Here is a 144,179-nt window from a genome sequence, read left to right as displayed (position 1 = left end):
AGCCAGTCAGGAGCCGCCAGCCAGTCAGGAGCCGCCAGCCAGTCAGGAGCCGCCAGCCAGTCAGGAGCCGCCAGCCAGTCAGGAGCCGCCAGCCAGTCAGGAGCCGCCAGCCAGTCAGGAGCCGCCAGCCAGTCAGGAGCCGCCAGCCAGTCAGGAGCAGCCAGAGACGCCAGCCAGTCAGGAGCCGCCAGAGACGCCAGCCAGTCAGGAGCCGCCAGAGACGCCAGCCAGTCAGGAGCCGCCAGAGACGCCAGCCAGTCAGGAGCCGCCAGAGACGCCAGCCAGTCAGGAGCCGCCAGAGACGCCAGCCAGTCAGGAGCCGCCAGAGACGCCAGCCAGTCAGGAGCCGCCAGAGACGCCAGCCAGTCAGGAGCCGCCAGAGACGCCAGCCAGTCAGGAGCCGCCAGAGACGCCAGCCAGTCAGGAGCCGCCAGAGACGCCAGCCAGTCAGGAGCCGCCAGAGACGCCAGCCAGTCAGGAGCCGCCAGAGACGCCAGCCAGTCAGGAGCCGCCAGAGACGCCAGCCAGTCAGGAGCCGCCAGAGACGCCAGCCAGTCAGGAGCCGCCAGAGACGCCAGCCAGTCAGGAGCCGCCAGAGACGCCAGCCAGTCAGGAGCCGCCAGAGAGTCAGGAGACGCCAGCCAGTCAGGAGCCGCCAGCCAGTCAGGAGACGCCAGCCAGTCAGGAGCCGCCAGCCAGTCAGGAGACGCCAGCCAGTCAGGAGACGCCAGCCAGTCAGGAGACGCCAGCCAGTCAGGAGCCGCCAGAGACGCCAGCCAGTCAGGAGCCGCCAGAGACGCCAGCCAGTCAGGAGCCGCCAGAGACGCCAGCCAGGAGCTGCCAGAGCCGCCAGCCAGGAGCTGCCAGAGCCGCCAGCCAGTCCGGAGCTGCCATTAGTCCAGAGTTGTCCCTCTGTCCTAAGCTACCTCTCTGTCCGGAGCGATTTCTCTGTCCTGAGCTACCTCTCTGGCCTGAGCTACCTCTCTGGCCTGAGCTACCTCTCTGGCCTGAGCTACCTCTCGGTCCTGAGTTGTCTCCTCTATTTAGGAGGGGCCTTGGTGAAGGTTCCTGGACCATGGTCGGGGGCGAGGGTCGCCACTCAAAGGACGCTAAGGAGGGGGACAAAGACAGTGGTGGAGTGGTGTCCTCGTCCACCGCCGGAGCCGCCACCGCGGACAGATGCCCACCCAGACCCTCCCCTTGAGTTTTAGGGGTGCGCCCGGAGTTCGCACCTTGAGGGGGGGGGGGGGTCCTGTCACGTTCCTGACCTGTTTTCTGTTGTTTTGTATGTGTTTAGTTGGTCAGGGCGTGAGTTGGGGTGGGTATTCTATGTTGTGTGTCTAGTTCGTCTGTTTCTATGTTCAGCCTGATATGGTTCTCAATCAGAGACAGCTGTCAATCGTTGTCCCTGATTGAGAATCATATATAGGTGGCTTGTTTTGTGTTGGGGATTGTGGGTGGTTATTTCCTGTCTCTGTGTTTGTGTTCTGCACCAGCTAGGACTGTGACGGTAGGTTCTTTTGTTATTTTGTATAGTGTATTGTTTTGTGTTGATTAAATTCATTATGGAAAATTACCACGCTGCGTATTGGTCCTCTGATCCTTCTCGCCTCTCCTCGTCTGAGGAGGAGGACGACTTAGACTGCCGTTACAACACTGTTTGTTTGTGGGTGATTGTTCCTGTGTCAGTGTTTGTGCCACACGGGACTGTTTTTGTTCGTTTCGTTATTTTCATTCGTTCCTTCCTGTTCGTGCATTCATGTTATATGTTCTCAAGTTCAGGTCTGTTAACGTTGTTTATTGTTTTGTAGTTTATCAAGTGTTTTTTTTCGTGTTCGTCTTTCTTTAATAAAACAAGTATGTATTCAAACCACGCTGCGTTTTGGTCCGATCCATGCTCCTCTTCAGACGACGAGGAAAACGACCGTTACAAATATTGGCTGGATTCACAAGATGTTTATCTTTCATTTGCTGTACACCATGTATTTTTCATAAATGTTTTATGATGAGTATTTAGGTATTTCACGTTGCTCTCTGTAATTATTCTGGCTGCTTTGGTGATATTTTTGATGGTAGCTGCAATGTAAAACTATGATTTATACCTCAAATATGCACATTTTCGGAACAAAACATACATTTATTGTATAACATGTTATAAGACTGTCATCTGATGAAGTTGTTTCTTGGTTAGTGACTAATTATATCTCTATTTGGTCGGTTTTGTGATAGCTACCTATGCGGTAGAAACATGGTGAGAATATGCGGTTGAGTCTTTGGCTATTGTGGTTAGCTAATAGAAATACATATTGTGTTTTCGGTGTAAAACATTTAAAAAATCGGAAATGATGGCTGGATTCACAAGATGTTTATCTTTCATTTGCTGTATTGGACTTGTGATTTCATGATATTTATATGCTATTATTTACTTGTGGCGCTATGCCAGGCTATGCTAGTCAGCTTTTACTGATGAGGATGCTCCCGGATCCGGGATGGGTGTTAAGTAAAGGTTAAGAACAAATTCTTATTTACAATGCCGGCCTACACCGGCCAAACCCTTTCCCGGAAGATGCTGGGCCGCCTTATGGGACTCACAATCACGGCCGGTTGTGATACAGACAGGAATCAAACCAGGTTCTGCAGTTACACCTCTAGCACTGTGATGCAGTGCCTTAGAACGCTGTTTACTTACTGTAGCGAATATGCCATTAGTGCAGCAGAGAAGAGGCCCACAGCCACAGATGATTCATATTTCCTCATGAAATGCCTCAATAGATGAAAGTTTCTGCTCCTCTCCTAGTCTAGTATTCACAAACATGAGCTTTTGCTGGGAGATGAGGAAGGAGAGGGAGGAAGATGAAGAGGATAGGAAATGGAAATACTATAGGGAGACGGGAAGAGGTAAGAGATGTGTACCGAAATGTTCAGACATCTACTAATAAACTGGTGCACTCAGTCAAGCAAAGACATCTATGATTCAAATGTGAATGCCGTTTACACTGGAATTATTATGTACAGGAGCCTTGCTATACACAATAAAGCCCGAGGAGGTGTGGTATATGGCCAATATGGAATTTTCTTAGTCAACGACGCAAAGCGGAGTGCCTGGACACAGCTCTTAGCCGTGGTATATTGGCCATATATCAAAACCCCACGAGGTGTCTTTTTGCTATTATAAACTGGTTACCAATGTAATTAGAGCAGTAAAAATTAATGTTTTGTCATACCAGTGGTATACGGTCTGATATACCATGGCTGTCAGCCATTCAGCATTTACTGTAGGGCTCGAACTACCCAGTTATAATAGAATGTGCACAACTCATCAAAAGACTATGGGCAAATCACCTGTCAGAACAATTTAAAAAAACTGCGTGGCTAATCTCAGTGCAAAGGCTCCCGGTGAGAGCAGTAGTCCAATGGAGCTCTTACATTAACATTTTAAAAAGCACAATGCCATCAAGCACTCATGATGAAAACCTTGAACACTAACTGATGCAAGATATTGGAGTTACCATTCAAGTTGAACCAAATGCCATACTGTATGGAAACATTTACGGAACATTTAATGAGATCAACAAAGACCTTTTCCTCCTCATATGTATAGTAGCCTAGGCTAAACACACAAATATGTAAAACCCAATGCCGAATGACAATTCGTTGGTGGTTGGAGGCGGTTGGAGATATCCCTCTAGTGATGTGGGGGCTGTGCTTTGGCAAAGTGGGTGGGGTTATATCCTGCCTGTTTGACCCTGTCCGGGGGTATCGTCGGAAGGGGCCACAGTGTCTCCCGACCCCTCCTGTCTCAACCTCCAGTATTTATGCTGCAATAGTTTATGTGTGGGGAGTATTTCTCCTGTCTTATCCTGTGTGAATTGAAGTACGCTCTCTCTAATTCTCTCTCTCTTTTTCTCTCTTTCTTTCTCTCTTTCTTTCTTTCTTTCTCTCTCTCGGAGGACCTGAGTCTTAGGACCATGCCTCAGGACTACCTGGTCTGATGACTCCTTTCTGTCCCCAGTCCACCTGGTCGTGCTGCTGCTCCAGTTTCAACTGTTCTGCCTGCGGCTATGGAACCCTGACCTGTTCACCGGACATGCTACCTGTCCCGGACCTGCTGTTTTCAACTCTCTAGAGACAGCAGGAGCGGTAGAGATACTCTGAATGATCGGCTATGAGAAGCCAACTGACATTTACTCCTGAGGTGCTGACCTGTTGCACCCTCTACAACCACTGTGATTATTATTATTTGACCCTGCTGGTCATCTATGAACATTTGAACATCTTGGCCATGGTCTGTTATAATCTCCACCCGGCACAGCCAGTAGAGGACTGGCCACCCCTCATAGCCTGGTTCCTCTCTAGGTTTCTTCCTAGGTTCTGGCCATTCTAGGGAGTTCTTCCTAGCCACCGTGCTTCTACACCTGCATTGCTTGCTGTTTGGGGTTTTAGGCTGGGTTTCTGTACAGCACGTTGTGACATCAGCTGATGTAAGAAGGGCTTTATAAATACATGTGATTGATTGAAAATATTTTGGTTTCCAGCGAGACAGTTTAAACAAATTGGAATGGAACTGAAAAGGTGAAGAACCATCCAATCGAAACATGGAGGGTGTGAACGATATGAAGTTCTATTGTGTTGATGTTAATCCCCTGTTTTTTTTATCCTAAATACTTGGGAAAAACGAAAGAACAACAAAAAAATGTATCGAATGTGAAATAAAGAGTTTTTTTTAAAGGTAAAGCAAAATAAAATTAACAGAAAAGCTACAAAACAAGAGATCAAGCAAACAACTGTCTATCTCATGTAAAAAAAAAGATGCATGATTTTTGAGCTGATATTGTTTAAAAAAAAGAGTGGTGATGGGGGATTGAGGGATGGGGGGGAAGGTGGGCTTGGGTGGGCAAGATGATTCAGCATATTCCAGTAGATAGTCGACTACTGTATGGAATTCTCTCTAGTTATTTTGAGGAATAATTAAAGAATTTGTACTGAAGCCCCATATTCCTGCTCCATGATAGAAGGTGAGTTTCCATCGTGCCTATTCATAATGACTGAAAGAAGCCAGAAACCATTCAGATGAGATTAGGGTTTGGCCAAGGTTTTAGGAGAGATCAAACGCTGAGTCGCTCAGGTTGTCAGTCATTTGGCATGTTCACAGCTGTGTTGGACCGGGTGGGGAGGAGTCACATAAGCCATTGCTTGTCTATTAGGGACATTGGACACAGTGGGTTCATCTCTATACTATAAAATGGCTTCTGTATTCCTGTTCCAATACTATTCAAATTCAACCCAAGCACAGGTGAAACAAATATGGCAGAGACAAACTTGGGAATTTCTCGGATTAGTGTGCACAGATAAAGGTGTCAAGGAGAGGAAGTTACCTTTGAATTTTTAGCCTTGCATGCATAAATAGTTTCCAAGGCAACGGGGATGATGGAATAGTTTTTCCCCACTTCCCCCTCGGAAATTAGGTCTACGATTTAGTCAGCGACAGTTGACTTTTGCAGAGTTAGTGGCCTGTGATAATGGTTTAATTTCATGGTGATGTCAGCTAGTACATTGAATTCAGAAATTATTCACACCCCTTCCCTTTTTCCACATTTTGTTACCTTATAGCCTTATTTGAAAACAATGAAATAAAAACATTTAATTGTCAATCTACACACATACCCCATAAAAAAATAGTGTATATGTATGTATGTATGTACGTACGTGTATATGTATGCATTTACATGTGTGTGTATATATATATATATACACACACATATAAACTGAAGATCTTGTACAATGGGGTGTACTACTACCTTCACAGAACAGAGCAAACTGGCTCTAACCAGAATAGAAAGAGGAGTGGGAGGCCCTTTGCACAACTGAGCAAGAGGACAAGTACATTAGAGTCTCTAGTTTGAGAAACAGACGCCTCACAAGTCCTCAACTGGCAGCTTCATTAAATAGTACCCACAAAACACCAGTCTCAACGTCAACACTGAAGAGGCGACTCGGGGATGCTGGCCTTCTAGGCAGAGTTGCAAAGAAAAAGCCATATCTCAGACTGGCCAATAAAAAGAAAAGATTAAGAAGGGCAAAAGAACACAGACTCTGGAAGATTGGAAAAAAGTGTTATGGACAGCCTAATCTCAGTTTGAGGTGTTCGGATCACAAAGAAGAATTTGTGAGATGCAGAAAAAAAAAAAAAAGATCCCATCTGTCAAGCATGGTGGAGGCAATGTGATGGTCTGGGGGTGCTTTGGTGGTGGTAAAGTGGGAGATTTGTACAGGGTAAAAGGGATCTTGAAGAAGGAAGGCTATCACTCCATTTTGCAACGCCATGCCATACTCTGTGGACAGCGCTTTATTGGAGCCAGTTTCCTCGTACAACAGGACAATGACCAAAAGCACAGCTCCAAACTATGCAAGAACTATTTAGGGAAGAAGCAGTCAGCTGGTATTCTGTCTATAATGGAGTGGCCAGCACAGTCACCGGATCTCAACCCTATTGAGCTGTTGTGGGAGCAGCTTGACCGTATGGTACGTAAGAAGTGCCCATCAAGCCAATCCAACTTGTGGGAGGTGCTTCAGGAAGCATAGGGTGAAATCTCGTTAGATTACCTCAACAAATTGACAACTAGAATGCCAAAGGTCTGCAAGGCTGTAATTGCTGCAAAGGGAGGATTCTTTGACGAAATCAAAGTTTGATTTCTATTTGCCATATCTTTCAAACTGTGCTCTTCTGAAAAAAGTTCTTAACCCATATACGTTTTACGGGCAGAGTATGTTTTACATTAGTTATCTTGTTGTTATTAGTTGTTATTAGTCCCAACCTTCAGCTCCATTCAACCCCTCCCATCTATCTCTTAACACCATCCATATTGGATTTCTATTTACCATTGTCACAGCCGTCAAAGAGAGGAGACCAAGGTGCAGCGTGGGATGCGTACATACTCATTTATTTAAAGAACGAACACTAAACAAACTAACAAAATAACAAACGAACCGTGACGCTATACAAAAATGAGTGCTGACAGGCAACAACACATAGACAACTACCCACACAGACAGGTGGGAAAAGGCAACCTAAGTATGGTTCTCAATCAGAGACAACGATAGACAGCTGCCTCTGATTGAGAACCACACCCGACCAAACACACAGAAATACAAATCATAGAAAAAAGAACATAGAATGCCCACCCAAATCACACCCTGACCAAACCAACATAGAGACATAAAAAGCTCTCTACGGTCAGGGCGTGACAACCATATATTTTTCAACTGTGCTGTGATGTTTCACAAAAGTTCTGAACCTTTCTATTCTCATTGTTTCTACAGATTGTAAATTTAAGTTTCTACAACCTGATTGGAGTCCAAATTGTCTGTGGTAAATTATAAGAGCAAAAACCAAGCCATGAGGTCGAAGGAATTGTCACTAGAGCTCCGAGACAGGATTGTGCAGCGGCACAGATCTGAGGAAGGGTACCAAAACATTTCTGCAGCATTGAAGACGGGAGAACCTTCTAGAAAGACAACCATCTCTGCAGCACTCCAGCAATCAGGCCTTTATAGTAGTGGCCAGACGGAAGCCACTCCTCAGTAAAAGGCACATGACAGCCCGCTTTGAGTTTGCCAAAAGGCATCTAAAGGACTCACAGACCATGAGAAACAAGATTCTCTGGTCTGATGAAACCAAGATTGAACTCTTTGGCCTGAATGCCAAGCGTCACGTCTGGAGGAAACCAGGCACTGCTCATCACCTGGCCAATACCTTCCCTATGGTGAAGCATGGGGGTGGCAGCATCATGCTGTGGGGATGTTTTTCAAAGTAAGGGACTGGGAGACTAGCCAGGATCAAGAGGAAAGATGAACTGAGCATAGTACAGAGAGATTCTTGATGAAAACCTGCTCCGGAGTGCTCAGGACCTCTGACGGGCGAAGGTTTACCTTCCAACAGGACAACAACCCTAAGCACACAGCCAAGAGAACACAGGAGTGGCTTTGAGACAAGTCTCTGAATGTCCTTAAATGGCCCAGCCAGAGCCCGGACTTGAACCCGATCTAACATCTCTGGAGAGACCTGAAAATATCTGTGCAGCAACACTCCTCATTCAACCTGACAGAGCTTGAGAGGATCTGTAGAGAAGAATGGGAAAAACTCCCCAAATACTGGTGTGCCAAGCTTGGATCGTCATACCCAAGAAGAATCGCTGCCAAAGTTGCTTCAACAAAGTATTGAGTAAAGGATCTGAATACTTATGTAAATGTGATATTTCCGGGTTTTTTTTTTATACATTTGCAAAAATGTCTAATAACCTGTTTTTGCTTTGTCTTTATGAGGTATTGTGTGTAGATTGAGGGGCAAAAAAACTATTTAGAATAAGGCTGTGGAAAAACTGAAGGGGCCTGAATACTTTCCGAATGCATGTGATGTACAGTACAGCCCGGAGCACGGCACAGAGACACTGGCAACGCTCCATTCCTCAGCTGATTACACTGCTGTCTGATGGACAACCAGGTGTACTGTACAAGCACACACACACACACACACACACACACACACACACACACACACACACACACACACACACACACACACACACACACACACACACACACACACACACACAAATCTCCACTGCGCACTGACTCAACACCCTACAGAACATAAAATAGAGGGATGAGGACAGCTGCCACGATCACCCTGTGTGTGTTGTACTAGTGCACTACTAGTGTCAAACTCAAGGTGAGCCCATTCAATCCGACCTGTGGGTGGTTTGAGTAAAATATATATGTACTTGTTGAAAAAAAAACGATCTCATTCGACATTGAAATGACTTAAGCCAAATGGAAATTGTATATAAATAATGGACTTACATAGTCTCTTCACTTTGTCCAGTTGTCCAGTCATTCAAACCTATGCAGTCAGGGAGCATCCGAAATTCCAAAAGTGATTGATAGAGGGCAACTTTTTGCAAATTTTGATGGCGAGGAAAAGACTTGACGGACCTCGGTGAAGACAGAATGCAGCTTGCTGGGAAAATGAGTTTGACACCCCTGTACTAGTGTATTGATGCTTGTACTTTTTAATGATTTGAACTCAATGTATATTTATGTATATGAGTGCATCACTGTGTGTATTTGAAGATTCAATCTGTGTTTCCACTGCACGTTTCTCTTTCATTGAGTGTCAACTGTTCATGTTTATGCTCCTCTCTAATGCGTAAAGCCAGATGTGTTGGCCAGGGGATGTGGATGTCAGAAAGATGGAGGGGGGGGGGGGGGGGGGGAAGAGAGGACAGGGAGAGAGAGAGAGAGAGAGAGAGGGGAGAAAGAGGGCAGGGGGAGAGAGAGATGGGGTGAGAGTAGGAAAGAGAGGACGGGGAGAGAGGGGGAGAGAGACAGGGAAAGAGGAAGGGAGAGAGAGGGAGAGAGGGAGAGAGAGAGAGAGATGGGGGTGAGAGGGGGAAAGAGAGAGAGGGAGGGAGAGGGAGAGCGTGGGGGGTGAGAGGGGGAAAGAGAGGACGAGGAGAGGGGGGAGAGAGACAGGGAAAGTGGAAGGGAGAGAGAGGGAGAGAGACATGGAAAGATGAAAAGAGGGAGAGGGAGAGAGACAGGGAAAGAGGAAGGGAGAGAGAGGGAGAGAGCTGGAAGGGCAAAGCGACAGCTGGGAGAAAGGGGCTCCAGCCTGCAGCTGAGGCTAACTACCCCTGAGCATCACATACTGGACTCAAACGCCCTCTGCATGTTTATCCCATACACGCTGTATGTGTGTGTGTGTGTGCGCTCCACATGTGTGGTGCATGCGTGGAGAGAGAGGGAGAGAGTATTTGTGTGCATTGGCATACAAAATTAGCATCATCCAAGCAGTGACTATACAATTCCATGGTCCAGCAGTCAGCCAGTCCTGAAATGCCCTGACTGTAAACCTGGCATCTGATTTTACAGAGCTGGATGTTAACCCTGCACTACATAAATCAGATAACCATTATAACCTCCTTCAGCGGTACTAGCCTCTGAAGAACCAAGAGGACCCTGTCTGGAGCCATGGATAGAGAGGGAAGGAGAGACAGGGAATAAGAGAGAGAGAGAGAGTGGGGGGGGGGGGGGGGGGGGGGGGCAAGAGATTGGGAGAGCCAAGCGAGAAAGAGATTCTGAGATATGGAGACTGTGAGAGATATAGACTGAAAGAGAGGGTGAAATTGAGAAAGAAAGTGAGAGAGGAGGCCAAGAGAAGGGGAGGGAATATGTGAGATAAAAGGGGTGAATAAAAAGAGAGAGAGTTTATGAGAGATGCAGAGAGCAACAACAAGATTCTGAAATATGGAGACTGAAAGAGACTGAGACTGAGAAAGAGAAACTGTTGTGTGAATAAAGAGGGTGTGATTGTGTGCATTAATGTGCAAGTCCCAATTGGACGTTTCATTGTACTGAAATTGATGGAGGGGCGCCTGGAATCAAAGCTATTTATTTGTGTTCATCGATTAAACTTTGTTCCCGCTGTGGGTTTCACAAGGGTAGCAGGGGCCTGCAGCTGGAATGAACAGAGAGGAAGGGGGGCAGAGAGTTAGAGAAGAGAGGGAGACAGAAGATAGAGAGAGAGAATGGATGACAGGAGAAAAAGAGATATGGGGGATGAGAAGGGAGAGAAGGAGGAGAGGGAGTCCGAGAGAGAAAGGGTGAAATGAAAGAAAGAGATATGGCGGATGAGGGAGAGACAGAGAGAGGGGTGAGGGAGACCGAGATAGATAGGGGTGAGGGAAACCGAGATAGATAGACTTCTAGGGAAAGGAATAGAGAACTATATGGCAGAGAAAAGAAAGAGCAGAGGGGTTGATAAAAAAAAGGGGGGATAGTAGATTAGAAGAGAGAGAGCAAGAGAGAGGGAGAGTGAGAGAGAGAACACAAAGGATAAGGAGAGAGAGATGGCTATTTGAAACAGAGCACACAACAGAAAACAGACAGTTGCATCAGTCTCTGTCCCTTGCTTTGGTCAGCGATCAGTATCATCCAGCAACATGTCGGTCAGCAATCAGTATCATCCAGCAGCATGTCGGTCAGCGATCAGTATCATCCAGCAACATGTCGGTCAGCGATCAGTATCATCCAGCAACACGTGGGTCAGCGATCAGTATCATCCAGCAGCATGTCGGTCAGCGATCAGTATCATCCAGCAACACGTCGGTCAGCGATCAGTATCATCCAGCAACATGTCGGTCAGCGATCAGTATCATCCAGCAGCATGTCGGTCAGCGATCAGTATCATCCAGCAGCATGTCGGTCAGCGATCAGTATCATCCAGCAACATGTCGGTCAGCGATCAGTATCATCCAGCAGCATGTCGGTCAGCGATCAGTATCATCCAGCAACATGTCGGTCAGCGATCAGTATCATCCAGCAACACGTCGGTCAGCGATCAGTATCATCCAGCAGCATGTCGGTCAGCGATCAGTATCATCCAGCAACACGTCGGTCAGCGATCAGTATCATCCAGCAACACGTCGGTCAGCGATCAGTATCATCCAGCAGCATGTCGGTCAGCGATCAGTATCATCCAGCAACATGTCAGTCAGCGATCAGTATCATCCAGCAACATGTCGGTCAGCGATCAGTATCATCCAGCAGCATGTCGGTCAGCGATCAGTATCATCCAGCAGCATGTCGGTCAGCGATCAGTATCATCCAGCAGCATGTCGGTCAGCGATCAGTATCATCCAGCAGCATGTCGGTCAGCGATCAGTATCATCCAGCAGCATGTCAGTCAGCGATCAGTATCATCCAGCAACATGTCGGTCAGCGATCAGTATCATCCAGCAGCATGTCGGTCAGGGATCAGTATCATCCAGCAACATGTCGGTCAGCGATCAGTATCATCCAGCAGCATGTCGGTCAGCGATCAGTATCATCCAGCAGCATGTCGGTCAGCGATCAGTATCATCCAGCAGCATGTCGGTCAGCGATCAGTATCATCCAGCAGCATGTCAGTCAGCGATCAGTATCATCCAGCAACATGTCGGTCAGCGATCAGTATCATCCAGCAGCATGTCGGTCAGGGATCAGTATCATCCAGCAACATGTCGGTCAGCGATCAGTATCATCCAGCAACATGTCGGTCAGCGATCAGTATCATCCAGCAGCATGTCGGTCAGGGATCAGTATCATCCAGCAACATGTCGGTCAGCGATCAGTATCATCCAGCAACATGTCGGTCAGCGATCAGTATCATCCAGCAGCATGTCGGTCAGCGATCAGTATCATCCAGCAGCATGTCGGTCAGCGATCAGTATCATCCAGCAGCATGTCGGTCAGCGATCAGTATCATCCAGCAACATGTTGGTCAGCGATCAGTATCATCCAGCAGCATGTCGGTCAGCGATCAGTATCATCCAGCAACATGTCGGTCAGCGATCAGTATCATCCAGCAACATGTCGGTCAGCGATCAGTATCATCCAGCAGCATGTCGGTCAGCGATCAGTATCATCCAGCAGCATGTCGGTCAGCGATCAGTATCATCCAGCAGCATGTCGGTCAGCGATCAGTATCATCCAGCAGCATGTCGGTCAGCGATCAGTATCATCCAGCAACATGTCGGTCAGCGATCAGTATCATCCAGCAGCATGTCGGTCAGCGATCAGTATCATCCAGCAACATGTCGGTCAGCGATCAGTATCATCCAGCAACATGTCGGTCAGCGATCAGTATCATCCAGCAGCATGTCGGTCAGCGATCAGTATCATCCAGCAGCATGTCGGTCAGCGATCAGTATCATCCAGCAACATGTCGGTCAGCGATCAGTATCATCCAGCAACATGTCGGTCAGCGATCAGTATCATCCAGCAGCATGTCGGAACAAGGAAAGGCATCGACCTCGGCAGAAGTCGTGACAGTGGTTTAGATGGTACAATGATTCTCTACGCTATACTTGCTTGTTTTGTAAAATAAACGATAATTAGGCAAACTATTAGAATTTTAGCAACCAGGAAATGGCAGAGCGATTTCTGCATAGTGCATCTTTAATTATACTCCACATAATAATTCACATTTCTTGTTGCTGCAGGATTATTTTACTTCTGTATTATACTGGCTCAAATTAAGATCCTACATCTGCATGTAAGGGGTGTTTGCCATGTCAAGAGATTTTCTAGAGCCTCAGTTGCTGCACACAATGGACACAGGCACCATAGTCCATATCACAACACTCTCACAGCTGGCCCCATGTCATTTCCGTAATTATCTTTAAGTTACTGTAATGTATCAATTTCTCAGCATTTGCGCCCAATCCTTAGTGTGCTGCGGCTTCCACTGCTTTTTCCACTGCATCATGTCATCCTGTTGTGGCAGCCTTACATGTACAAAGACTTTGTTCAATTAATGTTTGTATGATTTAAACGGTCTGTCTCTTTCAGGATGTTTACACGGACGGCTGATGCAATTGCAATACATACAATGTAACACACATGCTGTAAACTGGACAGTTAAACAGACCATCTCTCTCTCTCTCTGTTTTCTCTGTCTCTCACACACACACACACACACACACACACACACACACACACACACACACACACACACACACACACACACACACACACACACACACACACACACACACACACACACACACACACACACACACCTGGTTTCTAAATGCATTGTTTTAAATCGTCACTCCTCTCTATATATGTTCATCATGAATTGATGGACCCCCTATCCCTCGTCCTCCATCCCGCTTTCCTCTTCTCCACGTCTTACCTCAGGGGGTGAGGCGGGCAAGACGGGCGAGGGACACAGCAGGGGGGAGGAGATGGGAGATGCATTTCATGGGTTAGTGGGGGAAGATGGTGTTTAAGTATTCCACAGTGTTAGAGCCTGTAGTGATGTCCTGTGCATAGCTAGAGGGCTCCCAGCAGGCTAGCACTGACTGACACTGGAGATAACCCCAGTACAGAGCCATAGTCACAGCTTCACTACTGCACCATGATCACAGCACTGCTCCACGGAAACAGAGCTATGGTTAACATGCCGTTGTTAGGAAGAGTGAGCAGCTCCCTCACACTGATTTGTTTTCATTGAAGTGATGCCATTTTGGTCAGTGCCAAACAAAAAAGTGATTTTTGGTCTCAATTTAAGGTTAGGGTTAGGCATTAGGGGCGGCAGCGGAGCATAGCCTAGTGGTTAGAGCGTTGGACTAGTAATCGAAAGGTTGCAAGATCGAATCCCCGAGCTGACAAGGTACAAAATCTGTCGTTCTACCCCTGAACAAGGCAGTTAACCCACTGTTCCTAGGCTGTCATTGAAAATAAGAATTTGTTCTTAACTGTCTTGCCTAGTTAAATAAAGGAAAAATTCAAAAAATTAGGCTTAGCAGTGTGGTTAAGGTTAGGTGTAAAATCAGATTTTATGACTGTGGCTGTCCCAGCTTGTGACCACTCTGCAGAGCTTCCTCCAGAACAAGATTCTTGACGAAACACACTAACCTGCACCTTTGTAGGTTTGACTCTGCTTTGACTCTGTACACTGTATGTCTACAGTATGCGAAGCTGAGGAGTGAGGATACAAATCCCTATCTGTTACAATATGTAAGAGAACATAGAAGAGCATAAACTATAGTACAGTTGAAGTTGGAAGTTGACATACATCTTAGCCAAATACATTTAAACTCAGTTTTTCACAATTCCTGACTTTTACTTATAGGAAACATTCCCGGTCTTAGGTCAGTTAGGATCACCACTTTATTTTAAGAATGTGAATTGTCAGAATAATAGTAGAGAGAATGATTTATTTCAGCTTTTATTTCTTTCATCACATTCCCAGTGGGTCAGAAGTTTACATACACTCAATTAGTATTTGGTAGCATTACCTTTAAATTGTTTAAAACTTCTTATGGCTGCAGGGGCAGTATTGAGTAGCTAGGATGAAAGGTGCCCAGAGGTGCCCAGAGTAAACGGCCTGCTCCTCAGTCCCAGTTGCTAATATATGCATATTATCATTAGTATTGGATAGAAAACACTCTGAAGTTTCTAAAACTATTTGAATGATGTCTGTGAGTATAACAAAACACATATGGCAGGCAAAAACCTGAGAAGAAATCCAAACAGGAAGTGAGAAATCTGAGGTTGGTCGATTTTCAACCCAGGCCCTATTGAATTCACAGTGGGATATGAATGAAGTTGCACTTCCTAGGGCTTCCACTAGATGTCAACCATCTTTAGAAACTTGAATGAGGCTTCTACTGTGTTGTGGGGCTGAATAAGAGCTGAATGAGTCAGGTTACTGGCAGAGAGCCTGGGGTAACCCGGATGGCGAGTTAGGTCACCTCCTGTTGGGCGCACACCGAGACGGCCCCTCCAATGGTTCCTGTACGAATTGATGGCATCGACACCAGCGCTCTGCTGGACTCCGGCAGCATGGTGACCCTGGCCCACCCGCAGTGGCTCACACAAGAGAGGAAGGAGGAACCGGGGGACAAGGAGGTGACAGTGTCCTGTGTACACGGGGACACGAAGAGGTACTCAATGGTGCCAGTGAGGATAACCACACCAAGGGGGGAGTGCCAGATGCGTGTGGGAGCTGTTCCTAACCTACCCGTGTCCATTCTCCTCGGTAGAGACTGCCCTCTCTTCCAGGCACTGTGGAGGAGGGACCTGGGGAGGTGTCCACGAGAGGTGTCCACGAGAGGTGTCCACTGGGCCCGAGTCGGACCCGGAGGGAGACGACCCCACTCCGGCAAGCGAGCCACCGTGCGAGGAGACCTCAGGCTCCCCTTTATGGAGGTGGAAGCCCTAGACGGACCTCCCGACACGGGAATCCTCATTGGTCAGTTCGGGACAGCCCAGTTAGAAGACCCCAATCTCCAGAACGCTAGGGGCCAGGTGATTGTGGTGGATGGCGTACTGTTACCTGGGGTAAGTGATTGGCGCTACCCCCACTTCGCAATCAAGCATAATTTATTGTATCAGGTAGTAAAGCATAATGGGGAGACAAAAGACTTGTTACTCATACCCAGCCAGTATGTTAGGACTGTGTTGCAGCTTGCCCACACCCACCTGCTTGGGGCACACCTCTCTATGGCCAGGGCGTGACAAACCCTTTGGTTCCCTTTCCCATTATAGGAGTGCCATTAGAGCGGGTGGCAATGTATCTGGTGGGTCCGTTGGTGAAGACCGTGAGGGGACACCAATACATCCTGGTAATCGTGGATTACTCCACCCGGTATCCTGAGGCAATCCCGCTACTCATGGCGGCAGAAAAAGGTTTCGCACGGGAGCTCTTCCATTTATTTAGCCGGGTGGGTATTCCACGGGAAATCCTGATGGACCAGGGCACTACGTTCATGTCTCGTGTGATGAAAGATGTCTGCAAGCTGTTACGAATAAAACAGGTGAGGACCAGTGTGTAACATCCACAACGGACGGGCTGGTGGAACGCTTCAATAAGACCCTAAAACAGATGCTGAAGAAGGTCATCAAGAGAGATGGGAGGAACTGGGACCAGCTGTTGCCCCACCTGATGTTTTCAGTGTGCGAGGTACCCCAAGCATCCACGGGGTTCTCCCCCTTTGAGCTCCCGTATGGCCGTCGGCCCCGCGGGCTGCTGGACCTAGCCAAGGAGGTCTGGGAAGAGCAGCCGACCCCCCTTCGCAGCGTAGTCGAACGTGGAGGAGATGAGGGAGAGGATGACAGCGATTTAGCCAGTGGTGAGAGAGCACATGGCCCAGGAGCGTATCTACATGCCCAGGAGCGTATCTACAACCGGGGGCCCAACCCCGAGAGTTCCAACCAGGTGAGAAGGTCTTGGTGCTGATCCCTAAAACGGAGAGTAAATTCCTGGCTACGTGGCATGGGCCCTACGACATCGTTGAGTGGGTAGGCGACGTCAACTATAAGGTCCGCCAACCGGGACGGAGAAAACCCCTACAGCTTTACCATGTGAACTTACTGAAGAAATGGCACGCACGCGAGGCGCTGTGCGTAACGTGGACACGGCCACAGCAGGGCCCGCCCTGAAGGAGGACCGAGGACACAGAGGCGGTGTTCCAGGCCCTGAAGGATGCGTTATGTTCGCACCTGGTACTTGTCACCCCGGACTTCTCAAAAAACCTCCAGGTCCAGACAGATGCGTCTGACACAGGGGTAGGGGCCATTTTGTCCCAAGAGCAGGAAGGCGAGGAGCACGCCATCATGTATGTCAGCAGGAAGCTCCTCCCGAGGGAGAAGAAATACTCGATTGTCGAGAAGGAGTGCCTTGCCGTGAAGTGGACACTGGACACCCTCAAGTATTACGTCCTTGGGAGGAAGTTCACCCTGATCACTGACCATGCCCCCTTTGTGTGGATGGCAAGAGGTAAGGACACTAATGACCGTGTCACCCGCTTGTTCATGTCCTTACAGCGATTCTCTGTCATCCACAGGTCGGGGGCCCAGCACAGCAATGCGGACGCCCTCTCCAGGAGAGATGCAAACCTAGCCCTGAGCATGCCTCCCTCCCAGTCAGGGCTAAGGGGGGTGGGGGTGTGTGGTATCCCAGGAGGTCTACCCCGGGGGATGTAATAGAGGAGAGGTACGTGAGGCGACGTTGGTTCCCTCTGCTGTGAATACGGGAGCTGGAGACCCCGACACGGACAGCTAAGTGGAGGTAATTAGAGGAAAGTGCCACCAGCCGTGGAGGCTAAATAAAAGGAGCCCGGTGGCACCCTAGCGGGAGAGAAGGGAGAGAGACCGACACCAAGCGAAAGGAGAGAAGAAGGACCGAGCCAAACCTCAGTGATTTTCTTTGTTATGTTTATTTTCTGTCTTGGTAAAATTGTTTTTGCGGACTAAAGCCTTCCTGTCTCTGTGTCAATCTCTGCACGCTCAACCCAACACCGCAAGGTTTACCACAAATTGTTGGAAAAATTACTTGTGTAATGAACAAAGTAGATGTCCCAACCGACTTGCCAAAACTATAGTTTGTTTACAACAAAAAATTGTTGAGTGGTTGAAAATGAGTTTTAATGACGCCAACCTAAGTGTATGTAAACTTCCAACTTCAACTGTACATACAAAGTTCCCAGTCAACTGGTCTGTTCATACTGTACCTATTCACAACTGTTCACAATCTACACAGCATCAAAGCACAAGTAATCCTCCTCTCACACCAGTCTAGGACATCTCTGGGACAGTAATCCTCCTCTCACACCAGTCTAGGACATCTCTGGGACAGTAATCCTCCTCTCACACCAGTCTAGGACATCTCTGGGACAGTAATCCTCCTCTCACACCAGTCTAGGACATCTGTGGGACAGTAATCCTCCTCTCACATCAGTCTAGGACATCTCTGGGACAGTAATCCTCCTCTCACACCAGTCTAGGACATCTCTGGGATAGTAATCCTCCTCTCACACCAGTCTAGGACATCTCTGGGACAGTAATCCTCCTCTCACCAGCCGAGGACATATGCACATACTTTATATGCAGACACAATTTATGTTAAAACTTCTCACGAGTCACCATCCCGGATCCGGGAGCACCCTCATCAGTAAAAAAGCTGAGTAGCATAGCCTAGCATAGCGCCACAAGTAAATACTAGCATCTAAATATCATGAAATCACAAGTCCAAGACACCAAATGAAAGATACACATCTTGTGAATCCAGCCATCATTTCCGATTTTTAAAATGTTTTACAGCGAAAACACAATATGTATTTCTATTAGCTAACCACGATAGCAAAAGACTCAACCGCATATTTTCACAATTTTTTTACCGCATAGGTAGCTATCACAAATTCGACCAAATAAAGATATAATTAGTCACTAACCAAGAAACAACTTCATCAGATGACAGTCTTATAACAGATTTATTGTATAGCATATGTTTTGTTCGAAAAATGTGCATATTTCAGGTATAAATCATAGTTTTACATTGCAGCTACAATCGGAAATATCACCAAAGCAGCTAGAATAACTACAGAGAGCAACGTGAAATACCTAAATACTCATCATAAAACATTTTATGAAAAATACATGGTGTACAGCAAATGAAAGACAAACATCTTGTGAATCCAGCCAATATTTCAGATTTTTTAAGTGTTTTACAGCGAAAACACAATATAGCATTATATTAGCTTACTACAATAGCCAACCACACAACCGCATTCATTCACCGCAAAGGTAGCGATAGCGAAAAAACCAGCAAAAGATATAAATTTATTCACTAACCTTGACAAACTTCATCAGATGACAGTCCTATAACATCATATTACACAATACACATATGTTTTGTTCGAAAATGTGCATATTTAGCGGTACAAATCGTGGTTTTACAATGTGAATACGTAGTCAAAATGCAAAAAAATGTCCGGAGAAATCTTGGAGAGTCACCTAATCTAATCAAATAACTCATCATAAACTTTACTAAAAAATACATGTTGGACAGCAAATGAAAGATACACTAGTTCTTAATGCAACCGCTGTGTTAGATTTTTAAAAATAACTTTAGTACGACATACAGCTTACGTTATAGCGAGACAGCGCCTAAAATCAGGGCGGAAAATATTACTAAACATTTTCAACAGAAATACGAAATAACATCATAAATGGTTCCTACTTTTGATGAGCTTCCATCAGAATGTTGTACAAGTTGTCCTTTGTCCAGAATAATCGTTGTTTGGTTGTAGAATGTCGTCTTCTCCTGTCGAATTAGCAACCAAAGCTAGCCATGTGGCACAAACGTGCCCAACTTCACATAACGCAAAGAAAAGAAAATGCCGAAAAACGCAATAAACTGATATAAACTGATATAACTCGGTTTAAAATAACTACTTTATGATGTTTTTAACACATATATCAAATAAAATCAGAGCCGGAGATATCTAACATCTATACCGAAAGCTTTTCAGAACGCAATCTGGGGTCCCTTCTCGCGCCTTCCAAGACAATGAAAATTCTGGTCACGTCATTCCAAAAGCTCTTGTTCGGCCTCAGATCAAGCTAGACACCCCATTCCACCTCTCACTGCCTGTTGACATCTAGTGGAAGGCGTATGCAGTGCATGTAGATCCATAGATTTCAGGCAAATTAATAGGAAGGCCCTGGAACAGAGCCTCGATTTCAGATTTTTCACTTCCTGACAGGAAGTTTGCTGCAAAATGAGTTCTGTTTTACTCACAGATATAATTCAAACGGTTTTAGAAACTAGAGAGTGTTTTCTATCCAATAGTAATAATAATATGCATATTGTACGAGCAAGAATTGAGTACGAGGCAGTTTAATTTGGTAACGATTTTTTACAAAGTGAAAATAGCGCCCCCCTATTGACAAAAGGATGTGTGGATGTGTGTGTGTGTGTGTGTGTGTTGGGGATCACAGTATAAGAGTGTGTGTGTTTGTGTACAGTATGTGTGTGTGTGTGTGTGTGTGTGTTTGTGTACAATATGTGTGTGTGTTTGTGGGAGTGGATGTTACTCTAGTCTTAGCTTGGATCCCTGGTAATTGGGTGACTTGTTTAACTTCTACCGATTCTAAAACCCGGATCCGGGAGCACCCCCCACCCCCCCCCCACTGATTAGCATCGCTAGCATAGCGTCACAATTAAATAGTAGCATCTAAATATCATTAAATCACAAGTCAAAGACACCAAATGAAAGATACAGATCTTGTGAATAAAGCCACCATTTCAGATTTTTAAAATGTTTTACAGGGAAGACAAAATATGTAAATCTATTAGCTAACCACGTTAGCAAAAGACACCACTTTTCTAACTCCATCAGTTTCTTACTCCATCAGGTGCTATCACCAATTCGACCAAATAAAGATATAAATAGCCACTAACCAAGAAAAAACTTCATCAGATGATAGTCTGATAACATATTTATTGTATAGCATAGGTTTTGTTAGAAAAATGTGCATATTTCAGGTATAAATCATAGTTTGCCATTGCAGCCACCATCACAAATCTCACCAAAGCGACTAGAATTACTACAGAGAGCAACGTGTATTACCAATTTACTCATCATAAAACATTTCTTAAAAATACACAGCGCATAGCAATGGAAAGACACAGATCTTGTGAATTCAGACAACATTTCAGATTTTCTAAGTGTTTTACAGCGAAAACACAATAAATCGTTATACTAGCATACCACATATGCAAACGTTACCCGAGCATTGATTCAAGCCAAAGAGAGCGATATCGTTATCATCGCCAAAATATATTAATTTTTTCACTAACCTTCTCAGAATTCTTCCGATGACACTCCTGTAACATCATATTACAACATACATATAGAGTTTGTTCGAAAATGTGCATATTTAGCCACAAAAAACCGTGGTTATACAATGAGAATAGTAGCCAACCTGGGCCGAAAACGTCGGCCGCCATCTTTGACAGTGATCTAGTGTAATGCATAACTAATCATAAACTTTACTAAAAAATATAGGGTGGACAGCAATCGAAAGACAAATTAGTTCTTAATGCAATCGCTGAATTACATTTCTAAAATTATCCTTACTGTGCAATACAGGGTTCGCCAAGCGAAGCTACCCCAAAGAAAATGGCGGAATATGCGTTTAACATTTTTCTACAGAACAACGATTTATCATCATAAATAGTTCTTACTATGAGCTGATCTTTCATCAGAATCTTGGGCAATGTATCCTTTCTCGGGTCTAATCGTCTTTTGGTCGAAAGATGTCCTCTTGTCCCGTCGAAATGGCCACTAACGTTTGACCGGTACTGGAAACGTGCCCAGCGCTTCAAAGTGCATCACAAAGAAATGCCTCAAAATCGCACTAAACGGATATAAATTGCTATAAAACGGTTTAAATTAACTACCTTATGATGTTTTTAACACCTATAACGAGTAAAAACATGACCGGCGATATATAAGTGGCTAAACCAAAGCTTGGAAAGAGAGCCAGTCCGACGTCCATCGTGCGTCAGGCGCAGCAAGAAAAGAAAGCTACTTCCGCCTTGTGCTCTTTTATACAGGCCCTGATTGCGCAATCGACTCCATTCAAATTGTCACCTCTTACTGACATCTAGAGGAAGGCGTGGGCAGTGTTTGTATCCTCATAGCATTTACAGGGACATTAAAACTGACCTGGGACCAGAGGCCAAGATTTCTGAAATCTCACTCCCTGTCAGGAAAAGTGCTGTAGAATGAGTTCTGTTCCACTCAGAGACATAATTCAAACGGCTATAGAAACTAGAGAGTGTTTTCTATCCAATAATAACAATAATATGCATATTGTACGAGCAATAATTGAGTACTAGGCAGTTTAATCTGGAGACCAAATTTATGCTAATGCGAAACAGCACCCCCTATACTCGCAAGAAGTTAAGGGTGTTTTATTCTCTACTGGCCACAACATGCATACATTAACACCCCTTCCTGCAGTCAAATGACCAAATCGCCCTCTAGTTGCCTCATGGGTGTAATGTTTTTAATATTTTTCATAATTTCATAATTAATAAACTTTTTTTTTTACTACAAAAAAGTTTCTATGTCAAACGGTTTTGCTATATTTCAGTCTTCTGTGATGTACAGTGCTGTGAAAAAGTATTTGCCCCCTTTCTAATTTTCTCTACTTTTGCATATGTTTTTTATACTGAACGTTATCAGATCTTCAACCAAAACCTAATATTAGATAAAGGGAACCTGAGTGAACAAATAACTCAACAATTACATACTTAATTTATTTCATAAACAAAGTTATGCAACACCCAATGCCCCTGTGTTAAAAAGTAATTTCCCCCTTACACTCAATAACTTTGAGCTGCAATGACTCTAACCAATCAAGTTTCAATCAAGTTTATTTTATATAGCCCTTCGTACATCAGCTAATATCTCGAAGTGCTGTACAGAAACCCAGCCTAAAACCCCAAACAGCAAGCAATGCAGGTGTAGAAGCACCTGCATAACCACCGCTTCCTGTAGTTGTTGATCAGTTTATTACGTCACTGTGGAGGAATTTTGTCCCACTGCATGCAGAACTGCTTTAACTCAGCGACATTTGGGAGTTTTCAAGCGTGAGCGGCTCGTTTCAAGTCCTGCCACAACATATCAATTGGGATTAGGTTTTTTGCTTTTTTTACCTTTTAGCTATTTTCATGTTGACTTGATTGTGTTTTGAATCATTGTCTTGCTGTGCTTCAGCTCACAGACGGATGGTCTGACAGTCTCTTGCAGAATTCTCTGATACAGAGCAGAATTCATGGTTCCTTCTATTAAGGCAAGTCATCCAGGTCCTGAGGCAGCAAGGCATCCCCAAACCATCACACTACCACCACCATGCTTGACCGTTGGTATGAGGTTCTTATTGTGGAATGCACTGTTTGGTTTTCGCTAGACATAATCAAATCAAATCAAATGTATTTATAAAGCCCTTCTTACATCAGCTGATATATCAAAGTGCTGTACAGAAACCCAACCTAAAACCCCAAACAGCAAGCAATGCAGTTGTAGAAGCACAGTGGCTAGGAAAAACTCCGTAGAAAGGACAGAACCTAGGAAGAAACCTAGAGAGGAACCAGGCTATGAGGGATGGCCAGTCCTCTAATGGCTGTGCCGGGTGGAGATTATAACAGAACATGGCCAAGATGTTCAAATGTTTATAGATCACCAGCAGGGTCAAATAATAATAATCACAGTGGTTGTCGAGGGTGCAACAGGTCAGCACCTCAGGAGTAAATGTCAGTTGGCTTCTCATAGCCGATCATTCAGAGTATCTCTACCGCTCCTGCTGTCTCTAGAGAGTTGAAAACAGCAGGTCTGGGACAGGTAGCACGTCCGGTGAACAGGTCAGGGTTCCATAGCCGCAGGCAGAACAGTTGAAACTGGAGCAGCAGCACGGCCAGGTGGACTGGGGACAGAAAGGAGTCATCAGGCCAGGTAGTCCTGAGGCATGGTCCTAGGGCTCAGGTCCTCCGAGAGAGAGAAAGAAAGAAAGAAAGAAAGAAAGAAAGAAAGAAAGAAAGAAAGAAAGAAAGAGAGAGTTAGAGAGAGCAAACTTAAATTCACACAGGACAGGAGAAATACTCCAGATATAACAGACTGACCCTAGCCCCCCGACACAAACTACTGCAGCATAAATACTGGAGGCTGAGACAGGAGGGGTCGGGAGACACTGTGGCCCCATCCGACAATACCCCCGGACAGGGCCAAACAGGCAGGATATAACCCCACCCACTTTGCCAAGTACAGCCCCCACACCACTAGAGAGATATCTTCAACCACCAACTTACCATCCTGAGACAAGGCCGAGTACAGCCCACACAGATCTCCGCCACGGCACAACCCAGGGGGGGGGGCGCCAACCCGGACAGGAAGATCACGTCAGTGACTCAACCCACTCAAGTGACGCACCCCTCCTAGGGACGGCATGGAAGAGCACCAGTAAGCCAGTGACTCAGCCCCTGTAATAGGGTTAGAGGCAGAGAATCCCAGTGGAGAGAGGGGAACCGGCCAGGCAGAGACAGCAAGGGCGGTTCGTTGCTCTAGTGCCTTTCCGTTCACCTTCACACTCCTGGGCCAGACTACACTCAATGTTATGTTCCCCAGTTTCTGTGTTGTGGTTTGTGTATTTGTATGTGTGTGTTTCAGGATGGCTTCCTGAATTCCCCCAAGCAGCTGATTGGTCAGCTCCCATTGCTAATTGGAAAAATGACCACGCCCCCTTGTCAAGATACAGCTGTATCCCATTACCAACTCCTTCTCCAGCTATATAAGCCAGTGTTCTGTTGCTCAGAAGGGATAATTGCTGAGAGAAGAGAGATGAGGGTGATATCCTGTGTTGGTTGTTGTTAGGAGAGAGATGATTAGTGTGTCCTGTGTTGGTTGAGTGAGAGAGCTGATTGGTTGTGTCTGTTGTGTGTCAGTAGGACGCAGTGGTTTGATTATTGAAATTGCTTTTGTTATTCTGTTGTTCCCAGGGGGGAAGGGTAAGGCACCTTGGGAGTGCTTAGGCATGAGGCCTGCGGGCATACAGTGACGGCCCTGAATTCTTCTGAACCGTCTCAGTGCTTCTCCTTCCAATAGGGCGCTTCCCCTTTAATTCCCAATTAAATAGCCAGCATCAGCTGCGCAAAGGTGAGGTTGTGATGGAGACGTGAATGAGGATGTGTTCAACCCTCAGTTCCGAAGCTTCTCTATTCCGTGTGTTTTGTAGCCTTATAGCGAGTTTACCCAGGATTGGATCCACTCTTTGCGTCTGTGGACTACACGGAGATCTGTTGGCGGATTGGATTGTCTGACTGACAGACTGACTACAACCTTTTTGTACACGGTTTTTGTTTTGGGGTATATACTGTGATTTATGTAGTTAGTTGTGAGGACGTATTAGTCTTTGATACACTTTATAGTTGTGTTGTAAAATTAGTGTTATTTTGATTGTATGATTAATACTGGGTTTACGCTACGGACAAACATTGCATGACTAAGGTCACGTGAGTCCCTGAACTTCTTTACCGGGCTGGACTCTTTTTAGGCCCGAGGTACAGGATATTTCTGGAGGAACCAGAGCTCATTATTTGTTATATTGTTGTGTGTGTGATAATTTGTTGGCAATACAACCCACACAAAATAATAGTTGTTTTGGAAGTTCTTTCCAATGTTTTAAGGGTTTATGAAAAGTGTACTTCCATCCTGAATTTTACATAAGTACTTTGTATTGATGTAGACTTGACGGACCAGATGGGACTCATTCCGTCCCAAACCAAAAGGAGAAACTAATGTTTTCTCTGGTAGGCACAACCTACCTGGCACCCCTATAAATAATAACCGCAAGTCAAAACCGTTACAATACATATACCTGTAGTATATACTCTGTCTAGGCACACTAGTTAAGACCTGGGCGGACCACCCCCTGTATTTTGGTTAGCGCACCAGGTGGTGCTAAGTTACGTAAGTAGTGGTAAGGTAGGAGACGGGGCTTTGGTTCCGTTCAGACCCTTTTCCCCAAATTTGCCGTGTGAAGGAAGCAATAAATTCCTAGTAAACGGTCAATTCTCTGCCTTTTGTCATCCTTACTCGCACCTACAGTCCCATACCTCTTTCACTCCACGGGGAGTTGAGTTGTAGCAGGGTGTTGCGTTCCCTCTAGGAAGAGGCGTACGTAACACTCAATCATAGGATCTACTGAAGAGATGAGTCTTAGTTTAAGACTTAAGGTTGAGACCAAGTCTGCATCTCTCACATGGGTAGGCAGACCATTCCATAAAATGTAGCTCTATATGAGAAAGCCCTGCCTCCAGTTGTTTGCTTAGACATTCTAGGGACAGTAAGGAGGCCTGAGTCTTGTGTAGGTACGTTTGGCAGGACCAAATTGGAAAGATAGGTAGGTGCAAGCCCATGTAAGGCTTTGTAGATTAGCAGTTATAACCTTGAAATCGGCCTTTGCCTTAACAGGAAGCCAGTGAAGAGAGGCTAGCATTGGAGTAATATGATCACATTTTTTGGTTCTAGTCAAGATTCTAGCAGCCGTGTTTAGTACTAACTGTAGTTTATTTAGTGCTTTATCTGGGTAGCTGGAAAGTAGAGCATTGCAGTAGTCTAACCTAGAAGTGACAAAAGCATGGATTAATTTTTCTGCATCATTTTCGGACAAAGTTTCTGATTTTTGCAATGTTACGTAGATGGAAAAAAGCTGTCCTTGAAACAGTCTTGATATGTTCATCAAAAGAGAGATCAGGGTCCAGAGTAACACCGAGGTCCTTCACAGTTTTATTTCAGACGACTTTACAACCATCAAGATTAATTGTCAGATTCAACAGAAGATCTCTTTGTTTCTTGGGACCTAGAACAAGCATCTCTGTTTTGTCTGAGTTTAAAAGTAGAACATTTGCAGCCATCCACTTCCTTATGTCTGAAACACAGGCTTCCAGCGAGGGCAATTTTGTTTCATCGAAATGTACAGCTGTGTGTCATCCACACAGCAGTGAAAGTTAACATTATGTTTCCAAATTACATCACCAAGAGGTAAATATATAGTGAAAACAATAGTGGTCCTAAAACAGAACCTTGAGGAACACTGAAATTTATAGTTGATTTGTTAGAGGACAAACCATCCACAGAGCCAACCTGATATCTTTCCGACAGATAAGATCTAAACCAGGCCAGAACTTGTCCGTGTAGACCAATTTGGGTTTCCAATCTCTCCAAAAGAATGTGGTGATCGATGGTATCAAAAGCAGCACTAAGGTCTAGTAGCACGAGGACAGATGCAGAGCCTCGGTCTGATGCCATTTAAAAGGTAATTTACCACCTTCACAAGTGCAGTCTCAGTGCTATGATGGGGTCTAAAACCAGACTGAAGCGTTTCGTATACATTGTTTGTCTTGAAGGCAGTGAGTTGCTGCGCAACAGCTATTTCTAAAATTGTTGAGGAATGGGAGATTCGATATAGGCCGATAGTTTTTTAAATATTTTCTGGGTCAAGGTTTGGCTTTTTCAAGAGAGGCTTTATTACTGCCACTTTTAGTGAGTTTGGTACACATCCGGTGGATAGAGAGCCGTTTATTATGTTCAACATAGGAGGGCCAAGCACAGGCAGCAGGAGGTGAGGCCTCATTTAACACAGTAAATTCATCAAGCTTAAGCCATGTTTCAGTCAGGCCAATCACATCAAGATTATGATCAGTGATTAGTTAATTGACTATAACTGCCTTGGAAGTGAGGGATCTAACATTAAGTAGCCCTATTTTGAGATGCGAGGTATCACAATCTCTTTCAATAATGGCAGGAATGGAGGAGGTCTTTATTCCAGTGAGATTGCTAAGGCGAAGACCGCCATGTTCAGTTTTACTCAACCTAGGTTTAGGCACAGACACGGTCTCAATGGGGATAGCTGAGCTGACTACACTGACTGTGCTAGTGGCAGACTCCACTAAGCTGGCAGGCTGGCTAACAGGGTGCAGGCCAGGCAGCAGGCTATCTCATTGTGGAGCTAGAGGAGTTAGAGCCCTGTCTATGTTCGTAGATAAGATGAGAGCACCCCTCCAGCTAGGATGGAGTCCATCACTCCTCAACAGGCCAGGCTTGGTCCTGTTTGTGGGTGAGTCCCAGAAAGAGGGCCAATTATCTACAAATTCTATCTTTTGGGAGGGGCAGAAAACAGTTTTTAACCAGCGATTGAGTTGTGAGACTCTCCTGTAGAGCTCATCACTCTCCCTAACTGGGAGGGGGCCAGACACAATTACTCGATGCCGACACGTCTTTCTAGCTGATTTACACGCTGAACCTATGTTACACTTGGTGACCTCTGACTGTTTCATCCTAACATCGTTGGTACCGACGTGGATAACAATAACCCTATACTCTCTACACTCGGCAGTTTTAGCTTTAGCCAGCACCATCTTCAGATTAGCCTTAACGTCGGTAGCCCTGCCCCCTGGTAAACAGTGTATGATCACTGGATGATTCGTTTTAAGTCTAATACTGCGGGCAATGGAGTCGCCAATGACTACAGTTTTCAATTTGTCAGAGCTAATGGTGGGAGGCTTCGGCGTCTCAGACCCCATAACGGGAGGAGTAGAGACCAGAGAAGGCTCGGAGTCTGACTCCGACTCGCTGCTTGTTCTCTCGTGGGGAGAACCGGTTGAAAGTTTCTGTCAGCTGAATGAGCAACACCGGTTGAGCATTCCTACAGCATTTCCCTCCAGAAGCCATGAGAAAATTGTCCGGCTGCGGGGACTGTGTGAGGGGATTTATACTACTATCTGTACTTACTGGTGGCACAGACGCTGTTTCATCCTTTCCTACACAAAATTACCCTTGCCTAACGATTGCGTCTGAAGCTGGGCTTGCAGCACAGCTATCCTCGCCGTAAGGCGATCGTTCTTCTGTATATTATGAGTACAGCGACTGCAATTAGAAGGCATCATGTTAATGTTACTACTTAGATTCGGCTGGTGGAGGTCCTGACGAACCACGTCCAGATAAAGCGTCTGGAGGGAAAAAGCTGAATGAAAACAAGTCGAGTGAGGGGGAAAAACAAAAATATAAACGGTAATTAAAAAGTAAAAACCGTTAAGTTGTCAGGTAGCAAAGAACGGTTAGCAACAAAAAGATGGGTCCCAATAATGGGAGTAACTACGTTGTTGATCCTCAGTTTTAGTTTATCACAGCCATTCAACTCTGTAACTGTTTTAAAGTCACCATTGGCCTCATGGTGAAATCCCTGAGCGTTTTCCTTCCTGTACGGCAACTGAATTAGGAAAGATGCCTGTATCGGTGTAGTGACTGGGTGTATTGATACACCATCCAAAGTGTAATTAATAACTTCACCATGCTCAAAGGGATATTTCATGTCTGCTTTTTTAAAACCCATCTACCAATAGGTGCACTTCTTTGCAAGGTATTGACAGACTCACTAAACAGAGAACATCCCTGGCATCTCTGCAGTAGGGATGACCAGGGATGTTCTGTTTAGTGAGTCGACCAGGGATGTTCTCTGTTTAGTGAGTCTGTCAGATCAGAGGCAGTAGGAATGACCAGGGATGTTCTCTTGAGAGGTGTGTGAATTGGACCATCTTCCTGTCCTTCAAAATATAACTCGTACTTTTGGGTGTCAGGGAAAATCTGTGGAGTAAAAACTACATTTATTTTCTTTAGGAATGTAGTACAGTAAAAGTAATCAAAAATATGAATAGTAAAGTGAAGTAAAACTACTTAAGTAAAAATACTTTAATGTACTACTTAAGTACTTTACACCAGTGATTATTGCACACAGAGTGAGTCCAAGCAACTTATTATGTGACTTGTTAAACACATTTTTACTCCTGAACTTTAGGCTTGCCATTACAAAGAGGTTGAATACTTATTGACTCAGCTTTCGACATTATGGGTTTTGTGTGTAGGCCAGTGAAAATCTAAATTTAATCAATTTTAAGTTCAGGCTGACACACGAAAAATGTTGATAAAGTCAAGGCACTGTATATACACATATACTGCATTTTAATTACTGAAACACAGTGTAATTTGGCTTGTTAACTGAATTCGTCCTGACTGTCGCGATTTCTTGTTTTTTAGTTTTACAATTATTGTTTTTCTGTACTTTGACATTTTTACTGCTTTGTTAGGAGCAAGTAAACACAAGCATTTTGCTGCAGCCACTATAACATCTGCTAAACTGTGTTACCTTGAAAGAGGCAACGCTTCATTTTATCTGTGCAATATTTAAATACTATTAGGATAAACTTTGATTAGATTTTTTTTTGCTATTGCACATGATGCAGACATCAACATGCAGACGTCAATATGCAAACCAACACAGATATGTATACACACAAACAGATTATGGTCTCATCCTCTCTTTTACATCCATATGCTCTATGCTCTCTCTCCCCCTCACACACAATTGCACGCACGTGTAACATGCACACACACACACTTTAAGTGTGAGGTGATGTGTGGGTTGCGGTAGGTGAGCAGGTGTAGATCTCTAAGTGGATTCAGTGTTGCTGGTGTTCCTTCCACTGCCCTGACTGGCTCCACTCAACATCTATCCCCTCCTAGCCATCACTCTCTACTCTCTCTCACTCTCTCACCCTGCCTTTGTCCTTTCATCTTCTCTCCTTTTCTTGTCTTCATCTCACTCTCTTCCTTTTGTCTTTCTCTATCTTCAGCCCTCCATCCATCTTCTCTCTCTCTATCTTCAGCCCTCCATCCATCTTCTCTCTCTCTATCTTCTGCCCTCCATCCATCTTCTCTCTCTCTATCTTCAGCCCTCCATCCATCTTCTCTCTCTCTATCTTCAGCCCTCCATCCATTTTCTCTCTCTCTATTTTCAGCCCTCCATCCATCTTCTCTCTCTATCTTCAGCCCTCCATCCATCTTCTCTCTCTCTATCTTCAGCCCTCCATCCATCTTCTCTCTCTCTATCTTCAGCCCTCCATCCATCTTCTCTCTCTCTATCTTCAGCCCTCCATCCATCTTCTCTCTCTATCTTCAGCCCTCCATCCATCTTCTCTCTCTATCTTCAGCCCTCCATCCATCTTCTCTCTCTCTTCAGCCCTCCATCCATCTTCTCTCTCTATCTTCAGCCCTCCATCCATCTTCTCTCTCTATCTTCAGCCCTCCATCCATCTTCTCTCTCTCTATCTTCAGCCCTCCATCCATCTTCTCTCTCTCTATCTTCAGCCCTCCATCCATCTTCTCTCTCTCTATCTTCAGCCCTCCATCCATCTTCTCTCTCTCTATCTTCAGCCCTCCATCCATCTTCTCTCTCTATCTTCAGCCCTCCATCCATCTTCTCTCTCTATCTTCAGCCCTCCATCCATCTTCTCTCTCTCTATCTTCAGCCCTCCATCCATCTTCAGCCCTCCATCCATCTTCTCTCTCTCTATCTTCAGCCCTCCATCCATCTTCTCTCTCTCTATCTTCAGCCCTCCATCCATCTTCTCTCTCTCTATCTTCAGCCCTCCATCCATCTTCTCTCTCTCTATCTTCAGCCCTCCATCCATCTTCTCTCTCTCTATCTTCAGCCCTCCATCCATCTTCTCTCTCTCTATCTTCAGCCCTCCATCCATCTTCAGCCCTCCATCCATCTTCTCTCTCTCTATCTTCAGCCCTCCATCCATCTTCTCTCTCTCTATCTTCAGCCCTCCATCCATCTTCTCTCTCTATCTTCAGCCCTCCATCCATCTTCTCTCTCTCTATCTCTCTACATGTTTCTGTGGTTTCTCTCAAGGCTCAGCTGGGGTCCAGCTGTGATACTGCCCCAGAGCCCAATCTGCCTCCCCACACCACATGTACCGCTCACTTTCTCTCTCCACACTCTGTGTGTGTGTGTGTGTGTGTGTTTTGTGTGTGAGTGTGTGTTTTGTGTGTGCGTACAGATGACAAGTAGCCGATGAGAACTGCTTAATTTAGCTTTTATTCACCACAACACAGAGAAGCTTTTCTCAGCTATGACAGCCCCGCCCACCTCACCATTCACACCCGTGTCTGATTCACTGGCACTACAAAGCCCCGCCCCCTGAGAACGCCACTATCAAGGAACAGAGAGCTTCAGATATTTTTCAACCCAGCAGGCATGGCTTAACCAGAGGCTTATCAAAAAATCTAACAGTGGCACAAAGAACCGTTTTCAAAACGCCTCCTCTGTGTTCCATAAGTGTTGACATCGGTTTAAATGACTCCAACAGCAATCCAAACATCTCTCACATCCAGATATAAAAGGACTCTTTGTGATTCAGATGGACGGAGCCTTTAAGCAACTCTTGAATGAATTCACAGTGATTCAAATATAAACAGCTTGATTAATGTGACACGCATGCAGAGGCGGACAGAGCCATATAGTTCTCTAAATACATGGTGGTGGGTGGATTTTTAAATGTTTTATTTAACCTTTATTTAACGAGGCAAGTCAGTTAAGAACAAATGATTATTTACAATGACGGCCTACCCCGGCCAAACCCTAACGACGCTGGGCCGCCTTATGGGACTCCCAATCACGGCCGGTTGTGATACAGCCTGGAATCAAACCAGGGTCTGCAGTGACACCTCTAGCACTGAGATGCAGTGCCTTAGACCGCTACACCACTCGGGAGCCCTGGATGATGTCAGTAGTAATAGTAAGTACTGCTGTTCTGAATATAATAGGCCCATCACCTCAGTGAACCTTAGAAATGAATTGGACTGTGAGCCCTTGCTACAGTACATGTATACAGTAGCTTTGAGTCATCAGTTGGAGTAGTGTAGGAGACAGAGCTGTGAACTCTAGGGTTGCATCATAAATGGCACCCTATTCAAACTACGTCTGGTCAGGAGTAGTGCACTATGTAGGAAAGAGGATGTGATTTGGGACGCATCCTAGATCTGTGCTGGAGCTGTGAGTTGTAGACTCAAATAGTAACACACTGAGGCAAGGAAGACTGTGTGCTTTGATTGACACATGACGTCAGCATTTGTGGCCTGGTCATAACACTGTTCCAGGCATTCAACAGAGGATTGTGATTGGGACTGATCTGTGTGAGTATTACTGACTGAGGGTCTTTCTTCATGTCACCTTTTCAACCACCAGGACAGCGTATCATTCCTTGTACCTCAAACAAAGATCACATTAGACCAGGGGTCTTCAACCTTTTCCTGCCCAGGGACCTGCTCCCAGGCAAACCGGCGACCCAGGGATCCCCATCATACGTTAACAAAAAAACGTTTCTTATCATCAGGTGAATGATAATGGCAAGGAGAAGTAACCAACATTTTAAAATGAATTGACTTGGTAGATCGTTTTCATTATTTTGAAATCCCCACATTCTAATTGGAAGAGGAAGTGTAAACCCTAACAGCCTATTAGCTTGAAAGGTAACTCCAAACACATTTCACTAAGAGCAGTTGGCAAAAATGAATGTCAAAGCAGCCATCGGCACTCACTGGTAGCCTATTCACGGCTGCTTTTTCAAAGCCTGTCAGATACTCCAGTGAGCGTAATTGCCTCCAGTGAGTGTAATTTGCTCAATATTAGGAGTTGAGAAATAAAGTTGACATTAGAAATAAGATTCTCTTCTTTCTACTGTAGGTACAGTGCCTTCAGAAAGTATTCATACCTATTTACATATTCCACATTTTGTTGTGTTACAGCCTGAATTGAAAATGTATTAAATAGATTGTTTTCCTTACCAATCTACATATAATACCCCATAATGACAAAGTGAAAACATGTTTTTAGAAAATGTTGCTAATTTATTGAAAATGATATACAGAAATATCTCATTTATATACACTAACGTTCAAAAGTTTGGGGTCACTTAGAAATGTCCTTGTTTTTGAAAGAAAAGCAAATTTTTTGTCCCTTAAAATAACATCAAATTGATCAGAAATACAGTGCAGACATTGTTAATGTTGTAAATAAATATTGTAGCTGGAAAAGGCTGATTTTTAATGGAATATTTACTTAGGCATACAGAGGCCCATTATCAGCAACCATTACTTCTGTGTTAGCTAATCCAAGTTTAGTACCCGCAAAACACCAGTCTCAACGGCAACAGTGATGAGGCAACTCCGGGATGCTGGCCTTCTCGGCAGAGTTCCTTTGTCTAGTGTCTGTGTTCTTTTGCCCATCTTAATCTTTTCTTTTTATTGGCCAGTCTGAGATATGGCTTTTTCTTTACAAATCTGCCTAGCAGGCCAGCATCACGGAGTCGCCTCTTCATTGAGTTGAGATTGGTGTTTTGCGGGTACTATTTAATGAAGCTGCCAGTTGAGGACTTGTGATGCGTCTGTTTCTCAAACTAGAGACTAATGTACCTTTCCTCTTACTCAGTTGTGCACCGGGGCCTCCCACTCCTCTTTTTATTCTGGTTAGAGCCAGTTTGCGCTGTTCTGTGAAGGGAGTAGTACACAGTGTTGGAAGAGATCTTCAGTGTCTTGGCAATTTTTTGCATAGAATAGCCTTCATTTCTCAGAACAAGAATAGACTGATGAGTTTCAGAAGAAAGTTCTTTGTTTCTGGCCATTTTGAGCCTGTAATCGAACCCACAAATGCTGACGCTCCAGATACTCAACTAGTCTAAAGAAGGCCAGTTTTATTGCTTCTTTAATCATCACTACAGTTTTCAGCTGTGCAAACATAATTGCAAAAGGGTTTTCTAATGATCAATTAGCCTTTTAAAATTATAAACTTGGATTAGCTAACACAACATGCCATTGGAACACAGGAGTGATGGTTGCTGATAATGTGGCCTCTGTCACCTATGTACAGTCGTGGCTAAAAGTTTTGAGAATGACACATATTAATTTTCACAAAGTCTGCTGCCTCAGTTTGTATGATGTCAATTTGCATATACTCCAGAATGTTATGAAGAGTGATCAGATGAATTGCAATTAATTGCAAAGTCCGTCTTTGCCATGCAAATGAACTGAACCCCCCCAAAAAATTGCCTGCATTTCAGCGATTCTTTCGTTAACACAGGTGTGAGTGTTGACGAGGACAAGGCTGGAGATCACTCTGTCATGCTGATTGAGTTTGAATAACAGACTGGAAGCTTCAAAAGGAGGGTGGTGCTTGGAATCATTGTTCTTCATCTGTCAAACATGGTTGCCTGCAAGGAAACATGTGCCGTCATCATTGCTTTGCACAAAAAGGGCTTCACAGGCAAGGATATTGCTGCCAGTAAGATTGCACCTAAATCAACCATTTATCGGATCATGAAGAACTTCAAGGAGAGCGGTTCAATTGTTGTGAAGAAGGCTTCAGGGCGCCCAAGAAAGTCCAGCAAGCGCCAGGACCGTCTCCTAAATTTGATTCAGCTGCGGGATCGGGGCACCACCAGTACAGAGCTTGCTCAGGAATGGCAGCAGGCAGGTGTGAGTGCATCTGCACGTGTGAAGACTTCTGGAGGATGGCCTGGTGTCAATAAGGGCAGCAAAGAAGCCACTTCTCTCCAGGAAAAACATCAGGGACAAACTGATATTCTGAAAAAGTTACAGGGATTGGACTGCTGAGGACTGGGGTAAAGTCATTTTCTCTGATGAATCCCCTTTCCGATTGTTTGGGGTATCCAGAATAAAGCTTGTCCGGAGAAGACAAGGTGAGCGCTACCATCAGTCCTGTGTCATGCCAACATTAAAGCATCCTGAGACCATTCATGTGTGGGGTTGCTTCTCAGCCAAGGGAGTGGGATCACTCACAATGTTGTCTAAGAACACAGCCATGAATAAAGAATGGTACCAACACATTCTCCGAGAGCAACTTCTCCCAACCATCCAGGAACAGTTTGGTGAAGAACAATGCCTTTTCCAGCATGATGGAGCACCTTGACATAAGGCAAAAGTGATAACTAAGTGGCTCGGGGAACAAAACATCGATATTTTGGGTCCATGGCCAGGAAACTCCCCAGACCTTAATCGCATTGAGAATTTGTGGTCAATCCTCAAGAGGCGGGCGGACAAACAAAAACCCACAAACTCCAAGCATTGATTATGCAAGAATGGGCTGCCATCAGTCAGGATGTGTCCCAGAAGTTAATTGACAGCATGCCAGGGCGGATTGCAGAGGTCTTGAAAAAGAAGGGTCAACACTGCAAATATTGACTCATTGCATCAACTTCATGTAATTGTCAATAAAAGCCTTTGACACTTATGAAATGCTTGTAATTATACTTCAGTATTCCATAGTAACATGTGACAAAAATATCTAAAGACACTGAGGCAGCAGACTTTATGAAAATTAATATTTGTGTCATTCTCAAAGCTTTTGGCCATGACTGTAGATATTCCATAAAAAATCTGCAGTTTCCAGCTACAATAGTCATTTACAACATTAACAATGTCTACACTGTATTTCTGATCAATGTGATGTTATTTGAATGGACAACAAATGTGCTTTTCATACAAAAACAAGGACATTTCTAAGTGACCCCAAACTTTTGAACGGTAGTGTACATACTCACACCCCTGAGTCAATACATGTTAGAATCACCTTTGGCAGTGATTACAGCTTTTTGGGTAAGTCTCTAAGAGCTTTGCACACCTGGATTGTACAATATTTTCACATTATTACTCTTTTAAAAAATCAAGGTCTGTGAAGTTGGTTGTTGATCATTGCTAGACAGCCATTTTCAAGTCTTGCCATAGATTTTCAAGACGATTTAAGTCAAAACTGTAACTAGGCCACTTAGAAACTTTCATTGTCCTGTCTTGGTAAGCAGTGCATATTTCACCTTGTGTTATAGTTTATTGTCCTGCTGAAAGGTGAATTTGTCTCCCAGTGTCTGTTGGAAAGCAGACTGAATCAGGTTCAGGATTTTGCCTGTGCTTAGCTCTATTCCATTTATTTTTATCCTAAAAAAACCTCTAGTCCTTGCCGATGACAAGTATACCCATAACATGATGCAGCCACCACCATGCCAGAAATTACAGAGAGTGGTACTCAGTGATGTGTTGGGTTGGATTTGCCCCAAACATAACGCTTTGTATTCAGGACATAAAGTTCATTTCTATGCCACATTTTCAGTTTTACTTTAGTGCCTTATTGCAAACAGGATGCGTGTTTTGGAATATATTTATTGTGTACAGACTTCCTTCTTTAACCTCTGTCATTTAGGTTAGCATTGTGGAGTAACTACAATGTTGTTGATCCATCCTCAGTTTTCTCCTATCAGAGCCATTAAACTATGTAACTGTTTTAAAATCCCCATTGGCCTCATGGTGAAATCCCTGAGCGGTTTCCTTCCTCTCTGGCAACTGAGTTAGGAAGGACGCCTGTATCTGTGTAGTGACTGGGTGTATTGATACACCATCCAAAGTGTCATTAATAACTTCAACATGCTCAAATGGATATTCAGTGTCTGCTTTTTTTATTTTTACCTATCTACCAATAGGTTCCCTTCTTTGCAAGGTATTGGAAAACCTCCCTGGTCGTTGTGGTTGAATCTGTGTTTGAAATTCACTGCTCGGCTGAGGGACCTTACAGACAATTGTATGTGTGGGGTACAAAGATGAGGTAGTCATTCAAAAATCCTTGTTAGGCAAATTTGTACTCCTGAACTTATTTTGGCTTGCCATAACAAAGGGTTTGAACACCTATTGACTCAAGACATTTCAGATTTTCGTTTTTTATTAATGTGTACAAATTTCTAAAAACATAACTCCACTTTGCCATTATGGGGTATTGTGTGTTGGTCATTGACAAAAAAAATCTAAATTGAATCCATTTTAAATTCAAGCTGTAACACAACAAAATGTGGAAGAAGTATGTCATTAAAGTGTTTAATCTGTTGTTGCTAGGGATAGTCACAACAACATTTAAATAAAAATTGTATTTCTTCCACTTTATTTTGTATTTATTGTGGCGGAGCCCCTGTAGTACCTCCGGTTGAATACCCCTGCAGCAGGGAAAGGGTTTCGTGTCTTTTGATGGCTGTACATTGTGTCATATGGATGTGTGGAACTCTACTTCTCTCCATTTCCTTTGTTGCATTTGTCCTCTTTTCTCTATAAAAGTATTTCCCCCACCTCTGAATCACCAGTATTGTAGCAGTAATTTGTATGGTTTGAATTTAACTCCCATACCCTCCCTTCATGTCTCCTGCCCACTGTGTACAGTATAACACAGGTAGAGCAGGTCCTTGCCCAGCTAACTAGCAGCCAAGTCAGATACGGTACCTGTAGTTCAGCTCAGGTGTGCAGGGCCTGTGTTACCGTCAGAAAGTCCTTGCTCAGGTGTGCTATAGTGTGCTGAGAGGTTCAGTGGAAGAGCATGGTCAGACATGGTCTTTATGGATCTGTCCTCTCAGCTGGAGATGATTTAGATGAAGACGAGTCATTGAACCTAAAGATGGACGGGTCATGGCTCATGTATCCATGGCTCAGGTACAGTATCCATTATCCATGCTCAGGTGTGCACATCAGGTGTGCCGGGCCTAAGGTCCAGTACTGGTCATAAGCCTTGCATGACATGGTTACGGTGGACCTATTGGCCTCTCAGCAGCAGATGATCTTATTGAAGGAGAGTCATTGCCCCTGATAATATGCAGTCAGGCTCAGGCCATGACTCATGCATCTTATTCATACTCAGGTATGCTGGGCCCAAGGTCCAGTACAGTTTAGGTGCATGGCCATTAGCCTGACATGGTCATGCTGGACCAACTCTGTTCTCAGCAGCTGAGGATCTTGATGAAGGCGCGTCTGAACTCAATGTTGAAGGTGGTGTAGATGACAGGGTTAAGGGCGCTGTTGACGTAGCCCAGCCAGGTGAAGGCGCTGTAGAGCTCCGGGGGAATACGACACGTCCTGCAGTGGGTGTTCAGGATGTGAGTCACGAAGAACGGCAGCCAGCAGATCAGGAACACTCCTGGAAGAGGGAGGGAAGGGGGATGGAGCGAGAGAGAGAGAAAAGGAAGGGGGGAGAGAGGGGATGGAGAGAGCAAGAGGGATGGAGAAAGAGGGGGAGGGATGAGGAGATATGGATGGGGAAGAGGGAGAGCATGATGGACGGAGAGAGAAAGGGATGGAGAGAGAGAGGGAGGGAAGGGGGATGGAGCGATAGAGAGAAAGGGAAGGAGAAAGCGAGAGAGGAAGGGGGGGAGAGAAAGGGATGGAGAGAGAGGGGGGGACAGATCGAGCGAGACAGTGGAAAGCGAGATAAAGAGGGAGTGTAAAAGAGAGTGAGTCAGAATTATGACTTCAAACACCTTCATTCCTCATGAACCTGTACAGTGTGTGGTGTATACATTAGCCTTACGGTCAGCTAATGCACGCTACAGCAGCCACAGAGAGCAAGCCTGGTCTACAGGGTTAATGGGTTTAACTTATGCTCCTATACAAACATCCTCCAGCAAGTTAACACACAGCAACTTCAACATACTGACAGAATTCCAAGTAGACCCATACCCCCATAGACACTTTATGTACAGATGTAGGATCTTAATTTGACCGGTTTCGTTGAAGGAGTAAAATAATCCTGCAGCAGAAGGATTTGATTATTATCATAAAAGTGATCATTTCTAACGGGAAACTAGTTTTGTTAGGCTACAGTAGGCTATTGTTTAGAGTCCAATTGCATTTCGGATACACTTGTACGTCATAGTGGAGAGACCAATATCTCTCTTGTGTCATGAAAGATGCGTTATAAAGGTTTCCTATCATTTCTGCCAGTAGTTTTGAAAGGAGCACTCACGAGCCAAAACGTCTCCCCGAAAATTGTAAACAATTTCATATGATATACTGTATCAAGTCCTGCAAAAAAATTATACAGTGCATTCAGAAAGTGTTCTTACCTCTCGACTTCTTTCATATTTTGTTGTGTTACAGCCTGAATTCAAAACGGATAAAAAAAAATATATACATCTCACCCATCTACACACATTACCCCATAGCGACAAAGTGAAAACATGTTTTTTACATTTTTGCTAATTTATGAAAATGAAAATGAAATATCTCATTTACATAAGTACTCACACCCCTGAGTCAATAGATGTTAGAATCACCTTTAGCATTGATTCAGCGCTGTGAGTCTTTCTGGGTAAGTCTCTAAGAGCTTTGCACACCTGGATTGTACAATATTATTCCTTAAATTCTTTAAGCTCTGTCAAGTTAGTTGTTAATCATTGCTAGACAGTCATTTTTTAAATATTGCCATAGATCTTCAAGCCAATTTAAGTCAAAACTGTAACTAGACCACTCAGGAACATTCAATGTAGATTTGGCCTTGTGTTTCAGGTTATTGTCCTGCTGAAAGGTGAATTCATATCCCAGTGTCTGTTGGAAAGCAGACTGAACCAGGTTTTCCTTTTAGGATTTTGCCTGTGCTTAGCTCTATTCTGTTTCTTTTTATCATAAAAAACTGCCTAATCCTTGCCGATGACAAGCACATCTATAACATGATGCAGCCACAACCATGCCTGAAAATATGAAGTGATGTATTGGATTTGGCCCAAACATAACGCTTTGTATTAAGGACATACATTTGCCACATTTTTTGCATTATTACTTTAGTGCCTTATTGCAAACAGAACGCATGTTTTGGAATATTTTTATTCTGTACAAGCTTCCTTCTTTTCACTTTGTCATTTCGGTTAGTATTGTGGAGTAACTACAATGTTGTTGATCCATCCTCAGTTTTCTCCTATCACAGCCATTAGACTCTGTAACTGTTTTAAAGTCACCATTGGCCTTGTGAAATCCTTGAGCGGTTTCCTTCCTCTCTGGCAACTGAGTTAGGAAGGACAACTATCTTTGTAGTGATTAGGTATATTGATACACCATCCAAATGAATAACTTTAACTTCAGGAGGTTGGTGGCACCTTAATTGGGGAGGACAGGCTCGTGGTAATGACTGGAGCAGAATAGGTGGAAAGGTATCAAATACATCAAACACATGGTTTCCATGGTTTCCATGTGTTTGATGCCATTTCATTTGCTCCTTTCCAGCCATTAATATGAGCCGTCCTGCCCTCAGCAGCCTCCACTGACTTCAACATGCTAATTGGATATTCAATGTCTGTGTTTGAAATTCACTGCTCGAAAGAGGGACCTTACAGATAATTATACGTGTGGGGTACAGTGATGAGGTAGTCATTCAAAAACCACGTTAAACACTATTATTGCACACAGAGTTCATGCAATTTATTATGTGCCTTGTTAAGCCCATTTCTACTCCTGAAATTATTTAGGTTTGCCATATCAAAGGGGTTGAATACTTATTGACTCAAGACATTTCAGCTTTTCATTTTTAATGAATTTGTAAACATTTCTAAAAACACAATTCCACTTTGACATGATGGGGTATTGCGTGTAGCCCAGTGACACAGTCTCAATTTAATAAATGTTAAATGCAGGCCGTAAGACAACAACATGTGGAAAAAGTCAAGAGGTGTGAATACTTTCTGAAGGCCCTGTATGTTATGAAATCAAATTCTTACAATATCTTACGGATTTGTAAGTGCTTAAGATTCCCTTCAATCTCTTTAAGCTATATAAAACAATGGTTGTTGATGTGTATGGCTGCATTTAAGATACTGTACATTTGAATGTCGCAGTAGTAGGACCTACAGTAGGACCTAGTAGTATGAAATGTATTCTGTCTGGTGCTTTAGCGATTTAAGCGAGCGATTGAGAAAGAACTGCAGGGTTTCAGTGAATTTATGTAAATCACGGGCTCATTTGACAACGCAGAAAAATTCTCACAGACAACAGAGTGATCGAATGAAGATACCGTGGGCTAGGTGTCGATTTGGAATTCAGAAAGTGTCTCCCCCACAGTTCAAAGTCGTCAAAGTCATGTGACATGGCTGACCGATCCAATTCTCTCTAGGCCAGAGAAGCTAGGGAGTGTCAGGCTGAGGACATCTGCTCTCTGTGTGTGTGTGTGTGGTATGTGTGTGTACGTGACTCTTCTGTCTAATTAAGCAGACACCTCTGATTAGCTTCAGTCTCACTCAGTAGGGCTTGGACTCGCCAACATGCCAGCTCTCACAATGAACAGCCTGGACCAATGGCGGCTAACAACATCCGCTAATCATTACAGTGTGTATGTTTGTGTGTGTTCGGTGCATGCGTGTGTGCAGGTGTGTATACCTTGTGTCTGTGTGTGTGCGCTTGCGTGTGTGTGAAAGAAAAATAGAATGGTAAGGTGCTATTGCAGGTGTTTCACCTCAGAGTCGATATCTATCTTTAGATCCCCCCACCCTATTTACATATCTATCTTTAGATCCACCCATCCAATTTACATATCTATCTTTAGATCTATCCATGCAATTTACATATCTATATTTAGATCCGCCCATCCAATTTACATTTCGGCTTTACCATGGTTTGTTCTGACTTAATAAAGTCTCACTAGAACTGCAGACAAACTAGTGCTAGGCACCCAGCAGTGAAGGTAATGAATTGTAACTGATATCCTACATAGGCAATACAATGGTATTGTACGGCTCTGGAGACATTGTTCTATTATTCTGCAGAGTAAAATGTTGTTATAATGGCGGGAATAGATCTGGGAGGGAGAGGGATTCTGACCTCTGACCCCCATGTCCATAACCCCAGTATTCTACAACAGTATTCACAGTCTATCATCCCCAGCTTCTGATTGACCCATTTGACTCCTTTGTCTCTCCTCTCTTTTCCACTCTTCCCCATGTGGTCCATGTGTTCTCAATCAAATCACGTGGTAGAGTTCATAGAGATGAATGAATAATACACATGGTGATAGTTCTAATAGAGAGAGTACTACTTCTTACCAAGAACAATGGCCAGCATCTGCGTAGCCTTCTTCTCCCTGTTCTGCATACTCCTGATTCCATGTTGTTGTTGTTGTTGGCCGGCCAGGGACTGGGAGCAGGGGGCGGGGCGGAGGGCCGTGTGAATGCGTCCATTGGACAACTCCTTGACCTCACAGCTCCTCCTCACGGGTCTACGCGCTCTCTCTTTGGCCAACTCCTCTTCTTTGGCGCGGTCCTGCTCGTGCTCGGTGTGGCCGCAGGAGGCGTGGCTGATGCTGCAGTAGTTCTGGATGTCCACTGGGGGCAGCAGAGTGTTCTCCACAGGGGCCGTGCGGGTACGCTTACGCCTCAGGCACCCCGACAGGAGGCGAGTTTTAGGGGGCACTGACGGCTCCACACTCTCCTGGAAGGAACACACAGTCAGTCATATCTGAAGGTGCTGACCAATGACCCTACTGTTGATCTGGTCCAAAAACAACCCCTTGTCCGATTCCAGAGGGAGGGGATGGGGGTATGCAGATTAAGGTCTGCGACACTGTTTGCTTTCATATTTCCCCTCTAATCAGGGACTTTTTCAGAACTGGGACACCAGGTGACAGGATTCCCTGACACTTACTCCTGATTCTACACGTGTCTGTCCCTAATCTCCACCCCTTACTTTCAGAGACCCCGGCCCTTCCTAGTTCACTGCTCCTTCCTTCCTGTTTCTCATGTCTCTGCCTGTCAGTCTGAACACACGTCTAACAGCCAAGCTTTGCAGCCCTGTTCTCAGGAGGAAATTAAAGCTTGTCATTTTCTCCATCTTTGAAGTAATTTGTGGATTATGCGCGAGCTGGTGTGACAAATAAAGCGCGAAACTTTAAGATTGGGATCTGAGTTTAGAAGCAGTAGGAGAGGAGCTTCATAATTCAGATTTTCAGCTCCCTCGCAGCCCTGGGGCTAAGACAAAGTAATGACACACACACACACAATGCTAAAAAGAGAACAGACACTCACTGCCAGGAATATCTGAATATGCCACCTGATTCATTGAGAGTCAGTGAGTTATTTAGATTATGTTTAAACCAACAACAGTGCAGCTTGAATACCCATCCAAAAACTCAGGTTGTCTATCTATCTGCCTCGAAGCTGTCTATCTATCTGCCTCGAAGCTGTCTATCTATCTGCCTCGAAGCTGTCTATCTATCTGCCTCGAAGCTGTCTATCTCACATACACTTTTAGTATTAGTGGTGACTCAAGAAACCCTGGAGTTCCTAAAGGAACCGTTGCTAGTCAATTGTTCATATTTGCACCTTTGGTTGGTCAAAAGGCCAATTTTAAAAAATCTGAATTGGGCTGCCTGTGTAAACATACCCTCAGTTCTTCAATAATCTATTCAAATCCCAAAGTTGGAATAGTTAACACTTTATTACTATATATAATCAGCAATGTTAATATTATTAATATTATATTAGAATACGTAATATGCATAAATATTCAAGGAAAATATGTACAAACTTAACATGATGAACAGGAATGACATTTACTCTAACGTTTGGCCAAAAATAACTATTTGAAAGCCATGCCTTTTGATAGGCTGCCACCTCTACAATATATTATTAAAAAGGTAAAAAATTGAACCCCTCCCATCACAAAAAGGTTCCAGTTTCAACCTTTAAACAGGGATTCCTCTTTTCTGAGAGGTTCCTCGAGGAACATTTTTGAACTGGAAAGGTTCCCTGTGTGGCAATTTTTTTAACCCCAAAAGGTTCTTCCAGGCTCCTTTACTTCTAAAAGTGTACTTCACCCTCTCATACTTTCCAACATAAACAAAAACCTACACGCAGACCGCATAAAGACATACACGCATGGACTCAAATACACACACACGCACTCAGACACACACATATACACACACACACACACATATACACACTACTCTTACCACTTTGATCCTGATGGGAGACAGGTCTCTCTTCTCCTTGGGAATTTCCTCCTGCAGACACGTCTCCTGGGAGAGAGGGATGAATGGAGCGAGAGGGGGATGAATGGAGCGAGAGGGGGATGAATGGAGCGAGAGGGGGATGAATGGAGCGAGAGAGGGGGATGAATGGAGCGAGAGAGGGATGAAGGGAGTGAGAGGGGGATGAATGGAGCGAGAGGGGGATGAATGGAGCGAGAGAGAGGGATGAATGGAGCGAGAGGGGGATGAATGGAGCGAGAGGGGGATGAATGGAGCGAGAGGGGGATGAATGGAGCGAGAGGGGGATGAATGGAGCGAGAGGGGGATGAATGGAGCGAGAGGGGGATGAATGGAGCGAGAGGGGCATGAATGGAGCGAGAGGGGGATGAATGGAGCGAGAGAGGGGGATGAATGGAGAGAGAGAGAGGGATGAATGGAGCGAGAGAGAGGGATGAATGGAGCGAGAGAGGGATGAATGGAGCGAGAGGGGGATGAATGGAGCGAGAGAGAGGGATGAATGGAGCGAGAGAGAGGGATGAATGGAGCGAGAGAGAGGGATGAATGGAGCGAGAGGGGGATGAATGGAGCGAGAGAGGGGGATGAATGGAGCGAGAGAGAGGGATGAATGGAGCGAGAGGGGGATGAATGGAGCGAGAGGGGGATGAATGGAGCGAGAGAGGGATGAATGGAGCGAGAGGGGGATGAATGGAGCGAGAGGGGGATGAATGGAGCGAGAGAGGGATGAATGGAGCGAGAGAGGGATGAAGGGAGCGAGAGAGGGATGAAGGGAGCGAGAGAGGGATGAAGGGAGCGAGAGGGGGATGAAGGGAGCGAGAGGGGGATGAAGGGAGCGAGAGAGGGATGAAGGGAGCGAGAGAGGGATGAATGGAGCGAGAGGGGGATGAATGGAGCGAGAGAGGGATGAAGGGAGCGAGAGAGGGATGAATGGAGCGAGAGGGGGATGAATAGAGCGAGAGGGGGATGAATGGAGCGAGAGGGGGATGAATGGAGCGAGAGGGGGATGAATGGAGCGAGAGGGGGATGAATGGAGCGAGAGGGGGATGAATGGAGCGAGAGAGAGGGATGAATGGAGCGAGAGAGAGGGATGAATGGAGCGAGAGAGAGGGATGAATGGAGCGAGAGGGGGATGAATGGAGCGAGAGAGAGGGATGAATGGAGCGAGAGAGGGGGATGAATGGAGCGAGAGAGAGGGATGAATGGAGCGAGAGAGAGGGATGAATGGAGCGAGAGGGGGATGAATGGAGCGAGAGAGAGGGATGAATGGAGCGAGAGAGGGGGATGAATGGAGCGAGAGAGAGGGATGAATGGAGCGAGAGAGAGGGATGAATGGAGCGAGAGGGGGATGAATGGAGCGAGAGGGGGGGATGAATGGAGCGAGAGGGGGATGAATGGAGCGAGAGGGGGATGAATGGAGCGAGAGGGGGATGAATGGAGCGCGAGAGAGGGATGAATGGAGCGAGAGAGGGGGATGAATGGAGCGAGAGGGGGATGAATGGAGCGAGAGGGGGATGAATGGAGCGAGAGAGGGATGAATGGAGCGAGAGGGGCATGAATGGAGCGAGAGAGGGATGAATGGAGCGAGAGAGAGGGATGAATGGAGCGAGAGAGAGGGATGAATGGAGCGAGAGAGAGGGATGAATGGAGCGAGAGAGGGATGAATGGAGCGAGAGAGAGGGATGAATGGAGCGAGAGAGGGATGAATGGAGCGAGAGAGGGATGAATGGAGCGAGAGGGGGATGAATGGAGCGAGAGGGGGATGAATGGAGCGAGAGGGGGATGAATGGAGCGAGAGGGGCATGAATGGAGCGAGAGGGGGATGAATGGAGCGAGAGGGGGATGAATGGAGCGAGAGAGAGGGATGAATGGAGCGAGAGAGAGGGATGAATGGAGCGAGAGGGGGATGAATGGAGCGAGAGAGAGGGATGAATGGAGCGAGAGGGGGATGAATGGAGCGAGAGAGAGGGATGAATGGAGCGAGAGAGGGGGATGAATGGAGCGAGAGAGAGGGATGAATGGAGCGAGAGAGAGGGATGAATGGAGCGAGAGGGGGATGAATGGAGCGAGAGAGAGGGATGAATGGAGCGAGAGAGGGGGATGAATGGAGCGAGAGAGAGGGATGAATGGAGCGAGAGAGAGGGATGAATGGAGCGAGAGGGGGGGATGAATGGAGCGAGAGAGAGGGATGAATGGAGCGAGAGAGGGGGATGAATGGAGCGAGAGGGGGATGAATGGAGCGAGAGGGGGATGAATGGAGCGAGAGGGGGATGAATGGAGCGAGAGGGGGATGAAGGGAGCGAGAGAGGGATGAAGGGAGCGAGAGAGGGATGAAGGGAGCGAGAGGGGGATGAAGGGAGCGAGAGGGGGATGAATGGAGCGAGAGAGAGGGATGAATGGAGCGAGAGAGGGATGAAGGGAGCGAGAGAGGGATGAATGGAGCGAGAGGGGGATGAATGGAGCGAGAGGGGGGGATGAATGGAGAGAGAGAGGGGGATGAATGGAGCGAGAGAGAGGGATGAATGGAGCGAGAGGGGGATGAATGGAGCGAGAGAGGGATGAAGGGAGTGAGAGGGGGATGAATGGAGCGAGAGAGGGATGAAGGGAGTGAGAGGGGGATGAAGGGAGCGAGAGGGGGATGAAGGGAGCGAGAGGGGGATGAATGGAGCGAGAGAGAGGGATGAATGGAGCGAGAGAGGGGGAAGAATGGAGCGAGAGGGGGATGAATGGAGCGAGAGAGAGGGATGAATGGAGCGAGAGAGAGGGATGAATGGAGCGAGAGAGGGATGAATGGAGCGAGAGAGGGATATGAATGGAGCGAGAGAGGGATGAAGGGAGCGAGAGAGGGATGAAGGGAGCGAGAGAGGGATATGAATGGAGCGAGAGAGGGATGAATGGAGCGAGAGAGGGATGAATGGAGCGAGAGGGGGATGAATGGAGCGAGAGAGGGATGAATGGAGCGAGAGAGGGATGAATGGAGCGAGAGAGGGATGAAGGGAGCGAGAGAGGGATGAAGGGAGCGAGAGAGGGATGAATGGAGCGAGAGAGGGATGAATGGAGCGAGAGAGGGATGAATGGAGCGAGAGAGGGATGAATGGAGCGAGAGGGGGATGAATGGAGCGAGAGAGGGATGAATGGAGCGAGAGAGGGATGAAGGGAGCGAGAGGGGGATGAAGGGAGCGAGAGGGGGATGAATGGAGCGAGAGAGGGATGAATGGAGCGAGAGAGGGATGAATGGAGCGAGAGGGGGATGAATGGAGCGAGAGAGAGGGATGAATGGAGCGAGAGGGGGATGAATGGAGCGAGAGAGGGATGAAGGGAGCGAGAGAGGGATGAAGGGAGTGAGAGGGGGATGAAGGGAGCGAGAGGGGGATGAAGGGAGCGAGAGGGGGATGAAGGGAGCGAGAGGGGGATGAAGGGAGCGAGAGAGGGATGAAGGGAGCGAGAGGGGGATGAATGGAGCGAGAGAGGGATGAAGGGAGCGAGAGGGGGATGAAGGGAGCGAGAGGGGGATGAAGGGAGCGAGAGGGGGATGAAGGGAGCGAGAGGGGGATGAAGGGAGCGAGAGGGGGATGAAGGGAGCGAGAGAGGGATGAAGGGAGCGAGAGGGGGATGAATGGAGCGAGAGAGGGATGAATGGAGCGAGAGAGGGATGAATGGAGCGAGAGAGGGATGAAGGGAGCGAGAGAGGGATGAAGGGAGCGAGAGAGGGATGAATGGAGCGAGAGAGAGGGATGAAGGGAGCGAGAGGGGGATGAATGGAGCGAGAGAGGGATGAAAGGAGTGAGAGGGGGATGAAGGGAGCGAGAGGGGGATGAAGGGAGCGAGAGAGGGATGAAGGGAGCGAGAGAGGGATGAATGGAGCGAGAGGGGGATGAATGGAGCGAGAGGGGGATGAATGGAGCGAGAGGGGGATGAATGGAGCGAGAGGGGGATGAATGGAGCGAGAGAGAGGGATGAATGGAGCGAGAGAGAGGGATGAATGGAGCGAGAGAGAGGGATGAATGGAGCGAGAGGGGCATGAATGGAGCGAGAGAGGGATGAATGGAGCGAGAGAGAGGGATGAATGGAGCGAGAGAGGGATGAATGGAGCGAGAGAGGGATGAATGGAGCGAGAGGGGGATGAATGGAGCGAGAGAGGGATGAATGGAGCGAGAGAGAGGGATGAATGGAGCGAGAGAGGGGGATGAATGGAGCGAGAGGGGCATGAATGGAGCGAGAGAGGGATGAATGGAGCGAGAGAGAGGGATGAATGGAGCGAGAGAGGGGGATGAATGGAGCGAGAGGGGGATGAATGGAGCGAGAGAGAGGGATGAATGGAGCGAGAGGGGGATGAATGGAGCGAGAGAGAGGGATGAATGGAGCGAGAGAGGGGGATGAATGGAGCGAGAGAGAGGGATGAATGGAGCGAGAGAGAGGGATGAATGGAGCGAGAGAGAGGGATGAATGGAGCGAGAGGGGGATGAATGGAGCGAGAGGGGGGGATGAATGGAGAGAGAGAGGGGGATGAATGGAGCGAGAGAGGCATGAATGGAGCGAGAGGGGCATGAATGGAGCGAGAGGGGGAGGAATGGAGCGAGAGGGGGGGATGAATGGAGAGAGAGAGGGGGATGAATGGAGCGAGAGAGAGGGATGAATGGAGCGAGAGGGGGATGAATGGAGCGAGAGAGAGGGATGAATGGAGCGAGAGGGGGATGAAGGGAGCGAGAGGGGGATGAAGGGAGCGAGAGAGGGATGAAGGGAGCGAGAGAGGGATGAAGGGAGCGAGAGGGGGATGAAGGGAGCGAGAGGGGGATGAATGGAGCGAGAGAGAGGGATGAATGGAGCGAGAGAGGGATGAATGGAGCGAGAGGGGGATGAATGGAGCGAGAGGGGGATGAATGGAGCGAGAGAGGGATGAATGGAGCGAGAGAGAGGGATGAATGGAGCGAGAGAGGGATGAATGGAGCGAGAGAGGGATGAAGGGAGCGAGAGAGGGATGAATGGAGCGAGAGAGGGATGAATGGAGCGAGAGAGGGATGAATGGAGCGAGAGAGGGATGAATGGAGCGAGAGAGAGGGATGAATGGAGCGAGAGAGGGATGAATGGAGCGAGAGAGGGATGAAGGGAGCGAGAGAGGGATGAATGGAGCGAGAGAGGGATGAATGGAGCGAGAGAGGGATGAATGGAGCGAGAGAGGGATGAATGGAGCGAGAGAGGGATGAATGGAGCGAGAGAGGGATGGAGAGAGGGATACACATGATGACTGACTCATCTTTCAACATGTAAGGGACAGTTTGAAATGTACCCTCATAGAATTAACTCTAAATAATGTTTACGACCACAAATAATAATCCTAGCGACCCTGTGTTTATAGTCGTGGATATCGACTTTGCCACTGCAGCATGCTTTTGTGGCATAGTCGATGCCACGAAGGGATACGTGCCAGGAGGTTGATGGTTCGCCCACCACCAAGGATGAGTTCAATCTCCCTGCCTGTTTCATTAGTTCTACACTACGATCAGAGCCAGACAATGATCAGCTAGGGGGACATCAGATTATCACAATTATGATGTCATATTTAGAATAATAAAAGCAACTCATTTTCCACCAACAGGTTTCTGTGCCAATGCACCACACAAGCAATAAACAAAGCATACCAACTTCAGGTGCTTCAATATCATGGTATGCGTTTTCAATACCACGATAGACTAGGTCAATCTCGACAAACAGAAAATACATCCCTCCCTACCTTGTAGGCCTACCCAGTAACCGTTTCCATTTATCAAATGGCCGCTGCACAGTTTGGATTGATTATATTTGTCAGTTACAAAATATATACATACTGTATATATACAGTGCATTGGGAAAGTATTCAGACCCCTTGACTGAGAGCTCTGGAGCAGGTTTTCATCAAGGAACTCTCTGTACTTTGCTCTGTTCCTCTTTCCCTCAATCCTGACTAGTCTCCCAGTCCCTGCCACTGAAAAACATCACCACAGCATGATGCTGCCATCACCATGCTTCACTGTAGGAATGGTGCCGGGTTTCCTCCAGACGTGACGTTTGGCATTCAGGCCAAAGAGTTCAATCTTGGTTTCATCAGACCAGAGAATCTTGTTTCTCATGGTCTCAGAGTCCTTTAGGTGCCTTTTGGCAAACTCCTAGTGGGCTTTCATGTGCCTTTTACTGAGGAGTGGCTTCCGTCTGGCTACTCTACCATAAAGGCCTGATTGGTGGAGTGCTGCAGAGATGGTTGTCCTTCTGGAAGGTTCTCCCATCTCCACAGAGGAACTCTGGAGCTCTGTCAGAGTGTCCATCGGGTTCTTGGTCACCTCCCTGACCGAGGCCTTTCTCCCCTGATTGCTCAGTTTGACTGGGCGGCCAGCTTTAGGAAGAGTCTTGGTGGTTCCAAACTTCTTCCATTTAAGAATGATGGAGGCCACTGCGTTCTTCGGGACCTTCAATGCTGCAGAAATGTTTTGGTACCCTTCCCCAGATCTGTGCCTCGACACAATCCTGTCTCGGAGCTCTACGGACAATTCCTTCCTTCATGGCTTGGTTTTTGCTCTGACATGCGCTGTCAACTGTGGGACCTTATATAGACAGGTGTGTGCCTTTCCAAATCATGTCCAATCAATTGAATTTAACACTGGTGGAGAAACATCTCAAGGATGATCCATGGAAACAGGATGCACCTGAGCTCAATTTCGAGTCTCGTAGCAAAGGGTCAGAATACTTATGTAAATAAGGTATTTTCACTGCAGCCTAGAGTAGAATTTTGTACTCACTTAAAAACAATATTGCAATTATTAATTGCATTGTGGTGTTGTAGGCTAGTTTTGTTAGGAGAATTGTATTGTCCCTAAACAAGATCAATAGGGGAGCTTTTTCAGCTGTGTGTCTCATGTCTTCACTGTTCTTTCATGCGCAATGATGCAACTGGCCTCTCCGTTGCCTATCAACTATTCCTATTTGTTCTTGTGGATTCATATTGAAAATGTATGCAGCTTTGAATGCTTTTACCTGTGGTATGATTGCTAGTTAGCCTATTGCAAATCTGGACAAATGATCCACCGACTCCTATTGTCACTATGAATGGTAGATAGAGGGCAGGGTAGACAGACTGCTAGAACATATTGACCTGTGGTATAGTAAAGGTTAGCACACAGAAAAGCGTAGTGCATAAAGGAAGTACCAAAACACCTTAATGTAGTGGAGGTGCATGCAAGCAGATGAGGAAACTTGGCTATATGGAGAAATTATATAGTAAACCTGCAAAAGAGCGAATGTTAACGAGGGAAAAAAACGCACTACCATCCTCTTTGCCCAATGAAACAATACACAACCCTCACCAAAACAAAAGTTAGTCAACCCTCCCCTATTTTGGACCCCCCCCCCCCAGTAAATTTCAAACTGTCCCTAAACACACATGAGGCGGGACGGAGAGAAGGAGGGTGAGAGGATTGGCAGAGAGGAAATATCAAACCTGACTCATCCTTCAAAAGGTAAACAAATCTATCTTAGCACCCATTCCCCAATCCATCCATCTGTCAATATAGTAGCTGTTAACTAAACCACGTAGCACAGGGCCATCAAACACCTTAAACCAGATTCCTCAAGTTCTTAACGTCTTTGCCTGCTGTCTCAATCTCTGATTGACTCTATTGAAATTGGATGGGGAGAAAAAATTGCATTCCATTTATATCAAAATAAAAATAAATCAGGGCAGCATTGAAAGCTTTTCTCTCCATATCACATTTTTCTCCAGTTAGCTGGAACTAAATCCTGTTCCAACATTCCCAAACAGCACCGTTAGTTCCCTCATCCCAGATGTCTCCTGGGACGTGATCCGACAACACAAACATCCCGTAATGGATATGATCAAACCTGGGCTCAATGACTGGAAATGATCCTGCAACCCGCCGCTCAAATGAAGGGTCTGATCTTATAACCAGCCCCAATGTCACTGATTCAATTCTCTTTATTTGACTTCCCCTCCAGATGGTGTTGCTTGGTATTTACTAAGACATTATGTGGTAACAATTGGCACGCTTTGGAACTAAATACAATGTAATGGCTCCTATTTTAATGAATCCCAATTAAACAAAACAGTAATTAGTTTATAATTACCATGTAATTGCCATTTATTTGACATTGTGATTTCTAAGTCGGTAAAGAGCGGACTGTAACAAACTATCCTTCCACCTGCTACCGTCACATTATGGGCATGACCTTAGTCACCTCTAGTGTGATGGAAATGACCCTGAAACCTGCCTGAACGTGAATGTAATGATCAAAGGAACTCCAACAAGCCCACGGATCCTCAGATCCCACATTATCGTATAACCTGAACTGACAAGTGAGTAGAACTGTTCGCCCAGCTCTCAGATACGCTCCTTTCTACACATCATATGGAGCCGGGCCACGTAGAGAGCAGCATGGACCTCACCACAACTCCATGGAGTGGTTATATCATCATCCCTCCTGCAACCACGACTAGCTGGATAACCGCCTCTCTACATCAGATCTCTCCAAGATCTCTGTTTCCGTGCACGCTCTGTATGATGCTGGTAGACATTTCATTGTGGTTGTGTCACATGACAGATGCCACTTGTGACATTGGCCAATCATGAGTGCAATGTTGATGTGAGCGTGTAGTGCTTTTTCATTCATTTATCTATGTGAGTCCCATTGAGATTGCCATCTCTTCTGTAAGGAAATCCTTACACACCTATGTGCAGATGTATGAGAGTATGCACTCACTTCAAGGTACATTTGCACTATCACTGTGGGACCATTTGGATGTGTTCTCACCACTGAGGGCAGGGCCGAGCCTGGCTGGACCTTTCCACTTCTGACCTGGCGGAAGGCGATCCTCTTCCTCCTTTTCCTGAGGAAGACGTAGATGCGGACGTACACCAGCAGGGTGACAGTGAAGGGCAGGTAGAAGGACACCACCGACGAGTAGATCACAAAGTCAGGGTTGGAGATGGAGCACACCGTCGGGTCGTCTGAGGAAGAAGAAAACAACCATTCGGAGAACACGACCATGGTCTAATTACTAAACACTTACAGTACGCCTCTACCTGATCTGAGCTGAACATCTAGTCCAGTGGTTCCCAAGCTGTGGGTCGGGACCCACCTGTGGGTCGCAGCAAGGTTTCATAAAAATAAATACAAATTGGGGATTGTCACGGATCCCTCCGGAACATTCATTACGCACACCTGTCCCCTACTTCCCACTGATTAGTACTTGTATAAGTGTGCCCTTTGGTTTCCATTGGGCTGTACATTACTGTTACAATGTCCGTTGGTGGTGTGAGTACCTGTGCTGTGTGTTTTGGGCTTTAGTGCCCTTGTGGATTGCGCAGATGATTACGGATCTCGTACCGTGTGTTAATCATTGTGCACTTGTGTTATTTATTCGAGGTACTTCTCGCTCTTTTGTTTGGGTTTCAACCCTGTGTTTTTGTATAGTGTTTGTTTCGTCTTCGTTCCCGTGCCTTTACACGGCACGCCGTAATTTTGGTACAATAAAAAACCCTATGACCCATTCCTGCGTCTGTCTCCCGAATAATTTATACCAGTGTTACAGGGATGGAGAAAAGCTTTCAGTGTTAACTTAAACAACTTAAACCAAATAGAAAATATATAGAAAAGATAATGGACCTACAGTACCAATCAAAAGTTTAGAACACCTACTCATTCAAGGGTTTTCCTTTATTTTGACTATTTTCTACATTATAGAATAATAGTGAAGACATCAAAACTATAAAATAACACATATGGAATAATGTAGTAACCAAAAAAACATTAAACAGGTCAAAATATATTTTATAATTGAGATTCTTCAAAGTAGCACCCTTTGCCTTGATGACAGCTTTGCACACTCTTGGCATTCTCTCAACCAGCTTCACCTGGAATGCTTTTCCAACAGTCTTGAAGGAGTTCCCACATATGCTGAGCACTTGTTGGCTGTTTTTCCTTCACTCTGCGGTCCAACTCATCCCAAATCATCTCAATTGGGTTGAGGTCAGGTGATTGTGGAGGCCAGGTCATCTGATGCAGCACTCCATCACTCTCCATCTTGGTCAAATAGCCCTTACACAGCCTGGAGGTGTGTTGGGTCATTGTCCAGTTGAAAAACAAATGATAGTCCCAATAAGCGCAAACCAGATGGGATGGCGTATCGCTGCAGAATGCTGTGGTAGCCATGCTGGTTGTGTGCCTTGAATTTTAAATAAATCACTGACAGTGCCACCAGCAAAGCACCCCCACACCATCATACCTCCTCCTCCAAGCTTCACGGTGCGAACCACACATGCAGAGATTATCTGTTCACCTACTCTGCGTCTCACAAAGACACGGCTGTTGGAACCAAAAATCGCAAATGTATACTCATCAGAACGAAGGACAGATTTCCAGTGGTCTAAAGTCCATTGCTCATGTTTCTTGGCCCAAGCAAGTCTCTTCTTATTATTGGTGTCCTTTAGTTGTGGTTTCTTTGCAGCAATTCGATCATGAACGCCTGATTTGTGCAGTCTCCTCTGAACAGTTGATGTTGAGATGTGTCTGTTACTTGAACTCTGTGAAGCATTTATTTGGGCTGTAATCTGAGGTGCAGTTAACTAATGAATTTATCCTCTGCAGCAGAGGTAACTCTGGGTCTTCCATTCCTGTGGCGATCCTCATGAGAGCCAGTTTCATCATGGCGCTTGATGGTTTTTGCGACTGAACTTGAAGAAACTTTCAAAGTTCTTGACATTTTCCGAATTGACTGACCTTCTTATCTTCAAGTAATGATGTATTGTCGTTCTCACGCCCTGACCATAGAGAGCTTTTTATTCTCTATGTTGGTTAGGTCGGGGTATGACTAGGGTGGGTCATCTAGGTAATTATATTTCTATGTTGGCCTGGTATGGTTCCCAATCAGAGGCAGCTGTTTATCGTTGTCTCTGATTGGGGATCATATTTAGGCAGCCATTTCCCCTTTGTGCTTTGTGGGATCTTGTTTTTGTGTAGTGCCTGTGAGCACTGCATTTTCTTCACGTTTCGTTTGTTCGTTTATTGTTTTGCTTTGAGTTTCACATAGTAATAAAAGATGTGGAACCCAGATCACGCTGCGCTTTGGTCCAGTTATTATGACGATCGTGACAGTCGTTTCTCTTTGCTTATTTGTGCTGTTCTTGCCATAATATGGACTTGATCTTTTACCAAATAGGGCTATATTCTGTATACCACCCCTACCTAATCACAACACAACTGATTGGCTCAAACGCATTAAGAAGGAAAGAAATTACACAAATTAACTTTTAATAAGGCACATCTGTTAAATTAAATGCATTCCAGGTGACTACCTCATGAAAATGATTGAGAGAATGCCAATAGTGTGCAAAGCTGTCATCAAGGCAAAGAGTGGCTACTTTGAAGAATCTCAAATATAAAATATATTTAGATTTGTTTAACACTTTTTTGGTTACTACATGATTACATATGTGTTATTTCATAGTTGTGATGTCTTCAAGATTATTCTACAATGTAGAAAATAGTAATATTAAGGAAAAACCCTTGAATGAGTAGGTGTGTCCAAACTTTTGACTGGTACTGTATATGAAGCAACTTTTTATAGAGAGGGGAGGGTTAAGATATCATAGGATTTTCCTTTCTATTTTGTATATATGGACATGAAGTTTATGTCATTCAAAGCCAGGGGGATACGAAACCGGTTGAAGAGGAAAACTTCTTTTTTTTAAGGACTGCAACGCAGATCTTATATTCGTTCAAGAAACACATTCATGCAAAGAGGACTATAATTTTGGGGAAAATGCAATCAAATAAAATGTGTCACATGCGCTGAATACGACAGGTGTATATCTTACAGTGAAATGCTTACTTACAAGACCTTAACCAACAATGCAGTTTAATAATTATTTATAAATTGTACCTAAAAAAAAAATACGAATACGAAATATAGATTAATAAAAATCAGTGGGGCAGTGACATTTTCTTGTCCACGGGACTAATCATGCAGCTGGGGTTGCAATTTTAGCACACAATTTCAAAGGGACATTTTTGTTTACTCAGATGGACACTAATGGACATTGGCTAGTAGCGGTCATCAACCACATGGACAGATTATTTGTGTTGTGTAATGTATATGGATACTGTTCTAGTCCTCCAAATAACTTACTTCTTCTGAGAAAATATCCATCCAGTCAGATTATAGTTGGTGGGGATTTTAATATGGTTTATTATAATGAGATTGATAGATTACCCCATAGACCTAACATTGGTGTGAACAAATTGGTGAATTTCTGAAAAAGCCTGGACTTAATTGACATATGGAGAGAAACAACACACACTGAGTAATAGAGATCATTCACTACAATCAAGACCTGACTCACTGGCTAGGGAGGCAGTTTTCCAGGGGTATAGGGGCTCACTGGATAGTGGTTCATTTCAAACTGTGTAGGTGCGAGGGGGTGTGGGTGTGTCTCACCTGTACTCACGTGTCTCACCTGATGTGTTAAATCCGAACAGCAGGGGGCAGGATACTGCAAAGGCCAGGATCCACACTGTCGCGATCATGACCGAGACACGCTTCCTGGAGCTGTGTGTGGTGTTGTAGAGGACAGGCATCACCACCGCTGTGTACCTGGAGATGGATCACACAGACAAACGGGTTATACTAACTAACTAACCCTAACCGTATCCCTGGAAATGGATCAGTCACCACAAACAGACTGGTTATGCTAACTAACCCTGGAAATTGATCAGTCAGGTTATACTGATCTGTAACGAGAGAGAGAGAAAATGTGTAGGTTAAAAATTAGAAGTTAACAGAAAGAGAAAGAAGCAAATGAAATTCCAATGAGCGTGATATCAAGTTCCACAATGGAACAGCAAATGAAGCGCTTCTATATTGAAATTGTTTCACAATTAGTCAATTTGGCAATTCAGCAATAAGGCCAGGAAAGCTTTGATAAAATTCATAAACCTTGTGTTGTATGCCAAGAATGCGTAATGGCTGGTGGCATTGTCATGCTGGAGGGTTATGTCAGGATGAGCCTGCAGGAAGGGTACCACATGAGGGAGGAGGATGTCTTCCCTGTAACGCACAGCGTTGAGATTGCTTGCAATGACTTCAGAACACTTCAGATCACTTCAGAACACTTCAGATCACTTCAGAACACGGCAGATCACTTCAGATCACTTCAGATCACTTCAGAACACGGCAGATCACTTCGGAACACTTCAGATCACTTCGGAACACTTCAGATCACTTCAGAACACTTTCTATCTATTTTGATATATTTATCCTAATATATTGTATTACAGTTTTTTGCGATTGCTTACACACTTGTTGCGGAATTTGGCTCATTGTGTCAAAACTCTACACACAAGCCAAATAAGACACAACACTTGGAGATAAACATCTAATTTCTATGGCAAAATGAAACTCTGCAATCAAAACCTAACAATCCTTTTTCAAAATGGCATTTTTGCAACAAAATGATACACACATGCACCATTTAAATTACTCTTTCAAAGCAGCAACACACTGATGTACTCTATACAAAACACTGCTGTCTTTAGTACTTTGTATACCTTTTTTATTTTCTCATACAGGCTTCTGTGAAATATTGTCCAGTACATCTACTCACATTTCAGTACAGTACAGTAATCAATACAATATGTTACTGTAAACTCACGGAAACAATAATTATTACCGTAAAATTACAGTGCAATGGTAAACAAAAAATATTATTGTAAGGGATGGGGTGGATGGTTTATGGATCCCGCCTTCTGTTAGGGTCTGGCCACATTACCTCATCCACATCACAAGCAATGTCAACCCTGGCTGGGCAACAGGGAAAATATTGCCTTGCCCCATATCCAACCCTGGACTGACCCCACCTCAATGTCTCCGCATGCCTCCTCCGTTGCTTGCAGAAGAGGCAGGCGTGCATGTGGTTGGCGGTCATACACTTTCCAACTCCAAGCCGAAAATAATTCCTCAATCGGATTGAGAAATGGGGAGTAAGGGGGCAAGTATACAACTGTGAAGTTATTGTGGTTGGTGAACCAGTCCCTGACCAGAGCAGCCCGGTGGAAACCAACATTATCCCAGATGACCACAAACCTGGGCTGCTCTGGTCCGTCCTGTACAGCTGCATTATGTAGTGCTTCCAGAAATATGATTATGTGTTGCAGTATTGTAGGGACCCAGGGTGGCGTGGTGATGGAGAACTCCTTGCAGACTAATGGCGGCACACAAGGTGATATTTCCCCCGCGCTGCCCAGGGACATTCACAACGGCTCTTTGTCCTATAACAGTTCGGCCCCGGCGCCTGGTTTTAGCTAGATTGAATCCATCTTAATCAGTGAAAATGAACTCATGAGGCTGTGCAGCTGCATCAAAGTCCAGGACTCTCTGTAACAGAAAATGCATACACTGTCCCGTGAATATGGTGTAACTCAAAACACAGGACTACAATGTCTACATTTTCACACAAGGATTGGGGTGGGATGGGTCAGACACATTCAGTCAAAACTACAAGCTACAGGCAAGGCAGGTGCCTTATTCACTGGGGAGCATAGACCTAATATTGTAGGACATACATTGTATTGTACTGTGATGCAGAATGATGTGCAACGATTACATACGTACTGTCTAGTGTAGAAAGTTGAACACATACCTGTTCTCCAGTCTAAATGTCCGTATTATGGATTCTACTTTGTAGTGTTTCAGGTTGGGCTGAACTCTCTGCCCAGCCTCCTTCATCGTCAGGCCATGATTTATGACATGGTCCACCAAAGTGGCCCTAATGTCATCGGAAATATGTCTACGTCTATTGCCTGGTCCCCTTCTTTGTTCTTGTCCTCCTCCTACTCCTCTCTCTCTCTTCCTCTCGCTTTCACTTCCTCCATGTTTGGAAAGTCCTCACAAAAGAGGTGAGCTTACCGGAGGTCTATTTGTAGTGCTAAGGCTCAGACTAATTGGTGTTCAATTACTGTATAAATATTTTCATGTGTGTGTGTGGGTGTTGCCAATTTCAGGTATGTTTTGCATTTTGAATAGAAGTGTTTTCTTGATCGAAGTGTCTAATGTAAGAAACAGTGTGTAGTGTTTTGTAAGTGTTTTGCAGAATTGCAAACAAAGTGCAAACAAAGTGCAAAGTGTGTTGCAGAATTGCAAACAAAGTGGAAAGCAGAAAATGTGTTTGTACTTTTGGTGCCTTTGTTTAAGACGTGGTTACAAAACGTAAGGCTTTGATGCTTTTGTCGAAGCATTCACCTTCAGTGTGGAAGCAATCGGCAATAACTGTAACAAACTGCATAAACTATAGGACATTATGAATGTACTTAATTTACTGCAAATGTAGCGTAATACCACTGCATTGATGTGTTTTGGGTCCCGCTTTAAATAACATTCAGCTTATAAAGGCTTCATAGATCCTTCATAATGCCGTCATAAGTACTACATAAATGTGTTACAAAGCATCTATAACCATATGTCATGATTTATAAAGTGTTCATAAATGTGGCATAACTGTGTGACATAATCACCAATGTCAAATGTGACATACCCACTATGTTGAATATGATATAGACGTGCTCCGTGATAAGAGTCACTGACTCAAAGCCACAAGAGGGTAGAGCATATTTCAAACATTGCTTGTTAGGGGGAGTTAGTTGCAGAAACGTTCTAATGGTTTAGTGAAGTCACGTTATTCACATTACCCCTAATCGTTTTTCTGTTGTGCTATCTGGGATCCTTGGTACGTCCCTTCCCTAAACCCTAACCCTAACCTTAGGGTTAGGGTTTAGGGGAGCCACCTCCAGGACACCTACAGCACCCGATGTCACAGGAAGGCCAAAAAGATCATCAAGGACATCAACCACCCGAGCCACTGCCTGTTCACCCCGCTATCATCCAGAAGGCGAGGTCAGTACAGATGCATCAAAGCTGGGACCAAGAGACTGAAAAACAGCTTCTATCTTAAGGCCATTAGACTGTTAAATAGCCATCACTAGCTGCGTTCCACCCGGTTACACAACCCTGCACCTTAGAAGCTGATGCCCTATATACATAAATATGAAATCACTAGACACTTTAATAATGTTTAAATAATGATTACATACTGCTTTACTCATCTCATATGTATATACTGTATCATATTCTACTGTATTTTAGTCAATGCCACTCAAACATTGCTCAATGTAATATTTATATATTTCATAATTTCATAATTTTACTTTTAGATGTATGTATTGTTGTGAATAATGTTTAGATACTACTGCACTGTTGGAGCTAGGAACACAAGCATTTCGCTACACCCGCAATAACATCTGCTAAATATGTGTATGTGACCATTTAAATTTGATTTGATTTAACCCTTGCCCTTACCCTAACCTTAACCATAATCATAACACTTACCTAATCATAACCTTAATCTCCCAAAACACCTTCCCCAAGGAGTCTTTTTTTTTTTTTTTTCTCTCTCTTTCTAGGGGTGGATCAGCTTAATATTGCGGAAAGAATGTTGCTTCCAATGTAATTGTCTGCATCATTTCCAATCCCCCATATTTTTTTGGGTAAATATATATATCCATACACGTATGCATACATATACACATATATACATACACATACCTATATAGACATACATACTTTTTTAAAGAGTATACCTTTATTATTATTCCCCGCAAACCCTACCACCGATCCCCCAATTGGAGTAAACTGATAAACATTTCTGTTTTTACCTTCAATTTATACATCTTATACACATTTTACAGACACAGTCTACTTTATAATAGTTCTCTCTTGTTTGTTCTTAGTCCTTCCTCTATTTCTGTTGTCCATCCAGTTTGATTTCCACTTGTAACTGTGCTATTTCACAAAAGCTCCGCACCTATACACATTTCACAGATCCCGTATGCCCTACATTGTTTATCTTGTTATTAGTCCCACCCTTCAGCTCCACTCAACCCTTCCCATCTATCTTCCAACATCATCCATTTCGGATTTTTATTTGCCATATATTTTTCAACTGTGCTGTGATGCTTCACAAAAGATTTGAATCTTCCTATTCTCATAGCTTCCACAGATTGTAAATTAAAAATAAACATTTTTGCTAAAATAATTATTATATTATTGATTGATTGACTATGGCTTTTCAAATCCCCCAGTATTGCTATCTGTAGCGTTAGTTCTACGCAAATGTTGCAATTCTTCAGCCATTCCTGGACCTGTGACCAAAAACGAGCTACATACGGACAATACCAAAATAAATGATCTAATGACTCTGCCTCCTCACAGCAGAATCTGCAGAGCTGGGAAGATTGTATCCCCCATATATATAACATTCTATTAGTTGCAAGAATTTTGTACAGTAATTTAAATTGAAAAATTCGAAGTTTTGAATCCGGCGTTGTTTTGCGTATCAATTCATAAACCATGTGCCATGGAATGGGTACATCGAAAATCTCTTCCCAACTATTTTGCAATTTATATGGCACAGCTGTCAGTTTTTTGGTCCTTAAATTAAAGTGGTATATGTTTTTATTTATCACACTTTTCTTTAACCATTTATGTTCTTTAATATAGGGCCGACATACAAGTTCCTTACTTTTTTCCCCTTCTACTTGCCTCTTCCATTTTTGTGGTAATGCTGCAATTAATTGGTTGTAATTTTGGGTAGAGCAGACATTTCCATATGTCTGTGTTAGCTGCATGTGTGACATTACTCCACCAGTCCTATTTATGATATCATTCACAAAAATTATACCTTTTTTAAACATTTCTTCGATAAATACAGTTTTTTTTATCAATTACTATATTTGAATTTAACCACAATATTTGTTGTACTATTTGTTCCGTCCTTTCAGGTGGATTAAACTGAAATTGCAACCAACTTTCTAAGGCTTGTTTAAAAAATAAAGATATTTTGGAGATTATTTCCTTTTCAAACAACCGAAAGTGAGCAGGTGTAATCTGAATAAAGGGAAAAAGGCCCTTCTTGAACATAGGATGAGACATTCGTACCAATCTACTAGAGAACCAGTTTGGATTTAAGTATAACTTTTGTATGACTGATGCCTTTAGTGAGAGGTCTAATGCTTTAATATTTAATAATTTCTGCCCTCCGAATTCATATTCGTTATATAAATAGGCCCTTTTAATTTTATCTGGCTTGCCGTTCCAAATAAAATTGAATATTTTTTGTTCATATAATTTAAAAAGCAGGTCACTAGGTGTAGGCAAAACCATAAGCAAATAGGTAAACTGTGATATGATTAAAGAGTTAATCAGGGTGATTTTCCCACAAATAGACAGGTATTTTCCTTTCCATGGTAGCAAGATCTTATCTATTTTTGCTAACTTTCTATAAAAATGTATTGGAGTGAGATCATTTCTTTCTTTTGGGATTTGTATACCGAGTATGTCCACATCTCCGTCAGACCATTTAATTGGTAAACTACATGGCAATGTAAAATGTGTATTTTTTAGTGATCCAATACGTAATATGGTACATTTATCATAATTTGGTTTTAATCCAGAGAGGATAGCAAATGTATCTAGATCCTCTAAGAGGCCGTGGAGAGACTCTAGTTGTGGTTTTAAAAGAAAACATGAATCATCAGCGTACAATGACACCTTAGTTTTTAGGCCCTGGATTTCTAATCCCTTAATATTAATGTTTGATCTAATTTTAACAGCTAACATTTCGATGGCAATAATAAATAGATATGCCGATAGTGGACAACCTTGTTTTACTCCTCTAGATAGTTTAAAACTTTCTGAGATGTAGCCATTATTTACTATTTTACACCTAGGGTTACTATACATAATTTTAACCCATTTTATAAGAGATTCCCCAAAATTGAAATATTCTAGGCATTTATATATAAACTCCAGTCGTACTTTATCAAAAGCCTTCTCAAAATCAGCTATGAAAACCAGGCCTGGTGTCCCCGATATTTCATAGTGTTCTATTGTTTCCAGTACTTGCCTTATATTATCTCCAATGTATCGTCCATGTAAAAAACCTGTCTGATTAGGATGAATAATATCTGACAAAACTTTTTTTATTCTATGCGCCAAGCATTTTGCTAGGATTTTTGCATCACAACACTGAAGTGTAAGAGGTCTCCAATTTTTTAAATGGACTGGATCTTTATATATACCACTTGGGTCCTGTTTCAGTAATAATGATATCACACCTTCTTGTTGCGTGTCTGATAATCTATCATTTATATAGGAGTGGTTAAAACAAGCTAATAATGGTCCTTTGAGTATATCAAAAAAAAATTGTATACTTCCACTGGTATGCCATCCAGCCCTGGAGTTTTCCCATCCTTAAAGGCCCCAATTGCATCAAGTAGTTCCTCCTCTGTAATTAGGCCTTCACATGAGTCTTTCTGTACAGATGTTAATTTTACATTATTATTAGGAAAAAAATCCATACAATTAGTTTCAGTTAGTGGAGATGGAGGAGCCTGAAACGAAAACATATTCTTAAAGTACTTTACTTCCTCTTTCAAAATATCATTTGGTGAATCATGCGTGACTCCATCATTTGTAACAAGTTTTAATACGTTTTTTTTGGTAGCATTTCTATATTGAAGATTGAAAAAGAATTTGGTGCATTTTTCCCCATATTCCATCCAGTTCGCTTTATTTTTATAATATATTACACTGGATCTTTCTTGAATAAGTTCCTCCATTTCTTTTTGTTTTTACTCTAACTTATTCTGTGCCTCTATGGTACCGTTTTTATTGTTATCTAACTGTACTGTTAGTCCTTCAATTTCCTTTGTTAATATGGACTCTTTTGATCTAAATTGCTTTTGTTTTATAGATGAGTACTGAATTGCATGGCCTCTAAAGGCACACTTAAAAGTGTCCCATACAATATGGGGATCTGCTGTACCTATGTTATGTCTAAAAAAGTCAGTTATAAATTCTTCTGTCCTAGTTCTAAACAATTTATCATCTAGTAGGCTTTGATTAAATTACCAATATCCTCGCCCACGTGGAAATTCTGTAAGAGTAATATATATGCCAATTATGTGATGGTCCGACCGCATTCTGTCCCCTATCAAACACTTTTTAACTTTTGGTGCCAGAGAGAATGATATAAGAAAGTAGTCAAGGCGACTAGCTTGATTAAGCCTCCGCCATGTATATCTCACTAGGTCAGGGTATTTAAGTCTCCATATATCCACTAATTCCAATATATCCATGACATTCCTGATTTCCTTAAGTGCCTGAGGGTGATAGTTTGTAGTGTGATTTCCTTTCCGGTCCATAGAGGTATTTAAGACCGTATTAAAATCTCCCACTATAATAATAGAGTCTAGTGTTGCTTGTAGAGTTGATACATTCTTATATATATTGTCAAAGAAGCTTGGATCATCATTATTCGGACCGTATAGGTTAATAAGCCATATATGTTTATTGTCCAATAACATATTTAAAATAATCCATCTACCTTGAGGATCTGTTTGGACAAGTTGCACATTTGGATCAAAATTATTGTTAATTAAAACCATCACCCCTTTTGAATTTCTTTGCCCATGGGAGAAATATATTTCGCCCCCCTAGTTCTTTTTCCACAAAACTTCATCTAAAACTGTCGAATGGGTTTCCTGTAAACAATAGATATTATAATCCTTCTCTTTTAGCCAGGCAAATACTGATCGTCTTTTCTTATTATCTGCTAAGCCATTACAATTGTAACTGGCTATACTTATTTCACCACTTACCATAATGAGACACACCTTTCAATTATTTTTATCAAAATATATGTTTGTAAACGTCCTATTAAAAAGTAACATAATGATTGAGTGTCTATATAGTTGTACCATGATATTTGCATTTCTACTAAGTAAACCTCCAATTGGTCCCTACTATTCCACCCGCTAAAAGCCCTCATCGCGAGTTGGGTTGTCATCCCAATGCCCGGCAGACCACCCTCGACCCCCTGTATCCCATAGCCCTGGACCGACTGGGATCCATCCTTTGAAAAGAGCACACAGTGCCATTTACCGAATTGAAGCAGATCCATTGCCAAATGCATTTCCATCGCCCTCACCTCGATTTGTATTACATATTGCTGTGGATCATCCTCTATAGTCCCTAACATCTTTTACTTCTTCCTTCGCAACAGTTGTGGGATACACACATACACCCACACACATTCAGCCCTTACCCCCACACAACCATAAGCTCACTTTCTCAACAATTGCACCATCCCAGAGCCCAACTCAAGATAGGTCATGATTTACAAATGTACTTGCAGTTGCAGCTGCATGAGAAGGCCTGCAAGACCGCGCAAAAAATGAGCATAAATGTAGAGATTTATTTACCATTGTCACATCCTAGATGATGGAGGTCAAATGTACACCTTCTTCCTGAAACACCCACAATACGGTCATCCGTCATGACCATGTTCCCAAGCATCTCCATGCAGTCCGACTTTGATTTCGTGCCACCAGGGCCACAATAATATACCCCCTCTCTGAATGTCCGAGTGTGACCCCCTCCCCATGGGTTACTGCAGCTAGTGTTGCCAGCACTGCCACTGCCTGGGTGGGGGCACCCCACCGGAATCCCCACCGGCTAGGTACAAGGTCGTCAAGGTTCTCATTAGCAGCTTTGAGAATTTCCTTGTTTATTATGCTCTCCCTTTAGGGGGCTTTGGCTTTGCAGGACCAACCCTGCCAAGCAGGCTCAGAATCTTGAGGGGGCAGTGCTGCTCTTGGTCTCTGACCTCATTTTGGCTGCATACAGACCGCTTACAGCATGCACATAAAACAGTTAGGGTGTCACACCCTGGCCTTAGTTATCTTTGTTTTCATTATTATTTTAGTTAGGTCAGGGTGTGACATGGGGAAGTTTGTGTGTTTTTTGTATTGTCTAGGGTGTTGTATGGTTTAGGGGGTTTAGTAGAGGAGATGGTTTAGTGTTCAGTGTAGGTGTCTAGGAAAGTCTATGGTTGCCTGAATTGGGTCTCAATTAGAGACAGCTGGTTATTGTTGTCTCTGATTGGGAGCCATATTTAAGGCAACCATAGGCTTTAGCTTTTTGTGGGTAATTGTCTATGTTGAACGTTTGTTGCTTGTCCCTGCACTTACGTCATTAGCTTCACGGTCGTTTGTTGTTTTGGTTTGTTTTGTGTATAGTGTTCGTTTTCGTGTTTTTCCTCTCTTCTAATAAAAGAAGATGTATTTTTCACGCGCTGCGCCTTGGTCCTCTCTCTCTCCCTTTGACGATCGTGACAGAATTACCCACCAATCCAGGACCAAGCGGCGTGTCAAGCGGCAACAGGACCCACCTACACAGGATTCATGGACATGGGAGGAGATACTGGATGGTAAGGGACCTTGGGCACAACCGGGAGAATATCGCCTCCCTCGTGAAGAGCTGGAGGCAGCTAAAGCCGAGAGGAGGCGATATGAGGAGGCAGCACGGAAGCAAGGCTGGAAGCCCGTGAGTACAACCCAAAAATTTCTTGGGGGGGGCCTTAAAGGGAGTGTGGCGAAGTCAGGTAGGAGACCTGCGCATACTCCCTGTACTTACCGTGGAGAGCGAGAGTACGGGCAGACACCGTGTTACGCAGTAGAGCGCATGGTGTCTCCTGTACGTGTTCATAGCCCGGTGCGGGTTATTCCACCTCCCCGCACTGGCAGGGCTAGATTGAGGATTGAGCCGGATGTCATGAAGCCGGCCCAACGCATCTGGTCACCAGTGCGTCTCCTCGGGCCGGCTTACATGGCACCAGCCTTACGCATGGTGTCCCCGGTTCGCCTACATAGCCCGGTGCGGGTTATTCCACCTCCCCGCACTGGTCGGGCGACGGGGAGCATACAACCAGGTAAGGTTGGGCAGGCTCAGTGCTCAAGGGAGCCAGTACGCCTGCACGGTCCGGTATTTCCGGCGCCACCTCCCCGCCCCAACCCAGTACCACCAGTGCCTCCTCCACGCACTAGCCCTATGGTGCGTGTCTCCAGCCCTTTACCACCAGTGCCTAAACCACGCACCAAGCCTCCTGTGTGTCCCCAGAGTCCTGTGCGTCCTGTTGCTGCTCCCCGCACTAGCCCTGAGATGCGTGTCCCCAGTCCGGTACCACCAGTTCCGGCACCACGCACTAGGCCTAATGTGCGCTCCCAGGGTCCAGTATGCCCTGTTCCTTCTCCCCGCACTAGCCTGAAGGTGCGTGTCCTTAGCCCGGTGCCTCCAGTTCCGGCACCACGCACCAGGCCTACAGTGCGCCTCATCCGGCCAGAGCCATCCGTCTGCCCAGTGCCATCTGAGCCATCCGTCTGCCCAGTGCCATCTGAGCCATCCGTCTGCCCAGCGCCATTTGAGCCATCCGTCTCCCCAGCGCCATCTGAGCCATCCGTCTCCCCAGCGCCATCTGAGCCATCCGTCTCCCCAGCGCCATCTGAGCCATCCGTCTCCCCAGCGCCATCTGAGCCATCCGTCTCCCCAGCGCCGTCTGAGCCATCCGTCTGTCCAGAGCCATTAGAGCCGCCCGTCTGTCCCGAGCCGTCAGAGCCGTTAGTCAGTCAGGAGCCGCTAGAGCCATTCGTCAGTCAGGATCTGCCAGAGCCGCCAACCAGACAGGATCTGCCAGAGCCGCCAACCAGACAGGATCTGCCAGAGCCGCCAACCAGACAGGATCTGCCAGAGCCGCCAACCAGACAGGATCTGCCAGAGCCGCCAACCAGACAGGATCTGCCAGAGCCGCCAACCAGACAGGATCTGCCAGAGCCGTCAGCCAGCCATGAGCGTCCAGATCCGTCAGCCAGCCATGAGCGTCCAGATCCGTCAGCCAGCCATGAGCGTCCAGATCCGTCAGCCAGCCATGAGCGTCCAGATCCGTCAGCCAGCCATGAGCAGCCAGATCCGTCAGCCAGCCATGAGCAGCCAGATCCGTCAGCCAGCCATGAGCAGCCAGATCCGTCAGCCAGCCATGAGCCGTCCAGCCAGGATCCGCCAGAGCCGTCCAGCCAGGATCCGCCAGAGCCGTCATCCAGCCAGGATCCGTCCCTCAGTCCGGAGCTGCCGTCCCTCAGTCCGGAGCTGCCCCTTATCCTGGTGCTGCCCCTTATCCTGGTGCTGCCCCTTAGTCCGGTGCTGCCCCTTAGTCCGGTGCTGCCCCTTAGTCCGGTGCTGCCCCTTAGTCCGGTGCTGCCCCTTAGTACGGTGCTGCCCCTTAGTCCGGTGCTGCCACTTAGTCCGGTGCTGCCCCTTATTCCAGTGGGGTTAAGAAAGCGGGTAGTGACTATGGTGGGGTGGGGACCACGACCAGTGCCAGAGCCGCCACCGTGGACAGACGCCCACCCAGACCCTCCCCTAGACTTTATGCTGGTGCGCCCGGAGTTCGCACCTTAAGGGGGGGGTTATGTCACACCCTGGCCTTAGTTATCTTTGTTTTCATTATTATTTTAGTTAGGTCAGGGTGTGACATGGGGAAGTTTGTGTGTTTTTTGTATTGTCTAGGGTGTTGTATGGTTTAGGGGGTTTAGTAGAGGAGATGGTTTAGTGTTCAGTGTAGGTGTCTAGGAAAGTCTATGGTTGCCTGAATTGGGTCTCAATTAGAGACAGCTGGTTATTGTTGTCTCTGATTGGGAGCCATATTTAAGGCAACCATAGGCTTTAGCTTTTTGTGGGTAATTGTCTATGTTGAACGTTTGTTGCTTGTCCCTGCACTTACGTCATTAGCTTCACGGTCGTTTGTTGTTTTGGTTTGTTTTGTGTATAGTGTTCGTTTTCGTGTTTTTCCTCTCTTCTAATAAAAGAAGATGTATTTTTCACGCGCTGCGCCTTGGTCCTCTCTCTCTCCCTTTGACGATCGTGACATAGGGACTTCTCCTTAGTATCTGGGCCATTCATGTGGGTGTCTAGGGTATAGGGCCATGGACCGTACCATTAAAATAGGATAATAAATAATTAGATATAATTTATTTTAAAAATGTAGTTCCCCATGATAGGACAATAAATAAATAAGACATATAATTCATTATAAAAGTATATCCATCATCTGAACAACATTGAAAGCCCTCTCATACCCGGCTCACAGCAATACATTGGCTCTGGGATATGCAACCATTTCATTACTCACTCACTCAACTTTCCAAACATAACAAATAAAATAAACACACACCACACCATCCACACATACTGTGCCTTCTGTTTACTTAGTTTTTATCTTCACTATGTAGAAATAGTGCTTGTGTTCAATTAGTTATATGTGAAGATTTATAGAAAAGCTATATTTTTTATTGTATTGTTACTGTCAGGTTTTGGCCAGGACTGTTCAGGTTTTGGTCACTAGATGTCCCCATTGCACCTTTTTTGTACCTTTTGTTTTTCCTTGCTCTAATTATTGTTTGCACCTGTGTGTCGTTCCCTTGTTAGTATTTAAACCCTGTGTGTTCCTCAGTTCCTTGCTCAGTGTTTGTATGTTAGCACCCAGCCCCAGCCCCAGCCCCAGCCCCAGCCTTGTTCTGAACATATGATTCTCTTATTGGATTTTCCAGAGGTTCTCTGGTTTAGTTCTTGTGTATTTTTGAGTAGTCTTTTGAGGTTTGTTTTTCCCTGCTGTTTTTACCACTTTGTGGAGTTTCTTTGTATTTTGGAGGATATCCATTTTGTGCTTCTTGGCTTTATGTTTGGACATTGTGGATTTAGATTCTTTGCCTGAAGATTTTGTTCTTTAATTAAACCACCATCTCTAGTACTGCTGTGTCTGCCTCATCTTCTGGGTTCTGACGATTATTAGTGACTGTTTCTCGCACCGGGTCCTGACAGAAACACTGAGCCATTATAATGAACCCAGAGGCAGCCAGTACCCAGGATTTTTGTTCCATCCTGTCCCACCACGAGGGGACTGTCCAACGCCACGAAGCTGCTCTGGTTCAGCAAGAGGCCTTAATGGCTAGACATTCTCAACTTCTGTCAGAGATGCTGACTTCCATAAAGCAGATTTCTGATCGACTTTCCCCGGCAACCACTTCTGCTCCAGTTCATCAGATTCAAGTGCCCCTGGCAGTTAACTCCCTGGCTGAACCTCGTCTGCCGCCTCCCCAACGGTTCTCAGGTGATCCGAGTGTTTGTAAGGGGTTTTTCACCCAATGTTCTCTCTCCTTTGAGCTACAACCATCGTCGTTTCCCACCGACCGGTCCAAGATAGCATATATCATCACCCTGCTGTCGGAAAAAGCCCTAGCCTGGGCTACTGCTGTGTGGGATGCCCAAAGTCCCTGCTGTGCCAGCTACTCTACCTTTGCTGAAGAATTCAAGCGAGTGTTTCAAGGTCCTACCAACGGCCCTGACTCAGCCAAACAGCTCCTGACTCTCCGCCAAGGTCGGCGCAGCGTGACGGACTATGCCATCCAGTTCCGCACTGTGGCAGCAGCAAGTGGCTGGAACGACGAGGCGCTCACAGTGTGTTTTTTGAAGGGTCTTTCTGACACCATCCAAGATGAACTGGCCACTCGGGAACCACCGGACAACCTCGAGTCCCTTATCAAGTTGGCTTCGCGCATAGACCAGCGTCTGAGAGAGAGAGAACTCAACCGTAGACCTCTCACCCTAGCTCCTATCGGTTCCAGCTCCGAGTCTCCACCTTTATCCTCGCTGGCTCCACCAGAACCCATGCAGGTTGGACGCATCTCCCAGGCTGAGAGAGACCGCCGGATGAGGGAGCGATGCTGTCTATATTGCGGCAAACCGGGCCATTTCCGCTCCACGTGTCCCGGGCTCCAGGGAAACGCACTCTCCCGTGCAGGCCTGGGAGGACTGTAACGGGAAACATAACCTCCTCCCATCCATCCAACTCCCGCCTGCTCATTCCAGTTACCCTTTCCTGGGACGACCACGAGTTTCCTCTTCAAGCCTTGGTAGACTCTGGAGCCGCAGGTAACTTCATGGATGGGGTCTGGGCGAAGGAGAATGGCGTTCCTTCTGAACCTCTAAGTGACCCCATAAGGGTTACTACGTTGGATAGAAGCCCTTTGGGATCTGGACTTGTCACTCGTGCCACTACCCCCTTGCGACTTTCAGTTTCCCAACACCAGGAAGTGATGAACTTTCATCTGATCTCCTGTTCCGAGTTCCCTCTCGTCCTTGGTTACCCCTGGCTTCACAGCCATAACCCTCACATCGACTGGTCTGTGGGCACTATCAAGCAGTGGGGTCCTACGTGCCAAGCCACTTGTATCTTCCCGAGTTCCCCGAGTTCCCCTCCCGAGTCTCTAGAATTCATCGACCTGTCCCGAGTTCCCGAGTGTTACCATGACCTCAAACCGGTATTTAGCAAACAGAGGGCCACCAAACTACCACCCCATAGACCTTACGATTGCACCATCGACCTGTTTCCGGGGACCTGCCCTCCCAAGGGTCGGATCTTTTCCCTTTCTCCTCCCGAACGAGCTGCTATGGATACCTACATCAAGGACGCTCTGGCAGCAGGCCTCATGCGTCCATCTACCTCGCCGGCGGGAGCAGGGTTTTTCTTTGTGGCCAAGAAAGACGGTGGATTACGACCTTGCATCGACTACCGGGGACTCAATGCCATAACCGTCCGTAACCGCTACCCGCTACCCCTTATGGCCACAGCCTTTGAGCTGCTCCAGGAAGCAGTTGTCTTCACTAAGCTTGACCTGCGGAACGCATACCATCTTGTGCGGATCAAACACGGGGACGAGTGGAAGACCGCTTTCAACACGCCTACTGGTCACTACGAATACTCGGTGATGCCCTTCGGCCTGACCAACGCCCCGGCTGTGTTCCAAGCGCTCATAAACGATGTGCTTAGGGATATGCTTAACATCTTCGTGTTTGTTTACTTGGATGACATCCTCATCTTTTCGAGCTCCCTTCAAGAACACACTAAGCATGTCAGACAAGTGCTCAAACGCCTCCTAGACAGCCATTTGTACGTTAAGCCGGAAAAGTGTGAATTCCATTCCTCTCGAGTACAATTCCTGGGATTTATAGTGGAACCCGGTCGAGTCCAGATGGACCCCAAGAAGGTAGGGGCGGTAGCGGATTGGCCCACCCCCAAGTCCGTTAAGGAAGTTCAGCGTTTCCTGGGCTTCACCAACTTTTACCGCAAGTTCATCAAGAACTTCAGCTCGGTGGCAGCCCCTCTCTCAGCTGTAACCAAGGGTGGCAACACAAGGTTTCTGTGGGGAAGAGAAGCTGAGACGGCCTTCCAAGGACTCAAGCAGCGCATCCTCTCTGCTCCCATCCTGACACTACCAACGGCGGATGAACCTTTTGTGGTGGAGGTAGACGCATCAGAGGTTGGTGTTGGAGCTGTCCTGTCTCAGAGGGGTGAAGACAAGAAGCTTCATCCTTGCGCCTTCTTCTCTCACCGGCTTACCCCGGCCGAGAGGAATTACGATGTGGGGGATCGTGAACTCCTAGCGGTTAAGATGGCATTGAAGGAATGGAGACACTGGCTCGAGGGGGCTTCTCAACCGTTTCAAGTGCTTACGGACCACAAAAATCTGGAGTATATCCAGCAGGCGAAGCGGTTGAACTCCAGACAAGCTCGATGGTCTCTTTTCTTCAGCCGATTTCAGTTTATCCTCACCTATAGACCCGGGTCGAAGAATCTCAAACCGGACGCCTTGTCACGAATCTACTCTCCTGCCATTCGAGAAGATACTGACATGACTGTCCTTCCTGACGCTAAGATCGTGGCTCCGATCTCGTGGCAAGTGGAGGATACCGTGAAACAAGCTCAAGCCATCGAACCGGGCCCTGGAGGAGGTCCTGCCAATCGGTTGTTTGTTCCCAAGGCAGCAAGGTCCCAAGTCCTTCTGTGGGGGCACTCCTCTCGCCTCACCTGTCACCCGGGCGTAGGTCGCACCTTGGAGTTCATCCAGCGTAAGTTCTGGTGGCCCACCATAAAAGAAGACGTTGCCACTTTCGTCAAGGCCTGTTCCGTGTGCTGCCAGGGCAAATCTTCTCACCTCCGCCCTCAAGGACTCCTTCACCCTTTATCTATTCCCCACCGACCCTGGTCCCATATCTCGTTGGACTTTATTACTGGCCTTCCTCCGTCCCATGGTAATACTACGATCCTAGTCATCATCGACAGGTTTTCTAAGGCGGCCAGGTTTGTTCCCTTGACCAAATTACCTTCTGCCAAGGAAACAGCTGAGTTGGTGATTAACCATGTGTTCCGAGTCTTTGGCATTCCGCAAGATATGGTTTCCGACAGAGGTCCCCAGTTCGCCTCAAGGTTTTGGAAGGCCTTCTGCCAACTCATAGGGGCCACGGCCAGTTTATCTTCAGGGTACCATCCGGAGTCCAACGGCCAAACTGAGAGGATGAATCAGGAGCTGGAAACCACCCTCAGATGTATGGTTTCCAACAACCCGTCCACATGGTCATCCTTCATTGTTTGGGCCGAGTACGCGCACAACACCTTGTGCTCCTCCTCCACTGGTATATCCCCGCATGAGTGTCAGTTTGGCTATGCTCCTCTATTGTTCCCGGACCAGGAGGCAGAAGTCAGAGTGCCTTCAGCCTCGAGGTTCATCAGACGCTGTCGGCTTACGTGGAAGAAGGCACGTCTTAATCTTCTGCGTTCCTCACAGCAGTACCAACGACAAGCCAACAGACGTCGCCGTCCCGGTCCTACCCTGTACCCCGGCCAGAGAGTATGGCTCTCAACAAAGAACTTACCGCTACGGGTGGAGTCTCGCAAGCTGTCCCAGAGATTCATCGGTCCCTTTAAGATTGCCAGGAGAGTCAATCCCGTTACTTTTCGCATGCACTTACCCAGATCCCTTAAGATCAATCCAACATTTCACATTTCTTTATTAAAACCTGTTGTTTTTTCTCCCCTTATCCCGGCAGGCAGACCTCCCCCTCCGCCCCGTGTCATCGGTGGCCAGTCGGCTTATACCGTCCACCGGATACTGGATTCCCGCCGGGTGCAGCGGTCCTGGCAGTATCTGGTGGACTGGGAAGGCTACGGTCCCGAGGAGCGCTCCTGGGTTCCTGCCAAGGACATACTGGACCCTGACCTCATTCGTCAGTTCAGGACCCTCCACCCTGAGAAGGCTGGTAGGAACGTCAGGAGCCGTTCCTAGGAGGGGGATTCTGTCAGGTTTTGGCCAGGACTGTTCAGGTTTTGGTCACTAGATGTCCCCATTGCACCTTTTTTGTACCTTTTGTTTTTCCTTGCTCTAATTATTGTTTGCACCTGTGTGTCGTTCCCTTGTTAGTATTTAAACCCTGTGTGTTCCTCAGTTCCTTGCTCAGTGTTTGTATGTTAGCACCCAGCCCCAGCCCAAGCCTTGTTCTGAACATATGATTCTCTTATTGGATTTTCCAGAGGTTCTCTGGTTTAGTTCTTGTGTATTTTTGAGTAGTCTTTTGAGGTTTGTTTTTCCCTGCTGTTTTTACCACTTTGTGGAGTTTCTTTGTATTTTGGAGGATATCCATTTTGTGCTTCTTGGCTTTATGTTTGGACATTGTGGATTTAGATTCTTTGCCTGAAGATTTTGTTCTTTAATTAAACCACCATCTCTAGTACTGCTGTGTCTGCCTCATCTTCTGGGTTCTGACGATTATTAGTGACTGTTTCTCGCACCGGGTCCTGACAGTTACAATCAATAACCGGGCTTGAATTGTGTTTATTTTCCTCATCTATGAGAACTTTGTAATTTTTAAAATAACCATGGAGTAGTCTTTGTGTCTCTGAACAACTGGTTATCAATATATAGTTTATCAACGACGAGAGCTACTCGTTTCGCTTTTAATCTATTTTCTTTGAAAATTGGATACAGAACTTTGCGCCGTTCTGCAATTTCCTTCGGAAACTGATCATTCATGCCAATTTTGGTCCCAGCAAGTCTTTTACCCAGGCTTTTAACCATTATTTTATCTTTAAATGAAGCAAATTTGGCAACGATTGGGCGTTAGTACCTCTGCCCTCGTGGAATCTGAAGCGCTGTAAGAAGGAACTCTCTAACTACAGATTCAGGAACTTCTCCTTCTTTCTCTTGGATATTTGTAAGTACCAAATTCTCTCTCATGGATCTAGTTTGTATGTCCAGTAAGGCTTCCTTCAGAACGGTGTTCTCCTTTTTAATTTCATTCATTTCGGTTTCAATCTTATTGACTGTCCCTTTTAGCTTGTGTGTTTCCTTCTCCAATGTCGCAGCTTTTTCATCACTCATCTCTAGGCTTGCCTTCAACTCTTTTATATCCTTACTAACTAATTCAAGTATACCCAGTTTGTCATTTATTGATTTTAACAGATCGGTTTCGACCTTTACCATTCCCGGTGGTGAGAATATTAAATCATCAGTGTCTGTTGAAGAGTCACGTTTTAGTTTTTGAATCGGTTCCCCTGTCTTACTCTCCGTCATGTTTGGGTGTTGCTTGTTTTCGTAATATTTGTCGATAAATGTCTCTAGTCTTAGGATTTGTTTTGTGTTATTATCCAGATTGAAGGTTATCACCCACCAGATTATTTAGTGCTAATATTTTAGTCTAATTTAGCAGATATTTCGAATATTATGTTTTATCTTGAGGTGCTCTACATAACTTCGTTCAGTCCGCCATTACCTTTACCTTACCTTTCCCCAATGAGTCTTGGCAATAAAGACATTGTGTTTGTAACTCTCATTGGGATAGTATTCCACACAAACGCAACACACATCGACCACAGATTTGAAGGGTGTAGTCTTTCTTCTTCTTGGTGGAGAATTTAGCTTGCTAGCTATGTCCTTTGCTAATTAGCTAGCTGGAAGGTAGGACCTGTTGTATTTTTCTCCCTTGAGGCCAAGGGGAATGGTTTCCACTAGATAGCGCAGCCACAAATTCAAAATTGGCTATATCATAAAAATGTATGTTTTTTTATTTTATTGGTCTTAATTTAAGGTTAGGATTAGGCATAATGTTATCATTGTGGTTAAGGTTAAGGTCAGGTTTAAATAGCATTTTAAGAAGATAAATTGTGGAAATGGGTGGGGTTTAGCCATAATTATGACTTTGTGGCTGTGTTAACTTGTAACGGCAGCCTTCCCTCTCTTCACTATAAGAGAGGGTGAAACAGGGATCGGACCAACACGCAGCGTAGCCAGTGCTCAACATGTTTAATTCAACAAAAAACAGTGAACACTTACAACGAACAAAATAACAAAATGTGGCAAACCGAAACAGTCCTATCTGGTGCAGAATACAAACACAGAGACAGGAAACAACCACCCACAATCCCCAACACAAGACAAGCCACCTATATATGATTCTCAATCAGGGACAACGATTGACAGCTGTCTCTGATTGAGAACCATATTAGGCTGGACACAGAAACAGACAAACTAGACACACAACATAGAATTCCCACCCAGCTCACGTCCTGACCAACACTAAACAAGCAAAACACATAAGAACTATGGTCAGGACGTGACAGTACCCCCCCCCCCCCTGAGGTGCGGACTCCGAACGCACCCCTAAAACTCAAGGGGAGGGTCTGGGTGGGCATCTGTCCGCGGTGGCGGCTCCGGCGGTGGACGAGGACACCACTCCACCACTGTCTTTGTCCCTCCTTAGCGTCCTTTGAGTGGCGACCCTCGCCCCCGACCATGGTCCAGGAACCTTCACCAAGGCCCCTCCTAAATATAGACAACTCAGGACAGAGGGGTAGCTCAGGACAGAGGGGTAGCTCAGGACAGAGAGGTAGCTCAGGACAGAGAGGTAGCTCAGGACAGAGGGGCAACTCCGGACTGAAGGACAGCTCCGGACAGAGAGGTTGCTCCGGACTAGATGCAGCTCATGACTGGAAGGCAGCTCATGACTGGAGGGCAGCTCATGACTGGAGGGCAGCTCATGACTGAAGGGCAGCTCATGACTGAAGGGCAGCTCATGACTGAAGGGCAGCTCATGACTGAAGGGCAGCTCATGACTGGAAGGCAGCTCCTGACTGGAAGGCAGCTCATGACTGGAGGGCAGCTCATGACTGGAGGGCAGCTCATGACTGAAGGGCAGCTCATGACTGGAAGGCAGCTCATGACTGGCAGGCAGCTCATGACTGGCAGGCAGCTCATGACTGGAGGGCAGCTCATGACTGGAGGGCAGCTCATGACTGGAGGGCAGCTCATGACTGGAGGGCAGCTCATGACTGGAGGGCAGCTCATGACTGAAGGGCAGCTCATGACTGGCTGGCGGCTCTGGCAGCTCCTGACTGGCTGGCGGCTCTGGCAGCTCCTGACTGGCTGGCGGCTCTGGCAGCTCCTGACTGGCTGGCGGCTCTGGCAGCCCCTGACTGGCTGGCGGCTCTGGCGGCTCCTGACTGACGAACGGCTCTGACGGCTCGGGACAGACGGGCGGCTCTAATGGCTCGGGACAGACGGATGGCTCAGATGGCGTTGGGCAGACGGATGGCTCAGATGGCGCTGGGCAGACGGATGGCTCAGATGGCGCTGGGCAGACGGATGGCTCAGATGGCGCTGGGCAGACGGATGGCTCAGATGGCGCTGGGCAGACGGATGGCTCAGACGGCGCTGGGCAGGCAGGCAGCTCAGACGGCGCTGGGCAGACGAGCAGTGCAGACGGCGTTGAGCAAACGAGTGGCTCAGACGGCGCTGGGCAGACGGATGGCTCAGACGGCGCTGGGCAGACGGATGGCTCAGACGGCGCTGGGCAGACGGATGGCTCAGACGGCGCTGGGCAGACGGATGGCTCAGACGGCGCTGGGCAGACGGATGGCTCAGACGGCGCTGGGCAGACGGATGGCTCAGACGGCGCTGGGCAGACGGATGGCTCAGACGGCGCTGGGCAGACAGATGGCTCAGACGGCGCTGGGCAGACAGACAGTTCAGGCGCCATTGGGCAGACGGGCAGTTCAGGCGCCGTTGGGCAGACGGGCAGTTCAGGCGCCGCTGGGCAGGCGGCAGACTCTGGCCGGCTGAGGCGCACTGTAGGCCTGGTGCGTGGTGCCGGAACTGGAGGTACCGGGCTAAGGACACGCACCTTCAGGCTAGTGCGGGGAGAAGGAACAGTGCGTACAGGGCTCTGGAGACGCACATTAGGCCTAGTGCGTGGTGCCGGAACTGGTGGTACCGGGCTGGGGACACGCATCTCAGGGCTAGTGTGGGAAACAGCAACAGGACTCTGGAGACGCACAGGAGGCTTGGTGCGTGGTGCCGGAACTGGTGGTACCGGGCTGGAGACACGCACCATAGGGCGAGTGCGTGGAGGAGGAACAGGGCTCTGGAGACGCACATTAGGCCTAGTGCGTGGTGCCGGAACTGGTGGTACCGGGCTGGGAACACGCATCTCAGGGCTAGTGCGGGGAGCAGTAACAGGACGCACAGGACTCTGGAGACGCACAGGAGGCTTGGTGCGTGGTGTAGGCACTGTCTTAACCAGACGGCTAGCACGCACCTCAGGACGAGTATGGAGAGCTGTTCCCGGTGACATCAACTCACCGACACGTTCAGTCGGACGGATGTCGTGCCTCATGCACCAAACCAGTACATCCCTCATTACTCTCTCCTCCAATTTCCCCATTAAATCCTTCACAGTCTCTGCGTCACTCACCTCCAATTCCGCCCTCACCGGCTCCTTACGGTAAGCAGGGGGAGTTGGCTCAGGTCTGACTCCTGACTCTGCCACACTCCCCGTGTGCCCCCCCCCAAGAAATTTTTGGGGCTGCCTCTCGGGCCTCCAGCCGCTCTGCCGTGCTAGCGCCTCATAATAGCGCCTCTCCGCCTTCGCTGCCTCCAGCTCTTCTTTGGGGCGGTGATATTCCCCTGGCTCTGCCCAGGATCCTTTGCCGTCTAGGTCGTCCTCCCATGTCCATTTCTCCAAATAGTGCAGCCTCTCCTGCTGCCGCTGCTTGGTCCTGGTTTGGTGGGTGATTCTGTAACGTTCGTCTTGTGGTGAATGAGCGGACCAAGGCGCAGCGGGTGATGAATACATAATGATTTAATTAGACAAGACGAACACTGACACGAAAAACACTCGATGATTTACAAAACAACAAACGACGTAGACTGACCTGAACATAAGAACTTACATATAGACGAAGAACGCATGAAACAGGAACAGACTACCTAAAACGAACGAACAAACGAAACAGTCCCGTGTGGTAGACACAGACACAGGAACAGACAAACTAGACACACAACATAGAATTCCCACCCAGCTCACGTCCTGACCAACACTAAACAAGCAAAACACATAAGAACTATGGTCAGGACGTGACATAACTCTTCCCCTGTAAATATTCCACAGGTCGTTGTTGTAAATGAGAATGTGTTATCAGTCAACTTACCTGGTAAAATAAGGGTAAAAAAAATTGAAACATTTACTAGCGAGGACAAGGGGGAATATTTTTGCTAGCAAAGGACATAGCCTGATGACAAATACTTTACTCAGTAAGGTCACTCCCATATAATTATATGGTCACTCCCACTAAGGCCAACTTTGAATGGATACACTTACCTTGATGAAAGACCCCAACCTAAGGAAATTAAAAGTGTCTTTATTTACATGTTCCTCAGTACACATACACAACAATATAACGAGCCATACCGTGGGGCGCTGGGCATAACGAGCCATACCGTGGGGTGCTGGACCCAGTCAGGTCTCTGATACAACAATATAACAAGCCATACCGTGGGGTGCTGGGCCCAGTCAGGTCTCTGATACAACAATATAACAAGCCATACCGTGGGGTGCTGGACCCAGTCAGGTCTCTGATACAACAATATAACAAGCCATACCGTGGTGTGCTGGACCCAGTCAGGTCTTTAATACAACAATATAACAAGCCATACCGTGGGGTGCTGGGCCCAGTCAGGCCATCAACCTATCTAAACACCTCTCACACCCCAGTAACCTGTGGATCATGAGAGAACCTTCATAAATCAACAGAACATTTATAACCTATTTATTGACACTTTATACATTATCCTGTAGTACTTTGTTTGAAGTGAGACACCTTCGGTCATCCATAACTAGGGCTGTTGTGGTGGCCGTATTACCGCCACACCCGCGGTCACGAGTCATGAAGGCAGTTCATTTCCATGTGACCGTTCAGTCACGTAATTAGGCTTCTCCAAGCTCTGATGCTGCTGCTGGTCATTAGTAGCCTACCAAACTTGCTAACTGCCTGGTACTCAGCACTCTATTGTCCCTCTAATCACTCTGACATCAATGCAAATGTAATTGAACATCTGATCAAGCACTTCATGAGAGCCCATGAGCTAATGTTGCGCAACATTTCTATATGCTATGCAACAGCGCGAGTAAACAGAGTGATGGCCTCTACTAAAAATAGGAGGATCCCATCATATAGGCCTACAATATTTATTTCTCAACTTTCCTAATATTAAGCACATTGTTTATATTTACAACAGGAGTATAGCCTACCTGGCTGGCATGCAAATTAACCACGGGAAAAGCTTCCTCCATTTGCTATTTAAGTGCATAGATGACATGAGTTTTTTTCCCGCTGCCCCTATTTTGATACAGGTGCATGATAATGGTCCATATTAAATCAAAACAAATTTCACACATATATTATTTAGTATATGTAAAGAGAAGATTAAATCAAAAATAGTCTGATGGGTGACAATATTAGCCTATCACTTGAGAATTATATATTATCAGCTGTGAATGATGCCCAGCATAAGAAACAATTCCTTTTTTTGGGAACTTTTTCTAATCATAGTTGCACGCCTCATTGTAGGCCTAGCGCATAGGCCTATATGTTTTGATAAGGTTTGTATCACAACTAAAGTGGCCAAATAACTTCTCAAAATTAAGCACCTAACTGGCATACATAAGCAGCGCCTACATTTCAAGGTTGGGGAAGACAATTTTCACCATACAAATGCACCTTTATAATAAAAATATTACATGCATAATTGCATTTGCGATCACTTTGGAATATTTATTTCTCGCACAGAATAGAATAGGTTGACTTTTGTACTATGGGGGATAGTAGATTGACATAGGCTAGTGCTTTTGCTGTTCGTTAGGCCTACTCATCATGTTGGCTGACGAAAAGTAAATGTGAACAGTTCTTCCAATATCTTCAATATGCACCTCGGAATTGGATAAGGTCAAGCGCAGTTGCGTCCCCAATGTCTGTCTTCACTTGTAGCCTGTGAGAAACACCCGATCACTGATGGAGAGCCATGTGAGTGAGAGGTACTTCGGAGCGCATGGAGAAGGGCACAATGGCCACTGGCCGCAAAAGGCATGTTTTTTAAGGGTGCATTATGGCCACACAAAGGGGATGCCGCCGTGAAATTCTAGACATTATCAAGTGCTTGTCAAATTGTGAATGAGTGAAGGATATAGTGTGTACAGCCTGCACAAAAAAACATGTCTTTCAAGCAACTTTTTTCAAATCATCATTAGAGTCGCATCATGCAGCCTAACATCAAAACGTATAGTCCAACATTTGTAGAACAACTAAAGTTATATTAACAACTCTAAATTAAGCATATAGGAGTACCTATTTCTTTGTTAACCGACCAACACAGAATAGCTGCATGTTCGCACTCCAAATCGTTTGGAGAAAATATCCTTTCTATTTTATTCAGCTTTGTTCAATTCTATTATTCATAATATAAAATAATGCTCTGGAATTCAAAGCACATCTTGTCTGCTAAATGAACTAGTGTAGCCCACAGCCATATGGCATAGCAAGATCAGGACCTAACATAAGGACAACTCAGAGTATGCTATTCTTTATGTTAATTAACGGTCAATTACCATGAGACCGACAGTTATTTGCTTGACAATCACCGGCTGATGGAATTTTGTGACCGCCACATTCCTATCCATAACACATCTATAAAGACTCTACATTGCATGACGCTGTACTTACTTTAAAGTCAGACCGCTTTGATAATTTATAACACATTCATAAATGCCTTATATCATTTGACGCTGTACTTATTATAAATTCAGACCTTCGTTCATTCATAACACATACATAAAGGCTAAATGTATTAACACCTAGGGAATTATCACTAACAGCTAAAACAAATAAACATTAAAGACAAGTTTAAACCATACATTTCTTCTTATTTTTAAATTTTTAAAACAATGCAAATACATTGTTTAAAAAAGTCCAGCAATGCAATTACTAAACATTACACAGGGCAGTGAATAGTGTATCTTGTTCCTGAGCTGGCGGACAAATGGTTCTTGCCTCTGCTGGAGGTACTGCATGTTGGTTCCAACCTAACAACAAAGAAAGTTAGATGGTCTGTTAGGAAATGCATTTGTCACACCATCTGGGTAAGGGCATTTTTGTTAGGAAATGCATTTGTCTCACCATCATCTGGGTAAAGGTAGCAGGTCTGTTAGGAAATGCATTTGTCTCACCATCATCTGGGTAAAGGTAGCAGGTCTGTTAGGAAATGCATTTGTCTCACCATCTGGGTAAAGGTAGCAGGTCTGTTAGGAAATGCATTTGTCTCACCATCTGGGTAAGGGCATTTCTGTGATGCACAATAAATACTCTAAATGAGGAGATGGGAAACTTAATTTGATTCGTATTATTATATTCCTCTTTAATTTACAAATCTAATGACTTGACTATGAGACGTGGCTGTATCTAGGGAGATTTGTATTTAGCTGAGCCTGCTAGCGAGCTAAATGTTGTATTGGTATAGCTAACTAGCTAGCTTATGCTGCTAACATCAGCTAGAAATTGCTATTTAGTCACAAATTATTTGAAATAACGATTGAGGTAGCTATGGTAGCGATCTATTTATCAAATATAACATTTGATTTGATTTATGTAATCTAACTCAACACTTAACTACAACAAACTAATTTAAATTACAATAAATAAAGTTGTTGTTTTTCGCTGTCCAGTGGCAGCACAAGTGGGCATTTTAGTTGCAAACTGCATCACGTGAGCTTACTGCTCTACAGAAACACCACATGAATGAAAGGGTATCTACTCTCAAAAGTTTCTTTGATTTTTTCCCAGACCTCAAAAGTTATCCCCTGATGTGTTTTATGCATTGCTGTGAACACAGAAAATTCAATTTAGTTGTTTTTCTATTAAAAACGTGTGAAAAAAACTGGGGGGAGACGAGAAACAAAATGGGTGGAAATCCGAAAACGGAATTTGGGGGAAAAAAATAAATTGGCTAAAAATAAAAACAGATTTTAAAAGGCCCATGACTGCACTTTAGAGCGTGTGTCATCACACAGCACAGCATTTTGGGTAAAGTTGAGGTCAGGTCCAAAATTGTCTATGCACTCAAGGGGGAAAGAGGTTGGGCCATCCTAGAAATGTTTTCGAATAATATAATCTAAAATAATATATGCCATTTAGCAGACGCTTTCATGCAAAGCGACTTACAGCCATGCGTGCATGCATTTATACGTATGGGTGGTCCACTATCCTGGTGTTGCAATGCTCTACCTAGATGCATGACAAGGTTATAAATGCTTTGTGAAGCCTCAATTAAATATGCTTTATAAAGACTTTATTAAACTTTATTAAACAGTGCTTTTATTAAGCTCAAGTTTATGTCATATTTTACATAGTGGGTTATGTCACATTTGACATTGGTGGTTATGTCACACAGTTATGCCACATTTATAAACCCTTTATAGAGCATGACATACGGTTATAGATGTTTCGGACACATTTATGTAGTGTTTATGAAGGCTTTATGAAGGCTTTATGAAGCTTTTATAAGCTGCACGTCATTTAAAGCGGGACCATATTGGTGAAAGCACTATCAAAAACATATATGCCCAAGGTGTTTCTGGAAAACATAGATGATAATAATACAGATGTGATGTCTGCTTGGGAGAGCAGTGATACATCATTGGGACAGCTAATGTAATTGCATCCGTACAGTGTAACACACATGCTGTAAACTGGACCTTTAAACAGATCAGCTCTCTCTCTCTCTCTCTGTTTCTCTCTTTATCGCTCTCTCTCTTTCTCTCTCTCTCTCTGTCTCTCTCTTTATCGCTCTCTCTCTCTGTTTCTCTCTTTATCGCTCTCTCTCTCTCTCTCTCTCTTTCTCTCTGTCTCTCTCTTTATCGCTCTCTCTCTCTCTCTGTCTCTCTCTCTGTTTCTCTCTTTATCGCTCTCTCTCTCTCCTTCTCTCTCTCTCTTTCTCTCTGTCTCTCTCTTTATCGCTCTCTCTCTCTCTCTCTCTGTCTCTCTCTTTATCTCTCTCTCTCTTTATCTCTCTCGCTCACTTATACACACACATACACACACACACACACACACACACACACACACACACACACACACACACACACACACACACACACACACACACACACACTTCACACTTCACACCCAGGTGAAGGGCTTAATGAATCACCTGTCAGGGTAACCTGCTAATTAGTGATTTTCAGTATAAAGATGCACATATACAGAGAATAACAATACGCTTTCACTCTCCACACACACACAGTGTTCTGCCCCCTGTGTTCCTATTTCTTTGATGGTTAAAAGCACGTTGTGCCCAATGGTCGTTTGGGTTCAACACCCAAAGAGCTATTAAATATTAACTTATACATGAGCTGGAAAACTAAGCAAATAAATAATGTACATGCCCAATGCACATCAACAGTAAACATAGTTTACAACATTATACAACATGCTAACCTAGAGGGTACAGGCACATCCCTCCAGCACAAATATTTAAGGCTCATTTGGAGAAAGTAGACCTGCTCTCTGAACCTGACAACTCAACAGGGCATCAAGTCAACTGGAGGTGCAGTAATGACAAATAGTACTGTATATAAAGTCTACCATACACACACACACACACACACAGACACACACACAGACACACACACACACAGACAGACACGAACGGTGTCCCGAGCACCCTGACCAGCTGGTCCGACACACACACACACACACACACACACACACTCACCAGCAGGACACTGATGGGAGATCGCAGCGCGCGGTACTGGCAGAATAACGTTAACACCAGAAGGTTGTTGAGGAAAACGAATATATCTACACACACACACGCACACAGAGCGTCTTACCTGTCAATGCTGATAGCACACAGGTTGAGAATGCTGGCGGTACACATCATGACATCCAAGGTGACAAAGATGTTACAGTACATCCTGCTGAAGAGCCACGCCCCTCCGACCACCTGGACAGGTAACGCAGGGTCACATGACACACACATTCACACAGCTTCATCAGTATCATCATGATCACCATCATTATCCATATCAATCATCATTATTCATAATCAACAACACACATCAAATAAATTATTCTCTCTCTCTCTTTTGCTCCCTCTCTCTTTTGCTCCCTCTCTCTTTTGCTCCCTCTCTCTTTTGCTCCCTCCCTCTCTCCCTCTCTCTTTCTCTGTCCAATTATGCCACCCACGTTCAAACCCTTGAAAGTACAATTACACACTCCCAGTTCCAGCCTGCCTCACCCAGATAGATAGTGCTGCTCAGACAGGCCTTCCCTTAGGTGCTATAATACGTGATAACAACTGTCTGACAGAGATAAATGTGTTCTGAGCTGCAGCGCCTGACATATTCCCCCCACCCCCTCATCCACATGCACCCTTTCTATCCTCTAATGCAGGTATTCCCAAACTGGGGTACGCGAACCCCCAGGGGTACGCGGAATTCCGTCGGGGGTACGCCAAATAAAAATGTGATTCAAGTTTTTTTTTTAAATAGAAAATACACTACCGGTCAGAAGTTTTAGAACACCTACTCATTCAAGGGTTTTTCTTTATTTTTACTATTTTCTACATTGTAGACTAATAGTGAGCTGTTCTTGCCATAATATGAGCTGTTCTTGCCATAATATGGACTTGGTCTTTTACCAAATAGGGCAGTCTTCTGTATACCACCCCTACCTTGTCACAACACAACTGATTGGCTCAAACGCATTAAGAAGTAAAGAAATTCCACAAATTAACTTTTAACAAGGCACCCCTGTTAATTGAAATGCATTCCAGGTGACTATGAAGCTGGTTGAGAGAATTCCAAGCGGGTGCAAATCTGTCAAGGCAAAGGGTGGCTATTTGAAGAATCTCAAATATAAAATATATTATGGGCCTCCCGGGTGGCGCAGTGGTCTAGGGCACTGCATCGCAGTGCTAACTGCGCCACCAGAGTCTCAGGGTTCGCGCCCAGGCTCTGTCGCAGCCGGCCGCGACCGGGAGGTCCGTGGGGCGACGCACAATTGGCATAGCGTCGTCCGGGTTAGGGAGGGTTTGGCCGGTAGGGATATCCTTGTCTCATCGCGCTCCAGCGACTCCTGTGGCGGGCCGGGCACAGTGCGCGCTAACCAAGGGGGACAGGTACACGGTGTTTCCTCCGACACATTGGTGCGGCTGGCTTCCGGGTTGGAGGCGCGCTGTGTTAAGAAGCAGTGCGGCTTGGTTGGGTTGTGCTTCGGAGGACGCATGGCTTTCGACCTTCGTCTCTCCCGAGCCCGTACGGGAGTTGTAGCGATATATATATATAAGCAGTGCGGCTTGGTTGGGTTGTGCTTCGGAGGACGCATGGCTTTCGACCTTCGTCTCTCCCGAGCCCGTACGGGAGTTGTAGCGATATATATATATATTATGATTTGTTTAACAGTTCTTTGGTTTCTACATGATTCCATATGTGTTATTTCATTGTTTTGATGTCTTCACTATTATTCTACAATGTAGAAAATAGTAAAAATAAACAAAAACCCTTCAATGAGTAGGTGTTCTAAAACTTTTGACCGGTAGTGTATATATATATATTATTATTATTTTTCTTCACATTTTCAAACAATCCATTTATATTTTCCAACGGGGCTATACATTTGGGTGAGGTTTTTTTCTCGCCTGAGTAGCCTTGTTTCACTGCCAAAAACAAAATTAAACCATCTAGTGTTCAGCGAAATAACAACACAATGTCAAAAACAGGTAGCCTAGTCAAATAATGAATATCCAATCACATTAACCGTTACTCTCTCGCGGGAATTCCACTAACCAAACGTAGCTGCTGCTCATTCCGTTTGCTCAAAAATGTATAAATGGTTAAAAAAAAGTAAGGCCCGGGTCCATAGAAACACATACCAGCTCTACAGGTAGTACTGCTACTACCAGCAGTTCTACACCTGCACCTGTCGACGACACAAGTTGGTCTGCTTCCACGAGCACATCCAATGCTAGCATCAGTAATTTTACATTTGTGGTTAGCCCAGCTAGCATGGACACTGACAGTTGTGAATCAGTTGCAGCCCTTCGGCTACCCAGGAAAGCACCGAACAACAAACAGGGACGTTGGACCATCGAAGAGGCACAAATATGATGAGAACTACATTGGTTTGGAGTTTACTTATATTGGGAGTAGTGCTTTTCCTCAGCCACAGTGTTATATGTGCAAAAGTACTATATCACAACTCGATGAAACCTTCACTCCTGCGGAGACATTTAGAAACAAAACATTCCAATTTGAAAAATAAGCCATGGGAGTTTTTTGAGTGAGAATTAAGACGAATTACGAGTAGTAAGACATGTATAAAAGCAACAGATACCATTAATAAGAAGGGACTAGAAGCGTCTTATATGGTAAGCTACCGAGTGGCTAGGACAGGCAAGCCCCACACTATTGTGGTGGACTTAATTCTTCCTGCTGTCGAAAATTGTGAATAACTCACCACAGGTTAATGAGAAGGGTGTGCTTGAAAGGATGCACATAACTCTTCAGTGTTGGGTTGTATTGGAGAGCGTCTCAGTCTTAAATCATTTTCCACACACAGTCTGTGTCTGTATTTAGTTTTCATGCTAGTGAGGGCCGAGAATCCACTCTCACATAGGTACGTGGTTGCAAAGGGCATCAGTGTCTTAACAGTGCGATTTTCCAAGGCAGGATACTCTGAGCACAGCCCAATCCAGAAATCTGGCAGTGGCTTCTGATTAAATTACATTTTCATAGAACCGCTTATTGCAATCTCAATGAGGCTCTCTTGGTCAGTTATCGGTAAGTGGACTGGAGGCAGGGCATGAAAGGAATAACGAATCCAGTTGTTTGTGTCATCCGTTTCGGGAAAGTACCTGCGTAATTGCACACCCAACTCACCCAACTCACTTCTGGACATTGTCCGTAAGCTTGATGGAAAGACCTGTGTGTTGTCCTTGTTGATGCAGACAGAGAAGAGCTCCAACTTCTTAATCATAGCCTCAATTTTGTCCCGCACATTGAATATAGTTGCGGAGAGTCCCTGTAATCCTAGATTCAGGTCATTCAGGCGAGAGAAAAAACATCACCCAGATAGGCCAGTCGTGTGAGAAACTCGTCATCAAGCAGTAAGTTAGCTACTGAGGTAATTATGATTCAAGTCTCTCTATAGGCCAGGCTTGTGTCTGCTTCTCACTATGACACTGTTGATTGTCATAGAACCCAAACAGCTGTCACTGTGCACTATTTTCACTTAACTCTCTTAAATAATGTATATTTTCTCAACTCCACATGGTTGAGGTTATAGAGAAATCTGCCCCTGTTCAGGCCTTAGGTGCAACGTTGTGAGTTGAGTTTGCAATAGCACCCTGTGCCTCTCGCCCGACCCTGAATGGAATCATGACCAACGATCATCCCTCACATCCTCCCTCTTGACCAATTCAAAATAATCACATCAACACTTTAACTTCCCCCAGTCCCCCAAGCCAAGAATTATATCTAATGGACGAAACAACCCCCACTGACTATACCTCTCTAAATTCATTTCAGTAACACTCCTCACAGGGGACAATTATGTGGAGCATATAGAAGATAAAAAATTCTTAGAAGCAATAGGCATCAATATCTTCCAGCCACTCACAGTCACTGAATGTATCACCACACCCCTCACACCCTATAAGGGAGAAAATCTAAGTAATAACATGACCATCTCCCTTCACTATCCTTACTCCATCTCCCTGCCCTATCCTTCCTCCATCTCCCTGCCCTATCCTTCCTCCATCTCCCTGCCCTATCCTTCCTCCATCTCCCTGCACTATCCTTCCTCCATCTCCCTGCCCTAACCTTCCTCCATCTCCCTGCCCTATCCTTCCTCCATCTCCCTGCCCTATCCTTCCTCCATCTCCCTGTCCTATCCTTCCTCCATCTCCCTGCCCTATCCTTCCTCCATCTCCCTGCCCTATCCTTCCTCCATCTCCCTGCCCTATCCTTCTTCCATCTCCCTGCCCTATCCTTCTTCCATCTCCCTGCCCTATCCTTCTTCCATCTCCCTGCCCTATCAAATCAAATCAAATCAAGTTTATTTTATATAGCCCTTCGTACATCAGCTAATATCTCGAAGTGCTGTACAGAAACCCAGCCTAAAACCCCAAACAGCAAGCAATGCAGGTGTAGAAGCACGGTGGCTAGGAAAAACTCCCTAGAAAGGCCAAAACCTAGGAAGAAACCTAGAGAGGAACCAGGCTATGAGGGGTGGCCAGTCCTCTTCTGGCTGTGCCGGGTGGAGATTATAACAGAACATGGCCAAGATGTTCAAAATGTTCATAAGTGACAAGCATGGTCAAATAATAATCAGGAATAAATGTCAGTTGGCTTTTCAGAGCCGATCATTAAGAGTTGAAAACAGCAGGTCTGGGACAGGTAGGGGTTCCATAACCGCAGGCAGAACAGTTGAAACTGGAATAGCAGCAAGGTCAGGTGGACTGGGGACAGCAAGGAGTCATCATGCCCGGTAGTCCTGACGTATGGTCCTAGGGCTCAGGTCTTAAATTCACACAGGATCCTATCCTATCCCTATCCTTCCTCCATCTCCCTGCCCTATCCTTCCTCCATCTCCCTGCCCTATCCTTCTTCCATCTCCCTGTCCTATCCTTCCTCCATCTCCCTGTCCTATCCTTCCTCCATCTCCCTGTCCTATCCTTCCTCCATCTCCCTGCCCTATCCTTCCTCCATCTCCCTGTCCTATCCTTCCTCCATCTCCCTGCCCTATCCTTCCTCCATCTCCCTGCCCTATCCTTCTTCCATCTCCCTGCCCTATCCTTCTTCCATCTCCCTGTCCTATCCTTACTCCATCTCTCACATGTACAGAGCATTCGGAAAGTATTCAGACCCCTTCCCTTATTCCACATTTTGTTACGTTACAGCTTTATTCTAAAATGGACTAAATTATGTTTTCCCCTCATCAATCTACACACAATACCACATAATGACAAAGCGAAAATAGGTTTAAAAAAAATAAAGAAAATACCTAATTTACATTTAAATTGAGCTCAGGTATATCCTGTTTCCATTAATCATCCTTGATATGTTTCTACAACTTGATTGGAGTCCACCTGTGGTAAGATCAATTGATTGGACATGATTTGGAAAGATAAATATACGTCTATGTAAGGTTGACAGTATATGTCAGAGCAAATACCAAGCCGCGAGGTCAAAAGAATTGTCTGTAGAGCTCCGAGACAGGATTGGGTCAAGAAAGAGTACCAAAAAAGTTTGCTGCATTGAAGGTCCTCAAGAACACAGTGACCTCTATCATTCTTAATGGGAAGAAGTTTGGAACCACCAAGACTCTTCCTGGAGCTGGCCACCCGGCCAAACTGAGCAATCGGGGGAGAAGGGCCTTGGTCAGGGAGGTAACTAAGAACCTGATGGTCACTCTGACAGAGCTCCAGAGTTCCAATGTGGAGATGGGAGAAACTTCCAGGAGGACAACCATCTCTGCAGCACTCTACCAATAAGGCCTTTATGGTAGAGTGGGCAGACAGAAGCCCCTCCTCAGTAAAAGGCACATGACAGTCGCTTGGCGCTTGCCAAAGGGCACCTTAAGGACTCAGACCATGAGAAACAAGATTTTCTGGTCTGATGAAATCAATATTGAACTCTTTGGCCTGAATCCTAAGTGTCACATCTGGAGGAAACCTGACACCATCCCTACGGTGAAGTATGGTGGTGGCAGCATCATGCTGTGGGGATGCTTTTCAGAGGCAGGGACTAAGAGACTAGACAGGATCGAGGGAAACATGAACGTAGCAAAGTACAGAGAGATCCTTAATGAAAACTTGCTACAGAGCACTCAGGACCTCAGACTGGGGCGAAGTTTCACCTTCCAACAGGACAACGACCCTAGGCATACAGCACACAGAGACCTGAGAATAGCTGTGCAGCGACGCTCCCCATCCAACCTGACCGAGAGGATCTGCAGAGAAGAATGTGAGAAACTCCCCAAATACAGGTGTGCCAAGCGTGTAGCGTCATACTCAAGAAGACTTGAGGCTGTAATCGCTACCAAAAGTGCTTCAACAAAGTACTGAGTAAAGGGTCTGAATACTTATGAAATGTGATATTTCAAACAAACAAAAAAAATTACAAATTTGCAAACATTTCGAAAAAAACTGTTTTTGCTTTGTCATTATGGGGTATTGTGTAAAGATTGATGAGGGGGAAAAACGATTTAATCCATTTTAGAATAAGGCTGTAACGTAACAAAATGTGGAAAAAGTCAAGGAGTCTAAATACTTTCAGAATGCACTGTATTTTCATTGAACAGAATGAAAACTCAAAGTGAACACATCCCCTCCCCCTCCTCTCAATCCCAAAGCCATCCAGTGTCACAAACTGTCTCTCTTTCAGTAGTTTATATAACATGAGTAGGTCTGAGGAGTGTTTCTAACCCTGGGACCTGACCAAGAAAAACATCACAGCCCTAGACATTCCCAACAGACAGATATTGGTATGCTGGCCAACTCCTATGGTCCTATGGCCATTGTCACGCCAATTACAATAGGAGTTGGCAAGACCACCACCATCCCTGGTCCGAACCTGCTTTACCTCCAAATACCCTCCCTCCCCAACCTATCCCTGGTCCCCCCACACAGGTCGACCCTCACCTCCAAATACCCTCCCTCCCCAACTTATCCCTGGTCCCCCCACACAGGTCGACCCTCACCTCCAAATACCCTCCCTCCCCAACCTATCCCTGGTCCCCCCACACAGGTCGACCCTCACCTCCAAATACCCTCCCTCCCCAACTTATCCCTGGTCCCCCCACACAGGTCGACCCTCACCTCCAAATACCCTCCCTCCCCAACTTATCCCTGGTCCCCCCACACAGGTCGACCCTCACCTCCAAATACCCTCCCTCCCCAACTTATCCCTGGTCCCCCCACACAGGTCGACCCTCACCTCCAAATACCCTCCCTCCCCAACTTATCCCTGGTCCCCCCACACAGGTCGACCCTCAAGTCCTAATACCCTCCCTCCCTCCCCAACTTATCCCTGGTCCCCCCACCCAGTGGACCCTCACCTCCAGGTATACGGCCCAGGGCATGACAAGCGAGGCCACCAGCAGGTCAGCTACAGCCAGGCTCACCACTAGGTAGTTGGTGGTGGTCTGTAGGGACCTCTCCCGCACCACAGCCAGACACACCAGCACGTTGCCAAACACGATGGCCAGGATGAGCAGGGAGTACAGCATGGCATAGTAGTTACGCTCCGTATCCTCCTCCCAACCACCAGAGGAATTCCCATGGAGGCGGAGGTCTTCCGGAACCTGTTCCGAGTCATTCCAGAAGAAGCGCTCAGAGCCGCTAAACATCGCCATGGAAACGTCCCGGTGACATGAGATAAGGGCTGGGTGAGAGACCTGCATGGGAGAGAGAGACATAGCTTGAGCTGATATCTATCACATGACATCTACTAAGACAAAGAACCTTCCATACTGTACATGTGATATTAGATGTAATCCTCATAGGGAAACCCTGAGTCAAATGCACATCTAATCTGATACATCCCCATGACCAAGATCAATATACAATATTGCACCCTTCCTATCCTCTGGGTTCCAGTGAGACACTCTACATCAAGCTCCCTCTTCCAGACATGACCATACTGTATGGTTCAGAGCTGTCTGCTCTCTGCATATCATCACTAAAGTGACCTTTATGTACAAGACAGACAGGACCAGCATCTGTGTCTGCAGTATGACGTACTGGATGTATGTGGGATGTATCTAATGATGGCATGTTTTAGCCTTAATACTAATAAGTGGACAAATAAAGTTGAGGACATGTTATTAGAATCTGATGATCTACTTTGCATTGACTAATTGGCACTTGGCCAAAGCAGTAAGTTAGCTACTGAGGTAATTATGATTCAAGACTCTCTATAGGCCAGGCTTGTGTCTGCTTCTCACTATGACACTGTTGATTGTCATGGAACCCAAACAGCTGTCACTGTGCACTATTTTCACTTAACTCTCTTAAATAATGTAATTTTCTCAACTCCACATGGTTGAGGTTATAGAGAAATCTGACCCTGGTTCAGGCCTTAGGTGCAACGTTGTGAGTTGAGTTTGCAATAGCACCCTGTGCCTCTCGCCCGACCCTGAATGGAATCATGACCAACGATCATCCCTCACATCCTCCCTCTTGACCAATTCAAAATAATCACATCAACATCAGAGGTTTTACAGCTTAATGTCATAGATGTGAATCTGAGGAAGGCTGCTAGAGGTTAATGTTTTCTGCCGGAGCACTGCAACAGAGAGCACTGTAACAGAGAGCACTGCAACAGACAGCATTGTAACAGAGAGCACTGTAACAGAGAGCACTGTAACATAGAGCACTGCAACAGAGAGCACTGCAACAGACAGCATTGTAACAGAGAGCACTGTAACAGAGAGCACTGCAACAGAGAGCACTGCAACAGACAGCATTGTAACAGAGAGCACTGTAACAGAGAGCACTGTAACATAGAGCACTGTAACAGAGAGCACTGCAACAGAGGGCACTGAAACAGAGAGCACTACAGCAAAGAGGTCATCAAAAAGAAAGGAGGACCAAGGCACTCTTCATATAATTAATTAAAATGCCTTTATTAGTATGGCATGTTCAATAGAAACAAAGTTGTTTAAAAACCAACGCGTTTCGGCTGCATGGCCTTCGTCAGGGAGCACTACAGCAAAGAGCACTGCAACAGAGAGCACTGCAACAGAGAGCACTACAGCAAAGAGCACTGCAACAGAGAGAACTGCAACAGAGAGCACTACAGAAAAGAGCACTGCAATAGAGACCACTTCATCAGAGAGCACTGCAGCAGAGAGCACTGCAGCAGAGAGCACTGCAACAGAGAGCACTGTAACAGAGAGCACTGCAACAGAGAGCACTGAATTTAATAAAACATTTTATTTAACTAGGCAAGTCAGTTAAGAACTAATTCTTATTTACAATGACGGACTACCCTGGCCTAACCCGGACGACGCTGGGCCAATTGTGTGCCGCCTTATGGGACTCCCAATCACAGCCGGATGTGATGCAGCCTGGATTCAAACCAGGGACTGCAGTGACGCCTCTTGCACTGAGATGCAGTGCCTCAGACCGCTGCACCACTTGGGAGCCCATAGGGCGCACTGCAACAGAGAACAGTGCTGCAAAGAGCACTGAAACAGAGAGCACTGAAACAGAGAGCACTGAAACAGAGAGCACTGTAACAGAGAGCACTGTAACAGAGAGCCCTGTAACAGAGAGCACTGTAACAGAGAGCACTGTAACAGAGAGCACCGTAACAGAGAGCACTGTAACAGAGAGCACTGTAACAGAGAGCACTGCAACAGAGAGCACTGTAACAGAGAGCACTGTAACAGAGAGCACCGTAACAGAGAGCACTGAAACAGAGAGCACTGTAACAGAGAGCACCGTAACAGAGAGCACCGTAACAGAGAGCACTGTAACAGAGAGCACTGTAACAGAGAGCACTGTAATAGAGAGCACTGCAACAGAGAGCACTGTAACAGAGAGCACCGTAACAGAGAGCACCGAAACAGAGAGCACTGTAACAGAGAGCACCGTAACAGAGAGCACCGTAACAGAGAGCACTGTAACAGAGAGCACTGTAACAGAGAGCACTGTAACAGAGAGCACTGTAACAGAGAGCACTGTAACAGAGAGCACTGTAACAGATAGCACCGTAACAGAGAGCACCGTAACAGAGAGCACCGTAACAGAGAGCAGTGAAACAGAGAGCAGTGAAACAGAGAGCACTGTAACAGAGAGCAGTGAAACAGAGAGCACTGTAACAGAGATCACTGTAACAGAGAGCACTGTAACAGAGAGCACCGTAACAGAGAGCACTGTAACAGAGAGCACTGTAACAGAGAGCACTGTAACAGAGAGCAGTGAAACAGAGAGCAGTGAAACAGAGAGCACTGTAACAGAGAGCACTGTAACAGAGAGCACTGAAACAGAGAGCACCGTAACAGAGAGCACTGTAACAGAGAGCACTGTAACAGAGAGCACTGTAACAGAGAGCACTGTAACAGAGAGCACCGTAACAGAGAGCACTGTAACAGAGAGCACCGTAACAGAGAGCACTGTAACAGAGAGCACTGTAACAGAGAGCACTGCAACAGAGAGCACTGCAACAGAGAGCACTGTAACAGAGAGCACCGTAACAGAGAGCACTGTAACAGAGAGCACTGTAACAGAGAGCACTGCAACAGAGAGCACTGTAACAGAGAGCACTGTAACAGAGAGCACTGTAACAGAGAGCACTGTAACAGAGAGCACCGTAACAGAGAGCACCGTAACAGAGAGCACTGTAACAGAGAGCACTGTAACAGAGAGCACTGTAAGAGAGAGCACTACAGCAGTGTAACGGCTTTCTCCTTCCTCCTCTGATGAGGAGTAGTAGGAAGGATTGGAAGACCAAAATGCAGCGTGGTACGTATCCATAATGACTTTTAATGAGAATGAATACGACAAAATACAAACTAACAAAGTGAAACAAAATGAAAACCGAAACAGTCCCGTAACGTGAAACACACAAACACTAAACAGGAAATAACCACCCACGAAACCCAGGTGGAAAAAGGCTACCTAAGTATGATTCTCAATCAGAGACGACTAATGACACCTGCCTCTGATTGAGAATCATACCAGGCCAAACGAAAAAACCAACATAGACAAACGAACATAGATTACCCAGCCAACTCACGCCCTGACCACACTAAAACAAAGAAATAACAAAAGAACTAGGGTCAGAACGTGACAAGCAGACCCAAACTGTTGGCACAATCATCAATTTAATCTTACTGCAACAGTATTCACTCTTTAATATGAGAATTTTGCTGAGGATTTCCTAGTCATTCCCTCACAGTAAATAGCTGTGGATTATTGCTTGTATTAAATGGCTACAACGCTAAATTGAAACATGTTAATCTAATGCAGTCATGTCATTGATTATTGCCTTTGGCCTGTTACGGTAAACCCTCTCCATCAGAGAGCGCTAATAACTCCCTAGCTGCTGTTTTGAGTGGTCTGGGTCCTATCTCTCTCTATTTCTCACTCTCTCTTTCTCTCTCTGGCTATGGTCCCTGTCATCATCCCTCCCTATCTCCATCCCTTCACCCACTTCTCTCCATCAATTCCCCCTACCCTTCTCCTATTCATGGCTGGACTCCAGGTATCAGCAACATGGTAATGCCTACACCTGCGCAGTCCAAATCCCCGCTCCATGCATAACGTACCTTTGTTATGCCATGGTTGACACTTGTACCTGGCCCTGTGGTAGGTAGATTATGCTAACCTACAAATACCTTCCAGCTACATTAATTTAACCTATCCAGACCTTTCAGATCAGCAGGAGGAGTGTACAAGGGCCACTGCTCTCACCTTCTCTTGTCTCCCCTCCTTTCCTCCCCTCCTTTCACATTCCCTCTTCTCCTCCTGCTTCATTGTCCCACAGAGCTCCCACTACTCCCCACAATACTAACCTGGTTGTCCCAGACTCCCTCCTGTGTCTCCTCCTCTCTACAGCTGTAATCTACACCTTTTTCTCCCTGAGTATTCACTCCAAAGGCAAAGGGTGGCTACTTTGAAGAATTTAAAATATAAAATGTACTTTGATTTATTGAACATGTTTTTAGTTGCTAGATGATTCCATTTGTGTTATTTCATAGTTTTGATGTCTTCACTATTATTCTACAATGTAGAAAATAGTAAAAATAAAGAAAATCCCTTGAATGAGTAGATCTGTCCAAACTTGTGACTGGTACTGTAAGTATTCACACCCCTGAGACAATATTTTGTAGAAGCACCTTTGGTGGCGATTACAACTGTGAGCCTTTTTGGGTAAGTCTCTAAGAGCTTTGCACACCTTGATTGTACAATATTTGCTAATTATATATTTTTTCTTTCTTCAAGTCTCGTCAAGTTGATTGTTGATCATTGCTAGACAATCATTTTCAAGTCTTGCCATAGATTTTCAAGCTGATTTAAGTCAAAACTGTAACTAGGCCACTCAGGAACATTCCATGTCATCTTGGAAAGCAACTCCAGTGTACATTTGGCCTTTTAGTTTATTGTCCTGCTGAAAGGTGAATTTGTCTCCAAGTGTCTGTTGGAAAGAAAATGAACCAGGTTTTCCTCTAGCATTTTGCCTGTGCTTATAGCTGTGTTCCGTTTCTTTTAATCCTGAACAACTCCCTAGTCCTTGCCGATGACAAGCATATCCATAACATGATGCAGCCACCACCATGCTTGAAAATATGAACAGAGGTACGAAGTGATGTGTTGTGTTGGATTTGCCTCAAACATAAAGCTATGTATTCAGGACCAAAAGTGCATTTCTTTACCACATTTTTTGCAGTATTTCTTAAGTCCCTTGTTGCAAACAGGATGCATGTTTTGGAATATTTTTATTCTATACAGGCTTCCTTCTTTTCAATATGTAATTTAGGTTAGTATTGTGGAGTAACTACAATGCTGTTGATCCATCCTCATTTTTGTCATATAACAACCATTAAACTCTGTAACTGTTTTAAAATCCCCATTAGCCTCATGATGAAATCCTTGAGGGGTTTCCTTCCTCTCCGGCTACTAGTTAGGAAGGATGCCTGTAACATTGTAGTAACTGAGTGTATTGATACACCATCCAAAGCCTAATTAATAACTTCACCATGCTCCAAGAGATACTCAGCGTCTGTTGCTTGTTTTTTTACACATCTACCAATCGGTGCCGTTCTTTGCAAGACATTGAAAAACCTCCCTGGTGTTTGTGGTTGAATCTGTGTTTGAAATTCAGTACTCAATTGAGGGACCTTACAGATAACTGTATGTGTGGGGTACAGAGATGGGGTAGTTATTAAAAAAGAATGTTAACCACTGTTATTGAACACGGAATGAGTCCATGCAATTCATTGTGATTTGTTCAGCAAATTTTTACTCCTGAACTTATTTAGGCTTGCCATAACAAAGAGGCTGAATACTTATTGACTCAAGAACTTTCTGTTTTTATTTTTCTATTAATTTCAAAAAGATTCTACAAACAAAATTCCACTTTGACATTATGGGGTATTGTGTGTAGATCAGTGAGAAACAATCTCATTGAATCAATTTTAATAACACAACAAAATGTGGAAAAGTAAAGGCGTGTGAATACTTTCCGAAGGCACTGTATATTCTTGATTCTCTCATGCTCTATCTTCTCTCTATCCCTGTTTAGTCCTTGATCCTGTCTAGTCCTTGACACTGTCTAGTCCTTGATCCTGTCAAGTCCTCCTGTCTAGTCCTGGATCCTGTCAAGTCCTTGACCCTGTCTATTACTGGATCCTGTCTAGTCATTGATCCTGTCTAGTCATTGGTCCTGTCTAGTCATTGATCCTGTCTAGTCATGGATCCTGTCTAGTCTCCCTGTCTAGTCCTTGACCCTGTCTAGTCCTTGACCCAATCTAGTCCTTGACTCGGTCTAGTCCTCTAGTCATTGAGCCTATACAGGGATAGAACAGACCCAAACAGAGTCTACAGGGAGAGATATCTTCCATCTGCATGGAGACATGATGAATTAAGAGTGATCATGGTGACTGGTGCTGCACACTTTCTGCCCTCGGATAATAAACACATCTATCACTGGACCCGGGAACAACAATGCAGCGTGGGTCTGCATGCGTTGAAGACAGGGAAAAAAGACACAAATGTGTTGGCAGAGTGTGACTGTGTCTCTTTCTCTCACACACACACACACACACACACACACACACACACACACACACACACACACACACACACACACACACACACACACACACACACACACATGTACGTGCTTTGGAACAGGCAGTGCTTGTTTGTCCTGTTGATGGCTCAGGTTGTGCTGAAGGTGCCAATGTACTTGAACATGAAACAAAAAAAAACACCTCCCTCAGACAACCCCCACACACTGCCAAAACAAACTACCAAAACATACATTTACATACATGTTTTCACATGAGAAAAATAACTGGACTGACATCAAATGTATTCATCCATTATTGCATTGCTAATAGGCATTCTATATGTAAACTGGTAATTACAAATAACGGTGCTACTATTTATCCAGATAGCCTATCACAATTATCACTGAAATGTGCAGTTATCCTTTCTAATCACTTTGGCTGTCCAAATCAATTTGGAGACGCTATCTTACACATGCGGTTCTGGTAAATCCTCCCTGCTGTCAGGACATCCTCATTTGCATGCGGAAGCCTCTATTGCACTCCTCATAGGAGAAATTAAAGTCGAACCCATAAAATTCCGCGCGAAAGGTTGCCTACCTACACCTTCGATATGTCTCTCTTGAGATTGGGGTCAGTCCCTGACACCTAAACCACAATTACATGTGACAAGCCAACATGCATGGCCAAAGGATATGGCCAAATGGACCATACTTAATAAAACATGGGTAATAGTCGGCATAAAGTGAAAAAAATCACTGAAAGTCATACATCAAGCAGGCTGGGCTAGAATAAATAAACACCTAAATAAATGCTGGATGTAAAACGGTTAAATGCATCAGAATAAGACTCGGCAGGCGACAATAACAGTTCCAATTTATATTTAAACCTGTCATGTGTATTATGTGTGCGCCACAAACAGACAGTCCTACCTGTTAGGCTGTTTCAGCGCAGGATGCATGAGGTGCCATCGTGGAATCCGTCCGTTGGAAGGTAAAAGTTGTCCGGAATGTTTTGATCCACTCCAACTGCACCCCGAGCTGTGGGGCGCCCATTGTCCACACGCTCTGAGTCAGAGCCGCGAAACTCATTAATGCACAAGACTAGAGATACTCACATACTCCGTTTTTTCCCTTCCTCGAGTTATTCTCGTAAAGCCACTGGTTCACTTGACTAGAGTTGCGCTGAAGCATCTCGGAACGTGATAGAGCCATCTAGCCTCGATGAAAATGAGCTTCAAGTGTAACGATTCAACTATGCGTGGTGGTGGTTCATCTACCTTGTCATACAAGGCCTATATGTTCAAGCAGATTTACAATTGATATACGTTTTGTTGGCTAGTTGGAGTGAAGAGAAAAAATTATACATTTACAAAGGCCTATGGGCATAAACCAAAGTGGCCTACATTCATAATTATCGGTCAAATGCCCGTGTAGAATTAGATGGAAAAATTATGACATAGCCTAGCCTACATCAGGATGCAGGTCCGAATTTCCAATTACCGAGACCCAGTTATTTTTTAGGGGAAGAGCCATGAGGACGGTAAAATATAGTGACGAGCTCGGAAGATATTTATTGCACCGCGCGACGCCGGTGGTGCTGCCCATTAACGAGCAGGTCTTAAAATACATCCTTCTGAGACAGACTCCGTCAATAACAACGTGTAGTCGACAAGGTGAGAAGTTGGTTGTGCGTGAGCTATAAGCTGCTATGGTCTTTTTATATAAATTTAAAAAATCACCCTCCAGGGTGCAGATTCATTTAAAACAGCCAAATAAATCTTCACAGGCTGTGAGCAGTAAAGGGGCGGAGTGGGAATCCGTTTCATATTAGGATGAAGCTGACTAAGTAATAACTTCAACTCGTCATTCCTTACGACAAATTACAAGTCGGTGAGTTCATTTACAGTAGTATAATTGTCCATGTGTTCTTGAGGGATCAGAGGAAAACAATTTGCGCCTGTGCGTCTCTGTTAAGGTGCATCCATACCTGTCTTACATACAGGGATGGAGTGAATACTTCGTGTAGTGCCATGCTTTTAGGTGCCAGGTCGCAAAAAATAAGTTCATGAAGTCATCATTTCTCAAACAAAGTTTGTACCGACAGATGTAGTCTATTATTAGATTATAGAATATGCATAAAATACATCCTCCAATTGCAACGTCTGCCTATGCCCACACATATTGCCTCAAATAAATTGTGTATGTTTAATAACCTCAAACAGCAAATTATACATACCTAATTTCAAAATAAGCTATCATCACTGTCAATCGTGAATAATTCTTAACTTTTTACAGGTGAGATGTCCGAATTGCGTCTGCATGTCAATCATATGATCTCAATCAGTTTCTCTTTTGTATTTTGTTTCAATCAAAACTTCTCGTTCTTAATGGCGTGCGCTTGTTGAGATTTGGCCACAGGAGAAAATGTAAATGTCAGCTAACCATCCTATCACCTCACTAGAAATGAGGAGGTGTTTTTGGTGTAACAGTATCGGTATCGGCCTACTATGCTATTATATTCGGTTCGGTTCTGTTATGTACAATCAGTTGCGATTTTAGCATGTAAATCTTGGTGGGGAAAAAAAATACATTAATTTTACTATAACGGTGACAGACGGTGCCCACAAACTATTTGGGCCTACATAAAGCTGTCCCAACAGCAGAGTCCCAACAGCAGTCTCAACACCTTACCACTGCTACACCTGGCTATCAGCGGAGCCTTGTCTGGCAGCAAAATAGTTAATTCTGCCTCATTTACTGCCTTTAAAAAAAACATAGCTGATATGGCTGACTTGCTTAAACAAATGTGGTTTCTACTGACAGTTGAGAAGTATGGCATATAAGGGGACGACAAGCAGATAAGAGGAAATCCGTAATTTCGATGAAGACATTAATGAGCGAGCTAGGATGTACGTAGTCAATATAACTATTTGTTCACTCACCTTGTTGTGATATGCTCACTTGAACAGGAAGGTGGCGCGGCGGTCCTTCGTGGGGAAATTTTGTCATCAAAGTCTGGCATTCTCTGGATTTATGGTGCTTTCAAGACAACTGGAAACTCAGGAAAAAAAGTAGAATCATGAAGATGTCAGTGATCTTGAGGTCGTAACTCTAGAAAGAGGCCCGAGTTCCGGATTTACAATTCCGAGTTGGATGAACCTTCTTGGATGGGCACTTCTAATGTAACTCTATGGCAGCACCCAAGGGGCTTGAATATTCTAGCTCTACCCTAAGACTTGGCGGTGATGTAGTGTCCCCATGAGTGACAGAACACTGAGCCAATCACGGCGCAATGCAATTTTCTGCTGGCTTGCCCCACCACAACAGCAAGGCTGAAACACCTGCATTTTGGAGCTGCCTTACTGAAGAAATAAAAAAAGAGACCATGTTTGTATCTAACTTTTTTTTACATTGTTTGCAAACTGATATGTGACACGTATTAATGGCAAAATAACATTCAAAACAGGCATGTTGGTTTTTTTGCAAAAAATGTGGGGCTCAAAATGACGGGTCGCTACTTTGTATAATACTAATTAGTCATTATGTGATCGTGCAGGACATTGATTTACCTTCAGAAATAATTTTCCATAAATATTTTTTATCAGCTCTGTGTGTTCTCAAATTGAAAAAGTGCTGCAGGAGCACTACACCCCTGCCTAGCATAACCATACATTTATGATAATACCTGATGCATATAGGCAACGGCCTCTAGGTCATCAGGCTGCTGATTATCCCGCACACCTATCGCCATCGTCTCATGACACTCACCTGGACTCCATCACCTTCTTGATTATCTTCCCTGTATCTGTCACTCCCCTTGGTTCTTTCCTCAGGTGTTATTGACTCTGTTTCATGTCGGTGCGTTGTTTGTGTTTCGTGTTCATTGTTTCTTTTATTTATTAAAACACTCACTCCTTGAACTTGCTTCCCGACTCTCAGCGCAGTTACAAACGGTGAAAAACATACTATAATGCTAATGGTTGATCTTGGCTGGGAACACGAGACAGAAATGGCCAACCCATTAATATGACCAGACAGTCCCAGTGTGTAAAGGCCAAGGTCTGTTTAGGTCATACAGAACAAAGTACCTTGCAACAGTATTACTTTATGGAGCAGATAACTCGCCCCAAAACCGCTTTTATCATAAGTATGTCAGATGTTTCCATGGCTTGTCCAGTCAATGATCTCAATCGAAACGGATTCCTTAATACACACCATCTGTCCAGTAAATCTCGCTATGCATGGTAAGAAATCAGCAGGCTTCAAACACAAATTAATGGGCATGGGAAAGATTGGCAGAATCTAATTATTTTCAGAGGCCGTTTGTCTTACTCCAGATGTATTCTTCTATAGCCTCCTGCTGCACACCAGTGGTCTATGAGGGGGAGGCAATGTGAGAGAAACAGGAGCAAAGGAAAGAGGAGAGAGATAATTGGAAAAGGCATTTTAGGGTCTAGAGCCATATACACACTTGGAAAGAGATAGTACTGATATTTGCACCAGAAGAGGCTTGTGAGGTGTGGACAGCCCATAATAATGGATGGAATGGTATCCAACACGTGGAAAACCAGGTGTTTGATGTGTTTGATACCATTCCATTCATTCTGTTCCAGCCATTACTGAGCCTGTCCTCCCCATTTAAAGTGCCACCAGCCACCACTGATTTGCACCTTATTAAAATCCAAGACATGTACTGTAGACTATCAGCTCCCAATGCAAAGAGAGAGAAAGAGAGGCAGAGAGAGAGAGGATCTCCTCAAACATTGTGTTATAGACTCTGTGGAGCTGTGGACCATTGCAGCAGCTCTGTGTCAACTAGCACTTGTATAGATTAGCAGGGGACTGTGTGGGAATGAAAGGCTCAATCCACAGACATAACTGTCACCAGCCTCTATCCTGACCCCCTTTCAGCGGGGACAGACTACTACCATGCCTTTGAAATGGTGGATTATGACCTCCCTATACACCCTGTTCCAGCCCCCCAGTAAAAAATCACACACTCTCACACTCACTCGCTTTTTCAGCAGTGTAGTTAGTAAACATTATAAGGGGAGGGGGTCATACTTTCTACTGTACTGGCATTGGCTGGCAGACATGAAATTAGATGGGGGGAGAGAGAGATAGAGCTGGGAGCAACTTTCCTACTGAATGAGGGATGCAGAGACCTTGAGCTGACCCTGTGTTTGGCAGCTGTTTAGATATCTGGCTGTTACTCACAGGCTCCATGCCTGTCAACATAATGTACGTTTGAACAGCATCAATGGCCGTAAAACACTCACCTCAGGGACCATCATAAACAGCAACAATATAATTCATTAAGAAGAACATTGTTATTAGTGGAGATGATAAAGTAACTGTCCAGTGTTTCCAGATTTCTATCAAATATGAGCTATAATTAATTACAATGAGTGAAATACTTTTTCCCTCCACAATTGGGTAATTAAGTATGTTAAAAAGCAGCTTTTCTATGTTGGAATGGTGTGGGCGTACCCCAACAACAGATTGGTGTGTATACCGGTCATTAAAAATATTCATGCGAGTAGACCGCTGATTGGCCAGCTAAGCCAATGAGGCAGGATGACATTTTCTATGAGGAGAAAGCAAGCATTTTTTTTAAACGGTCTGTTTGAGATACAAGTCTGAGGTGGGGTTTTGAAGTGTAGCACGTAAAAATCGTCTGTCCTCGGTTGCAACAGTCACTACCGAGTTCCAAACTACCTCTGCAAGCAACATCAGCACAAGATCTATTTGTTGAGAGCTTCAGGAAATGGGTTTCCATGGCTGAGCAGCCGCACACAAACCTAAAATCACCATGCGTAGTGCAAAGCGTCGGCTGGAGTGGTGTAAATCTCGCCGCCTTTGGACTCTGGAGCAGTGGAAATCCGTTCTTTAGAGTGAAGAATCACGCTTCACCATCTGGCAGTCCGACGGACGAATGTGGGTTTGCCGGATGCCCGGAGAACGCTACCTGCCCGAATGTATAGTGCCAACTGTAAAGTTTGGTGGAGGAGGAATAATGGTCTGGGGTTGTTTTTCATGCTTCAGGCTAGGCCCCTTAGTTCCAGTGAAGGGAAATCTTAATGCTACAGCATATAATGACATTGTAGACGATTTTGTGCTTCCAACTTTGGGGCAAAAGTTGGGGAATGCCCTTTCCTGTTTCAACGTGACAATGCCCCTGTGCACAAAGCAAGGTCCTTTCAGAAATGGTTTGTCGAGATCGGTGTGGAAGAACTTGACTGGCCTGCACAGAGACCTGACCTCAACCCTATCAAACACCTTTGGGATGAATTGGAACACCGACTGCGAGCCAGGCCTAATCGCCCAACATCAATGCCGACCTCACTAATGCTCTTGTGGCTGAATGGAAGCAAGTCCCTGCAGCAATGTTCCAATATCTAGTGGAAAGCCTTCCCAGAAGAGTGGAGGCTGTTATAGCAGCAAAGGGGGGAGGACCAAGTCCATATTAATGCTCATGATTTTGTAATGAAATGTTTGACGAGCAAGTGTCCACATACTTTTGTGGAAAAAAGCTATGGGCTACATAAAACACTGCTGCCATCTTGTGGCTGAACAGGTGAATTGCAAACAGTTTCACTTGATTGTTTTGATGATGGTAGGTGCACACTAACTTTGTGCACCTGCGCCATTGTTAATTGTTTATGTTGTGTATCAAGTGTAAAAAGCCTATAATAAAAAAAATAGTAATACAACCATATAAATAATTCATATTTAATTAAAAGTCTCATGATCATGCCTATCACAGGTCTGTGAAACCGGAATGCATTTCAACCAAATATTTAACTTCTATTTCAGCCGAAATGAGGTATGGATACTGAAAAACCAATTTCAAGTAAGTGAATTTCATAGATAACTCAATCATTCAGGAACAGTAATGGAATACTCAAAATAATATTTCTGTGTAGATGTGTGTTTCCATATGCCTTTACAGTGAAATGCTTACTTACAAGCCCTTAACCAACAATGCTTGAAGAAGTTTTAAGAAAAAAAGTGTTAAGTAAAAAATAGAAAATTAAAGTAACAAATAATTAAAAAGCAGCAGTAAAATAACAATAGTGAGGCTATATACAGGGGGTACCGGTACAGAGTCAACGTGCGAGGTAATTGAGGTAATATGTACATGTAGGTAGAGTTAAAGTGACTATGCATAGATCATAAACAGAGAATAGCAGCAGCGTAAAAGAGGGGTGTGGGTAGCCCTTTGATTAGCTGTTCAGGAGTTTTATAACTTGGGGGTAGAAGCTGTTAAGAAGTCTTTTGGACCTAGACTTGGCGCTCCGGTAGCGCTTGCCATGCGGTAGCAGAGAGAATAGTCCATGACTATTGTCGCCTCCCGGGTGGCGCAGTGGTCTAGGGCACTGCATCGCAGTGCTAGCTGCGCCACCAGAGTCTCTGGGTTCGAGCCCAGGCTGGGCTGGGTTTGCGCCCAGGCTCTGTCGCAGCCGGCCGCAACCGGGAGGTCCGTGGGGCGACGCACAATTGGCATAGCGTCGTCCGGGTTAGGGAGGGTTTGGCCGGTAGGGGTATCATTGTCTCAGTATGTAAAATGTAATAAAATGTATGCACTCTACTGTAAGTCGCTCTGGATAAGAGCGTCTGCTAAATGACTAAAATGTAAAATGTAAAAAAAATGACTAGGGTGACTGGAGTCTTTGACAATTTTTAAGGCCTTCCTCTGACACTGCCTGGTATAGAGGTCCTGGATGGCAGGAAGCTTGGCCCCAGTGATGTACTGGGCCGTACGCATTACCCTCTTTAGTGCTGTGCGGTCAGAGGCTGATCGGTTGCCATACCAGGCTGTGATGCAACCAGTCAATATGCCTTCGATGGTGTAGCTGTAGAACCTTTTCAGTCTCCTGAGGGGGAATAGGCTTTGTCGTGCCCTCTTCACGACTGTCTTAGTGTGTTTGGACCATGATAGTTTGTTGGTGATGTGGACACCATGGAACTTGAAGCTCTCAACCTGCTCCACTGCAGCCCCATCGATGAGAATGGGGGCGTGCTCGGTCCTCCTTTTCCTGTAGTCCACAATCATCTCCTTTGTCTTGATCACGTTGAGGGAGAGGTTGTTGTCCTGGCACCACACGGCCAGGTCACTGACCTCCTCCGTATAGGCTGTGCCATCGTTACTGGTGATCAGGCCTACCACTGTTGATGATGGTGTTGGAGTCATTGGGCCATGCAGTCTTGAGTGAACAGGGAGTATAGGAGGGGACTGAGCACGCACCCCTGAGGGGCCCCCGTGATGAGGATCAGTGTAGCGGATGTGTCGTTACCTACCCTTACCACCTGGGGGCGGCCCGTCAGGAAGTCCAGGATCCAGTTGCAGAGGGGGGTGTTTAGTCCCAGGGTCCTTAGCTTAGTGATGAGCTTTGAGGGCACTATGGTGTTGAACGCTGAGCTGTAGTCAATGAATAGCATTCTCACATACATTCTCACATACTTTTGTCCAGGTGGGAAAGGGCAGTGTTGAGTGCAATAGAGATTGCATGATCTGTGGATATGTTGGGGTGGTATACAAATTGGAGTGGGTCTAGGGTTTCTGGGATAATGGTGTTGATGTGAGCCATGACCAGCCTTTCAAAGCACTTCATGGCTACAGACGTGGGTGCTACGGGTCGGTAGTCATTTAGGCAGATTATCTTAGTGTTCTTGGGCACAGGAACTATGGTGGTCTGCTTGAAACATATTACTATTACAGACTCAGTCAGGGACAGGTTGAAAATGTCAGTGAAGACACTTGCCAGTTGGTCAGCGCATGCTCAGAGTACACGTCCTGGTAATCCGTCTTGCCCTGAGGCCTTGTGAATATTGACCTGTTTACAGGTCTTACTCACATCGGCTCCGGAGAGCGTGATCACACAGTCATTCGGAACAGCTGAGGCTCTCATGCAGGCTTCAGTTTAACTTGCCTCGGAACGAGCATATAAGTAATTTAGCTCGTCTGGTAGGCTCGTGTCACTGGGCAGCTCTCGGCTGTGCTTCCCTTTGTAGTCTGTAATTGTTTGCAAGCCCTGCCACATCCTACGAGCATCGGAGCCGGTGTAGTACGATTCAATTTTAGTCCTGTATTGACGCTTTGCTTGTTTGATGGTTTGTCAGAGGACATAGCGGGATTCCTTATAAGCTTCCGGGTTAGAGTCCCGCTCCTTGAAAGCGGCAGCTCTACCCTTTAGCTCAGTGCGGATGTTGCCTGTAATCCGTGGCTTCTGGTTGGGGTATGTACGTACAGTCACTGTGGGGACGACGTCATCGATGCACTTATTGATGAAGCCAAATCAAATCAAATCAAATTTTATTTGTCACATACACATGGTTAGCAGATGTTAATGCGAGTGTAGCGAAATGCTTGTGCTTCTAGTTCCGACAATGCAGTAATAACCAACAAGTAATCTAACCTAACAATTCCACAACTACTACCTTATACACATAATTTCCATCCATTCCCATTATTAAAGTGGCTGGAGTTGAGTCAGTATGTTGGCAGCAGCCACTAAATGTTAGTAGTTAATGTTATAGCCAGTGAATGATGTGGTGTACTCATCAATGCCATCGGATGAATCCTGTTCTAGTCTGTGCTAGCAAAACAGTCCTGTAGCTTAGCATCTGCTTCATCTGACGACTTTCTTATTGACTGAGTCACTGGTGCTTCCTGCTTTAGTTTTTGCTTGTAAGCAGGAATCGGGATGATTATGGTCAGATTTGCCAAATGGATGGCGAGGGAGAGCTTTTTATGCGTCTCTGTGTGTGGAGTAAAGATGGTCTAGAGTTTTTTTCCTCTGGTTGCACATTTAACATGCTGGTAGAAATTAGGTAAAACGGATTTGAGTTTCCCTGCATTAAAGTCCCCGGGCACTAGGAGCGCCGCCTCTGGATGAGCGTTTTCCTGTTTGTTTATGGCCTTATACAGCTCATTGAGTGAGGTCTTTGTGCCAGCATTGGTTTGTGGTGGTATATAGACAGCTACAAAAAATACAAATGAAAACACTTGGTAAATAGTGTGGTCTACAGCTTATCATGAGATACTCTACCTCAGGTGAGCAAAACCTTGAGACTTCCTTAGATTTTGTTTACCAGCTGTTGTTTACAAATATACATAGACCGCCACCCCTTGTCTTACCAGATGCTGCTGTTCTATCCTGCCGAAAAAGCTTAAAACCCGCCAGCTGTATGATATTCATGTCATCGTCCAGCCACGACTCGGTGAAACATAAGATATTACAGTTTTTAATATCCCGTTGGTAGGATATACGTGACCGTAGTTTGTCTATTTTATTACTGATTGATTGTACGTTGGCTAATAGGACCAATGGTAAAGGTAGATTACCCTGTCGGCGACGGATCCTTACAGGGCACCCCGAACTTCGTCCCCGATATCTCCGTCTCTTTCTACTGTGAATGACGGGGATGAGGGCCTTGTCGGTCATCTGAAGTAAATCCTTCCCGTCCTTCTCGTTAAAGAAAAAGTATTCATCCAGTACGGGATGAGTAATCGCTGTCCTGATATCTAGAAGCTCTTTTCGGTCATAAAACACAGTAGCAGAAACATTACATACAAAGTAAGTTACAAATAACGCAAAGAAACATACACAATAGCACAATTGGTTACGGGATCGTAAAACGGCAGCCATCTCCTTCGGCGCCATGCTCTCCTTGTTTAACAATCCTCGTGAGCACTTCTGGTCCCCACAAGGATAGTAAAAAAAAACACAAAAACACAAAAACACACACTTTCACACACACTTTCACACTTTCACACTTTCACACACACACACACACACACACACACACACACACACACACACACACACACACACACACACACACACACACACACACACACACACACACACACACACACACACACACACACGAACAACACACAAACAGTGCTGGTCACCATAGTTTAAGTCAGTTATAACAATTAGGCTAACCAGCCAATCTTCATCAGCCTATGTTATAATTTTTGCTATTCTAGGTGAGCATTTAAAACCAAGAGAATGTTATGGAGCATGTTATGGAGCCATATGGAGAATGTTATGGAGCATGTTATGAGCCATATGGAGAATGTTATGGAGCCATATGGAGAATGTTATGGAGCCGTATGGAGAATGTTATGGAGCATGTTATGGAGCGATATCAAGAATGTTATGGAGCATGTTATGGAGCATGTTATGGAGCCATATGGAGAATGTTATGGAGCATGTTATGGAGCCATATGGAGAATGTTATGGAGCATGTTATGGAGCCATATGGAGAATGTTATGGAGCATGTTATGGAGCATGTTATAGAGCCATATGGAGAATGTTATGGAGCATGTTATAGAGCCATATGGAGAATGTTATGGAGCATGTTATAGAGCCATATGGAGAATGCTATGGAGCATGTTATAGAACCATATGGAGAATGTTATGGAGCATGTTATAGAGCCATATGGAGAATGTTATGGGGCATGTTATAGAGCCATATGGAGAATGTTATGGAGCATGTTATAGAGCCATATGGAGAATGTTATGGAGCATGTTATAGAGCCATATGGAGAATGTTATGGAGCATGTTATAGAGCCATATGGAGCATGTTATGGAGCATGTTATGGATCATGCCACCATATGGCTCCAGCAAAAACGCTACAATTATATAGCCTTTCATTAGTTTCCTTTTTCATATTCAAAATTAGCTATAGGCTATATGGTGGTAGCACATATGTTAATTAGTTAATACAGGGGTCTAAGGCACTGCATCTCAGTGCAAGAAGTGCCACTACAGTCCCTGGTGCGAATCCAGGCTGTGTCACATCCGGCCGTGATTGGGAGTCACATAGGGCGGCGCATAATTGGCCCAACGTCGTCCGTGGTTTGGCCAGGTTAGGCCGTCAATTGTAAATAAGAATTTAAATAAGAACTGACTTGCCAAGTTAAATAAAGGTTCAATTAAAAAAAAAAATATTGGAGCAGTCACACTGAACAACAACTAAGTTTGATTCAGGTTGAACAATGATGAAACAAATTGATAGGCCGCAAGAGGACTGGTGACTGTGTCATGTGGCAGCTTTGCCTACCAGGGTTGGGCGAGGAGGACTCACTGAATCTGGCTGTTGACATTATGAAACCAGACCATTGTCCTTTCGTACCAAGCAAACCCCGGCTGCTGGTGTCGGCCACAGTCAGGATTATTCTCCGTAACAGCAGACCGGACATGATGTTGACCGCAGACCTGCTCCAGTCATCAGCAAAGGAACAAGATACTTTACACAGTAGTTCAAGTGAATCTTCACCTCTAGACACAGTTATAGAGGAGTATGGACACAGTTATAGAGGAGGATAGACACAGTTATAGAGGAGGATAGACACAGTTATAGAGGAGGATGGACACAGTTATAGAAGAGGCTAGACACAGTTATAGAGGAGGATGGACACAGTTATAGAGGAGGATAGACACAGTTATAGAGGAGGATAGACACAGTTATAGAGGAGGCTAGACACAGTTATAGAGGAGTATAGACACAGTTATAGAGGAGGCTAGACACAGTTATAGAGGAGGCTAGACACAGTTATAGAGGAGGATAGACACAGTTATAGAGGAGGATGGACACAGTTATAGAGGAGGATAGACACAGTTATAGAGGAGGCTAGACACAGTTATAGAGGAGGATAGACACAGTTATAGAGGAGGCTAGACACAGTTATAGAGGAGTATAGACACAGTTATAGAGGAGGATGGACACAGTTATAGAGGAGTATAGACACAGTTATAGAGGAGGCTAGACACAGTTATAGAGGAGGATGGACACAGTTATAGAGGAGGATGGACACAGTTATAGAGGAGGATAGACACAGTTATAGAGGAGGCTAGACACAGTTATAGAGGAGGATGGACACAGTTATAGAGGAGGATAGACACAGTTATAGAGGAGGCTAGACACAGTTATAGAGGAGGATAGACACAGTTATAGAGGAGGATGGACACAGTTATAGAGGAGGATAGACACAGTTATAGAGGAGGATAGACACAGTTATAGAGGAGGATACACAGAGTTATAGAGGAGGCTAGACACAGTTATAGAGGAGGCTAGACACAGTTATAGAGGAGTATAGACACAGTTATAGAGGAGGATGGACACAGTTATAGAGGAGGATGGACACAGTTATAGAGGAGGATGGACACAGTTATAGAGGAGGATAGACACAGTTATAGAGGAGGATGGACACAGTTATAGAGGAGGATAGACACAGTTATAGAGGAGGATGGACACAGTTATAGAGGAGGATAGACACAGTTATAGAGGAGGATAGACACAGTTATAGAGGAGGCTAGACACAATTATAGAGGAGGATAGATACAGTTATAGAGGAGGATGGACACAGTTATAGAGGAGTATAGACACAGTTATAGAGGAGGATAGACACAGTTATACTGTGGAGGATAGGCACAGTTATAGAGGAGGCTAGACACAGTTATAGAGGAGGCTAGACACAATTATAGAGGAGGATAGATACAGTTATAGAGGAGGATGGACACAGTTATAGAGGAAGCTAGACACAGTTATAGAGGAGGATAGACACAGTTATAGAGCAGGATAGACACAATTATAGAGGAGGATAGACACAGTTATAGAGGAGGCTAGACACAATTATAGAGGAGGCTAGATACAGTTATAGAGGAGGATAGACACAGTTATAGAGGAGGCTTGTGTGTTTTTTATTGGGCACAGGGTTTCCCTGGATTACTTTCACTCTGCTGCTCATATTTTCCCTATAAAAAATGGCTTGACTTACTTTTCATATTACCCTAAAACAGTTTAGAAACGTTTGTGAAGGTTTGGTATGGTGTGGCTATTATTAAGCTTTAGCTAAAACAGGCCTATGATATTTTTTTTTTAACCTTTATTTAGCTTGGCAAGTCAGTTAAGAACAAATTCTTATTTACAATGACGGCCTACCAGAAGACAAAAGGTCTCCTGCGGGGATGTGGGCTGGGATAAAAAAATAAAATAAAAAAATTAATATAGGAGAAAACACACATCACAACAAGAGAGACACCACGACACTACAAGCAGCAACACAGCATGGTAGAAGCACAACATGACAACAACATGGTAGCAACACAACATGACAACAACATGGTAGAAGCACAACATGACAACAACATGGTAGCAGCACAACATGACAACAACATGGTAGCAGCACAACATGACAACAGCATGGTAGCAGCACAACATGACAACAACATGGTAGCAGCACAACATGACAACAACATGTTAGCAGCACAACATGACAACAACATAACATGACAACAACATGGTAGCAACACAACATGACAACAACATGGTAGCAATGGACCCTCCCGGGTGGCGCAGTGGTCTAGGGCACTGCATCGCAGTGCTAGCTGCGCCACCAGAGTCTCTGGGTTCGCGCCCAGGCTGGGCTGGGTTCGCGCCCAGGCTCTGTCGCAGCCGGCCGCAACCGGGAGGTCCGTGGGGCGACGCACAATTGGCATAGCGTCGTCCGGGTTAGGGAGGGTTTGGCCGGTAGGGATATCCTTGTCTCAGTATGTAAAATGTAATAAAATGTATGCACTCTACTGTAAGTCGCTCTGGATAAGAGCGTCTGCTAAATGACTAAAATGTCAAATGTAGCAGCACAACATGACAACAACATGGTAGCAGCACAACATGACAACAACATGGTAGAAGCACAACATGACAATAACATGGTAGCAGCACAACATGACAACAACATGGTAGAAGCACAACATGACAACAACATGGTAGCAGCACAACATGGTAGCAGCACAACATGACAACAACATGGTAGCAGCACAACATGACAACAACATGGTAGAAGCACAACATGACAACATCATGGTAGCAGCACAACATGACAACAACATGGTAGCAGCACAACATGACAACAACATGGTAGCAGCACAACATGACAATAACATGACAACAACATGGTAGCAGCACAACATGACAACAACATGGTAGCAGCACAACATGACAACAACATGGTAGCAGCACAACATGACAACAACATAACATGACAACAACATGGTAGCAACACAACATGACAACAACATGGTAGCAGCACAACATGACAACAACATGGTAGCAGCACAACATGACAACAACATGGTAGCAGCACAACATGACAACAACATGGTAGCAGCACAACATGACAACAACATGGTAGCAGCACAACATGACAACAACACGGTAGAAGCACAACATGACAACAACACGGTAGAGCACAACATGACAACAACATGGTAGCAGCACAACATGACAACAACATGGTAGCAACACAACATGACAACAACATGGTAGCAGCACAACATGACAACAACATGGTACCAGCACAACATGACAACAACATGGTAGCAGCACAACATGACAACAACACGGTAGCAGCACAACATGACAACAACACGGTAGCAGCACAACATGACAACAACACGGTAGCAGCACAACATGACAACAACACGGTAGCAGCACAACATGACAACAACACGGTAGCAGCACAACATGACAACAACATGGTAGCAGCACAACATGACAACAACATGGTAGCAGCACAACATGACAACAACACGGTAGAAGCACAACATGACAACAACACGGTAGAGCACAACATGACAACAACATGGTAGCAGCACAACATGACAACAACATAACATGACAACAACATGGTAGCAACACAACATGACAACAACATGGTAGCAGCACAACATGACAACAACATGGTACCAGCACAACATGACAACAACATGGTAGCAGCACAACATGACAACAACATGGTAGCAGCACAACATGACAACAACATGGTAGCAGCACAACATGACAACAACACGGTAGCAGCACAACATGACAACAACACGGTAGCAGCACAACATGACAACAACATGGTAGCAGCACAACATGACAACAACATGGTAGAAGCACAACATGACGACAACATGGTAGCAGCACAACATGACAACAACATGGTAGCAGCACAACATGACAACAACATGGTAGCAGCACAACATGACAACAACATGGTAGAAGCACAACATGACAACATCATGGTAGCAGCACAACATGACAACAACATGGTAGCAGCACAACATGACAACAACATAACATGACAACAACATGGTAGCAACACAACATGACAACAACATGGTAGCAGCACAACATGACAACAACATGGTAGAAGCACAACATGACAACATCATGGTAGCAGCACAACATGACAACAACATGGTAGCAGCACAACATGACAACAACATGGTAGCAGCACAACATGACAACAACATGGTAGCAACACAGCATGACAACAACATGGTAGCAGCACAACATGACAACAACATGGTAGCAGCACAACATGACAACAACATGGTAGCAGCACAACATGACAACAACATGGTAGCAACACAACATGACAACAACATGGTAGCAGCACAACATGACAACAACATAACATGACAACAACATGGTAGCAACACAACATGACAACAACATGGTAGCAGCACAACATGACAACAACATGGTAGCAGCACAACATGACAACAACATGGTAGAAGCACAACATGACAACAACACGGTAGCAGCACAACATGACAACAACATGGTAGCAGCACAACATGACAACAACATAACATGACAACAACATGGTAGCAACACAACATGACAACAACATGGTAGCAGCACAACATGACAACAACATGGTACCAGCACAACATGACAACAACATGGTAGCAGCACAACATAACAACAACATGGTAGCAGCACAACATGACAACAACATGGTAGCAGCACAACATGACAACAACACGGTAGCAGCACAACATGACAACAACATGGTAGAAGCACAACATGACAACAACACGGTAGAAGCACAACATGACAACAACACGGTAGAAGCACAACATGACAACAACATGGTAGCAACACAACATGACAACAACATGGTAGCAGCACAACATGACAACAACATGGTAGCAACACAACATGACAACAACATGGTAGCAGAACATGACAACAACATGGTAGCAACACAACATGACAACAACATGGTAGCAGCACAACATGACAACAACACGGTAGCAACACAACATGACAACAACATGCTAGCAACACAACATGACAACAACATGGTAGCAGCACAAAACATGGTACAAACATTATTGGGCACAGACAACAGCACAAATGGTAAGAAGGTAGAGACAACAATACATTACGCAAAGCAGCCAAAACTGTCAGTAAGAGTGTCCATGATTGAGTCTGTGAATGAAGAGATGGAGATAAAACGGTCCAGTTTGAGTGTTTTTTGCAGCTCGTTCCAGTCGCTTGCTACAGCGAACTGAAAAGAGGAGCGACCCAGGGATGTGTGTTGCTTTGAGGACCTTTAACAGAATGTGACTTGCAGAACAGGTGTTGTATGTGGAGGATGAGGGCTGCAATAGGTATCTCAGATAGGGAGGAGTGAGGCATAAGAGAGTTGTATAAATAAGCATCAACCAGTGGGTCTTGCAACAGGTATACAGAGATGACCAGTTTACCGAGGAGTATAGAGTGCAGTGATGTGTCCTATAAGGAGCATTGGTGGCAAATCTGACAGCCGAATGGTAAAGAACATCTAGCCGCTCGAGAACACCCTTACCAGCCGATCTATAAATTACATCTCTGTAATCTAGCATGGGTATGATTGTCATGTGAATCAGGGTTAGTTTGGCAGCTGTGGTGAAAGAGGAGCGATTACAATAGAGGAAACCAAGTCTAGATTTAACCTTAGCTTGCAGGTTTGATATGTGCTGAGAGAAGGACAGTGTACCGTCTAGCCATACTCCCAAATACTTGTATGAGGTGACTACCTCAATCTCTAAACCCTCAGAGGTAGTAATCACACTGACTCTGACAATTGAACTTGAGGTGAGGAAGTCTGTTTCAGGCCTATCAGAGTTACTCCTATAATCTAACAATATAATGCTTATCTTTCTTAAAATATTTGGACAGACAATTACTGTACGTCTATAACCGTATAGCAGACACAGTAGCCTTCTGACATAAAAAAATGCATGTCGGTGTCGTAGCATGCCACCTGCATATCTGTCTCTCTATCTCTCTGGTGTTAGGCCTTTTATATAGGCTATTTATATATACAGTACTAGTCAAAGGTTTGGACACACCTACTCATTCAAGGGTTTTTCTTTATTTTTACTATTTTCTAAAGAGTTAAACAAATCAAAATATGTTTTATATTTGAGATTCTTCAAAGTAGCCACCCTTTGCCTTGATTACAGCTTTGCACAACCAGCTTCACCTGGAATGCTTTTCCAACAGTCTTGAAGGTGTTCCTACATATGCTGAGCACTTGTTGGCTGCTTTTCCTTCACCCTGCGGTCCAACTCATCCCAAACCATCTCAATTGGGTTGCGGTCAGGTGATTGTGGAGGCCAGGTCATCTGATGCAGCACTCCATCACTCTCCTTGGTCAAATAACCCTCACACAGCCTGGAGGTGTGTTTTGGGTCATTGCCCTGTTGAAAAACAAATGATAGTCCCAATAAGCGCAAACCAGATGGGATGGCGTATTGCTGCAAAATGCTGTGGTAGCCATGCTGGTTAAGTGTGCCTTGAATTATAAATAAATCATTGACAGTGTCACCAGCAAAGCACCCCCACACCATCACACCTCCTCCTCCATGCTTCACATGCTTCACAGTGGGAACCACACATGCGGAGATCATCCGTTCACCTATGTGTCTCACAAAGACACGGCGGTTGGAACCAAAAATCTCAAATTTGTACTCATCAGACCAAAGGACAGTTTTCCACCAGTCTAATGTTCATTGCTCGTGTTTCTTGGCCGAAGAAAGTCTCTTCTTCTTATTGGTGTCCTTTAGTAGTGATTTCTTTGCAGCAATTCGACAATGAAGGCTTGATTCATGCAGTCTCCTCTGAACAGTTGATGTTGACATGTGCCTGTTACTTGAACTCTGTGAAGCATTTATTTGGGCTGCAATGTCTGAGGCTGGTGACTCCAATGAACTTATCTTCTACAACAGAGGTAACTCTGGGTCTTCCTTTTCTGTGGTTGTCCTCATGAGAGCCTGTTTCATCATTGTGCTTGATGGTTTTTGCAACTGCACTTGAAGAAACTTTTGAAAGATCTTGACATTTTCAGAATTGACTGACCTTCATGTCTTAAAGTCATGATGGACTGTCGTTTCTCTTTGCTTATTTGAGCTGTTCTTGCCATAATATGGACTTGATATTTTACCAAATAGGGCTATCTTCTGCTATCTTGTCACAACACAACTGATTGGCCCAAACGCATTAAGAAGGAAAGAAATTCCACAAATTAACTTTTAACAAGGCACACCTGTTAATTGAAATGCATTCCAGGTGACTACCTCATGAAGCTGGTTGAGAGAATGCCAAGAGTGTGCAAAGCTGTCGTTAAGGCAAAGGGTGGCTATTTCGAAGAATCTAATATATATTTTGATGTGTTTAACACTTTTTTGGTTACTACATGATTTCATATGTGTAATTTCATAGTGTTGATATCTTCACTATTATACTACAATGTAGAAATAGTAAAAATAAAGAAAAACCCTTGAATGAGTAGGTTTGTCCAAACTTTTGACTGGTACTGTATATATATAAATATTAATATCACGCAGTGGACACTTAAGCCTATAGCCCTATGCATGCAATGCCCTGATACATTTAGTACGGAAATCTCTGACACCTGAACCGTAAGGTGGACAATTATTATTTTAGGAAAGTAGCCTAAAAAACACCACAGTTTCCTAAAGGAAACTCTGAAATGTCATGTTGTTTTTATGAAGATTTTAGAATATTAGCATAAAAATATGACACCAAGCTATAGACACCCTAAAGACTGGCAAGTGAGTTAGTCCAGTGTCCCTTTGATTATGCCTGCACATCATGGTTTACCAGCAGCCGCAGACATAATAATAATAAGCTACCAGCCAAACAAGCTTGTAAGAATTGTACTTAAAATCTCCCCTCATACTCATCTGGAGGTTGAGAATTTTTTCGTACCGATCTATGTAATGTGTTTGTATCAATGTATTGTGTCTGTATCTCTGTACTGTGTCTTTTTCTATGTAATTGTATATGTATTTATGTAAAACATAAGGACCACAATGGAAATAAGTCCCCAACTTTATTGTGCACTTAAAAAAATATATATTGTGCATATATGTATTTTTTTAACTGACAAATGAAATCAATCAATCCAAACTGTGCAGCAGACAATTGATGAATGTAAAGAAACATCTGTTACAAACCCCCCAAAAGTTGAATAATATTCAGAGATTGTCAAGACAAGCCTTCGATACTGGGTAAGCCTACAAGGTAGGGCGGGATGTATTTTCTGTTTGTTGAAATTGACTATTTATTGTGGTTTTGAAAACGCAAACCATGATTTTGAAGTGGCCTAAGTCGGTATGCTTTGATTATTAGTTTTGTGGTGCATTGGCACAGAAACCTGTTGTTGCATCTTTTGCAACCGTGGTGTAACGACTCCCACCGAAGGTGGCTCCCCTTCCTGTTCGGGTGGCGCTCGGCGGTCGTCGTCACCGGCCTACTAGCTGCTACTGACTTTTCCTCCCCCTCCCTTTTTGTTGAGTAGGTGCACCTGTTTGTGGTTAGGGTGATTTGTGGGGCTTTATTACCCAGCAGCCCGGCCTGCTGGGTGTGCGGGATTGTTGTGTGTACACTCTGTACATTCTTGTTGTGTCTGGGTATCGTGTTGGTTGGTATTTTCCGTGGTTCTCACTCGGTTTGGGGTGAAGCATTTGTTTTTTGAGTAGCGTCGTGTTTGCACCCGTGTGGGTAATTAAATTTTGAACGCTACTCTGAACTCTCTGTCTCCTGCGTTTGACTCCTGTTCATCCACTACACCTCGGGCATTACACGTGGCAAAATTGGTTTGACTCTAGGGCTAGTTAGGGACCGTCTATATATTACACAATGTAATGGGGAAACATGTTTTCATGTTGCACAGATTTTAGTGTTCTCATTAAATGCTTTTAATATATGTTTATGTATATCAACAATTTATAGTTGGTGCCGGCTGGAGTGATGTAAAGGTCACCGCCATTCGCCATTGGACTCTGGTACGGTAGAAAGGCGTTCTCTGGAGTGATGAATCATGCATCACCATCTGGCAGTGCGATGGACTAATCTGGGTTTGGTGGATTCCAGGAGAACGCTACCTGACCCAATGCATAGTGCCAACTGTAAAGTTTGGTGGATGAGGAATAATGCTCTGGGGCTGTTTTTCATGGTTCGGGCTAGGCCCCTTAGTTCCAGTGAAGGGAAATCTTAACTCTACAGCATTCAATGACATTCTAGACAATTCTGTGCTTCCAACTCTGTGGCAACAGTTTGGGGAAGGCCCTTTCCTGTTTCAGAATGACAATGCACCCATGCACAAAGTGAGGTCCATACAGAAATGGTTTGTTGAGATCAATGTGGAAGAACTTGACTGGCCTGCACAGAGCCCTGACCTCAACCCCATTGAACACCTTTGGGATGAACTGGAATGTCGACTGTGAGCCTGGCCTAATCGCCCAATATCAGTGGCCGATCTCACTAATGCTCTTGTGGCTGAATAGAAGCAAGTCCCCGCAGCAATGTTCCAAGATCTAGTGGAAAGCCATCCCATAAGAGTGGAGGCTGTTATAGTAGCAAAGGGGGGACCAACTCCATATTAATGCCCATGATTTTGGAATGAGATGTTTGACGAACAGGTGTCCACGTCCAAAGGTAGTGTACATCCAAAGGTTTTCCGTGGTCTGCCCACTGAGGTATATACTGCCACGTTCACGTGATATAGGAGTTGCCAGAAATTCATAGTTCCAACTGGGAAGTTTCACTTGAACAACCCTCAAGTTGAAAATACAAGTGGAAAACTCTGACAAGATGTTGTTTCCCGAGTTGCCAAGTTGTGATGTTTCATCACTGACCTTTTACTGCTTCAACCAAACATTTACAACAAATCTGTTTTTGACAACTACAATCAGAAGCCACTGCCAGATTTCTGGATAGGGCTGCGCTCAGAGTTTCTTGCCTTGGCAAATCGCACTCAGGAGGCCCCTTTAAATAGATTTGAAAAAACAATTGGTCCCCCCAAAAATGCGTCCCTCCGTTTACTTTCAAAATCCTGATGTGGCCCTCGAGCCAAAAGTTTACCCACCCCTGGCCTATAGGCTATCTCTGAGTTCTATGCTCTCATTTCTTCAGCCACCAATGGATCACAGTGTATCAATGTGTCTATATGGCAGAGGCTGATGCTCTCGCCTTAGTTGAGTTTGAACTTTTAGATTTTTATCATTTTACTTCAGATTTTTATTATTCACCAAGTGACAATGATTTCTAGAAACTAAAACGTTATTATTGAATTTAAACTGTTCCACGAAAATGCGCATAAAAATGATCATAACTGGCACGCATATTGGTAGGAATGGTAGGATATATTGTAAGCTTCCCCAAACTTGAAACTCACAAGTTAACTATGGTCTTTACCAGTGGCGATTTTAGCATGTAAATCTTGGCGGGACAAACTCAAAATGTTTTGGGGGATGCATGCTAGCAAAGCCACTACACAACACAACACTAAACAATACATTCATTGCACTATAATGCTGACAAACGGTGCCCACAAACTGTTAGGGCCTACATAAAGCTGTCCCAACAGCAGTCCCAACACCTTACCGCTGCTACACCTGGCTATCAGCGGAGCCTTGTCTGGCAGCAAAACAGTTAATTCAGCCTCATTTACTGCCTTTAAAAAAACATAGCTGATATTGCTGACTTGCTTTAACAAAATTGGTTTATACTGACAATTGAGATATACAAACTATGGCATAAGTGGACGACGAGCGCATAAGAGGATATCCGTAATTTCGATTAAGACATTAATGAGCGAGCTATGACGGACGTACTGTAGTCAATATAACCATTTGTTCAGCACATTTGAAATGTACAGCGACAGAATTCAGAACATGGGCCTTAACTTACAGTATTTTCCCTGTACACCAAGTCAGAACCATAGGATAAATAAACGGGGCATATAAGCAGACAATGAAAGCGCTTACAATATTCAATAGTTATGTTTCTCTAAAACGCGTTATAGGCTACATGTGCACCACCAAGTCAGAACAGTAGGCGAAATTAAAAGGGGAAAAGGGACACAAAATCACGTGAGGCACGTGAGCTACTAACAGCTTACTACATTTTTTACTATAACACCCATTTAAAAAAATGTGTACATGAAATCGTTTGCACACATAGGAGGTCCTGTGAAAAAACATGTCCACCTATGGAAATCAAAGGCCTGTCCAACTGATTCGTTCTGGTGCCAGCCCTGAGCCCATGCCAAAAAACAGACATCTCTAGCTAGAACAGACAGATTTTGATGGTGATTTAAAAAAATACTGTTAATTAGATTGACACACGGGTGCGTCAATAGACTCTGTAGGATTATAGATGATTTGTACGTGATTTAGAAAATTATATTATACATTGTACATACTGTATATTATACATTGACTTGCATTGGATTTCCCTGGTGGGCATTTTACCCCGCCAGCTCCCCTACTGGGCGGCAGGTAGCCTAGTGGTTAGAGCGTTGGACTAGTAACCGAAAGGTTGCAAGATCAAATCCCCGCGCTGACAAGGTAAAAAATATGTTGTTCTACCCCTGAACAAGGCAGTTAACCCACTGTTCCTAGGCCATCGCTCAAAATAAGAATTTGTTCTTAACTGACTTGCCTAGCTAAATAAAAGTATAGTGAAAAGTTTATAGCTCTAATGTAGATTATATACATCACTTTTTCTAAATGACAAAATATTAGATACATTTACCTCAAAATCTTTTGTTGGAGTGACTTAAAAAGTTGGAATGTTTATTTGAGCATGAACATGGCTTGTGGTCCTATGTAGACTCATGAGTCTATCTATAGGCTAGGGCACAGCTCAGCCCTGTGACAAACAATATGCATATTAATGTATGTGTTATTAGGTACACACACACAGATTATGCATTTTAGAGTATTAAAAACTGGATTAGAAAATAATTTGCTCTTTCTCTCATCCATCTCTCTCCTATCTTTCAGCTGTCCCCAGCACATTCTGTATGGCTCACTCCAGCAGAGACAACAAACACACGGCTTAACTGTCCCCCCCAACACACACACACACACAGACACACAGACACACACACACCTGACACAGCTTCTGGCTCAACTCCCAACTCTGTCTGCGTTATCAGTGAATGAGCGGGCGCTTGAGCAGAAGAAATAAAGAGAGAGCAGCAACCAGAAGAGGGCTGCAGAGAGCAGCAACCAGAGGAGGTCTCCAGAGAGCAGCAACCAGAGGAGATCTCCAGAGAGCAGCAACCAGAGGAGGTCTCCAGAGAGCAGCAACCAGAGGAGGTCTCCAGAGAGCAGCAACCAGAGGAGATCTCCAGAGAGCAGCAACCAGAGGAGGTCTCCAGAGAGCAGCAACCAGAGGAGGTCTCCAGAGAGCAGCAACCAGAGGAGATCTCCAGAGAGCAGCAACCAGAGGAGGTCTCCAGAGAGCAGCAACCAGAGGAGGTCTCCAGAGAGCAGCAACCAGAGGAGGTCTCCAGAGAGCAGCAACCAGAGGAGGTCTCCAGAGAGCAGCAACCAGAGGAGATCTCCAGAGAGCAGCAACCAGAGGAGGTCTCCAGAGAGCAGCAACCAGAGGAGGTCTCCAGAGAGCAGCAACCAGAGGAGATCTCCAGAGAGCAGCAACCAGAGGAGGGCTGCAGAGAGCAGCAACCAGAGGAGGTCTCCAGAGAGCAGCAACCAGAGGAGGTCTCCAGAGAGCAGCAACCAGAGGAGGGCTGCAGAGAGCAGCAACCAGAGGAGGTCTCCAGATTAAGGAGAACGATGACACCTTTGCCAATGTGGTATCCATCAGCCTATCAACAATCACCCGCCATTGAAACACATTTACCTGGTGCCTTTTGAGAGAAACAACGACCGGATGAAACAACTGCAGGCAGAGTATGTTCAGGTACAGCACTATATACTGTATTACTGTTCCTATTAATTCACATGCTACTTCACAATATCATACTGGAACTACACTGTCAAAATAACTAACCAAAATATATTTTTAGAGGGTGATTGTGCTTGATGTTGTTGTGAACCATCACCAGTATATCTTTGTTGATGAAGAGGGCTTCAACCTGGCCAAAACTCAGCGCTGTGGGCAGAACCTCATTGGCCAACGGTCCAAGTGCCTGGACAATGTGGGGGAGGAAGCCTCTCCATGTACACAGCTATTGCTGAAGATTGTGTGGTAGGCCATTACTTGGATCCTAAAACACTGCACACCTGATTGTTTGTAAATGAACTTGAGCAGGCCTGTTTAGTTGATGGGGTCACCTACATCATTGTGTGGGACAATGTCAGGTGCGTGCTAAACATTGTTTTATTTTCATTAATTGAATTTGTTTCATTTAATTTCTTACATTTGATTACAGACAGAACACCTGTTGCAATTATATCTGAAAAATAAAATGTATTTTTTGCATGGATGATTGTAGAAGATGTCTTCATTGATCACACCTTTGATTACACATTGGATAGATATTATGGAAGTTATACATTTTCTGACAATTTTGTTGTGTAATGTAAGTCTATTGCCTAATGTGAAAACTATTCCTTTCAGCATTTCTAAGGGCGATTTGAAACGCATATCTTGCATTGTTTGCTATTGGATTAACTGGTAGTTAAAACGACTAAATTGAAAAGATATCATGTTGTGTTTTGGTGATTAAACCAATGTTCTCATTACATTTTACAATATACAGTACTTATATTTTGAACCAATGGTTGTGTGGTGAGAGATGTTTACAATCCAAATGAATGCACAATGACAGGTTTTTAATTAAAGAATGGCTGCATTACAAGTGTGACCAGTTTGGAGTGTTGTACTAAGAGTTATGAAAATGTACCACATACTTGTAAAAACAGTACCAAAGAGATAAAAAACAACTGTAACCATTCTCTCTCTGTCTCTCCCTCTCCAACCTTTCCATCTTTATGATACAGTTGGTAGAAACTCCTGCTCATTTTTCAAAACAACTGGAGTAACAAACTACAGTGGAAACAAGGAACCAAAACCTCAGTCTGTGTTATAGGCTGAGAACAAAGCAACTGATGAACCAGATGTTACATGATGGCTGCGTTCCAGACAACCTACATTGTAGGCTAGTCGTATTGTGCAAATGATCATATCTACATCATATTAACGGGGTTCCTACCATTTTAACAGAGTTAAGAACGCATCGTAGGCTTACTCCACAGCTAGCTTGAAATGTTGCCGATGGAGCTATCCAATTGCTACCTTTCGTATAGTTCAAACGGTTCACACGTTGTCACGTGTGTTGGCGAGGTAGAGGACCCTGGCTAAAGCCCAGTCCGAGGCAAGTTCAGGGAGGCAGCGCTATTTGCTAAGCTAGCACACTGACGTCGGTTATACAATGGTAAACACAACGTCCACGTTTGCAGAGATCTGTGATCTAATTGATATCAGGCCTCTAGAGGAACTATGTGATAATCTTCCCAACATGTCTTCAATGAAGGCAGCATGGAACGCCACCAAATTCTGTGCAGGCCTACGCAGGTTATCCAATCTTTATGTTCAATGCCTGGAGTATGTTTATCATAGGAGGAGCCACATCAGTATTATACGCCTGTAAAGAACTGGTATAGTTTGTGTATCTGGAACGCACCTAATATTTTGGGGGAAGATTCGTGATTTCTCGCGATATTTGTGGTACAGAAACAGTACGCAGTTCAATGCAGGGCAGAGAGAAAGAGAGAGCGCGCAAAGCGTTCTGTACATCAGCGCTTTTCCGCTTTCTGGCTGCTCTCTGGTGTGACCGGGGAGAAAGCGGAAGGAATATGGTTCCATCTCGCGTTCCTCCCGCTGCAGCGCGTTCATAACGGAGCTCTCGTGCGGGAGGCTGGGGGTCGTACTCGGTCCACCAAATAACAAGATTCCTGTCTTTCCAGTTAAACACGGTAGTCCTTGCAGCAGGAGCGGAGCGTCACGGGAACAGATGGGTAAGATGAGATGACAATGATGTGTTTTGGTTTTTCTAACCGTTGTGATGCGTCCATTTAACATTTTAACGGATAGAAACCCAAACACAACGGGACACATCCGGAGACTGTACAGTAGAGATGTTGAATGTAGGCTGTATTTTTGTTAGCTGCGTGTCCTAATGGCCATAACGCGATGCGTGGGCGTGTGTTTGTGTGTGTGTGTGTGCGCGCGCGCGCGTTTGTGTGTGCAGCAGACAGAGTAAGAAGACATTGATGAGTTACAGATGTTGACACGTTTACAATTTTATTTTCTCCCTCTCTCTCTCTCCTCGTCTCATTGTCTTTGCTGGAATATAGCCTAACTGAGTGCAAATATGTTTAGTTGTAGAGTTACTGAGTGGTAGTGATGCTCCTCCCGGTAAACCCAAGGGAGAGGTGGGGGGAGAAGACAGGAAGAGAACAGAACGCAGCTTCATGCTCTTTACTGTAACACTGACTGCTGGTGTGTAGCTATGCCATATCCCCTCCTCTCTTCCTCCTCTCTTCTTGCAATCCCCTCTTCTCCTCTGCCCCCCTCTTCTTCTTCCCCTCTCTTGTCTGTTCATTATGTCCCTGTAGTGCATGTCTTAGCCGCATGTCTGTGACTGATAATACACTGATTCACAGATTCACACAGACACACACACATTTCTAAAACATCAGCCCATCTTTTTCTTTGAGGCCTCCACACCGGTCCATTTTTGTATAATTTCGCACAAAAAAAAACCAAACAAGTTAGACAGGCCCACTAAGCTAAAAATGGACCACCACTGCACACACACACGCGCTGACATCACCTGAGTCCCTCCCTGAGTTGGAGTCCTGGTCACCATGGTAACCAGACACCTCCGCAGCACCTCCATGGCGATGGTGATATTCATGATGCAGCTGCAGTGTGTGTCATCAAGCTTCCAGCCAATCAGAGTGTGAGTGTATAAGAATGTGTGTGTGTGTGTGTGTACCGTGACCAAGAATGTGTGTTTTGAGTGAGAAAAAGAGGGCATATTTTTTCCATATGTGTGTGTGGGAGTGTGTGGTTTGGTCTTATCTAAACTAACTGCAGCTGTTGGAGAAAGGTCAGGACAGAGCAGACCCATCCAGTACACAGATGCTGGGGGAGGGGGGCTGGGTGTGTGTGTGTGTTGTACTTCAGAGTGGGAGTGTGTTATGTCTACAGGCTTAGTTGCTACACTCCTCTGGTTCCTCTCCAGCTCTCCTATCTTCTCTCAGTACAGAGAGGCACAAGGTAGATAGAGATAGATACAGAGAGAATGAGAAAGGGTGTTTTAGGGGTTGGGGTCGAGGAGGAGGGAGATTGAGTCATAGCCGTCCTCCCTCTCATTCCACCGTTCCCATAGTTACACCCACCCCCCTCCCTACCACCACTACCCACACAACTATGACAGCAATCTCTGTATTTGTCTTTTTAGAAACAGAGGTATTCTCATTGGGCGCAATCTTAACTTGAGATTCATACACTTAAACTCAACTATTGCGTAAATCAGCAACATTAGGATTCAGGCCTTTAGCAATAAATAGTAACCAAGTTTGTGTTACCCATTCTTCAAGTTCTGTGTCCTATTTGTTAGCTATTGAAGGGCAACTAAACCACTTTTCTAAACCTCATTTTCATTTTCTCCAGCACAATACCAGTGTCTACATATGTAATATAAAAAGTTCAACCTGATCACATCATCAAAAGTTGTAAAAAATGTAAAAGTGATTTTGAAACAGTTTGAGATTCATGGTGACATAGGGAGCAATCAAATACCCTCCCTCTGGCTAGAAACTTGTTGCAGGTTTTGAAAATAACAATTTTCTTTACTTTTAATCCTACCCTATCCTTTTAACCACAGATCATAGAAACACATCATTTTCACATATAGACACTGGTATGGTGCTGAGATAATTGAAAAGTGGCAGAATTACCTTTTTAGTCTAAGTAGTTTTGTATTTTTGTGTGTGTGTGTTTCTGTGTGTGTCTGTGTCTGTGCATATCTGTGTGTTTTTGTGTGTGTGTCTGTATGTGTGTGTGTCTGTATGTGTGTTTGTCTGTGTGTGTGTGTGTGTGTGTGTGTGTGTGTGTGTGTGTGTGTGTGTGTGTGTGTGTGTGTGTGTGTGTGTGTGTGTGTGTGTGTGTGTGTGTGTGTGTTCAGTGGAGGCGGTGGTAGAGTTTGATTACGAGGCTCAACAGGAGGATGAGTTGAGTCTGCATGTTGGTGACATCATCGTCAAGGTAATGAAGGATGACGGAGGATGGTGGGAAGGAGAGATAGACGGACGGAGGGGGCTGTTCCCAGACAACTTTGTCAGGGTGAGTAACAACGACAACACACACACACACACATCAATGTTGTTGTTCCTATATTGTGTTGTAGGAGACTCTTTCTTAATATTCTGTAATGGCTAGCCTAATGAACTGTAAAGAACATACAAACATGTTCTGTGAATGTCCTGGATGGGAGACCAGATGCTGCACTGTGAGATGCATACTGACACCAGCATCTCACAGTGATGTGTGTTGTGGAGGGGGAAGCATCCACTTCCTTTCCCAGTAGAGGAAGTAGAAATGATACAGGCAAACAGGAACACATTGTTGTGTGTTTCTGTATCCCCCAAAGGTCAATGATAGAGACATCTACTGTAGAATAGAACAGATACGAGTTCTGCAGAACTGTTGCTCCAGAAACTGATTCTATAATAATGAGTGAAATATTCTGTTCTGTTTTTGACAGAATGTCACTGCTCACTCAGATTACACTCACCCTGTGGTCCGTGTGTGTGCGTGTGTGTGTGTGTGTGTGTGTGTGTGTGTGTGTGTGTGTGTGTGTGTGTGTGTGTGTGTGTGTGTGTGTGTGTGTGTGTGTGTGTGTGTGTGTGTGTGTGTGTGTGTGTGTGTGTGTGTGTTGGGGGGGACAGTTAAGCCGTCTGTTTGTTGTCTGCTGGAGTGAGCCACACAGAATGTGCTAGGGACAGCTGAAAGATAGGAGAGAGATGGATGAGAGAAAGAGCAAAATTCAAGCCGGCATTATTTTCTAATCCAGTTTTTAATACTGTAAAACACATCGTCATCAACTGTGTGTGTGTGTGTGTGTGTGTGTTATGATTCTCTTCCCTTTCTCAATAGTGTGCATTTGTTCACTCCCCTTATGAACTTTCCTGTAGATGCCACGCACCCTGTGGTGTGAGTGAGTGTGTGAGTGAGTGTGTGTGTGAGTGAGTGTGAGTGTGTGTGTGTGTGTGTGTGTGTGTGTGTGTGTGTGTGTGTGTGTGTGTGTGTGTGTGTGTGTGTGTGTGTGTGTGTGTGTGTGTGTATTGTCTCAGACCACAGAATTACAAATGTTATTATACTTCTCCCTAAAGTGTACCCTTGCTCACTCCCCCTCGTGGATTTAAAAGGAATGGACAGGAGTAATATGTTGAAAACCCTCCTAGTCCATGCTCACACCAATCCAATGATTTTACAGCCATGAGAGTGAAGGAGTCCAGACATTAGGGAGCCCATCAACACTGGCTGATAGAGCAGAGAGGATATCAGTGAATCAGGGCCTGTATCTATAAAGCACCTCAGAACAGAGGTGCTGATATTTAGATCATGATGAATAACATTACATGGATATTGTATTTTGAGCTGTTTGAAGCTGGTGTACAAAATAAAAAAATTAAATACGCAAAAATGAAACTTAAAAACGAGAAGCATAGAAATAGCGCACAGAGAACTTATCTACCACTTCTTAGACTGGCTTTTTCATTGAGAATAACTCACATTTCTATGTAATCATTTTGTTGGGTCACCCAAAAAGTGACATATTGCAGCTTTATTGGATACAGGCCCTGGTGTGTTAGTGCTGGGCTGCAAAAATACATGTAAAAAATACTGCTTCCCCGGGGACCAAGCTGGAGAACATTCATCTCAGAGGGAAAGGGTTTCACCAGATGGGTCCCATGAATTGTCAGTAACGTGTGTGTGTGTGTGTGTGTGTGTGTGTGTGTGTGTGTGTGTGTGTGTGTGTGTGTGTGTGTGTGTGTGTGTGTGTGTGTGTGTGTGTGTGTGTGTGTGTGTGTCCGTGTACAGTAAGCAGGTGTTTCCTGTTCTGACATTGTAAATCTCGACCTCTTCCCTTCGTCATTTCAGTTTGGTTTCCTTCTAGACCGAAACATACTCACTTATACTCTGACACACTGTGTGTGTGTGTGTTTGCGTGTGTGTGTGTGTCGTTGCTCCAGTGAGCTATAGTACCTACCGATTATGAATCTGCATCGTGACAAATGCATTAAAGAACTGTGAACTACACAGCCTTGTGTGTGTGTGTGTGTGTGTGTGTGTGTGTGTGTGTGTGTGTGTGTGTGTGTGTATGTGTGTGTGTGTGTGTGTGTGTGTGTGTGTGTGTGTGTGTGTGTGTGTGTGTGTGTGTGTGTGTGTGTGTGTGTGTGTGTGTGTGTGTGTGTGTGTGCGTGCGTGCGTGCGTGCGCGTGTGTGTGTGTGCGTGTGCAGGCATGTGTGTGGAAGGAAAGAGCAGTGTATGTTGCAGCTGTAGGACATTACATACACATACACATTACATCAGGTCTTTAGTGTCTTGTGATAGTTTATGTAAGAAGAAATGGAAAGACACTAACTTTTACATCTGCATTGCTTGCTGTTTGGGGTTTTAGGCTGGGTTTCTGTATAGCACTTTGTGACATCTGCTGATGTAGAAAGGGCTTTATAAATACATTTGACTGATAACTGCATTAACTGTGGACATGAAGCTAGGTTTAGGGTTAGGGTTGAGCCAGGCTGTGGACATGAAGCTAGGTTTAGGGTTAGAGTTAGGATTGAGCCAGGCTGTGGACATGAAGCTAGGTTTAGGGTTGGGGTTGAGCCAGGGTGTGGACATGAAGCTATGTTTAGGGTTAGGGTTGGGGTTGAGTCAGGCTGTGGACATGAAGCTAGGTTTAGGGTTAGGGTTGAGCCAGTGTGTGGACATGAAGCTAGGGTTAGGGTTGAGCCAGGGTGTGGACATGAAGCTAGGTTTAGGGTTGAGCCAGGGTGTGGACATGAAGCTAGGGTTAGGGTTGAGCCAGGGTGTGGACATGAAGCTAGGGTTAGGGTTAGGGTTGAGCCAGGGTGTGGACATGAAGCTAGGTTTAGGGTTGAGCCAGGGTGTGGACATGAATCTAGGGTTAGGGTTGAGCCAGGGTGTGGACATGAAGCTAGGGTTAGGGTTGAACCAGGGTGTGGACATGAAGCTAGGTTTAGGGTTAGGGTTGAGCCAGGGTGTGGACATGAAGCTAGGGTTAGGGTTGAGCCAGGGTGTGGACATGAAGCTAGGTTTAGGGTTAGGGTTGAGCCAGGGTGTGGACATGAAGCTAGGGTTAGGGTTGAGCCAGGGTGTGGACATTAAGCTAGGTTTAGGGTTAGGGTTGAGCCAGGGTGTGGACATGAAGCTAGGGTTAGGGTTGAGCCAGGGTGTGGACATGAAGCTAGGGTTAGGGTTGAGCCAGGGTGTGGACATGAAGCTAGGGTTAGGGTTAGGGTTGAGCCAGGGTGTGGACATGAAGCTAGGGTTAGGGTTGAGCCAGGGTGTGGACATGAAGCTAGGGTTAGGGTTGAGCCAGGGTGTGGACATGAAGCTAGGGTTAGGGTTGAGCCAGGGTGTGGACATGAAGCTAGGGTTAGGGTTAGGGTTGAGCCAGGGTGTGGACATGAAGCTAGGGTTAGGGTTGAGCCAGGGTGTGGACATGAAGCTAGGTTTAGGGTTGAGCCAGGGTGTGGACATGAAGCTAAGTTTAGGGTTAGGGTTGAGCCAGGGTGTGGACATGAAGCTAGGGTTAGGGTTGAGCCAGGGTGTGGACATGAAGCTAGGGTTAGGGTTGAGCCAGGGTGTGGACATGAAGCTAGGTTTAGGGTTGAGCCAGGGTGTGGACATGAAGCTAGGTTTAGGGTTAGGGTTGAGCCAGGGTGTGGACATGAAGCTAGGGTTAGGGTTGAGCCAGGGTGTGGACATGAAGCTAGGTTTAGGGTTAGGGTTGAGCCAGGGTGTGGACATGAAGCTAGGGTTAGGGTTAGGGTTGAGCCAGGGTGTGGACATGAAGCTAGGGTTAGGGTTGAGCCAGGGTGTGGACATGAAGCTAGGTTTAGGGTTGAGTCAGGCTGTGGACATGAAGCTAGGGTTAGGGTTAGGGTTGAGCCAGTGTGTGGACATGAAGCTAGGGTTAGGGTTGAGCCAGGGTGTGGACATGAAGCTAGGTTTAGGGTTAGGGTTAGGGTTGAGCCAGGCTGTGGACATGAAGCTAGGGTTAGGGTTGAGCCAGTGTGTGGACATGAAGCTAGGGTTAGGGTTGAGCCAGGGTGTGGACATGAAGCTAGGGTTAGGGTTGAGCCAGGGTGTGGACATGAAGCTAGGTTTAGGGTTAGGGTTAGGGTTGAGCCAGGCTGTGGACATGAAGCTAGGTTTAGGGTTAGGGTTGAGCCAGTGTGTGGACATGAAGCTAGGGTTAGGGTTGAGCCAGGGTGTGGACATGAAGCTAGGTTTAGGGTTGAGCCAGGGTGTGGACATGAAGCTAGGGTTAGGGTTGAGCCAGGGTGTGGACATGAAGCTAGGGTTAGGGTTAGGGTTGAGCCAGGGTGTGGACATGAAGCTAGGTTTAGGGTTGAGCCAGGGTGTGGACATGAAGCTAGGGTTAGGGTTGAGCCAGGGTGTGGACATGAAGCTAGGTTTAGGGTTAGGGTTGAGCCAGGGTGTGGACATGAAGCTAGGGTTAGGGTTAGGGTTGAGCCAGGGTGTGGACATGAAGCTAGGGTTAGGGTTGAGCCAGGGTGTGGACATGAAGCTAGGTTTAGGGTTAGGGTTGAGCCAGGGTGTGGACATGAAGCTAGGGTTAGGGTTGAGCCAGGGTGTGGACATGAAGCTAGGTTTAGGGTTAGGGTTGAGCCAGGGTGTGGACATGAAGCTAGGTTTAGGGTTGAGCCAGGGTGTGGACATGAAGCTAGGGTTAGGGTTGAGCCAGGGTGTGGACATGAAGCTAGGTTTAGGGTTAGGGTTGAGCCAGGGTGTGGACATGAAGCTAGGGTTAGGGTTAGGGTTAGGGTTGACCCAGGGTGTGGACATGAAGCTAGGGTTAGGGTTAGGGTTAGGGTTGAGCCAGGGTGTGGACATGAAGCTAGGTTTAGGGTTAGGGTTGAGCCAGGCTGTGGACATGAAGCTAGGTTTAGGGTTAGGGTTGAGCCAGGCTGTGGACATGAAGTTAGGTTTTGGGTTAGGGTTAGGATTGAGCCAGGGTGTGTGTGTGTGTGTGTGTGTGTGTGGCTCTTGTTGCTCATCTGTTGGTTAAGGGTTAGGGTTAGGTCACTGGGGTTACAGACATACAACTCCAGCATCTGGTTGATAGGTGGGACACAAGACAAACACACAGATCACACACACCGATCACACACACAGATCCAAAACAAACTTGCAAACTCTCTGTCTGTCTCTCTGTCTCTCTGTCTCTGTCGTCTGTCTGTCTCTCCTCTCTGTCTGTCTCTCTCTGTCTGTCTTTCTCTGTCTGTCTGTCTTTGTCCAGGAGATAAAGAAGGATGTGAAGAGAGAGGCGGGGCCTAAGTCTGATCTCTCCAATGGCAGTGCAAGCCCTGTGTCTGAGCCCAGCCTACGACCAGCCAGGAAAGGTAAGCCCACCCCGCGCACATACACAGACACACACACATACACACACAGGTCCTTAGGTAGGTTATATTCCCCCTGCTCAAACACAGATCCCATTAGTGAGATATGGATTTAGGGTCAGGTTATCCTATGTCCTTCTCACAACACACATCCACACATTTGTAGTTCTACTTTTCGCTAAAGGAATTATTCACTATACTAACAGTACTATGTATCGTCGCTGTCTGATGAAAACCATATATTGAACGCAGTAACTCCCCTCAACAGAAACATTTCATGACTAGGACCAATAAAATGTATTAAACATTTCTTATGAAGTTCGTTAATGGGAAAATATAGTCATTTTTCCAATTTCCTGAAATGTTTCTGTTTTAGAAATAAGAGGTTTTCATTGGACAGCGACAATATATTACAGCGCATTCGTAAAGTATTCAGACCACTTTAATTTTTCCACATTTTGTTACGTTACAGCCTTATTCTAAAATGGATTAAATAGTTTTTTTTCCTCGTCAATTTACACACAATACCGCATAATGACAAAGCAAAAACTGTTTTTTAGACATTTTTGCACATTTATTAAAAATACAAAACTGAAATATCACATTTACATAAGTATTCAGATCCTTTACCCAGTACTTTGTTTCCTCCAGATGTGACGCTTGGCATTCAGGCCAAAGAGTTCAATCTTGGTTTCATCAGACCAGAGAATCTTGTTTCTCATGGTCTGAGAGTCCTTTAGGTGCCTTTTGGCAAACTCCAAGCGGGCTGTCATGTGCCTTTTATTGAGGGGTGGTTTCCGTCTGGCCACTCTACCATAAAGGCCTGATTGGTGGTGCTGCAGAGATGGTTGTCCTTCTGGAAGGATCTCCCATCTCGATAGAGGAACTCTGGAGCTCTTTCAGAGTGACCATCGGGTTCTTGGTCACCTACCTGACCAAGGCCCTTCTCCCCTGATTGCTCAGTTTGGCCGGGTGGCCAGCTCTACGAAGAGTGTTGGTGGTTCCAAACTTCTTCCCATTAAGAATGATAGAGGTCACTGTGTTCTTGGGGACCTTCAATGCTACAGACATTATTTAGTACAATAGCAAAGGGTCTGAATACTTATGTAAATAAGGTATTTCTGTTTTAAATTTAACAAATTGGAAAACATTTCTAAGAACCTTTTTTCACTTTGTCATTTTGGGGTATTGTGTGTAGATTGATGAGGAAACATTTTTATTTATTCAATTTTAGAATAAGGCTGTAACTTAACAAAATGTGGAAAAAGTAAAGGGCTCTGAATACTTTCCGAATGCACTGTATATGTTGTTTAGTATATGTGCAGTGGGCTACAAATAATATTTGTGAACATAATACATAATTAAATAATTTACTACGGTCTGTGTGTGTGTGTGTGTGTGTGTGTGTGTGTGTGTGTGTGTGTGTGTGTGTGTGTGTGTGTGTGTGTGTGTGTGTGTGTGTGTGTGTGTGTGTGTGTGTGTGTGTGTGTGTGTGTCGTTCCCCCCAGGAGATCAGATCCGCCAAAGGAGGTGCAAGGCATCATTTAGCTATGTTCCCCAGAATGAGGACGAGTTAGAGCTGAAGATAGGAGATGTCATCAACATACTGGGAGAGGTGAGAGGGGAGGCTGACATACTGGGGGAGGTGAGAGGGGAGGGTGACATACTGGGGGAGGTGAGAGGGGAGGCTGACATACTGGGGGAGGTGAGAGGGGAGGCTGACATACTGGGGGAGGTGAGAGGGGAGGCTGACATACAGGGGGAGGTGAGAGGGGAGGCTGACATACTGGGGGAGGTGAGAGGGGAGGCTGACATACTGGGGGAGGTGAGAGGGGAGGCTGACATACTGGGGGAGGTGAGAGGGGAGGCTGACATACTGGGGGAGGTGAGAGGGGAGGCTGACATACTGGGGGAGGTGAGAGGGGAGGCTGACATACTGGGGGAGGTGAGAGGGGAGGCTGACATACTGGGGGAGGTGAGAGGGGAGGCTGACTGTATGTTTGGCTGTGTGTGTTTCAACTTTCTCTTTACTGTAGTTACTGCTCCCTCTTGTGGCCACATGACAGACCTATTAAACCAGACTATGCGGTAGTGACCCTGCGTTCATTCATTAGCAGGTATATGAACTTCCCCACGGGAGCTAGCTTTCTTGAAGCCGTTGATAGCGTGCAGGTCTCCCGACCAGAACCTTGTGGTTTTGATTCCACCCTCAGATAAGTTCACTCTCCCTTCATGTTTCATGTGTTCAGGTGGAGGAGGGCTGGTGGGAGGGCAGTCTGAATGGTAAGACAGGGATGTTTCCCTCCAACTTCACCAGAGAGCTGGAGGACACCCCCGCTTCACTAGACACATCCACTAGGTCATCACAGGAGGAGCTACGCAGCAGCAGGACCAGTGAGTCGCTCACACTCATGCACGTGTATGCATCACTGGTCAAATGTTTTTTATTAGCATGAAATGGCAGATACGTATGAATACATTTGAATATAATTTAAGGAAATCCAGTTATATGATTCTGCAGAACTCGAGATGGTTTTTAATGCAATTATAAGTATAAATGGTTATTATATGTGTGTGTGCTTTCGTGTGTAGGTAAAGACAGTCCAGGCAGTGAGAGTGATGGCGGAGAGAGTCGCTCTGACAGCGGAGAGATTCAACCCAAAAAGGTCATTATCTATCTGTCTGTTTGTCTGGACAAACCATTTCTGTATGGACCTCGCTTTGTGCACAGGGGGATTGTCACAATGAAACAGGAAAGGGCCTTCCCCTGTTGCCACAAAGTTGGAAGCACAGAATCGTCTAGAATGTCATTGTATCCTGTAGCGTTAAGACAGACGCTTTGTACTACTCCATTCACAGAACAGCGCAAACTGGCTCTAACCAGAATAGAAAGAGGAATGGGAGGCCCCGGTACACAACTGAACAAGAGGACAAGTTTGAGAAACAGACGCCTCACAAGTCCTCAACAGGCAGCTTCATTAAATAGTACCCGCAAAACACCAGTCTCAACGTCAACAGTGAAGAGGCGACTCCGGGATGTTGTAGTACACAGCGTTGTACGAGATCTTCAGTTTCTTGGCAATTTCTCGCATGGAATAGCCTTAATTTCTCAGAACAAGAATAGACTGACGAGTTTCAGAAGAAAGTTATTTGTTTCTGGCCATTTTGAGCCTGTAATCGAACCCACAAATGCTGATGCTCCAGATACTCAACTAGTTTAAAGAAGGCCAGTTTTATTGCTTCTTTAATCATCACAACAGTTTTCACCTGTGCTAACATAATTACAAAAGGGTTTTCTCATGTGTGTGTGTGTGTATCTATCTCGTGGTAAGTGTAGTTTAATAACAGTGTCATGATAACTTTAATGTGTTATAACAGTATTTGTGGTAACTATAGTTAGTAATAGTGTAGTTGTGTTAACTATAGTTAGCAATAGTGTAGTTGTGTTAACTATAGTAGTGGTAATGTGTGTTTCCAGGTTCGAGGGTTCGGGTTCGGTGACATCTTTAAAGACCAGCCCATCAGACTGAGACCTGCATCTGAAGATATGGACACAGAGGGAGAGAAGGTGACATACACACATACACACACACACACACACATACACACACACACACATACACACACACACACACACACACACACACACACACACACACACACACACACACACACACACACACACACACACACACACATAATAGTGCATATACAGGTAACTGCCAAAACAATGGAAACACTTGAGTAAATGAGGATAACAAGGTATATTGAAAGCAGATGCTTTCACACAGGTGTGGTTCCTGAGTTAATTAAGCAATTAACATGTATAAAAATGCTGGGCAGGCCATTATTTTGGCTGCTATGCCCCATAGTCACCATCCACAGGGCACGAGTGGTCACTGAATGGTTTGATGAGCATGAAAACGATGTTAACCATATGCCATGGCCATCTCAGTCACCAGATCTCAACCCTATTGAACACTTACTGTATGGGATATTCTGGAGCGACGCCTGAGACAGCGTTTTCCACCACCATCAACAAAACACCAAATAATGGAATTTCTTGTGGAAGAATGGTATGGCATTCCTCCAACAGAGTTCAAGACGCTTGTAGAATCTATGCCAAGATGCATTAAAGCTGTTCTGGGTCGTGGTGGTCCAACCTTTATTTTGTTGGTGTTTCCTTTATTTTGGCAGTTACCTGTATGATTGTGTGTGTAAATGGGAGAAAGGAAGTCCAGACTAGGCTCCGCCTTTTCCTGTCTTTCAGTTTCACAGCAGAGGAAGTACTTCTCATTACAAACATTCAAACACACACACACACACACACACACACACACACACACACTCCTTTCATCAGTGAGAGAGAGCTCTACGGGGAGTGAGGGAGGGAGGGAGGAAGGAAGAGGGAGGCATTGGGGGTTTTCTCCGACGTGTACACACACAGACATACACTGGGTCACTGTGGAGGGTAAGACAGCTACATCTCTCTCCTTTTCTCTCTTTCTCTTGACTTTTTCTCTTCCCTCTCTCGCTGTACTAGTGTTGAATCTGCTTTGTAAAGGGACTGTCTGGATGATGGCAGAGTTACCTTTTCTTCAGGGTGTGTCTTGTCAAGGTGTGTATGCGTGTGCTAATCTATGTTTGTCGGGTGTGTGTTTGGGTACGTGTCACGGTGTGTGTGTTTGAGTATGTGAGTTTGGGTACGTGTCAGGGTGTGTGTGTCTTTGTGTGTCTAGGATGTTTAGCAGCCTGTCCTGCTGTGCGGGTGGCTGTAGTGATGGTTTATGGGAAGTGTAGTCTCAGCTCTCTAATGAATGGGGGCGCGGGGGGGATTAGCTGGGGAGGGGGGTTACCATGGGTAGTTCTGGGGGATCAGATTGTCCCCCCCTAAAAAAACAGTGTCTAGAGTTAACATCTGTACTAGACTGGAATGTCTCTTCCCCTGAGGCCTGAGGAAGTATGCAGCTGTGTCACAGTCTGACGTTACTTTAACGATGGTTGACCAGTTGTGTACTGGTAGGTGAGTGTGTGTGCCTCACACTACTCATATTAAGTACAACTCGGACTAGACTGGGTGGAGAGAGAGGGATGGAGTGAGCTATGGAAGGGTAGGAGGGAGAAAGAGTGAAGAAGGGTGGGAGAGTGGTGGAGGGGGAGGGAGAGAGAGAGCAGGAGGGAGAGAGGGGGGGGGAGTGGTTGGTTTACTGAGTGTGAAACAGAGAAGTGTGTGTTTGAGACAGACCAGGCTCTGTGTGTTTGTGTTTCCTGTTGAAGAGCCACTCTTGTTCCACAAACATAGCGTAGGGATCCATTCCAGCCTTATAACAACAACCCCTTATACACTACACACACAACTATACATACAAACACACACACACACACACAGAGCCCAGTCTGTACGGATTTGATCCCCTGATTATCGCACATGGAGATATATGGGTATGTATTTACGTGTGTGTGTGTGTGGGTGGGTGTGTGTGTGTGTGTGTGTGTGTGTGTGTGTGTGTGTGTGTGTGTGTGTGTGTGTGTGTGTGTGTGTGTGTGTGTGTGTGTGTGTGTGTGTGTGTGTGTGTGTGTGTGTGTGTGTGTGTGTGTGTGTGTGTGTTTTTCCCTCCACTCCTCTAGACACAGGTTAGGAAATCACCCTCTGTTGCCCCGGAAACTATGAAGGCGGAACCTGAGGGCAAGGTGAAAGGTGAGAGTGAGGGGCCTGGGATCTTCTAGATTCTCATTGGACAGTCTGTCTCACTTCCTGATTCATACCTAATAAGATAACGATGCTGAATCTCTTGATTTGCTAGAAATACACTTTTGTGATTCAGAGTTTCTCCTTGTTCTGACTGGTTCTCAGGCCGTGAGCTGTGTAAAGTCATCTTCCCATACGACGCCCAGAACGAAGACGAGCTGTCAATCAAAGAGGGAGAGATCATCTCCATCATTAACAGGGTGTGTGTGTGTGTATGGAGAGGCGCTTTTAGAAGTGGGGGGTATAATTATAATTATTAATTTTTTATCCAGTCGGATTAATACTCCAAACAGCCTACCCGACCGTTTGGAGGCGTCCGCATGGTCCTAAAGCACACTGTTGCCTCGTTTTGTATCACATTCCAATGATTAAACTCAAGGGGACAAAAATGCAATTTCAGAATGTGGGGGTTACATGTTGCACCCCTGTGTGTGTGTGTGTTTGTGTGTGTGTGTGTGTGTGTGTGTGTGTGTGTGTGTGTGTGTGTGTGTGTGTGTGTGTGTGTGTGAGAGAGAGGGGTGTGTGCATGCGTATAACCTGCGTATGTGGATTCTGTGTGTTGTAGGACTGTGCTGACGCGGGGTGGTGGATGGGGGAGGTAGGGGGGAGAAAGGGAGTCTTCCCTGATAACTTTGTCAAGCTGCTAATTCCTGATGTAGAGAAAGAGGTAAGACACATAATAGAATTGGATTTATACTGTTATTGCAGTGTTCAAGGAAGGAACTTCCATGAGAGCAAAATTACTTTGTGTGTGTTTGCAGAGACCAAAGAAGCCGCCTCCCCCCAGTGCCCCCTCAGCTAAACACACCACAGGTAATCCCCCTGTCCTCACCTCTTTTCCTCTTCTCTCTCCCCTTTTCTCCCCTAATCTCCATCCTCTATCGCCATCCTCTATCTCTCCTCTATCTCAATCCTCTATCTCTATCTCCATCCTCTATCTCTCCTCAATCCTCTATCTCAATCTTCTCTCTCTATCTCCATCCTTTATCTCTCCTCTATCTCCATTCTCTATCTCCATCCTCTCTCCTTTATCTCTATCTCTTCTCTATCTCCATCCTCTATCTCTCCTCTATCTCCAGCCTCTATCTCCATCCTCCATCTCTCCTCTGTCTCCATCCTCTATCTCCATCCTCTGTCTCCATCCTCTATCTCCATCCTCTATCTCTATCCTCTATCTCTATCCTCTGTCTCCATCCTCTATCTCTCCTCTGTCTCAATCCTCTCTCTCCTCTATCTCAATCCTCTATCTCCATCCTCTATCTCTCCTTACCTCTCCTCTATCTCAATCCTCTGTCTCTCCTCCCTCTGCTCTTCTCCGCTCAGACACGAGTACCGTTTTCTGTGCGTCTCAATCCTCACTCTGTCTCCATGTCCGCTCCTCTCTTTTCTGTGTGTGTTTAACATTTCTGGAACCCCTCGCCAACAGCCAATAAAATTGCAGGGCGCCAAATACAAAACAACAGAAATCTCATAAATCAAATTTCTCAAACATAGAAGTATTAGGCACCATTTTAAAGATAACATTCTCGTTAATCCAGCCACAGTGTCTGATTTCAAAAATCATTTCAAGCTCCACAAACGATTATGTTAGGTCACCACCAAGTCACAGATAAACCCAGCCATTTTTCCCGCCAAAGAGAGGAGTCACAAAAAGCACAAATAGAGATAAAATGAATCACTAACCTTAATCACTCACCTAAATTAATCACTAACATTGGCGTGTTAGATTCAGTAGTTCCAAAACATGCAGTGATATTGCAGAGAGCCACATGAATTCACAGAAATACTCATAATAAATGTTGATGAAAATACAGCTATTATACATGAAACTTTAGATACACTTCTCCTTAATGTAACCGCTGTGTCAGATTTCAAAAAAACTTTACGGAAAAAGCATCATCTGAGAACGGCGCTCAGAGCCCAAACCAGCCAGAGAAATATACGCCATGTTGGGTAGTCAGCATTATTCATATATAAATATTCACTTACCTTTGATGATCTTCATCAAAATGCACTCCAAGGAATGGCAGTTCCACAATAAATGCTTGTTTTGTTCGATAATGTCCATCATTTATGTCCATTTATGTCCAATAGCTTCTTTTGTTAGGGCGTTTGGTAAACAATCCAAAAGTGCGATCTGGTCGATTCGGACAAAACGTTCAAAAAGTTATATTACAGGTCGAAGAAACTTGTCAAACTAAGTATAGAATCAATCTTTAGGATGTTTTTATCATAAAAGTTCAATACTGTTCCAACCGGAAAATTCCATTGTCTGTAGAATTGCCCTGGAACGAGAGCAACCTCTCAAGTGAAAGCACGTGACTGAGAACGAGGCTGTAGGCAGAACCCTTAGTAAAACAGCTCCCATCCGGCCCCCCTTCACATGAGAAGCCTGAAACCACGTTCTAAAGACGGTTGACATCTAGTGGAAGCCTTAGGAAGTGAAAAAGAACCCATATCCCACTGTGTATTCGAATGGGGTGAGTTCAAAAACTACAAACCTCAGATTTCCCACTTCCTGTTTGGATTTTTTCTCAGGTTTTTGCCTGCCATATGAGTTCTGTTATACTCACAGACATCATTCAAACAGTTTTAGAAATTTCTGAGTGTTTTCTATCCAATACTAATAATAATATGCATATATTAGCATCTGGGACTGAGTAGGAGGCAGTTCACTCTGGGCATGCTATTCATCCAAAAGTGAAAATGCTGCCCCCTATCCCAAACAAGTTTTAAGGGAGAGAGGCAGAAACCGTTAGCTATGGAGATAATTAAACCAGACAGATAGACAGAGATTGAACAAGAGAGAACCAAAGATGGAGAACCAAAGATCTAGGGAGGAGTGCCAGTAATTTCCCCCTGAGTTGACCCCTGACCCCTGTGTGACCTGTAGAGAAAAGATCGGAAGTCAGAAAGGTACCCCCGGAGCGCCCCGAGCACCTGCCTCATAGACCACCTGATGACAACAAAGGTACTATAGTAGTACTACAAATACTAAACTGCCTCACAGATCTGATGACAACAGAAGTACTACCATACTACTACCACAGTACTACTACTATACTACAACTACTACCAATACTATACTGCACTATTCCAGTATGATCTGCTATGCCTGCTGCAGCCTGACTACTGCTCTCTCTATGACTACTACCCTATATGGCTATTCAGCCTGCTTGGGTTCCTATCCAGCCTGCTTGGGCCCTATTCAGCCTGCTTGGGTTCCTATCCAGCCTGCTTGGGCCCTATTCAGCCTGCTTGGGTTCCTATTCAGCCTGCTTGGGCCCTATTCAGACTGCTTGGGCCCTATCCAGCCTGCTTGGGTTCCTATCCAGCCTGCTTGGGCCCTATTCAGCCTGCTTGGGTTCCTATCCAGCCTGCTTGGGCCCTATTTAGTCTGCTTGGGTTCCTATTCAGCCTGCTTGGGCCCTATTCAGACTGCTTGGGCCCTACCCAGCCTGCTTGGGCCCTATTCAGACTGCTTGGGCCCTATCCAGCCTGTTTGGGCCCTATTCAGCCTGCTTGGGTTCCTATTCAGCCTGCTTGGGTTCCTATTCAGCCTGCTTGGGTTCCTATTCAGCCTGCTTGGGCCCTATTCAGCCTGCTTGGGCACTATTCAGCCTGTTTGGGCCCTGTTCAGCCTGTTTGGGCCTTATGCTGCAGCTCTCCCACCTCTTCAGCTGGCTGACACCTCACCTCTATGTTGACCGTGTGTGACTGTGTGTATGACGTTCCCATTCAGAGACCTACTATTTTACCCTGTCCGTATACATGTATGTGTTTAACTTGTGTGCGTGTGTAGGTGAGGAGGTGAAGGTTGGAGAGATCCCTAAGCCCACCCTCCCATCCAAATCTCCAAAGAAGCCCCACCCACCAAAGACAAGCTCCTCCCACCTCCCTCCCCGACGCCCTGACAGACCTGAGAGACCTCCTACTGTACCGTCAGTACACACACACACACACACACACACCCACACATACACACACACAAATCAACACACACTAAAGTTGTTGTTTGGTCTACCTGTTCAGGTGCGAAAGCCCTAAGTTTGAGGGTGGGGCTGTGACTCCAGATCCTGCCTCTGACAGGTCAAA

The 144,179-nt window shown here is 45.0% G+C and overlaps 2 protein-coding genes across 2 annotated transcripts in view; one reads left to right on the top strand and one right to left on the bottom strand.

The window, feature by feature from the left end:
• Positions 1-38,557: 38,557 nt before the first annotated feature.
• Positions 38,558-93,140, bottom strand: drd3 (dopamine receptor D3). Its single transcript, XM_038973193.1, has 7 exons — positions 92,844-93,140; positions 85,616-85,728; positions 57,081-57,217; positions 53,377-53,573; positions 44,548-44,613; positions 42,641-43,025; positions 38,558-38,754 (listed from the first exon to the last, which is right to left on the bottom strand). Exons 1-7 carry the CDS (start codon positions 93,138-93,140, stop codon positions 38,558-38,560), a joined length of 1,392 nt encoding a protein of 463 aa, XP_038829121.1.
• Positions 93,141-126,393: 33,253 nt separating this feature from the next.
• Positions 126,394-144,179, top strand: part of sh3kbp1 (SH3-domain kinase binding protein 1) — a 23,021-nt gene continuing 5,235 nt past the window's right edge. Inside the window, exons 1-14 of the mRNA XM_038973063.1 lie at positions 126,394-126,666; positions 128,844-129,001; positions 134,236-134,338; positions 135,844-135,950; positions 136,585-136,729; positions 136,928-137,001; positions 137,814-137,903; positions 139,964-140,033; positions 140,190-140,284; positions 140,650-140,751; positions 140,846-140,897; positions 142,978-143,055; positions 143,887-144,025; positions 144,117-144,179. The exon at positions 144,117-144,179 is cut by the window's right edge and continues 8 nt beyond it. Of these exons, the coding sequence (XP_038828991.1) occupies positions 126,663-126,666; positions 128,844-129,001; positions 134,236-134,338; positions 135,844-135,950; positions 136,585-136,729; positions 136,928-137,001; positions 137,814-137,903; positions 139,964-140,033; positions 140,190-140,284; positions 140,650-140,751; positions 140,846-140,897; positions 142,978-143,055; positions 143,887-144,025; positions 144,117-144,179 (1,280 nt within the window). The 5' untranslated portion in view covers positions 126,394-126,662. The remainder of the gene's footprint in view (positions 126,667-128,843; positions 129,002-134,235; positions 134,339-135,843; positions 135,951-136,584; positions 136,730-136,927; positions 137,002-137,813; positions 137,904-139,963; positions 140,034-140,189; positions 140,285-140,649; positions 140,752-140,845; positions 140,898-142,977; positions 143,056-143,886; positions 144,026-144,116) is intronic.

The sequence above is a fragment of the Salvelinus namaycush genome, chromosome 33 (genome assembly GCF_016432855.1).
Source record: "Salvelinus namaycush isolate Seneca chromosome 33, SaNama_1.0, whole genome shotgun sequence".
Lineage (NCBI taxonomy): Eukaryota > Metazoa > Chordata > Actinopteri > Salmoniformes > Salmonidae > Salvelinus > Salvelinus namaycush.
The sequence above is the reverse complement of the archived record's forward strand: the minus strand, read 5'-3'. Positions and strand labels throughout refer to the sequence as shown.

Bases quoted from the DNA above. Each gene is read 5' to 3' on its own strand.
- drd3 (XM_038973193.1), bottom strand. From the start codon at position 93,140: ATGGCGATGTTTAGCGGCTCTGAGCGCTTCTTCTGGAATGACTCGGAA. The intron at 85,729-92,843 runs GTGAGGGTCCAC...TTACCTGTCCAG, and splicing joins CCTGGGCCGTATACCTGGAG to GTGGTCGGAGGGGCGTGGCT. The intron at 53,574-57,080 runs GTGAGACACGTG...CTTCTTCCTCAG, and splicing joins GTTCGGATTTAACACATCAG to ACGACCCGACGGTGTGCTCC.